Genomic DNA, 144,179 nt, shown 5'->3' with positions numbered 1-144,179 from the left:
AGTTTATGGCGCCATCTTCCACCGCAAACCGCACAAAGGCGTTGCAGGAAGCCCTCGTGCGAAGACTGCAGGAAGCTTTCCCCCAGCCTTCCACCACCCCCACTGTTGCTGTTCTGCCATCTCAGCAACAGATGCCTCCATCCACCACCACCAGCAGCAGTATACGCCTCGGAGACCTGCTAAGCCTAACCAAGACTCTATATGCAGTGGAGCTGCCCAGAGTATAGGTCACAGCCACAGAATCCTCCACCGACCAGGAGCAGCGACTTTCCCGCATGGTGTCTGAGTATATGGGGTCATTCACCGGCCTTGACACCAACAGCCCCGTGGACCCCATGGAATACTGGGTCAGGAGACTGTCGATCTGGAGGGAGCTTGCCCTGTACGCCCTCGAAGTCCTGGCCTGCCCCCCTCCGAGTGTCCTCTCCGAGAGATGCTTCAGCACGGCTGGTGGCGTGGTCAATGAGAGGCGCTCTTGGTTGAGCACGGACTTTGTGGACAAACTTACCTTCCTCAAAATGAACCAGGCTTGGGTGGAAGGTGAGTTCCTGGCCCCTCTTGTCGGCGACAGGGGGAAATGAAGTGGCTGCCTGGCTGGGAATTTAACTCACAGTTACCATTACCAACTCTTAATATTGTCTTGGTTCTTTTGAATTGTTTTATACTAACAATAGGATATATGTAGCAAAAAACTGAAGAAACTTGAGGAGTTTATATGGAAAAATACAAAAGATTTTTTATTGAAGACAACAGTTGTGCAAAAATATTTCTAAAAAGTATCTGTCAGGAAACCTTTTCCATAGCAGAGAATGCCAAAAATGCATCAGTTGTTAACATCAAGATTAGTGCAGTTGTGCAAAATGAAGCGACAACGTCAACTTGTTTCGGGATAGACCCTTCATCAGGCCTCCACAAATAGAGACAAATCTGTATAGTTAACACATGTTCTTAATAAACATCTGGACGAAATGAAGCCAGGTATAACCACTCATCCAATTCCTCTCCAGATCCTGCCTTGTGCGGTTCCCGGGTTTGAAAATTGGATGAGTGGTTATACCTGGCTTCATTTCGTCCAGATGTTTATTAAGAACATGTGTTAACTATACAGATTTGTCTCTATTTGTGGAGGCCTGATGAAGGGTCTATCCCGAAACAAGTTGACGTTGTCGCCTCATTTTGCACAACTGCACTAATCTTGATGTTAACAACTGATGCATTTTTGGCATTCTCTGCTATGGAAAAGGTTTCCTGACAGATACTTTTTAAAAATATTTTTGCACAACTGTTGTCTTCAATAAAAATCTTTTGTATTTTTCCATATAAACTCCTCAAGTTTCTTCAGTTTTTTGCTACATATATCCTATTGTTATCAGTATAAAGTCTATGCAGGTGTTGTGGCACACCTGAAAGGATATTATTACTTTTTTGTTTCCCTGTACACGGAATATCTTCAGATTTTTTTGCCCGTGGTTCCACCGGTCAGGTCCAATGGCCTCACATATGCTGCTAATGATTGCTGAACATTTTCTATTACTCAATTTTTTGGGCAGAATTACAACCATGCTGTGGTCCCATCAAAGGTGCCACAGTTCTCCCTTCTGCCGCATTTTCACTTACTCAATTCTGTGTTACCCGCCGGACACCGCCAGGGTCCACCCCACACACAGATTCCTCCTCAATTTTTTTGGGTAGAATTACAACCATGCTGTGGTCCCGTCAAAGATGCCACAGTTCTCCCTTCTGCCGCATTTTCACTTACTCAATTCTGTGTTACCCGCCGGACACTGCCAGGGTCCACCCCACACACAGATTCCTCTTCAATTTTGGTGTCAAAAGGGAAAAACATCCAGTATGTGGCAGGCAGTCTTGTGGGCGAAACTGACTTGTTGATAGTGATACTACAGGTCAGATCATGAGATTGGGCTAACTGATTCAAGCTGATAGAAGAGCAACGTTGACAGAAATAACCACTCGGTACAACAGAGGTATGCAGCAAAGCATTTATGAAGCTGCAGTGCCAACAACAAAAATAATAAAATAACACAATTTACAAAACAAAAAAGAAAAAAAAAGTTTAAGTGAACCTTCGGACTAAAAATCTACTCAGCAGAACTGAAAAGGCTTGGTGTTTCTTTAACAGGTTCACAGCATTAGAACTTTGGTTTTCTTACCAAAGCATCATTTTTAGCTGCATTTTTAGCTAAGCTCCACCCATCAAAGAAAAGTGCCCGGGCTTTTTTCCCCTGATGCTGTGCAAAGCATGATGGGATTTCCTATGTTGTTAACACATTGCCTAGCAACTGGGAAGGGTGATCACCAGCAGCACACAGGACAGTTGGGAACTGTGTCTCATGCTCCCTGTCACCTCCTTTCAACAAAAAAGATGGCTGCCATCATGTAATCAAACATTTGCCTGTTCTTTTAAGAAAAAAAAAAGTTTGCTTTCTTAAAGGGAAGGTTCAGGGAGGGGATTAAAAAAATAAAAATAAATTTCCACTTACCTGGGGCTTCCTCCAGCCCGTGGCAGGCAGGAGGTGCCCTCGCCGCCGCTCCGCAGGCTCCCGGTGGTCTCCGGTGCCCGACCCGACCTGGCCAGGCCGGCTGCCAGGTCGGGCTCTTCTGCGCTCCATTTCCTGGCACTTCTGCGTCCCACGCCGGCGCGCTGACGTCATCGGACGTCCACCGAGCTGTACTGCGCAGGCGCAGAACTACTGCGCCTGCGCAGTACAGCCCGGCGGACGTCCGATGACGTCAGCGCGCCGGCGTGGGACGCAGAAGTGCCAGGAAATGGAGCGCAGAAGAGCCCGACCTGGCAGCCGGCCTGGCCAGGTCGGGTCGGGCACCGGAGACCACCGGGAGCCTGCGGAGCGGCGGCGAGGGCACCTCCTGCCTGCCACGGGCTGGAGGAAGCCCCAGTTAAGTGGAAATTTATTTTTATTTTTTTAATCCCCTCCCTGAACCTTCCCTTTAAAACAGAAAGAATTTTCGATAATTCAGGTTGGAGTGAGCTTGAGATGTCTCCCAGGGCATCACTGCTGAATATATGCAAATTAACCATTGTACCCTTAGAAGCTAAACACAGCTCTAGAACTGCTGGAATGCAATGATGTGTCAGCTTGTTAATTTGTACAGAGCCATAATAATCCAACATGCATACAGACTGTTTCGGATTGTTTGATCCTCATCAGTGGCAGTGCATGGCATGGATTAATTTGGCTCTATGGAGTAGGGCTTGTAACACCGAGAGGTACAGACTAACCAGCAAGCTCATGTTGACCCAGAACTCATTGGAGTGTGTAAGGGACTACAAAGTACTTTTAAAACAGGGTGGGTAAAAGATTATATTGCCTATCTATTTTAATTAACATAACTTAATGACAGTATGTTTGTTTAGGCTGGAGTTCCTCTTTATGCGTCCGGTCTGCCTCCAGTGCCCCTCAGCTGGGCTATTTCTTCAGCCTGCCGGGCCGAGCGCTCCCTGAGGTCCAGGATCTGCTGCTGCACGATCCTGAAGTCACGCATGGGTACTCCTCCCCGCTCCTGCCTCCTTAGTCTGGCTGTGAGCCTCTCCACTTCCCGCCTCATTTCTCTCCGGAGCTGGAGATGTGTAGAGAGAGAAACTATGGAAAGAATGGGGAAAATATGTAACATTGTATTAATCAGGTTAACCTTTTAAGTGTAAGAAAAAAAAATAAAATAAACCTGTAATGTTGTGTACAGCTTATACAATAACATTTTGGGCCCTGTTCCACTATACAAGTGATACAAAGATAGCCACCTTGCCGCATTGCATCGCTTCTGCTGTCCTTCAGCCATCAATTCCGCATCTCCCGAGTCCGGATGCATAAGTAAAAAGAGGAGATAGGATGCGGATGGGGCCTGCGAGAATCTGCAGCATGCTGCAGATTATTGGATCAGTCTACACCGCTCCGCGTAACCTGCACGCAATAGAAACTATTCCATTGCCGTTCAATGGGTTCAGGACACCAGAGGTGTGCCGCATCGTACCGGATGTAATGGAAATGGAACAGGACTTCAGTTAACCTAATATATATGAGATATACATTAAACAGTGCAAGATATTTACCACACTGATGTCTTGCGGCGTGCATCCGCTCACTGAGGGACCCGGGGAGGATGAGCGGGAGCTGGCTCTCGCGGGCCGACGTGGCTGTGGGCGTACTGGTTGCGGAGGAGCATTGCCAGCTGTAATAAAAACAAATATATAATGTAATCTGAACTACATTGGTCATAAAATGGGTACAAAACTTTTAACTTTTTACTCAAACTACAATTATTTTGATTTGTATTTGAAAATAATGTTTCCAAAACCCCTACTTAAAGTGAACCTTAAATGTGGCAAAAAATAAAAATAAAAAATTTACCTGGGGGTTTTACCAGCCTCCTGAAAACGACCTGTGCCTGCGCAGTGCACTGGACATTGACGGGTGCGAGGACGCGCAGTGGCTCGAAAGCAACACTCAGAAGTGGCAGGGAACTAAAGGATTGTTAAGTACTGTGCCTATACTGTACGTCTTCAAGAAGGTTGGTAGAAGCTCCAGTTAAGTGAATATTTTGTAATGGCGTCACAGTAAAAATTCACTTTAAAGGGAAACCAGAGATTAAATAAACTAAAAGATTTACGCACACATGGGGGCTTCCTCCATCGCTTCCACGACACGCCATCCTCAGTCTCCTGCACCTGGTCCAGTTACTTGGGTCCGTCACGGAAAGTCTGACGTAGGAAAAGTGCACTCTTGGCGTATCTCTGGGGAGATACGTAGTGGGCGAATTTGACTTGCACAGACTTACTACGACTGTCTGAAGTAAAGGGACACGGTGCAGAAGATGGAAAAGACTGAGTATGGTGGCGTGAGAGCGAACCGTGCCCATGGGGCTGTAGGAAGACACAGTTGTGTCTAAATCCACACAGCAAAGATATCAAATGAGTGGCTTTGAGACAACTCTGTGTATGCCCTTGAGTGGCCCAGCAAGAGCATAAGCAGCAATAAAATTGAATAACTGGCGAGATCTTGAAATGGCTGTGCACCAGAACCAAATCATCCACAAGGCAAACCTAGGCAGTTGCATAGGGCCTGGAGAAGATCTAGGGTCCTGATGGATGATACCACCTATCAAATCTTTCTAAAAAAAGCCTGGTGATCGATCATCAGTGGTTATCAAAAACTAACAATTAGCAAATACTGCACAAATATCATCACTATGCCCACACAGGAGCACAAAAAATAATTTAGGTAACCCATTTTGGGATAAGTCCATAACAATAAAAAAATGTGGGAAAAGTGATGCGCTGTGATAATGAATACCTTACTGATACTTTTACTGTATATACTACACAACTCTACTATTCACACAGCCCAGACATTTTTATTGGATAAATAGATGCAGCATATTAAGCCCAAGATACACGTACATCAACTAATAGTCTGCTGACTTACATCTGATTTCCTCCGTCACCCGCCTGATGAGGTTCTGGTCCCTCCGCTTCATGTCGGACCACAGCATCTGGACCAGCCGGGTGGATAGGACCCGGTTGTGTTCGGTCCGCAGGATCTCCTGGACCCTGCGGACTATGTCCCTCTTCACAGGCCCAGTGCTGAGGTCATAATTTCCAATCCCATAGTTCTGGAAAATAAATATTAAAGTATTAAAGGGATTCCGAATTCAACTTAAAATAAAAAATGTCACTTACCTGGGGCTTCTTACAGCCCACCGTAGGCCACGAGGTCCCCCGGTGTCCTCATGGCTTCTCTTTGGGTCCTGCTGTCGACTCTGGAAACCGACGACACTCGGGACTACTGTCGTCGGGGCGGTTAATTCCTGGTCTGAGGCGTGCGCGGTTTTTATAACTGTAAACCGTGCAGAGTGTCAGGCCGCCAACCAGTATGACGTGTCATGTACTAGTGGCCAGTGTCCTCAGAACAGGAAGTAACCATCCCAACACTAGGCCCGAGTGTCGCCGGTTACCGCAGCTGCCTGCGGGACACGAAGAGGAGCCAGGACGACGTCGGGGGACCTCCAGGCCTACGGTGGGCTGTACAAAGCCCCAGGTATGGCACACATGATACATTACACCAAGTTCAAAATGACAGTTATCATTACCAGTGAACTCCCCGCTGAAACTTGAGTGAATATGCATTGGTTGCTACTGATATCACCCTACTTTCTCTGGTCCCCCATCCATACCGTCCAACAGTCCCGATTTGGGCGGGACTTACCCGGTTCCCGCCCCCTTGTCCTGGGTCCCGCCCACTCATTAGCAAGTCCCGTTTTTACAAACCTGTCATATGATGACACATACCAGGCGTCTATGGAGCCTGTCTTTTTAAGACAGAGGTCTGTCTAAATGTGCTAATTACAAGCAGACAAAACCCCCAGACCTCTCCTGCTTCCCTCCCCTCTGTGCGTAGCTGTTACAAGCTTTCTCCTTCCTCCAGCCAATAGAAACACAGAGGCAGCCCTGCCCGCCCCGCCCCCACAAGCTCGTTCAGGCACGGAGAGGAGAAGCGTCAGCTTGCATCTACAAAGAGAGATCAGCGTGGCTCCCTGCAGTGCACTGACGTTTTATGGTAGGCAGAGGAGATAACACAGCTCTCAGTCACACCACAGATCACTGCAGCCTGTCCCGTACAGTGGAGGCTGCTTGTGAGTGTGACTGGGACAGATGGTGACAGAGCAGGGAGTTTAACCCTTTCCTCCTGTGCTGCTGCAGACACAGAAAGAGAGAGAACTCGGCTGTCTTTAACCACCCTGGCGTTCAATTAAGATCGCCAGGGCGGCTGCGGGAGGGTTTTTTTTAAATAAAAAAAAAACTATTTCATGCAGCCAACTGAAAGTTGGCTGCATGAAAGCCCACTAGAGGGCGCTCCGGAGGCGTTCTTCCGATCGCCTCCGGCGCCCAGAATAAACAAGGAAGGCCGCAATGAGCGGCCTTCCTTGTTTTGCTTAGATCGTCGCCATAGCGACGAGCGGAGTGACGTCATGGACGTCAGCCGACGTCCTGACGTCAGCCGCCTCCGATCCAGCCCTTAGCGCTGGCCGGAACTTTTTGTTCCGGCTACGCTGGGCTCAGGCGGCTGGGGGGACCCTCTTTCGCCGCTGCTCGCGGCGGATCGCCGCAGAGCGGCGGCGATCGGGCAGCACACGCGGCTGGCAAAGTGCCGGCTGCGTGTGCTGCTCTTTATTTGAACAAAATCGGCCCAGCTGGGCCTGAGCGGCAGCCATCGGCGGTGATGGACGAGCTGAGCTCGTCCATACCGCTAAGATGGTTAATGTAACCAGTATTATTATTTATTTGCAGTATTCCCTTTCCCCTCAGTAGCATTCATGGGAGGAAGGCATAGCTCCCTACTGTCCCTCTTTCCCCCTCATTTGTCTCTCTTTCTGTGTTCTATATTAAAAAATGTGTTTGACTCTAAACTTTATTCCCATCATTTAAATTGATATATTTACTCATTTTAAAATGTTACTATGAAGGAAAATGAACCAGGATAGAAAGGACCTGTGTGGTTTGAATTATAAAACAACATATTTTTCTCATTAAATCTTTATGGTATGCGTGACTAGGGGCGTGGTGGGGCGTGATCAGTGGGTGTGACAGGGGCGTGGCTTAAGTGTCCCTTTTTCTCATCTCAAAAAGTTGGGAGGTATGCCCATCCTTTGGCCAAATGTCAATTCCACACACTGTCATCATCCCAGTCGCAGAGGCCAGAGTGAGAGAAGAGGCGAGCCACGAAAGGGACCGGACTTAAAGGGGCACTATGGCGAAAAATTGTGAAATGTAAAATACGTGCAAACATATACAAATAAAAAGTACAGTTTTTCCAGAGTAAAATGAGCCATAAATTACTTTTCTCCTATGTCGCTGTCACTTACAGTAGGTAGTAGAAATCTGACAGAAGCGACAGGTTTTGGACTAGTCAATCTCTTCATGGGGGATTCTCGGGGATTTATTTATTTTCTAAAACACTTAGGGCTCGTTTCCACTATCGCGAATCTGCATGCGTCCAACGCATGCAGATCCGCACATGTAATGCAAGTGGATGGGCCTGTTTCCACTGTAGCGTTGTTGAGGTGCGTTTTTTTCAGCGTGAAAAAAACGCACAAAAGAGCCAACGATTTCGCCGCGTCGGGAATCCGTGCGAATCGCCGCTAATGTATTTAATAGTAAAAACGCATGCGTTTGTTACATGCGTTTTTACCCGCGATTTCGCGTGCGATTTCGCACCTTTTTCAATTTTATTTAGCCCTGGCAGTGTCATGGTTAATTTCGCATGGCACCCTGCCATGCGAAATCGCAGGCGAAATCGCGGGTAAAAACGCATGTGGAAACGCATCCGCATGCGTTTTTACAAGCGTCGGAATGCGGCCGAAATCGCGTCGCAACAGTGGAAACAAGCCCTTAGTGAATGTCATTTGCTCTGTCCAACTGCCAAAAAAACTGTGTAGCGAACAGGGAAGCTGGCCATCATCATTGTTTAAATCCTTTTAGGGAATATCTTTATAAAGAATAAAAGCCTTGCTGAGAATCCCCTATGAAGAAGAGATGGACTAGCCCAAAACCTGACGCCTCTGTCAGATTTCTACTACTTACCGGCTACCGCAAGTGACAGCGATATAGGAGAAAAGTAATTTATGGCTCATTTTACTCTGGAAAAACTGTACTTCCTATTTGTATATGTTTGCACAAATTTTAAATTTCAAAATTTTGTGTCCTAGTGCCCTTTAATGACGGTGGTCCGCTGGGCCTGTCCGGCGGTGGTACCATTACAATATAACTGCATCATATATAATATCATCACTAACACTCTGCAATAATCACCTATTGTTACGGCCCTGCCACTCCCAAAGTTAACAGTACCATTACAATATAACTGCATCATATATAACAGTGCTGTCCAACTTCGCGGGCATGGAGGGCTGTTTTTTTTTCAGACCACATGGTGGAGGGGCGGCAGTCCGACACAATCTAACCCCCCTCCCCCCCCCAGCAGCAGATTTCACCACAAAATGCATATGGAGTGATAGCAGATTCTCCACAAAATTCACTCAGATTGGCCGTAGATTTACCCACAAAATACATTCAGATTGGCTGCAGATTTACCCACAAAATACATTCAGATTGGCTGCAGATTTACCCACAAAATACATTCAGATTGGCTGCAGATTTACCCACAAAATACATTCAGATTGGCTGCAGATTTACCCACAAAATACATTCAGATTGGCTGCAGATTTACCCACAAAATACACTCAGATTGGCTGCAGATTTACCCACAAAATACATTCAGATTGGCGGCAGATTTACCCACAAAATACATTCAGATTGGCTGCAGATTTACCCACAAAATACATTCAGATTGGCTGCAGATGTACCCACAAAATACACTCAGATTGGCCGCAGATGTACCCACAAAATACATTCAGATTGGCCGCAGTTGTGCCCACAAAATGCGCTCAGATTGGCCGCAGTTGTGCCCACAAAATGCACTCAGATTGGCCGCAGATTTGCCCACAAAATTCACTCAGAGTGGCCGCAGATTTGCCCACAAAATGCACTGATTGGCCGCAGTTGTGCCCACAAAATGCACTAAGATTGGCCGCAGAGCTAAAATATTTACACCCCCGCCCCCCTCGTTGCCCCCCGTGCTGCCGCCTGTTTTTAAAACCCTTTCCCCCATGCTGCGGCATATAAATGTGTACAGCCTCCCCCCTCTTTGTCCCCCATGCTACCGCCTCTAATTCACCTCAGATCGGCAGCGGTGGGCAGGAGATCGGAGCCAGTCACGTCGGAACACCAGCGCATAGCAGCCGCGCGGTGAATTTGAATGGAGGACGTGACATCATCGGTCACGTCCAGCACTTAAAGTTCCCCGTGCGGCTGCCATGCGCTGGTGTGATCTGAGGGGTGTTAGAGGCGGCAGCACGGGGGACAAAGAGGGGGGAGGCTGTACACATTTATAGGCCGCAGAATGGGGGAAAGGGTTAAAAAGTTAAAAAAAAAGTTGCGCTCCCACAGCATGGAGCAGGCGGCAGGGGGGCCGCAGCAGGAGGCCTGGCGGGCCAGATGCGCGCCGCAGGCCGCCAGTTGGACAGCACTGATATATAATATCATCACTAACATTCTGCAATAATCACCTATTGTTACGGCCCTGCCACTCCCAAAGTTAACAGTAGCATTACAATATAAGTACACCATATATCACTTTCAATAACACTCTGCAATATGCATTTTGTTAATATTGATTACTTACAACAATCATCAGTCTTTTGATCTCAGGGGGGATCTTGGGAGCCATCCTTCTGTCTGTCTGGGGGTCTCTGGAAGTCCTGGGGAACCTGCTTGCTTCCCTGCTGAAAGTTCCAGACAGTTCTACGCATGCCCACTGCCCAGCACGCATTAGAACACGTACTTTTTTACGTGTACGAGCCGAAGTTACGCATGCGCAGTTAGTAATTACGGGTATCGACACGCCAGTACGCAATGAACACTACGACACGTACATACATGCGGATTTTATGTACGCTTGGCCTACCGATGCGCATGCGCACTCTCAGCTGTTAACACATACATTTCTACGCATGGCGGCATGGCGATACGCATGGAAAATATACGGGTCACGACACGGCATTGCGGATCTTTGTATTACTGCACACGGGGAAAGACGGGGTGGAGTCGGTTGCAGAAAAAAATACGGGACGCTATCACGAGTTGTTACGGATGCGGCTCCAATAATACTGGCCGCATGCGGATCCGTGATTGAGGGGTATCCGAGCAACACTGATCACCAAACAAAGCTGATAACAATAAATCCAAAAATGATATTGCGCTCCCTAAATACTGTGAACAGCCCCCCTAAATACTGTGAACAGCCTCCCGTTCGGTGTACAGTCAGCACCCGTGCCAGCCAAGGCCCGCTATTACCAAGTGCTCGTCTAGGGGTTCACTCAAAAGCCACCAAGTGTGCGGTCCTGCACCAAATATAAAACAATTGCGCTCACCAAACGTAATTGCTGTCCAATCATAAACAGCTTAATGCACTTTTGTATATGCAGACACAATTCCTCCATGGATTCAGGCAATATCCCTCCTAAAGAGACTAAACAGATGCTCCCATAGCGTAATACAGTCTTTAATAAGTGGTAAAAAATGTTGGTAACACACTCACATGTACCATAAATAAAATGCGCATATCATAAACATCCAGCGTCCTGGATCACATCTGAAGTCGCCTCTGTATAAGAATAGGGTTGCATATGGGGTATTTTTTAGTATTTTTAGCTCTAATAGGCTAATTTTTCACAATTATTCACTTTAGGAATAGGATTTTTTCATTTGATGAATATGTCATTATTTTGATGCACTGTCACTTTAAAGGAGATATGTGACAATTGATTTCTTCTATTTTACAACTTTTGTCACATTGTAAATATTCTGTCACACTGTAATATGGGTAGAGGTAGATAGGTAATTCTTATAAAAAAAGTTATTATATGTTATGATCAGATTTATGTATGTTATTAACCCTCCTGGCGGTTAATTTTTTTTGCCAAAATGGCAAAAATCCTTTTTTTTTAAATTTTTTTTTTTGTGTTTCATGTAAAGCTACCAGAGTGGTAGCTACATGAAACACCACTAGAGGGCGCATGTGTCCCTCTAGTGCGATCGTCGCCGGCATCAATAGCAAACAGGGGAACGCGTATATAACGCGCTCCCCTGTTTGGCTTCTCCTGTCGCCATGGCGACGATCGGAATGACGTCATGGACGTCAGCCGACGTCCTGACGTCAGACACCTCCGATCCAGCCCATAGCGCTGCCCGGAACTCATTGGTCCGGGCAGCGCAGGGCTCTGGCGGGGGGGGGCCCTCTTGCGCCGCTGCGTACGGGCGATCGCCGCAGAGCGGCGGCGATCAAGCTGTACGCGCGGCTAGCAAAGTGCTAGCTGCGCGTACAGCATTTTAAATGGAGCAAATCGCTCCACCAGGGGCTGAGATATCTTCCTGCGCGGCATAGCCCGAGCTCAGCTCGGGCTTACCGCCAGGAAGGTTAATATGTTACTTATTATCACGGGTTTTGGGTAATAGGATGAATGCTTATCGCTGTGGAAGACCTTACAGGTTCACATGGGGTTAAGGTCACTGGTTGCGTTTCATTAGGTAGTTATTTCTGCATTATTGCTCCATTAGAATTAGCATCCAGTTACCAGCGGACGGATGTGACGACGAGGGGCGCATGGGTAATAGGTATAGGTTTCTCGGCACGTCCCACATGAGGTATTTCTGGTCCGAGGGCGGAAGTCGCCGATCAGGTGGCTGATGGGTAATGTAGTTTTAGTGGGTTAGTAAGTCGTGATGACGAAACATGTTGGGTGGCGCTAAGGACGGCATACGGTGTCCAGATGTGATCCAGGACGCTGGATATTTATGATATGCGCATTTTATTTATGGAACATGTGAGTGTATTACCAACACTTTTTACCACTTATTAAAGACTGTATTACGCTAGGGAGTGTCTGTTTAGTCTCTTTAGGAGGGATATTGCCTGAATCGTTGGAGGAATTGTGTCTGCATATACAAAAGTGTATTAAGCTGTTTATGATTGGACAGCAATTACGTTTGGTGAGCGCAATTGTTTTATATTTGGTGCAGGACCGCAGGAAGAAGAGGAATCAAAGTGGTTTATGAGTACCCATGCAATATAAAGCTGTTTGTGATTGAGCAGCATTTGAATCTGGAACATTACTGCAAAGTGGACATCCAGATTGACATACAAGCTGGGATTGTATCTATGTTGGATTGTGTCACATATCCTCAGGCTACCGTATAGAGTGCAAACACTACTGTATAAGTACATTTTTTTTATTTGATTGGTGTTGCGAACCGGTATCAGAAACTGTGCTGGACTTTTTACTTGGGAAGGAGTGCAATATCATTTTTGAATTTATTCTTATCAGCTTTGTTTGGTGATTTGCAGCATACTCCCATATACTATACTATTGTAGAAATGGAAATGTTTGATATATGCAATAGAGGGGGGATTTATATTGAAAACGTTTTTCTGAAGGAACCAGATCCTAACAATCCGGGCATGGAAGGTTTGTTTAAACAATTACAACATGCCATGTTGAAAGAAGCTAATACTTGGTGGGATTTGACTAGTTATGGAAAATACATTAAAGAGGGTATAGTGCCCAGACGGTTCAGGTGGGATGTCTTTCCTACATGGTGAGGAAAACGATGATAATGATAGGGAATTGGGGGAATGTCTTAATGAATGTGGTGTTAATCTGTTGAAAATTCTGAGTAAAAGAAAACCGAGTAGATTACAGAGGCTTGGGTCAGAGATTGAGAGTATTAAAATGGAGCAATATAAAGAACTGGAACAGTTTAAAGAATCATCCAATAGCTTGCTCAAAATCGTTCAGAAAAATGAAAAAAAAAAGTAGTGATGTTAGGATTGGTAGATTCCAAGCGGATTGGCAGGAGTATAAGACTCAAAAAGCATATAAAGGGCAGATGGAGCAACAGAAAAGGAAAAATCCACCACAACAGAATAGGGGTGAGCCAGCAGGCCCAATGCCCCCTCACAACCAAGAGCTACCAGTTAATCCACATGCCAACCCTCCCAGTAGACCTACTGGGGTACCCCAACCCATGGACGGTGGACCGCGATATCCCACCTATGTGAGGCCGACCTATACCCCTCAGAATTCATTTGGGAGGAGGGGGTATCAGGAGTATGGTGAGAGGAGAGAAGGCTATTTCCAGAATCCACCAAGAGGCCGTGGGGGACAACCCAGATATCCCCTAGGACGTAAACCCCAGACTCCCCAATACAACAGGGGATACCAAAGCCCAAGGGGACATAATAATCAGCCACAAGAGGTGAGGGTTTTCCAACATTTAATATATTTGAGCCTTTGGAGAGACAAACAGAGGAGGTCGTGCACCATCATTTTTTAGGGGGTGGAACCCAGAGGGAACAGTGGTCGAAATGGAACTACCCAAGGGGAGGAAGTTATTCAAGGAAAAGAGGAATAGAAGAGGAGTGTGGGGAGGGAGACATGAAAAGGAGAAGAGAATGAAGGGTCAGGGGATTTTTAATATTAGTGGGGTATCCCTCACCAATGAAGAACTTTCTCTCCTAGACAAAGGACTAAAATATGCCCCCCAACAAGGACCCAATAAGTTTAATCTGTTTATAGATGTGAATAAATATGTACGTAAACTCAATATTAAAAAGTACTTCTTAGCTAAACAGGGGCCCAATACTCGTGCCAATCAAGGAGGGGTCCCGGGAGGGTATGTACACACAGGATTGCGCGACAGGTCCACTTTTAATCCCCCTGATAACCACAAATGCAGCTCTGTAGAAGTTTTTAAGAATGTGGTACTTAAGGATTTGGAGGAGATACAATTCCACAACAATAGATCTGAATTAAGGGTAATTAGAGACCTCAGTAAAAATGAGGTACTAGTGAGACCTGCTGATAAGGGGGGAGGGGTAGTGGTAATGCATGTGGACCAATACAAAGCGGAAATGATGAATTTATTGCAAGACACCAATACTTATAAAAAGTTGAATGGGGACCCCACAAGGAGATTTAAAGAAGAATCGAGGGACATCTTGAAGGTGGGATTAGAGAGGGGGATTTTAAAAGATGCTGAATTCAGATATTTATTTATTGATGCACCACGCATTCCAGTCATGTATCAAAACCCCAAAATTCATAAGAGTCTTGAACAACCGCCAGGCAGGCCAATAATTAGTGGTATAGGGTCACTCAGTCAGAGGGTAGGAGAGTACATAGATTGCTTTCTGCAGCCGATTGTAAAGAAGCTACCATATTTGTTGCAGGATACCAAACACCTATTACATTAAATTGAAGGATTGGAAGTTACAACCAACACTTTAACTACGGCTGATGTGACTGCCTTGTATACTATTATACCTCATGATGAGGCAATACAGGCAGTAAGAGATGCTTTTGTCCAACAAAATATACTTAAACTAGATCAGATTGAATTTATTTTGGAACTTTTATATTTTTGCCTTACAAAACATTATTTTTGGTATAGGGGTGACTATTATCTGCAGGTTCTTGGATGTGCCATGGGTGCAAAATTTGCCCCTAGTGTCGCCAATATTTTCATGGATAAGTGGGAAAGAAATATGCTGCAACATGAGTACAGTAAAGAGGTTTTATTATGGAGGCGTTATATTGATGACCTCCTGATAATATGGGGTGGCACACAAGCAGATTTATCAACATATATGGAGTGGTTGAATGATAACCATATTGGAATCAGATTAACAGCCAAATATGATCAGGGGGAGATTGATTTCCTCGACCTGGTTATTTTCAAGGAAGGGGAGAGGATAAACTTGGAACTAGAACGTTTAAAAAAAAAAATGCATAGGAATGGTTTTATTCCCAAGAAAAGCTGCCATCATCCACTGTGGCTTAAGAATATACCGAAAGGGCAATTCACCCGTATGAGGAGGAATTGCTCAAGGATTGATGACTGTAGACAACAATGTGGTATACTTGCAGATAGATTTAAAGAAAAAGGTTATGATGAAGGTATTATTCAAGATCAGATAGCTCAGGTTGAACGTATAGACACAAGTACTCTCATACAGGCAGCCCCGAGGGCCCATAATGAAGTGAATAAATATGATTTTGCTTTTTTTACTTCTTTCAACTCACAATATAAACAAATTGAGGATGTGTTTAGGAAGAATTGGAGTATTCTGCTGAGCGACCCTATACTAAGAGGAGCTATTCCTCCTGCACCGCAATTTATATACAGACGCTCGGGAAATCTTCAGAGGAGCTTGGTTAAAACATATATGGAGGGCCCAGATGAATCTAGAGGCCGAGATTTATTGGGCCAAATGGTTTTTTTTCCATGTAGGGGGTGTCACGCATGTATTAGTGCTAATGCACAAAAATGCTCTGAGGTTTCGTCGACTTGTACAGGTCGAAGTCACCAAATCAAGGAATGCATAACATGTGCAAGCACCCATGTGATATACCTGGTTTGGTGCACGTGCGGCCTACAATACATAGGCCGCACCAAAAGAACCCTGAAAGCAAGAATTAATGAGCATATAAAAAACATCAGGAAAGGATATCCTAACCACAGTGTTTCTAGGCATTTTGCTGAACATCATGGGTGTGTCCCTCAATATAGGTCTTCCTGTGGGGTTCAAAAACTGACGGGTAGATGGAGGGGTTGCAATAAAGTGAGGGAGATCTCTAAAATAGAGACAAAATGGATCTATGAAATGAAAACTATGTCCCCTTTGGGTATGAACGTTGAAATAGATCTTAATTGTTTTCTAGCCAATAACTAGAGCCAAGACATCAGGTGTTACTGCATATGTGACCTTGTGGGTTATGATAGAGCTTATTCTGTATTATTGTAATATGATAATTCTACATATTTTATCTATATCATTATATATATTGTTTATATTTTTTTATAATTTTTAGTATGAATATTATTAAGTTGTCATCTGTAGGGAATAGCTGGTTTTCGATACAAAGGGCCATATGGGTTTTATTATTAATGTGTACATTGCCCTCTGATCAGAGAAAGTCACTGACTTTGTATAAGAATAGGGTTGCATATGGAGTATTTTTTATTTTTTTTTAGCTCTAATAGGCTAATTTTCCACAATTATTCACTTTAGGGATAGGATTTTTTCATTTGATGAAAATGTCATTATTTTGATGCACTGTCACTTTAAAGGAGATATGTGACAATTGCTTTCTTCTATTTTACAACTTTTGTTACATTGTAAATATTCTGTCACACTGTAATGATATGGGTAGAGGAATATAGGTAATCCTTATAAAAAGTAGTTATATGTTATGATCAGATTTATGTATGTTATTAATATGTTACTTATTATCACGGGTTTTGGGTAATAGGATAAATGCTTATCGCTGTGGGAGACCTTACAGGTTCACATGGGGTTAAGGTCACTGGTTGCGTTTCATTAGGTAGTTATTTCCGCATTATTGCTCCATTAGAAATAGCATCTGGTTTCCATCGGACGGATGTGACGACGAGGGGCGCATGGGTAATGTAGTATAGGTATAGGTTTCTCGGCACGTCCCACATGAGGTATTTCCGGTCCGAGAGCAGAAGTCGCCGATTGGGTGGCTGATGGGTAATGTAGTTTTAGTGGGTTGTATGCGAGGTGAGCCGGTCTGCCCATAGCGATGACGCAAATGCAGGGGGATTGACTTATGGATATATAGCCTCTCGTATTCCCGTCCAAACGCAAGCCCCTGATGAGTCGTGATGAGATGACAAAACGCGTTGGGCGGAGCTAAGGACGGCATACGGAGGCAACTTAAGATGTGATCTAGAACACTGGATTTTTATGATATGCGCATTTTATTTATGGAACATGTGAGTGTGTTACCAACATTTTTTACCACTTATTAAAGACTGTATTACGCTAGGGAGCGTCTGTTTAGTCTCTTTAGGAGGGATATTGCCTGAATCGTTGGAGGAATTGTGTTTGCATATACAAAAGTTAAAATGAAGTTGTTTATGATTGGACAGCAATTACGTTTGGTGAGCGCAATTGTTTTATACTTGGTGCAGGACCGCACACTTGGTGGCTTTTGAGTGAACCCCTAGACGAGCACTTGGTGATAGTAAGCCTTGGCTGGCACGGGTGCTGTACACCGAACGGGAGGCTGTTCACAGTATTTAGGGGGCACTGGTGCAGGGACGTTAAAAATACTGAAGGATACTGCACTGTATTTTTATCGTTTTTCTGAGGGATGAAAGCCTAGTAATTAAAAGAAAGAAGAGGAATCGAAGTGGTCTATGAGTACCCATGCGATATAAAGCTGTTTGTGATTGAGCAGCATTTGAATCTGGAACGTTACTGCAAAGTGGACATCCAGATTGATATACAAGCTGGGATTGTATCTATGTTGGATTGTGTCACATATCCTCAGGCTACCGTATAGAGCGCAAACACTCCTGTATACGTATTTTTTTTTTTATTTTATTGGTGTTGCGAACCGGAATCAGAAACTGTGCTGGACTTTTTACTTGGGAAGAAGCGCAATATCATTTTTGGATTTATTATATTGTTTGTTCCCCAGTTGAATCCCTGCTATGTCTGGTGACTCTTTGATTGCTGAGGCTAAAAGTTCTATACATAAAACAAAGAGAAGGGGTGAAGGTCGTTAACCTTGTTTTGTACCGTTATAAATAGAAAAAACATTGGAGGTTGCATGTAAGTTTTACCTGAGCGGATGGGGTGGAATATAAAAGCCTGAGTGCCGTAACAAATGAGCCTCGAAAGCCTATATGATGTAAAAGATGGAACATATATGGCCAACGTAAGCGATAAAACACTTTTTCTGCGTCTAAACTGAGCAGAAGGGCTGGTATGTTAGTAAACCTAAAGTTAGTCTATCAGAGAGATAGTACGCCTTGTATTATCACCTGCCTGTCTGTGATACACAAAGCCAATTTGATCCTTAGTAATCAAATCTGGCATCATATTAGCTAATCTGGTCGCTAAAATCGTAGTAAACAATTTATAATCTGAGTTCAAAAGAGCTAGGGGCCTATAACTGTCACAATTTGTTTCGCCTTTCCCACCTGTCAGTGATCCTGAAGCCAGGTAATGAGCGAACCTAGGAGGGATATCCTCTCCTTCCATAATATAATTAAAAAGTTGGGTTAAGTACAGGTTAGGTACCATATTTTTCACCGTATAGGATGCCCTGGAATATAAATGCACCTAAGTTTAGAGGGCAAAAAAACGGGAAAAAATATAAACCTGGTGCATCCATGTTCAGGGAAAAACCCAGGATTTTCAAGGGGGAAGGAGGGGGGGGGGGGAATCCTGAAAGGTCTCTGACAGCCACACAGAATACAGTATAATAATATAGTAGGACATCATGCTGGGTACACATAATGCAATTTCCCATCTGACGGACAGGATCTGACGATTATTTCTGACATGTCCGTTCTGCTCCCGATCAACAACGGGATCGATCAGGAGCAGTTTGGATACAGATAATAATGAGGACAGCCATATTGGTAATGAAGGGGGGATTGAAGCATTCACTTAGCAGGGCACAGGGCTGTGCTCATACCTGACTCTATTATGTTCCCCAGAGCTGCTCCATGTTCTGTACACACACTGTTGCTCCATGCTCTGTACACACGCTGTTGCTCCATGCTCTGTACACACTATGCTGCTCCATGCTCTGTACATACACTGCTGCTCCATGCTCTGTACACACACTGCTGCTTCATGCTCTGTACACACGCTGCTGCTTCATGCTTTGTACACATACTGCTGCTTCATGCTCTGTACACAAGCTGCTGCTCCATGATCTGTACACAAGCTGCTGCTCCTTGCTCTGTACACAGGCTGCTTCTTCATGCTCTGTACACACGCTGCTGCTCCATGCTCGGTGCACAGGCTGCTGCTTCATACTCTGTACACATGCTGCTGCTCCATGCTCTGTACATACATTGCTGCTCCATGCTCTGTTTAGATTCTGCTGCTCCATGCTCTGTACACACGCTGCTGCTCTATGCTCTGTACACACGCTGCTGCTTCATGCTCTGTACACACACTGCTGCTACATCCAAAGTCATCTGTAGCAGGGAAAGAAAGGAGGCAGTGCTGTGAGCTGCAGGATACCTGCAGATATTCTGCTGTCTCAACTTGTGCCTGTCCCCAGACACTGCACCAGCTCTTGTCTGAGGGGGGATTCTGGGCAGCTGTAATCCCCCCCATGTTCTGCAGTTGGTATCCTCCCGTGTCCCCTTCTGTTCTCCCAGAATTTCCCTTCTGTCCCCAGGTGTCTCCCCTTCTGTCTTCATGTGTACCCAAGTCCCCCCTTTTGTCTCCAGGTCCCCCCTTCTGTCCTCCCTGGTGTCAAAATCCATTAAGGCATTCATGCAGAAGAACAAGTACAACGTTCTGGAATGGCCATCTCAGTCCCCAGACCCAGGGACGGATCTAGACCAAGTTGTGCCTGGGGCAAGGTCAGGTTTTGGCGCTTAAAGGTCAGGTTTTGGCGCCTAAACTGCCATTCATTTTGCCGCCTTTTTAAGAATTCAACAAACTGCGCCTGGGGCAAGAGACCCGCTTGCAACCCCCCCCCCCCCCCCCCCCCACCCCGATTCGTCTCTGCCCAGACCTGAATATAATTGAAAATCTGTCGTGTGAGTTAAAGAGAGCTGTCCATGTTTGGAAGCCATCAATCCTGAATGAACTAGAGATGTTTTGTAAAGAGGAATGGTCCCTACAAGGGAAGGACGCTGAAGGGAATTGGCAAGCTTTTAAACTTATTCTCAATCAATATTGTAGTATATATATCCCATATGGAAACAAAACATTTAGGAATAAAAAAAGGCCTCTATGGATGAATAGAAAGGTTAGAGATAAAATGAAGTGGATAAAAGAATGCCTATAAGGTCCTAAATTAGGAGGGGACCGAGGCTGCATTAAGCAATTATAAGGAGTGCAATAAAAGTTGTAAAAAATAAATTAGGCTGGCAAATATTGAAGCTGAAAATCAAATCGTTGGGGATATCAAATCTAACCCAAAGAAGTTTTACAAGTACATCAACTCTAAAAAAAAGAAAGGTTGACTGTATTGGACTCCTAAAGGATGAGGGTGGGAACTCAATGGTGGATGACCAATGTAAGGCAGAGTTATTAAATGCTTTCTTTGCTTCTGTCTTCACAAGGGAAACATCAATGTTGCAAAATACAGATGCAGGAGTCTCAATCTTCCAATTGTAATATTAAATAATTAACGCAGGAAGAAGTGAAGGCAAGACTAAATAAATTAAAAATAGACAAGGCACCTGGCCCGGATGGCATGCATCCTCGGGTCCTAAGGGAATTAAGTTCAATTATAGATAAACCCATTCATCTTATCTTTTGTGACTTTCTTTCAACTGGCAGAGTCCCAGTAGATTGGTGTACAGCCCACGTTTTCCCATTATTTAAAGAGAATCTGTATTGTTAAAATCGCAGAAAAGTAAACATACCAGTGCGTTACGGGACATCTCCTATTACCCTCTGTCACAATTTCGCCACTCCTCGCCGCATTAAAAGTGGTTAAAAACAGTTTTAAAAAGTTTGTTTATAAACAAACAAAATGGCCACCAAAACAGGAAGTAGGTTGATGTACAGTATGTCCACACATAGAAAATACATTCATACACAAGCAGGCTGTATACATCCTTCCTTTTGTATCTCAAGAGATCATTATACACAGGCAGTGTGCATAGAGGGGCCAGGAGGGGGGAGATGCATCACAGAACCACAACACTGAAGAACTTGGCAGCCTTCCAGACACAGGCTGACAAGTCTGACAAGAGAGAGATAAGTTGATTTATTACAGAGATGGTGATAGTAGAACGTGCTACAGTAAGCCAGAACACCTTAGAATAGCTTTTGGAACTTGTAGGATGATAAAAAACAGGATGTAATTTTTGTTACGGAGTCTCTTTAAGAAGGGCAAAAAATCAGATCCAGGAAATTATAGACCAGTAAGCTTAACATCAGTTGTGTGCAAACTATTTGAGGGGTTATTAAAGCCCAATTTACACGATATGATTCTTTGTGTGATTCTATTTACGATCCGATTAAATCCGACAAGTCCGATCGGGATTCGATTCAATCCGATTTGCCATTGCAAAACAATGGCAAATCGAATTGAATCGAATCCCGTTCGGACTTGTCTGGTTTAATCGGATCGTAAATAGAATCGTAATCGAATCGCACAAAGAATCGTATCGTGTAGATTAGCTTAAGAGATACTATACATGGCTTCATAGTAGCAAATAATCTTATTTCTCAGCATCAACATGGGTTTACTAAAGACAGGTCCTGTTAGACTAACATGCTCAGCTTTTATGAGGTAGTGAATGCTAATATGGATATTGGGAATGCTGTAGATGTTATATACTTGGACTTTGCAAAGGCTTTCAACACTGTTCCCCACAAAAGTCTGGTGCAAAAGTTGAGGATGCAAGGACTGGGGAAGAGTCTGTGTGCATGGATAGTGAACTGGCTAATGGACAGAAAACAAAGAGTTGTGGTCAATAAATCATACTCAAAATGGGTGACTGTTAGCAGTGGGGTCCCACAGGGGTCTGTAAACATACATACATCCAGGCACACCGCCTCTAGTCAGGACACCAAACAAATTATCAGGAAAAGGGAGGTGCCGAAGGGGGTGTGGCCAGAAAACAGCAAACATCTATTAACCCTTCGCACACTCACATGCAAATGTTCAAACAATTGCATTCACAGATTCACTCATCCAGGCACAACTGTTATCCCTACAGCTAAATTAAAAGGCTTTTAATTTAGCTGTAGGGATAACAGTTGTGCCTGGATGAGTGAATCTGTGAATGCAATTGTTTGAACATTTGCATGTGAGTGTGCGAAGGGTTAATAGATTTCCACAGGGGTCTGTACTGGGTCCAGTGCTCTTCAATTTATTTATTAATGACCTAGTAGATGCAGTAGAAAGCAATGTTGCTATTTTTTCAGATGATACAAAGTTTTGCAGAATCATCAACTCTTAGTAAGATAGTGACATATTGCAACATGATCTGGATAGGATGGCTATATGGGCACATAAATGGCAGATGAAATTCAATGTTGAAAAATGTAAAGTCATGCATTTTGGTCGTACCAATGGTCTAGCACAGGCATGGGCAAACTTGGCCCTCCAGCTGTTAAGGAACTACACTACTACTACTAAAGTCCCACAATGCATTGCAGGAGTCTCACAGCCACAGTCATGACTCATAAAGGCAAATGCATTGTGGGACTTGTAGTTCCTTAACAGTTGGAGGGCCAAGTTTGCCCATGCCTGGTCTAGCACCATACAAAATAAATGGGATACAGTTGGGGACATCAAACTTGGAGAAGGACTTAGGAGTACTCATCGACAACAAGTTAAATAATCCCATTCAATGCCAAGCCGCTGCAGCTAAAGCTAATACAATTTTGGGATGCTTTAAAAGGGAAATAAAAACTCGAGATGCTAGCATAATATTGCCCCTGTTTAACTCTCTAGTAAGGCCACATCTGGAATATGGAATTCAATTCTGGGCACCACATTACAGGAAAGATATTGCAGTTTTAGAGCAGGTGCAGAGACGAGCAACAAAATTGATATGAGGGATGTAAGTCTCACTTACCAAGAAAGGTTAGATAAACTGTGTTTATTTAGGGTACGTTTCCACTTGTGCGGCGCGATTTGCTCGTGGAAAACACGTCAACGAATCCACATACGGTTGCGGATTCGTTGACGTTTCCACGCGGATTTTCACGCGGAATCTTTTCGCAATTTTAACGACGCGATGTTAACCGTGTCAATGCTGGCAAGCATTGACATGGGTTTTTAAACGAAATCGCACGCTGAAACGACGGGAAAACCGCAAGACTCAAGTGCTTGCGGTTTTCCTATTTAGTTACATGACCGACGATTCGCGTGCGGGTGTGCGGCGTGCGAATTCTGACGGCTCTGCTGTGCAGATTTTTTCTGCATAGCGAGCCGCACAGAATTCCTGACAAGTGGAAACGGCGCCATCCACTTGTATTGGTTGAGCGAATCTGCATGCAGGAAACGCATGCAGATTCGCTCTAGTGGAAACGAGCCCTTAGTCTAGAGAAAAGACGCCTTAGAGGGGATCTAATTAACGTATAAATACATCAGAGGGCAATATAAAAGCTTGGTGGATGAGCTTTTTGTCCCTAGGCCTTCTCAAAGGACTAGAGGACATGATCTGCGCATGGAGGAAAAACGTTTTAGGAAAGGGTTCTTTACAGTAAGAGTGATTAAGATGTGGAATGCATTGCCACAGGAAGTAGTTATGGCAAATTCTATACATGCATTTAAAGGGGGCTTAGATGCTTTCCTTGTGTTGAAAGACATCCATGGCTACAATTAGTGTTGGGCGAACATCTAGATGTTCGGGTTCGGGCCGAACAGGCCGAACATGGCCGCGATGTTCGGGTGTTCGACCCGAACTCCGAACATAATGGAAGTCAATGGGGACCCGAACTTTTGTGGTTTGTAAAGCCTCCTTACATGCTACATACCCCAAATTTGCAGGGTATGTGCACCTTGGGAGTGGGTACAAGAGGAAAAAAAAATTAGCAAAAAGAGCTTATAGTTTTTGAGAAAATCGATTTTAAAGTTTCAAAGGGAAAACTGTCTTTTAAATGCGGGAAATGTCTGTTTTCTTTGCACAGGTAACATGTTTTTTGTCGGCATGCAGTCATAAATGTAATACATATAAGAGGTTCCAGGAAAAGGGACCGGTAACGCTAACCCAGCAGCAGCACACGTGATGGAACAGGAGGAGGGTGGCGCAGGAGGAGAAGAAGGCCACGCTTTGTGAGACACAACAACCCCGGCCTTGCATGAGGGCAAGAAGCGTGCGGATAGCAGGCTTTGTACCGCCATGCAGTCATAAATGTAATAAAGATAAGTGGTTCAATAAACAGGGACCACGCGGCAACGCTAACCCAGCAGCAGCAGACGTGATGGAACAGGAGCAGGCGCAGGAGGAGAAGGCCACGCTTTGTGAGACACAACAACCCAGGCCTTGCATGAGGGCAAGAAGCGTGCGGATAGCAGGCTTTGTACCGCCATGCAGTCATAAATGTAATAAAGATAAGTGGTTCAATAAACAGGGACCACGCGGCAACGCTAACCCAGCAGCAGCAGACGTGATGGAACAGGAGCAGGCGCAGGAGGAGAAGGCCACGCTTTGTGAGACACAACAACCCAGGCCTTGCATGAGGGCAAGAAGCGTGCGGATAGCAGGCTTTGTACGGCCATGCAGTCATAAATGTAATAAAGATAAGTGGTTCAATAAACAGGGACCACGCGGCAACGCTAACCCAGCAGCAGCAGACGTGATGGAACAGGAGGAGGCGCAGGAGGAGAAGGCCACGCTTTGTGAGACACAACAACCCAGGCCTTGCATGAGGGCAAGAAGCGTGCGGATAGCATGCTTTGTACCGCCATGCAGTCATAAATGTAATAAAGATAAGTGGTTCAATAAACAGGGACCACGCGGCAACGCTAACCCAGCAGCAGCAGACGTGATGGAACAGGAGCAGGCGCAGGAGGAGAAGGCCACGCTTTGTGAGACACAACAACCCAGGCCTTGCATGTGGACAAAAAGCGTGCGGATATAGCAGCAATGCTTTTTGCCGCCATGCAGTCATAAATGTAATACAGATGAGAGGTTCAATAAACAGGGCCCGGAAACGCAACACCATCCCAGATGTTCATTGGTCATGTTACTTGGTTGGGGTCCTGGAGTGTTGCGTAGTCATTTCCAATCCAGGATTGATTCATTTTAATTTGAGTCAGACGGTCTGCATTGTCTGTAGAGAGGCGGATACGCCGATCTGTGACGATGCCTCCGGCAGCACTGAAACAGCGTTCCGACATAACGCTGGCTGCCGGGCAAGCCAGCACCTCTATTGCGTACATTGCCAGTTCGTGCCAGGTGTCTAGCTTCGATACCCAATAGTTGAAGGGTGCAGATGGATGGTTCGACACAGCTACGCCATCTGACATGTAGTCCTTGACCATCTTCTCCAGGCGATCGGTGTTGGAGGTGGATCTGCACGCTTGCTGTTCAGTGGGCTGCGGCTGCATGGGTGTCAGAAAATTTTCCCACTCCAAGGACACTGCCGATACCATTCCCTTTTGGGTACTAGCTGCGGCTTGCGTTGTTTGCTGCCCTCCTGGTCGTCCTGGGTTTGCGGAAGTCAGTCTGTCTGCGTACAACTGGCTAGAGGAGGGGGAGGATGTCAATCTCCTCTCTAAAGTCTCCACAAGGGCCTGCTGGTATTCTTCCATTTTGACCTGTCTGACTCTTTCTTCAAGCAGTTTTGGAACATTGTGTTTGTACCGTGGATCCAGAAGGGTATAAACCCAGTAATTGGTGTTGTCCAGAATGCGCACAATGCGTGGGTCACGTTCAATGCAGTCTAGCATGAATTGAGCCATGTGTGCCAGAGTCCTACCAGAATCCTCATCATCCTCTTGTGAGCGTTGTGATAGTTGTTGTGATGCATCATAGTCGTCACCTTCCTCCTGGTCTGCTTCTGCTGACCATTCGCGTTGAATTGTGGAAGTCCAACGTGCACCGCTCTGGCCCTCGTCAGTGGTGGCATGAAATTCCTGCTCCAACTCCAGCTGTTCCTCCTCCTCTTCTTCGTCATAGCTGCTGGGGCCAGCGTTCCCTGAGGCGGATGGCCTGATGTTGGTACCATCACGCTGATCGTTTTCTCCTTCAGATTCCCCCAGTTGCATCATGACAGCTGTTTCCTTGATTTTTAACATCGACCTCTTCAGTAAACACAGCAGTGGTATGGTAATGCTGACTGAAGAGTTGTCACTGCTCACAAGCAACGTGGATTGCTCAAAATTTTGGAGGACTTGGCAGAGGTCCAACATGTTGGCCCAATCGGATCCACAGAAGCTTGGCAGCTGGCCGGATGCGCCTCGGTACTGCGCCGTCATGTACTGGACCACTGCACTCTTCTGCTCGCAAAAGCGGGCTAGCATGTGCAGCGTAGAATTCCAGCGCGTAGGGACATCACACAGCAAGCGATGGTGGGGGAGATTGAAGCGCTCCTGCATCTTGGCGAGTGCCCCCGAAGCAGTACTGGAATTTCTACAATGTTTGGACACTCGACGCACCTTCAACAGCAGATCGGGCACGCCTGGGTATGTCCTCAGGAACCGCTGAACTACTAGGTTCATCACGTGCGCCAGGCAAGGGATGTGTGTCAGCTTAGCCAACCTTAAAGCGCGAATGAGATTACTCCCATTATCACACACAACCATGCCCGGTTTCAGGTCCAGCGGTGCCAGCCACAAATCCGTCTGTTCCTTTATTCCCCTCCAAATTTCCTCCCCTGTGTGCTGCTTATCCCCAAGGCAGATTAGCTTCAGCAACGCTTGCTGACGCATGCCAACAGCTGTGCTGCACTGCTTCCACGATCCTACTGCTGCTGGGTTAGCGTTTCCGGATGAGGTACAGCTTTGAGATGCGTTGGAGGAGAAGGAGTCAGAGAGGTAGGTGCTGCTGTTATCCAGTGGGAGGGACGGCGGTGCAGCTGTTTGTGGCGTGGGCAACACCCGTGCCGTAGCAGGTGAGGAATCGCTGCCAGGCTCCACAAGGTTCACCCAGTGCGCGGTAAGGGAGATGTATCGACCCTGGCCGAACGCACTCGTCCAGGTGTCAGTGGTGAGGTGAACCTTGCAGGCAACGGCATTCTTCAAGCTTCGGGTTATTTTGCTGACCACGTGCTCATGCAACTCAGGCACTGCAGAGCGTGCAAAGTGGTAGCGGCTGGGAACCACGTAACGTGGGATGGCCACTGACATCATGCCCTTGAAGCTGTTTGTCTCCACCAATCGATATGGCAGCATTTCGCAGGCCAGAAGCTTGGCTATGCTGGCTGTTACTGCCACGGCCCGGGGGTCATTTGCTGGCAATTTCCTCTTGCGCTCAAACATCTCCGACACAGACAACTGAACCGTAGCGCTGCACACGGAAGGGCTGTTGGTTGTTGTGTTTGATGAACACTGGGAGACCTCAAGAGCACTACTCCGGAAAGTGACAGTGTCAGCGTCGTCTGATGTTTGTGAATGTTGTGAACCACGCAATGGCTGGGCTACTGCTGCTGCTGAGGCGGGTCTGGTGAACCCAAGGGAGGCAGTGTTGTTTCTGGTACCCTGTCCTGACGCGTTTGCCCAAAGAGTGGGATGTTTGGATAGCATGTGACGGCTCATGCTGGTGGTGGAGAGGTTGTTAATATTTTTCCCCCTGCTCAGGCGGGTCTTGCACACCTTGCAAATCGCCATGGTAACATCCTCAGTGCAGTCTTCAAAGAAAGCCCAGACTTTGGAGCACCTGCCTCCTTGCTGGCGATTTCTGTTTGCTCCTCTTTTGCCTCTCACTTGAACTTCCACGCTTGTGGTGCCTGAAATTGCGCGCCGCCTACCTTGTGGCACAAGGCGAACTCGTGCAGCAGTGTGTTCTTCAACAGACTCATCTGTGCTGCTGCTACGACGGCGATGTTCTCGTTCACAAACAAAATCTGGGTCTCTGTCCACATTGTCCATACCCTCCTCTTCCATCTCCTCAAACTCGTCATATGTCATTGTGGGCCACCGCCGTGGAGTAGAGCTCCCCACAACAACCTCTGCGCAGCACACTCCAACGTCGTCTTCCAGATCTTGTCGGCCGACCTCCTGCAATTGCAACCCCTCCTGCCCAAATTGCTCTGGGATTTGGGTTTCCGAGTCCTCTTCGGACTCGCCTCGTATTTCAGTGCGCGGTACATTTCCCACAGTTAACGGTTGTGAATCCAGGCACAACATTTCTGGCTGTTCCTCCATTGACCTTTGAAAGGTGGAAGTTTGTTGGGCTGGGAATAGCTCCTGCGAATACCCCATTGTGTCCTGAGGTAATTCATCGGACTGGTTATCTGGCAGTTGTGTGCGTGGTGTCGCTGCCGGTTGTGTCAGCTTTGTGCCCACTGGCTCCTTGTAACTGGCTGAGGACTCGGACCTCGTGCGTGATGTGCTGGTGCTGCTTAACCCACTGCTGGACGCTTGAGAGGTCATCCAAGTAATTATCTGGTCCTGTTCTTTTGGATTTGTGAGGGTTGTTGTCCTGGACAACATGGGTGGTATTGAGTGGGTTTTCTTGGGTGCTCCCCTGTGGCCTGTACGTGAACCGTCAGGGGAAACACCTCTTCCCTTGCCCCTCCCTCTTTCACCGGATTTCTTCCTCATTTCACTTATCCTTACAGTACACGCTGACTGGCAGCAGTACAGTGGCAGTACAGAAATGCTATACAGTACCACTATTCCCAGCAGCGACACAGAGCACAATGCTATACAGTGACGGGTGAGCGGTGTACCACTATTCCCAGCAGACACAGAACAGTGAACAGAATGCTATATAGTGTGGCTGAGCGAGCGGTGTACCACTATTCCCAGCAGACACAGAACAGTGAACAGAATGCTATATAGTGTGGCTGAACGAGCGGTGTACTACTGTTCCCAGCAGACACAGAACAGTACACAGAATGCTATATAGTGTGGCTGAACGAGCGGTGTACTACTGTTCCCAGCAGACACAGAACAGTACACAGAATGCTATATAGTGTGGCTGAACGAGCGGTGTACTACTGTTCCCAGCAGACACAGAACAGTGAACAGAATGCTATATAGTGTGGCTGAGGGAGCGGTGTACCACTATTCCCAGCAGACACAGAACAGTGAACAGAATGCTATATAGTGTGGCTGAGCGAGCGGTGTACCACTATTCCCAGCAGACACAGAACAGTGAACAGAATGCTATATAGTGTGGATGAGCGAGCGGTGTACCACTATTCCCAGCAGACACAGAACAGTAAACAGAATGCTATATAGTGTGGCTGAGCGAGCGGTGTACCACTATTCCCAGCAGACACAGAACAGTGAACAGAATGCTATATAGTGTGGCTGAGCGAGCGGTGTACCACTATTCCCAGCAGACACAGAACAGTGAACAGAATGCTATATAGTGTGGCTGAGCGAGCGGTGTACCACTATTCCCAGCAGACACAGAACAGTGAACAGAATGCTATATAGTGTGGCTGAGCGAGCGGTGTACCACTATTCCCAGCAGACACAGAACAGTGAACAGAATGCTATATAGTGTGGCTGAGCGAGCGGTGTACCACTATTCCCAGCAGACACAGAACAGTAAACAGAATGCTATATAGTGTGGCTGAGCGAGCGGTGTACCACTATTCCCAGCAGACACAGAACAGTGAACAGAATGCTATATAGTGTGGCTGAGCGAGCGGTGTACCACTATTCCCAGCAGACACAGAACAGTGAACAGAATGCTATATAGTGTGGCTGAGCGAGCGGTGTACCACTATTCCCAGCAGACACAGAACAGTGAACAGAATGCTATATAGTGTGGATGAGCGAGCGGTGTACCACTATTCCCAGCAGACACAGAACAGTAAACAGAATGCTATATAGTGTGGCTGAGCGAGCGGTGTACCACTATTCCCAGCAGACACAGAACAGTGAACAGAATGCTATATAGTGTGGCTGAGCGAGCGGTGTACCACTATTCCCAGCAGACACAGAACAGTGAACAGAATGCTATATAGTGTGGCTGAGCGAGCGGTGTACTACTGTTCCCAGCAGACACAGAACAGTACACAGAATGCTATATAGTGTGGCTGAACGAGCGGTGTACTACTGTTCCCAGCAGACACAGAACAGTACACAGAATGCTATATAGTGTGGCTGAACGAGCGGTGTACCACTATTCCAAGCAGACACAGAACAGTGAACAGAATGCTATATAGTGTGGCTGAGCGAGCGGTGTACCACTATTCCCAGCAGACACAGAGTGGCAGTAAACAGAATGCTATATAGTGTGGCTGAGCGAGGTACACAGAGTGGCAGTAAACAGAATGCTATATAGTGTGGCTGTGCAAGCGGTGTACTACTATTCCCAGCAGACACAGAGTGGCAGTAAACAGAATGCTATATAGTGTGGCTGAGCGAGGTACACAGAGTGGCAGTAAACAGAATGCTGAGCGAGCGGTGTACTACTATTCCCAGCAGCGACACACAATGACTGGGGGGGACCCTGGCTAGCGTGGCTGGAGCGCGAACTACCCTGCCTGCCTACCCAAAGCTAAACCCACAGACAAATGGCGGAGATATGACGTGGTTCGGGTATTTATTTACCCGAACCACGTGACAGTTCGGCCAATCAGAGCGCGTTCGGGTCCGAACCACGTGACCCGTTCGGCCAATCACAGCGCTAGCCGAACGTTCGGGGAACGTTCGGCCATGCGCTCTTAGTTCGGCCATATGGCCGAACGGTTTGGCCGAGCACCGTCAGGTGTTCGGCCGAACTCGAACATCACCCGAACAGGGTGATGTTCTGCAGAACCCGAACAGTGGCGAACACTGTTCGCCCAACACTAGCTACAATTACTAGGTAATGCCCAGTGATGTTGATCCAGGGATTTTATCTGATTGCCATCTGGAGTCGAGAAGGATTTTTTTCCCTTTTGGGGCTAATTGGACCATGCGTTGTAAGGGTTTTTCGCCTTCCTCTGGATCAACAGGGATATGTGAGGGAGCAGGCTTGTGTTGTACTTTGTCCTCTGGTTGAACTCGATGGACGTATGTCTTTTTTCAACCCAAATAACTATGTAACTATGTAACAGCTTTCTGCTTTTTGTCCACAGAACACACATGTTCGCATACAGTAGATGCCACTGCAAATGCAGAAATGCGGAAATGTTTACGCAAAAACCTTTGCATCAAACACAAAAGAAAAAGCCTGCAAAAGCCCGGGAATCGCAAGGGAAAACAGCTTTGCAAGTGTGCTCCCTGCCTTAAAGTGCGGGTGCACGTGCACTGCGTGTGCATTGTAGAATCGTGCACGTTTTGCCTTCCGTGGGAATGTCTTGCGCATGCGCAGAGAAAATATTGTACTGCGCATGCACAGAACGCTACCGGGGGATGATCCCATTCTAGTTTTCAGGATGGTAACATTAATGACATGTATCAAGTGTTCTGTCATGCCAGGGCCTTTGATAAGAAAGAATGACATTGTTACATTTGGTGAAAAAAAAGGGCGTTTAGTGCTACTGGTAGTTTATAGTCAGCCATGTGCCCAAAAACCTAACTGACTATCTATATAGGTTATGATTTTAGTCGGGACAAGCGAGAGAATATAATTTGTGGTGTTTGAGAAAGGAGGCCTATGTAATTTAATTTTTTTTTTTGTGTGAAAAAAACTGTAAAAAAATACTATTTTCAAAGTTATGGTACAATTGCAGAAAAACCGCATACGTACAAGTGTTCAAAAATATTTATATCTGAGTAGGCCTGGGTCTCTAGTTTTCAAAATGCTGACATTTATGGCTTTTCTTGACTGTTCAGATGCTCCATGGGCTTTGCAAAGAATGACAGAATTACTTTTGGTGCAAAAAATGGCTTTGAAAAATCAGTTGGTGCTGCTCATGGTTAACAGTCTATTGCATGGCCAAAAAGCTACCTAATTGTGTACATAGGGTATCATTTTAACTGTGACAAGCAAGAGAATAAAAATTGGGGTTTTTAAGAGCTGAGGCTTTAGTCATTCTAATTTTTTTTTGTGCTAAACTGAAGAAAAAACTGTAAAAAAAATAATAATACAATTTTCAAAGTTATGGTACAATTTTAGCAAAACCGCATAAGTATAAATGTTACAAAATATGTATATTTGAGTAGGCCTGGTTCTCTAGTTTTCAGAATGGTGACATTTATGGCTTTTCTTGACTTTCAGATGCTCCTTGGGCTTTTCTAAGAAAGAATGACTGTTCTTCTTTTAGTGCAAAAAAATGGTCTTAAAAAAAATCAATTGGTGCTGCTTATGGTTAACAATGTATTACGTGGCCAAAAAGCTATCTGATTATGTATATAGGGTATCATTTTAATAGTGACAAGCAAAAAAATAGAATTTGGGGTGTTTGAGAACTGAGGCCTATGACATTTGAAATTGTATTTGCTGCAAACTGAATGAGAAGCAATAAAATTGTTATTTTCATATACTTTGTACCAAAATAAACCACTTGTAAAAAAAAACCCCCAAAAGTGACAGAATTGAAAAGAGAATACATAAATAGTTACTTTAGGGCCTTAGTTTTTTAAATATGTATGCCATGAGGGTGCATTACTTTTATTTTTGCTTTTGGGTTTTATGTATGGTAGCATTGTTTATTTTAAAACTATAGGGGTTGGAATTGGAGAAAATGTGTATTTTGTTTTCCATGTTTTTCCCTTTAAAATGCATAGAAAGTAAAGTAATTACTGAAAACAAATATCACCCTCAAAAAGCCTAATTGTTGGTGAAAAAAACCAAGGTATAGATCATTTTGTTGGGATAAGTATTGTTAAAGTTATTTGCAAATGAAAGGGAAGAGCGCTAACAGGTGAAATACAGAAAGAGTGACACCGAGAGCCCAATATAGTGCAGTATGTACCGGAATATGGATAATGTAAGGGAGTACAAATGTATATACTCACAAACCAGGTTTACCTCCAAGGCAACCACTGTATAGGCAGGTGAGGAGATTGTCCTGTCCCCACTCAGGATTAAGAAGTCGCTCTCTGTAAATAGAAAAAAGGGGGTATCCCACTCCACCAGGGGTGGATGCAAGAACTACATAGTAAACAATGGCCCCAGAAGAATAAAACAAATCGAAAAGGTTAAAAATGCTTGGAAGGTAGTTTTGTACTTACCTTCTATAAGCAGACACCAGGTGTTAGACCCCTTGAAACAACTTTTTCATCACTTTTGTGGCCAGAAACTTTGTAGGTTTTAAAATTCGTCTGCCCATTGAAGTCTATGGCGGTTTGCCAGATTCGACATAGCCTGTTCGTGAACATTTGCAGAAGTTTGCGTTCACAAACAGAAAATTCTATGTTCGTGACATCTCTAGTCGTATCTGGCTGAACCCCATGAATCGTACTGTGAGATTGTGAAGAACAGCTGGTTCATGCAAATAACTGAGAGCAGTGAGGTAAATTTTTCCAATCAGAATGTCTGCATTCCTAAGAGGTGGCAGTCTGGCAGACATATTTTAGGTCAGAGCCATCTTCCAACCGCAGGTAAAGAACACTGTCACCAGTTTTGAAGACTTTTGTAATTTCAGGCGATTTCGACACTTCATCTGTGTCAGGAAACCAAACTCTGTTGTACTGTTTATGGAGTTCAGCCAACACCACGGTGACTGGTGAGTTGGAGGATCTGGTGTAGCTGCCTTCACACAGTATCACAGTGTACTCACTTCCTCCATCCGTTCTCTGTGAATGGAGACTTCTTCACTTACGGACTTCTCCTTCTAGCATTCTCAGACACTAGGAAGAGAAGCCCAGAAGAGAAGATGTCTCCAGGCTCCAGAAACCAAGTGGCCAGAACATGTGATTACTGCAGCATGCTGCACGATTTTGCTAGGGGGTCCAGGAATTAAAAGTTCTGAATGGAATATGAGGTCAAAACGCTTGCCTTTTTATGGGTAGGTAGGCTGTTGGCTTGAGAGAACCCCAGTTTGTTCAAAGAAAGAAATAGCTCTTTTCCTAACTGGGGGGCATGGTGTTCCAACCATGTATTAAATTCTACCAGGATTATCCACTTAAGGTATTTCAGTGTTTTGCAAGATACAAGTTTTAGCAATTTCCTTGAGGGGGGTGGGGTATGTTTAATCATGTATTATGTCAATAAAAAGGTTGACATCACACTTATCTTTAAAGAGACACTGAAGCGAGAAAAAAAAAATGATATAATGATTTGTATGTGTAGTACAGCCAGGGCAGCCATCAGGGGGGTACAAGAGGGACAGTAGTATGGGGCCCAGGAAGGGTCTGGGGCCCAAACAGTGACAGTGCTACTCGAGCCTGTGCTGGCAATTGTACTCTGGCATAACAGGAGTTGTGTGGTCATCTCCCTCTTCCCTGCTGCGTGAATGGTGAACACGCATCAATGCAGGGGGGAGGGTGTTATGGGCGACAGGCAAGTTGCTTTGACTCTACCCCCCATACCGTGGTTCTGCCCCCACACAATCTACCTATCAGATTGTTATTTGGCTGAGGGGGGCCCTGTAGGTCTGCCAAGTATGGGGCCCAGAAATTTCTGATGGCAGCCCTGAGTACAGCTAAGAAATAAAACATTAGGGGCAGAGACATAAGTCTAATATTGTTTCCAGTACAGGAAGAGTTAAGAAACTCCAAGTCACAGAGAGCTCTGTCTTCTGAAGCTTGTTATCTCAACTGTCAGTCACTGTATTTTTCTTTTTTTTCTGCAGAGCAATAGTTCACTGGCCTGCTCTGTAAAATCATTTAGAATGCTGAGTAGTATGTAAACAGCAAATATTAGAGAATGATGCAATGTTATAAAAAACACTATATAACTGAAAATAAAAATATGGAAATATTTTCTTTGCTACTAATGTTCTAGTAAATATCCATACTACACAACCGATTCATTATATCAACCTTTTTTTATTTGCTTTAGTGTCTCGTTAAAGGCAACCTAAAGTAAAAGGGGGAAAAGGAGTTTCACTTATCTGGGGCTTCTGCAGCCGCTCAGTGCCCACACCGCCTTGGGACTATCCTCTGGTCCCCTGCAGCTGCTGAGTTTTGTCCCTGACTACTCAGCCAGTCGATGGCCACTGCGCCTGCCCTGCCCTGGCCACGCGCATCCTCGATCACGCTTCTGGTTCCGGGAGCATCCTGTGCATGCGCAGGACTCTCCCGGAAACAGGAACATGCTCAAGGACGTGGGATGTGCAGGCACAGTGGCCATCAACTGGCTGAGTCGTCAGGGATGAAATTCACTGCAGGGGACCAGAGGCTCATTCCTGGACCATGCAGGCACAGGGTGGCAGCAGGGGGCTGGTAGAAGCCCCAGGTAAGTGAAAATCATTTTTCCTTGTTTACTTTTGGTTCTCTTTAAATAAAGTGTCTGGAGATAGTTCTCTATGGGCTAAGAGCACAAGTTGTAAAGACTAGCATGCACCAATAAAAAGCTATCATAGTTGCTGGCTGCTGTTGAAACCCAGGTTTGTAAGTACCCATTTTTTACTTTACTTCTATTTCATATTGCCTTACACACCACACTATACAGGGCTCCTGGTCTGCTCTCTGTTTGTTTCCCTATTTCTCCTGTAGGATCCTAGGTCCCTCAAAACACCCCCAAAATATTTTATAGCTTATTAAATCAATAGTTATTCCAGAAGCCAAACAGAATTTCACTTTAAAAGTGAAGAGTTCCCATGACTCTGGGTATTCATCTTAAAGCAAGCCTGAGTTGAAATAAAAACAAAATAACATATACTTACTTAAGAAGAGGGAAGCCTCTAGATGGTCCAGAGCAGCCTTTCTCAACCTTTTTACACTGGAGGAACACTGCAGGGGTTCCTTGAGATCCAGAAGTTATTTGCAAACTATTTTTTTCATCTTGAGGAACCCCTGCATTTATTTTGCAGGAAGCATGGTCTATAAAAGATGGCATGGCTGTTTATTTCGCTACCCCCTATTACATTATACTGTCTCCTTATCCTAGTGCTTCTTATTAATGTGCTCATTATTATATCCTGACCGCAATTTAGTGCTTCTTTTCACAGTACTCCCTATTATAATGTGCTCTATTATACTTCCCCCACAATCAGGGGAAAATGCCAAGGAACCCCTGCAGAGTGCTTAAGGAAGCCCTGGTTGAGAAAGCCTGGTCCAGAGGTTTCTTATGTCCTTGACCCCACTGCTTCTGTTCGAGACCCTCTTTTAATTTTGCATCTGTGCTTCCCTTTTTGCACAAGTGTGGTCATGTGGGGAATCTTGGAAGCATGTGGGAGTTACACACTGTGTGCAGATTTGCATGTATATGTGACATAGTTACATAGTTATTTGGGTTGAAAAAAGACGTATGTCCATCAAGGTTAACCAATACATAAGGTTTTCACTTCAGAGGGTAGCAAAGACAAATCTTCTATCTAGATTTAAAGGACAAGACAGAAGAAAGAAGCAAGAAGTAAAAGTAGAAGATGGCCTTAAACTAAGGAAATTAAACTGTGACTGTGGGTAGGGAATAGATTGTGAGCTCCTAATGCTAGGTACACACGATTAGTTTTTCTATTTCCAACATGTCCAATCTGATTTCTGATCGATCTTCCTTTCACTACTATGGAAAATATGATCGGAAATCAATCTGACAGTAAATCTGCAAGAAAATCTCATTGTGTGCACTTAGCATTAGACAGTCAGTCAGTGACATCATTATGGATTTGTAAATGTCTGTCGCAGGTGTCAGCATATAGTAATGATAATGTAAAATGAAATCAGTGCAGGAGGCAGCATCAACCCCTCATGTGCACTGGGGCTAAAATGGTGATGAGGATATTCAAAACTAAGATAATAAATAAATATATATAATATGGTGCGCTTATGAATCAATGACCATATAATTAGATCTACAATCTACAAGAACGGAGGTGGTAAGAACCACATACTTGTATTAATATACTTAACATCAACTGAAACATGTTACTTAACTGTCGAGACTAACGAGGAATAATTACTGAATATACTATCTAAGGAATATTACTCATCAAGCTAAATTGTTATATCTAGCTAATCTTAAAGACTGATCTAATGATCCAGGTACTTTCTCCAGCAGGCTAAAATTGACATATCCAGCTGATATTTGGGGCTAAAGATTACAGCTAACGTACAGTATATTACCCAGTGGCAGGAGAGGTCATGTGCACTGTGCATATTTAGACTCCCCCCTGACAGCGCGCTGAAGTATAACTGTGTTTGTGTGACTGGTTTGCTGAATGAAAGCAGGATCCTGTGGTCATTTATTGATTCATATTTATTTTTGTTTTACTGTACATGTGTTATCTGATTGAATACAGCTATTACATTTTTATACTACTTGATCTAATTATATGGTCATTGATCCATAAGCGCACCCTAAATATATATATTTATTATCTTAGTTTTTAATATATTTATTATCTTAGAGTTCTTCTGTGGTTATGGGGTATCCACAGTTGTGGGGTAGCAGCTACATTAATTAAATATCTCTGGCGCAGAAACTGTTATCTATCAATCGGATATTCAAAACTATTAAGGTATAAAGTGAACTTAATCAGATAATTTAAGAATATGCATGTGGGATTTTCTAGGAGCCTTCCTCCTCTTTGATTATAAATAGCTTGCATCCTTTTTGATCACCATGATGCTGGTCACTCACAGAACTAGGCAGATTGGTCATATTTCTGATCTCTTGTCATGATATCAACAGCCCCTGTTCAAAATGAGTCAGTTAAATATTACATTATTTGTTGAATACAATACTTTAAAATATAGTTACTGTGTAAAACAAAAATCACTAACTGTTTAAGATAATATAATATAATATAATATATATATATATACAGTGGGTTGCAAAAGTATTCGGCCCCCTTGAAGTTTTCCACATTTTGTCACATTACTGCCACGAATTTTGTAATTCCACGTGAAAGACCAATGCAAAGTGGTGTACATGTGAGAAGTGGAATGAAAATCATACATGATTCCAAACACTTTTTACAAATAAATAACCGAAAAGTGCGGTGTGCGTAATTATTCAGCCCCCTTTGGTCTGAGTGCAGTCAGTTGCCCATAGACATTGCCTGATGAGTGCTAATGACTAAATAGAGTGCACCTGTGTGTAATTAATATTATTATTATTATTGATTTATAAAGCGCCAACATATTCCGTGGCGCTGTACAAAGTGTAATCTAATGTCAGTACAAATACAGCTGCTCTGTGACGGCCTCAGAGGTTGTCTAAGAAAATATTGGGAGCAACAACACCATGAAGCCCAAAGAACACACCAGGCAGGTCAGGGATAAAGGTATTGAGAAATTTAAAGCAGGCTTAGGCTACAAAAAGATTTCCAAAGCCTTGAACATCCCACGGAGCACTGTTCAAGCGATCATTCAGAAATGGAAGGAGTATGGCACTACTGTACACCTACCAAGACAAGGCCGTCCACCTAAACTCACAGGCCGAACAAGGAGAGCGCTGATCAGAAATGCTGTCAATAGGCCCATGGTGACTTTGGATGAGCTGCAGAGATCTATAGCTCAGGTGAGGGAATCTGTCCATAGGACAACTATTAGTCGTGCACTGCACAAAGTTGGCTCTTATGGAAGAGTGACAAGAAGAAAGCCATTGTTAACAGAAATGTGAGAATCTGCTCAGCTGCCTGTGCAGACAGGCAGCGTTTTGATCACTGTTCTCATCTGCATTCTGCAGGTCTCTTTAAGAGAGACATTTTGTCAGCTCTGCAGCTTGCTGCTGAGGAATTTGCATACATTCATTATGCAAATCCCCTACCTGCCTCCTGTGATGACTGGCAGTATAAAGGTTTGGATTACCCACAGTCCTTGGCTGGTCATTCCTTCAGGGTTTGTAGTACACACTCTTAGAGAGTGTCAGCCATGCTACTTCTTGTTGAAGTTATCTTAGAGTAATTCCTGGAAACTGTGCTAGGCAGATTTCCCTAGTGCAGATAGGATTGTTTATCTGTTTGTTTGTTCTGTTGCTGTTGTCCTGTCCCAGCAGTGGTCGACAGGAAATGGTTCTGATCTCTGTTCTTGGAGTATAGCTGGTGCAGCGGTTGCTACCAGCTATCTCTTCTGTTCTGTCTCCTGGGATTGCGCTAGCCACTTTTCGCTAGCGCTGGGGATCCTTCTGTTCTGTTTCCTGGGATTGCGCTAGCCACTTTTCGCTAGCGCTGGGGATCCTTTTGTTCTGTCTTCTGGGATCGCGCTAGCCACTTTTCGCTAGCGCAGGGGATCCTTCTGTTCTGTCTCCTGGATCGCACTCGCTTCTCGCTAGTGCTGTGGATCCTATCTCGCGCTTGTTTTCGTGTGTCTGTCTTGTCTGCTACGGACGCTTGCTGGAGGCTCGGTGAGGTAACCGTTAAGCAAGCGTTCGCGTCCTCTGTTTCATGTTTGTCTGTTGATGGTTAGTTAGGCGTGCTTGTCTCTATTGTGCTTATCACGTAGAGACCGCGCATAACCGCGTGCACTGTTGCGAATGAGTGCGGTGTTCGCGGTTAGCTAGCGTTTGTTATTTCCATATATTCTCATTGTATTATTTGCTGTGCCTTTGCTAACCTCATATTCTGTTCTGATCTGCCTTGTGTCACGCTTGGCGATCGCACCTCTCGCGATCGCGTTCCTGCTTCGTATCTGCTGTGGTGTGTGCACAGTCGCGGGTTGGCGACTAGTTTTATGCACACACACACAATCTGTCTCTGTGCTCACTCTCAATCGCTTCTCTTGCGATTACAGTTCTTCCCTTCGTACAATTCCTGTCTGGCGTGTGTGGTAGAGCAGAGGAGCTGTTCCTCTGCACTCCACAGCTCCACCTGCCATCAGGAATTTCCCTCTGCAGGTGCATTGCACCTACTGCTGGGTTCCTGCAAATTTATACGCTTGTGGAGGAAATCCGCCGTGTCAGCGCATATCTGGTGCGCTGACCACGGAGACGATTCCACAATCGTTACAAGAAAAGCATAAGAAGTCCCGTTTGCAGTTTGCCACATGCCATGTGGGGGACACAGCAAACATGTGGAAGAAGGTGCTCTGGTCAGATGAGACCAAAATGGAACTTTTTGGCCAAAATGCAAAACGCTATGTGTGGCAGAAAACTAACACTGCACATCACTCAGAACACACCATCCCCACTGTCAAGTATGGTGGTGGCAGCATCAGGGGCGCTTCTAGCCTTTTTGTCACTCCAGGCGAGAAAACTTGTGGCGCCCCCCCCCCCCCGCCCATTGGGTGACAATCTATGGTGCCCCCACATACATACTCACACACACACACATGAAATGCAGATAACATGTCACTCACAGATCAAATGCAGATAATAGCATTTGTAAAGCACTTTTCTCCCATAGGACTCAAAGCGCATAAGCATGAATCAGACCAGTAATTGCAAGATTGGTAAATTGTGGTATTGATGAAGAATTCTATAAGTTTGCAAATGTCAGGATAAACAAGTGGGTTTTCAGTCTGGATTTTAATAGCTCCAGGGAAGAGGCTGTCTTTACTTCGTGTGGTAGGGAGTTCCAAAGAGTAGGGGCAGCATGACAGAAAGCTCTTGCTCCAAAGGTTTTGGAGGTGCACTCTAGGAATTACCAAGTTTATGTAACCTGCTCATCTGAGGAGAGGTGTGAAGCAGTTTCAGCAAGTCCTTCATGCATCCAGGGCCCAAATTGTGTAGGGATTTAAATGTTTAAATGGAGCATTCTCCATTTTACAGGTAGCCAGTGCAGTGAGTGATCAAACAGTGTAATACGACAGTGGAGAGGTAGTTTGGTAGTAATCTGGCAGCAACATTCTGTACTAGTTGCAGATGGCCCCCCACAGATCAAATGCATATATTATGCCCCGCCCCATAGATAATATGCAGACAACTTGCCCCCCACAGATCAAAAGAGGATATCATGCACATCATTTTAACTGACAGTATATACATTGGCAAAAAAGGAGTTAAAGTGGACCCAAATTAAAAATACAAGATTTCAGAAATAAAATCTATTTTGTAAATTATAATAATAAATAGCAGCCTTTTTTCAGCTGCACGATGACAAATATAAAATATTTTACATTTATTGGAGGAGCCCCTCCCTTCCTTCCAAATTGCCGGGACAAAATCCGGCAAACTGGTGGAGTAGCAATGGAGGAATTGCTAATGGCTGCCCCCAGTATAACCCTAGTTATGAAAAGAGAAGGGTGAAAAGCATGCACTGAAATGCTCATAGGCTTGAAGGAGTGTTTATTTATCTTTGTATGAGTCAGAGTGGTGCAACTAAATATTTATAATGAAAAAAAGTTTGGTTTGGGTCCGCTTTAAGTACACCACTTGAACTTTACCAAAGTGCACAGTAGCCCCTTCTTTGCCAATGTGTGTCTTGGAGTGCAAATACTAAAAGGTCCCTCTGTTTGGAAGGGCTCACGTCCCTGGCACTGTTTTACTCTCCCTCCCCTTCTCCCATTCATGGCTCTGACTGAAGGTGACAGGCGCGGAGCTAGGGGGGGTCGGGGTAGGACAAGTGCCCCGGGGCGCCTGGTCTCCAAGGGCGCCCTCCGCCTGGCTGAGCTGCGGGGTTTTTTTTTGTTTGTTTTGGTTTTTTTTGGCGGGTGAGGGGAGCAGCGCAGAGAAGAGGGAGAGCTGTGCGGACGGTGGGGAAGGGGGGCCATCTCCCCCCTCCTTCCCTCACCTTAGGTGCTCTCTCCCTCCCTCGCTGTCCCCTCCAATGTCCGGGTGGCTGGCAGCGGCGGGCGGAACTCACCTCCGTCTCGCTCCAGCGCCGGCCGGAAGTTCGGGTGCGCAGCCGCTGCTCTGGTCTGGACCAGACCAGAGTAGTGGCAGATCCATCCGGCGCTGCGACGAGACGGAGGTAAGTTCCGCCCGCCGCTGCCAGCCACCCGGACATTGGAGGGGACAGCGAGGAAGGGAGAGCAGCTCTTCTCTGCGCTGCTCCCCTCCTGCTGGGAAGGGGGACACCTGACCTGGCTACCTACTCTGGGCACATATACCCCTGCCTACATATACTGGACATATATCCCTGGCTACCTACTCTGGGCACATATACCCCTGGCTACCTACTCTGGGCACATATACCCCTGGCTACCTACTCTGGGCACATATACCCCTGGCTACCTACTCTGGGCATATATACCCCTGGCTACCTACTCTGGGCACATATACCCCTGGCTACCTACTCTGGGCACATATACCCCTGGCTACCTACTCTGGGCATATATACCCCTGGCTACCTACTCTGGGCACATATACCCCTGGCTACCTACTCTGGGCACATATACCCCTGGCTACCTACTCTGGGCACATATACCCCTGGCTACCTACTCTGGGCACATATACCCCTGGCTACCTACTCTGGGCACATATACCCCTGGCTACCTACTCTGGGCACATATACCCCTGCCTACATATATTGGGCACATATACCCCTAACTACATATACTGGGCATATACCCCTGGCTACCTACTCTGGGCACATATACCCCTGGCTACCTACTCTGGGCACATATACCCCTGGCTACCTACTCTGGGCATATATACCCCTGGCTACCTACTCTGGGCACATATACCCCTGGCTACCTACTCTGGGCACATATACCCCTGCCTACATATATTGGGCACATATACCCCTAACTACATATACTGGGCATATACCCCTGGCTACCTACTCTGGGCACATATACCCCTGGCTACCTACTCTGGGCACATATACCCCTGGCTACCTACTCTGGGCACATATACCCCTGGCTACCTACTCTGGGCACATATACCCCTGGCTACCTACTCTGGGCACATATACCCCTGGCTACCTACTCTGGGCACATATACCCCTGGCTACCTACTCTGGGCACATATACCCCTGCCTACCTACTCTGGGCACATATACCCCTGGCTACCTACTCTGGGCACATATACCCCTGCCTACATATATTGGGCACATATACCCCTAACTACATATACTGGGCATATACCCCTGGCTACCTACTCTGGGCACATATACCCCTGGCTACCTACTCAGGGCACATATACCCCTGGCTACCTACTCTGGGCACATATACCCCTGGCTACCTACTCTGGGCACATACCCCTGGCTACCTACTCTGGGCACATATACCCCTGCCTACATATACTGGGCATATACCCCTGGCTACCTACTCTGGGCACATATACCCCTGCCTACATATACTGGGCACATATACCCCTAACTACATATACTGGGTACATATACCCCTGGCTACATATACTGGGCATATATACCCCTGGCTACATATACTGGGCATATATACCCCTGGCTACATATACTGGGCACATATACCTCTGGCTACATATACTGGGGACACATACCCCTGCCTACATATACTGGGCACATATACCCCTGGCTACCTGTTCTGTGGACATCTCTACCCCTGGCTACCTGTTCTGGGGACATCTATACTGCTGGCCACCTATTCTGGGGACACCTATAGACCTGGGGCTACCTATTTTTGGGGAAGCACTGCTGTCAGATTGAGTGTATTTTGGGGAACTGCTGCCAGGTGAGAGGTGTCTACCATATTAAGGGGGCATTCTGTTCTATTTATGTGAAATGCTGTCTATTTATGTGCCTCATGACTGCTGAATTTGTCTTGTTGGGGGCCTCATGGTTACTGAATTTGTCTTGTTGGGGGCCTCATGATTTGTTGGGGGCCTCAAGATCGCTGAATTTGTCTTGTTAGGGGCCTCATGATTGCTGAATTTGTCTTGTTGGGGGCCTCAGGATTGCTAAATTTGTCTTGTTGGGGGCCTCATGATTGCTGAGTTGGTCATGTTGGGGGCCTCATGTTTACACATGATTGCGGAATTTGTCTTGATGGGGGGGGCTCATGATTGCTGAATTTGTCTTGGAACATGCTGGAAGGTACATACTGAGGGAGGGTGGGTGAGCGTGAGCCTGCTAACCTCCATGTACATTTGAAGGGGCGTGACCAAATGTGGAGCACCCATAACCACGCCCACATTTGGTCACGACCCTTCACCTTAGGGGGCGCATTAATAGTCTTTGTCCCCGGGCGCTGAAAACCCTAGCTACGCCTCTGGAAGGTGAGTGAGTGTAAAATGCTCTGTGCACTCCACTCTCCCTGTATGTGAGCTCTCCCACCTGCGGGAAGTGTTCAGTGATACTATTGAAGGATGCATTGCCAGAAGGCTCCCAGTTGCAGCTGCAGTATACAGCCATGCTTGAGTGCTGACTCAAGCGTGGAGTGGATGGGACATACCACACTCAGCTTCCATTCAATAGTTTTCAGTCAGAGCCTTGAACAGGGACAGATAGCCGGGAAGTTCCTCAGAGCGGCACACAGTGATTATGAACTGCGCAGGCATGATCTCCAGACAGCATTTGTGCAGTGAAAGAAAGCACCCATGAACATCGAAGAAGTGCTTGATTTTGCTGTGTTCACACAGTGCATAAGTGCACCTGCACAGGTCTGTCATGCAGCGACACTGGGGAGGGGCAGGGTACCCTGACAACAACAACAAGCAGTACCAGCACACTCAGGAGGAGTCGGTTATCTAGCCCATTCTAGCCCATTCATTGTTCAGGTGTCTCAGGGGTACTTCAATATTTTAACAGTGGGCAGCACAGTGGCGTAGTGGTTAGCGCTCTCGCCTTGCAGCGCTGGGCCCCTGGTTCGAATCCCAGCCAGGTCAACATCTGCAAGGAGCTTGTATGTTCTCCCTGTGTCTGCGTGGATTTCCTCCGGGCACTCCGGTTTCCTCCCACATCCCAAAAACATACAGATAAGTTAATTGGCTTCCCCTTAAATTGGCCCTAGACTGCAATACATACACTAAACGACACATACATAGACATAGGACTATGGTAGGGATTAGATTGTGAGCTCCTCTGAGGGACAGTTAGTGACAGGACTATATTCTCTGTACAGCGCTGCGTAAGATGTGGGCGCTATATAAATACTAAAAATAATAATAATAATAACATATGGATCAGGGGAGGGAGGGGTTAACTGGGGGCAACATGACAACCACTGCTGAGGGAGGGGTCAGAGGGAATTATGGTTTAGCCCCACCAGTTAACAATTCACATTAACATAAATAAAATACATATAAAAAGCCATAGCTTTGCATGCTCTGCCCAATAATCCCCAATACCTCAGTAGCAGCAACTGTACAGCAGGGTGCATAGTGACACACATACTAATGTGCCCAAACCTACCTGCAGGCTGGATAGCTAGGGAGATAGGAGGCAGAGCTGTGTCATCAGCAGAGCAAGCACGTAGTTTATGTGCTGCTGTCTGTCCGAGGAAGAGCTGGAATGTGTAGGTGGTGACAGGGGTGGGGGGACATCAGAGATGAGAGGAGCCTCAGACTGGAGCTGGGAAAAAGCATGAGCACTTCAGTAGTGCTGTGCACGTATGTCCTCTGCTATATACAGCTGCTACTGCTTTGCTTCTGTCTCCCCATTGCCTATCCTGCAGCCTGTATCTAACGAGAGCCTGCACCTGATTCCTCCTCTCCAGGGCAGACTGGACGGCTGATCTGCTGGTGACCTCCTTCAGGCAGCACTTTTCAGGTCTATGAGCGCTCAGCCTTCCTCAGCACCTGCTACCCCGAACTTCCGTCTGGTGGGGGCGGAGCAACATTGCAAGGTTTTCTATTGGCCCAGAGGGAAGGGGTAGGAGGGGCAGAAGAAATGTGCTCTGTAGCTATTGGTGGGGGAGAGAAGGCTCCGCTATGACGGAGTTTTAAAACTAATGGATGGCAACATAGTATCAGTGAGTGCGTGTCAGGCGCACTACTAGTTCCAGCGGCCACCGCGCCCTGACAGTGAGCGGCGCTCTAGGCAAAGGTTTGGTCTGCCTTTGCCTTCGGGCGCCCCTGGGCAGCATCATGCTCTGGGGGTGCTGCTCTGCAGCAGGGACAGGGAAGCTGGTCAGAGTTGATGGGAAGATGGATGGAGCCAAATACAGGGCAATCTTGGAAGAAAACCTCTTGGGAGTCTGCAAAAGACTTGAGACTGGGGCAGAGGTTCACCTTCCAGCAGGACAACGACCCTAAACATAAAGCCAGGGCAACAATGGAATGGATTAAAACAAAACATATCCATGTGTTAGAATGGCCCAGTCAAAGTCCAGATCTAGATCCATTCGAGAATCTGTGGCAAGATCTGAAAACTGCTGTTCACAAACGCTGTCCATCTAATCTGACTGAGCTGGAGCTGTTTTGCAAAGAAGAATGGGCAAGGATTTCAGTCTCTAGATGTGCAAAGCTGGTAGAGACATACCCTAAAAGACTGGCAGCTGTAATTGCAGCAAAAGGTGGTTTTACAAAGTATTGACTCAGGGGACTGAATAATTACGCGCACCCCACTTTGCAGTTATTTATTTGTACAAAATGTTTGGAATAATGTATGATTTCTGTTCCACTTCTCACGTGTACACCACTTTGTATTGGTCTTTCATGTGGAATTCCAATAAAATTTAATCCTGTTTGTGGCAGTAATGTGACAAAATGTGGAAAACTTCAAGGGGGCTGAATACTTTTGCAAGCCACTCTATAAATAAATATATATATATATATATATATATATATATATACATTATATATTATATACTTATTACAGAGTTACTATAAAATCCAGATTGTAGTACATAACTACTATCCTTCATATCTTTCTTTAGGTTTGTGAATTTTAAATGTCAACTCCTAACTTTCTTTACATGAAATGCAAAATCATACTTGAATGGTGACTATTCAGTGTGATTTAAGGATTTTTTTCTATTTCTCCAGTTTCTATTGTGATCTTTCAAGAATTGATTTCAGTTCATGATTTGTTGTTTTGAATGAGTAAATATCAATACTGTATTTTCAAACAATGAAAATTCCACAACTTTATTACAAAAACATTTGTAATACTAAGGTGTTTGTGATATCATCTGTGTGTATAAGTTATTTTAAAAGGTTGGATATACAGTATATTTAGGTAACCAAACAACTCTAAACAAACTAACGTCTGTCTCCGCTAGCAGAATTCCTTCTTTGTGATTGCATAATCTTTTTAAACATTCTCTCTTTAAATCTTATTTCTGTCCCAATTTTCGAAACGCTGGTTGTTTCATGTGCTTTCAGCTTTGCATAGAAATCAGAAAATCTATTGTAAAGTATGGAAATTGGCATTCCGTTTAGGATGATCCCAAAAGATATGCAGAGGAAAGCTACAATGCGCCCCAGGATTGTATCAGGAATTGTATCACCATATCCTACTGTGGAGATGCTTACCTAAAAAGCAAACAAAAAGAAAATAACATTATTAGACTATCAAGCAAAACATAACAGTAAGATCACACATCTATTTAAAGAGTACCCAAGGTAAAAATGACAGGATCTTTCTTAAAGGGAACCTGAAGCAATAAGTATATGGAGGCTGACATATTTATTTCCTTTTAAACAATACCAGTTTCCTGGCAGTCCTGCTGGCAGTCCATATTTAACAAAAATGTCAGAAACACTTGATCAGGGGCGTACCTAGAAATCCCCAGCCCCCCCTGCAAAAAATAATAATCCAGCGCCCCCCCCCCACCCCTCTAGAGCCCGCTAAGGGACTTTTGTGGGGCAGGAGGGGTCGCAGCATAAGAGGAGAGCGTGGCCGCAGATCGGTGGGGAGGGGGGACATTCCCCCCCCCCTCACCTTGGGCTCTCCTCTCAGCGCTCCCGTCCTGCAATCATTGGTGGCAGCGGGCGGCGGCAGGCTGAGCACATACCTCCTTAGCGCCAGAGGTCTTCCGATTTCTAAGAGCTTCATGCTACTTCCTGTTTACACAGGAAGTTACATAAAGCACTTACTGATCAGAGACCTCCAGTGAGAAGGAGGTATGTGCTCAGCCTGCCGCCGCCCGCTGCCACCAATGATTGCAGGATGGGAGCGCTGAGAGGAAAGCCCAAGGTGAGGGGGGGGGGGGGAATTCCCGCCTCCCCACCGATCTGCGGCCACGCTCTCCTCTTATGCTGCGACCCCTCCTGCCCCACTAAAGTCACTGAGCGGGCCCCCCCGCGGCGACAGGGGTCGCATCCCCTATTGTTACACCAGTGCACCTGATGTATGCATCCGATGCATGCTTGTTCAGGTTCTATGGCTAAAAGTATTAGAGGCAGGAGATCAGCAGGATAGCCAGGCAACTGGTATTGCTGAAAAGGAAATAAATATGGCGGCCTCCATATACCTCTCGCTTCAGGTTTCGTTTAATAATGGAGGACTGGAGAGGTGTTACAATGAAATACTTCCCTGTTCTGGTGTCATCCCTCCAGACAGGGGATCGCTCCCCCCTCAGAGAATGGGTCCTGGCAATATTTTTCATGGCATAATTGGTGTCTGCTAAGCTGGGGGCGGACAATTGCAATGTAGGCAGAGGTTTCAAAACAGCTTTAGTAGTCTTTAGAAAAATGACCACAGCCAGGGAGGGGGGCGTAGAGTCACTGGTGACTTAAAGACATTGTATTCAATCCTGTGTACCCTCTAACACACCCCTGATATGTCAACATCAAGACAGAGCCTGTTATGCCAGGCCCTCTCATTTTTACCTTTTTTACCCAGGGTGCTGGAATAGGATTGACCAGTCCACAGTATAATCCAAACAGCAAAAAGGTTCCACACTCCTTACATCAAGTAAAATCATTATTATTGGAATATGCATTTAAAAAGCAGCATATGCACAGAGCTTGACAGCATGCAAGCTGACATGTTTCCTTTACCCCGGGTCCATAGTCATAGCTAAAGTGGCATTTTGCAATGAGTTCTTGTATACTAAGAGACCACTCCCCTTATTTCCCACCTGAACAGGTGCATTGAAACTCTTAGGTCTCATTCACATTGCGTTCCGCTCGTTTTGGCGTTTGGGTTTTTTTTTGACAATTCTTTTTTTTAGATTCCCAGAGCTTGGGTGGGCATTGCGTTTTTGTAAAAAGCGCTTTTCTAAGCACTTTTCCAGAGCGTTTTTTAATTCACTCCCTGACGCAAGTTAAGAAGTGAACTCTTTGACCCGGAAAATAATAAATACAATATATTTATTCTTAAAAACACAAACGCAATCACTGCACAAAGCGATTTTGTGAGCGTTTTGCGTTTTTCCTATACCTTCCTCTCTCATACAGAATCATTGCACAAGCGCTTTCAGGGCGATTTTGAAAAATCGCCAGCGCTTAAAAAAATCACAAAGCGCCTCTAGTGTGAACAAGCCCTAAAGTGATCAACAATGAGCATAAAAGCATTGAACACATAACACAAAAAACACTCATTTAAAAACTTGTATGTTCTTATTAATGGTTAATCTAAGAATACAATATACAATGGGTTGCAAAAGTATTCAGCCACCTTGAAGTTTTCCACATTTTGTCACATTACTGCCACAAACATGCATCAATTTTATTGGAATTCCACGTGAAAGACCAATACAAAGTGGTGTACATGTGAGAAGTGGATCGAAAATCATACATCATTCCAAACATTTTTTACAAATAAATAACACATAGATATGTTTTGTTTGAAACCATTCCATTGTTGCCCTGGCTTTATGTTTAGGGTCATTGTCCTGCTGGATGGTGAACCTCCGCCCCAGTCTCAAGTCTTTTGCAGTCTCCAAGAGGTTTTCTTCCAAGTTTGCCCTGTATTTGGCTCCATCCATCTTCCCATCAACTCTGACCAGCTTGCCTGTCCCTGCTGAAGAGATGCACCCCCCGAGCATGATGCTGCCACCACCATATTTGAAAGTGGGGATGGTGTGTTCAGAGTGATGTGCAGTGTTAGTTTTCTGCCACACATAGCGTTTTGCATTTTGGCCAAAAAGTTCCATTTTGGTCTCATCTGACCAGAGCACCTTCTTCCACATGGTTGCTGTGTCCCCCACATGGCTTGTGGCAAACTGCAAACGGGACTTCTTATAATTTCTGTTAACAATGCCTTTCTTCTTGCCACTCTTCCATAAAGGCCATGTACAGTGCATGACTAATAGTTGTCCTATGGACAGAGTCTCCCACCTGAGCTGTAGATCTCTGCAGCTAGTCCAGAGTCACCATGGGCCTCTTGACTGCATTTCTGATCAGCGCTCTCCTTGTTCGGCCTGTGAGTTTAGGTGGATGGCCTTGTCTTGGTAGGTGTACAGTTGTGCCATACTCCTTCCATTTCTGAATGATCGCTTGAACAGTGCTCCGTGGGATGTTCAAGGCTTTGGAAATCTTTTTGTAGCCTAAGCCTGTTTTAAATTTCTCAACAACTTGATCCTTGACCTGTCTTGTGTGTTCTTTGGACTTCACGGTGTTGTTGCTCCCAATATTCTCTTAGACAACCTCTGAGGCCCTCACAGAGCAGCTGTATTTGTACTGACATTAGATTACACACAGGTGCACTCTATTTAGTCATTAGCACTCATCAGGCAATGTCTATGGGCAACTGACTGCACTCAGATCGAAGGGGACCGAATAATTATGCACACACCACTTTGCAGTTATTTACAGTGGTGTGAAAAATATTTGCCCCCTTCCTGATTTCTTATTCTTTTGCATGTTTGTCACACTTAAATGTTTCTGCTCATCAAAAACCGTTAACCATTAGTTAAAGATAACATAATTGAACACAAAATGCAGTTTTAAATGATGGTTTTTATTATTTAGTGAGAAAAAAAACCTCAAAACCTACATGGCCCTGTGTGAAAAAGAAATTGCCCCCTGAGGGGGGGCGGAGTTAGCCATGGCCGAGTAGAGACGCGTTCTCTTAGAGCTCCTCGTTCACCCATCCATGAATAGCCAAAGAAACCACAAATCAGCATCTAACTCGCACTCAGACTATGAGTGGAAGGTCTAAGACCAAGAAGGGAGCGAAACCGCAAGACCTACAACATTCGGCAAGACAGCAGAAGGTCACTAAATATCTCCAGCGGAACGAGGCCACGCAGACACCAGCAAAAATGGCCGACGCCTCTCCTTCGGACATGACCACTGCCGAGGAGTCAGCTGCCGCGACCACTAGATCCCTTAATGAGATCAGGGACTTTCTACATAACCTACCAACTAAGGACGATCTATCGGAGCTGGCAGACAAGATCACCGCAGCCTCAAGAGCGGAGCTACAAGTTGTACAAGCGGAAGTGGAGGCACATGATGTACGACTGAGAGGCCTAGAGGAAGAGATGGCGTCTGTAAAAGCTGACATCGTCAAACTACAGGAGACGAACAAACAGCAATCAGCGGTCAACTCACTGCTACGGGCGGGACTAGAAGATCAGCAGAACCGCAGCCGGCGGTGCAATATTAGGATAAGGGGTCTGCCGGAATCCATTGAGCCGAAACAGATCGAAGACACCTTGGTGGCAATCTTTAATGGGATCCTAAAACAACCAGATGACCATATTATCAAAATTGACAGGGCACACAGAGCTCTACGCCCTATGCCAGCAACTAATGAACCGCCACGCAACGTGATCTGCCGGCTCCATCACTACAGCATAAAGGAGGCGATCATGCAGGCCGCACGGAAGATGGACGCCATAGAGCACGAGGGAATACCACTTCAGCTGTTCCAAGATCTTGCCCCGAGCACACTAGCGCAAAGAAGGGCACTTCAGCCACTCCTGAAAGCACTCAATGATAAGGGCTTAAAGTACCGGTGGGGATTCCCGTTCCAGCTAAACATCCTAGGAGAAGACAAGGTGCACTCCCTAAAGAATCCGACAGAACTACCGGACCTGATCAAAGCACTAGGCCTGCCGCGGGTTGAGGTACCGGAATGGCAGCCGGAGAAGCTGATCCTAGGCCCTCAGCAAAGAAATAGGAAACAAAAGCAATAAGGTAAAGGGCGAGGGGTAGGGGCGAGTGCTGATACGATCTGGAGATGGGCCACACAACAACGACGATAAGGTACTGTTCACATGTCTATATTATATGCGGAAGAATCAATGATGGCCCCATAAACTGTGTCTTCCCCCAACCTTTAATAGAAATAGTACACCACTCCTAAGATGGATCGCTGCTCCTGACTGGAGACATATGTGAACTTACACTAATAGACCCTTGGTCTCTGGTAGTCTCCATACGAGTTGAAATGCGATCTCCCCTTCCCTTCCTTTGGCGGGACACCTACATATTTTTATTTTTCTGAACTTTTTAACTGGACAGACAGTTCAGATGTGCCTATATATACACATCAGAATATGGGTACCGTAAACCCCGGACGAGGGAGACAAAGCCTTAACACTAAATCTTCTCCTGTATAATATAAAGCTTACAACATAAGATGGCGTACTTTCAGCAAGAAGAAGACAGCACACGTCTTGGACGTGCATATAGATAATCACCAGCTCAAGACAAGCTATTGTTATTAGTAGTGACAATTATGTACCTGTTATGCTCGTATTACATGCGTACAGACAGCTCTTGTGTATGATATGGCGTAACTACAGGACAGTAAGAATTGTGATAGTAGCATAAGGCGTAGACATTATATGTTATTATAGCGAGATGTGAGACCACGTGAATACCACACACATAATACCTCGCCAGGACCTTTCTGCTATTCTATTATCTGTAGGTGTAAAATATAAGGCGACAATAATATGAAGAGGGGAAAAGACCCAAAAAATGGGCCATATAAAACTATAATATTTAGGAGATGTTAGTGAAAGATTAGAAGGATACAGAATCTAATAGCTATAACTCTTCCAGCATGCATTGGCTAGTCGACAGAGATGAGGCGGCGTCTGCCCTGCCCCCCTTCCTCCCTCTCTCCCCCCCCCCTTCTTTTCTGGCCGAATATTCCACTCCACTAGAATAAGTGGTTTCTAATAATTATAATATACAAATTCTAATAGTTATGATGGGTTGAACGAGGGAAGGGCACTTCCTTCATCTGGCTATGGTTTCTTCTATCCCACACAGGACGACTCGTGTAGTCGAAATTCCGAGATGGATAGAAGCTTGTTTAGTTATTTTCTTCACGTTGAAGAAGATCTTGGGTTTAACAGTTATATGTTTACAGACCACAAACGCTACGAAAAGGGCTCACACACCTACACATAGCTTACAATACCAAAAAATGTCATGGCAGCTATGAAAATTTTCTCAGTCAACGCTAGAGGGCTGAACATACCCGAAAAGAGGAGAGTGGTCTTGAAAGATATGTGGAAACAAGGGGCACAGGTTATTTTTATTCAGGAGACACACTTTAAGAGGGACAACCACCCCACCTTAAAAGATAAGAACTTTCCAATATCATACCTGAGTGTGACTCCTGAATCAAAAACGAAAGGGACGGCGATTCTCATAAATAAGAATCTACCCTATACAGAACTGGATGTGAAAATAGACCAAGGGGGTAGATTCGTATTGGTTAAATGTTTGATCAAAGATGTGAAATACACCCTAGGTTCTATATATGCTCCCAACACTGATCAGATAACGTTTTTGGCGAAATTCTTGGAGAAACTTGATGCCTTCGCTGAAGGAAGTGTCATCCTGGGGGGGGATCTAAATGTTCCACTAAATCCCAAAATGGATACCTCACAAGGTAGATCTGCAATCCCACTGGCCAAGATTAATAAAATTAAAAAACTGCTCCATGAGCGACAATTGGTAGATGTATGGAGGGCCACACATTCAGAAGCTAGAGACTATTCCTTCTTCTCCAGCGTGTTTCAGACGTACAGCAGGATTGATTACATCCTAATATCACATAATCTCCTCACAGAGCACATTGGAGCAGATATAGGCATCATTTCCTATTCTGACCACGCACCGGTTAGTGTCACTCTTAACTGTAGGTCCAAAAGGGAGGGTCCCTTCTCCTGGAGACTCAATGTCTCAACACTGCAAGAGGCAGATCATTGTAGAGAAATTGACAGAGAGCTGAAAGCCTTTTTTAATACGAATGACACAGGAGATGTTTCTCCCCCGATTTTGTGGGAATCTCACAAGTGTGTCCTGAGGGGATACTTAATCCAATTGGGTGCCAGAGTCAAAAGAGAGGGAAACGCTAATATTAAAAAGCTAACTGAAGAAATCCATGAACTGGAAATTAAGCATAAAGGCACTCTCTCTCCGGAGACTCTGAAGGAACTAAATGAACGAAGAGCAAAACTTAACAACTTCCTCCAGGAATATGCCAAACAAGCAGCAAGAAGATGCCAAAATCTCTATTACATTAATGGGAATAAATCAGGAAAGCTCTTAGCTAGGGCGCTCAAAAAACAAATGCAGAGAACATATGTATCTCAGATTATAGACCATGAGGGGAAGAGACATGTGAGGAATGGTTCTATTGCCAATAGCTTCAGGAAATTCTATTCTAAACTATATAACTTAGCTGATCCTGGCAGCAGGGCTGGAGAAGAATCCTTGAAACAACTAATAACAGAATATATCAACACGGCAGGACTCCCTAAACTAGATAATGATACTATAAAAGAACTTGAACTACCCATAACAGAACAAGAAATTAAGAGTGTCATAGCCAGTATTAAAGTAGGTAAAGCACCGGGCCCCGACGGGTTCCCAGTGGAATATTACAAAAAATATAAAGACATTCTAGCTCCATATCTATGTAAACTCTATAATGCTTTGGCAGAGGGCACACCTGAGCTGCAATTCCCAGCTCAGACGCTGGAGTCCCATATATCGGTAATATTAAAACCAGGCAAAGACCCATCGACGTGTGGTAGCTACAGGCCAATCTCATTATTAAATCTGGACCTGAAGATATTCTCTAAATTACTAGCTAATAGAATTGCCCCATACATGAACCATCTGATACACTGGGACCAGGTGGGCTTTATAGCAAATAGAGAGGCTCGTGACAACACTATTAGGACCCTGGACCTGGTACATCTCATCCGGTCACGTAATATTCAGGGAATGCTCCTATCTACTGACGCCGAAAAGGCCTTTGACCGGGTGGGATGGGACTGGATAAAGGCAATCCTACAATATACTAACATGGGATCCAGATTTCTTTCATTCATAGGTGCCTTATACACTGTACCCTCAGCACGTATCAAAGTTAATGGGACCTTGTCAGATCCACTTTGCATAAGAAATGGCACCAGGCAGGGGTGCCCCCTATCCCCTTTAATTTTTGCGCTGGCACTGGAGCCATTCCTCTGCCATGTCAGGAAAAACAGGGATATAGTGGGCATTAAAGTGGGAGAAACTTAACACAAAGTAGCTGCATATGCAGACGATTTACTTTTTTATATTAAAAACCCGGTAATAACGCTCCCTAATCTATTAGAAGAGTTTAAAAAATTTGCAGAAGTCTCCCTCTTCAAGATAAATCTTGAAAAATGTGAAGCCTTTAATGTAAGTCTGGCCGAAGCCACCAGATCACATATAGAACGAACCTTCCCCTTTAAATGGAATAAAAGATGCATAAAATACCTGGGCACTAATATTTCAAACTCCATGAGGGAGGTATTTGCTCTCAACTTTCCTCCGATCCTGGGGAAGCTGACTGAAGACTTGAAACGTTGGGATCTACCACAATTATCATGGCTGGGACGTATAGCAGTACTAAAAATGAATGCAATGCCCAGATTATTGTATCTTTTCCAGACCCTGCCAATTCCCATACCGAATGCATTTCTCCGTAAAGTCCAATTAACTTTTAATAGGTATATCTGGAGACACAAGCCCCCCAGACTAAAAAAAGATATCCTATACTGCCACAAACAATCGGGAGGACTAGCAGTACCCAATGTAGCTTTCTATTACCATGCAGCGGTTCTTACCAGAGCAGTGGACTGGAGTAGACATATAGAATGTAAACAATGGACGAAGTTAGAGCAGGATATGTCTGTATTTCCTCTGACAGATTTATTATGGATAGCGTCCCCAGACATGAGTAAATGGCCATGCCCTCCCATATGTATCAACACGTTTAAAAGTCTCAATAAGATCAGACACCTGACTGATGTGTCACCCTGGCCGTCACCCTTACTGCCATTATTGACAAACCCTGACATCCCGGTAATACTCAACACGCAAACCAGACTATTGGAATACAGTAGAAATTTGACACTCTCCCTCTTCAATGAAAATAATGACTGGCCCACTCTCGACTATATTAGAGAGAAATTCCCCCGACTCAACATAGGATGGTGGAATCTCTTCCAAATAAGATATTACCTAAGAAGACTAAAAATTCAGCCGGACATGACTAGACTACCAACAACCTTTGAAAACTTATGCACAGGAAAAGAACCGTTGAGAAAAACTCTCTCTGTGATTTACGCTCTCTTGATCGATCAATCAGCACCAAACATGTCATTCATGGATAAATGGGAAACCGATCTGGGGATCACAATCTCCCCTGCACAGAGGAAAAAAATCTTCATATTTACACATAAGACCTCTTTAGCTGTGAGAATACAAGAAATTAACTATAAAGTTTTGACTCTCTGGTATCTTACGCCGTCTAAACTCCAAATTTACTATCCAGAAGCCAATCCTAATTGTTGGAGATGTGGAAATAGTAGAGGGACACTTTTGCACATTCTATGGAATTGCCAGAAGGTGATACCCTTCTGGAAAGGAGTTGAAAGACTAATAGACAAAGTGATAGAAGGAGGAATTCCCTTCCTTGCAGAGGCCTACATATTACACCATAATGATTGGTCGATCAAGAGATACAAAAAATCCATAGCAAGACACATACTCAATGCGGCTAAATGCTTAGTAATTAGACACTGGAAAAGTGCGCTAACCCCGAACCTATGGGAGTTGGTCAGAGAGATGGATCTGATACATTATAATGAAAACCTACCACATGTAGCACAAAACAGAATAGAAGTCTTCAAAAAAACATGGGATTGCTGGTTTGCTCTCAGAGAATCTGAGGAATTTGAGGCTGTGATAATGGGAGAGGGGTAATGACCATAACTTGGACCGGCAGACGAGCCCGATGGTAGTTGACAATAAAGCAGCAATCTAGTGCTATGAATATAAACAAAAACAAGCACAGTAGTAGCGTGTGTGATGTCATAAAAGCTATCGTAGACGCTCATTAAAATAGCAATAGGAAACAAATTTACATTGCGTTTATATCGAAGTAAAGTGGTCATGTTAGTAAGTTAAACGCTTTATTTTTGGTTGTTATAATCTTTAAAATGATATAGGTATATACTATGAACAGTCAACTATACATACGGCTACAGTTTTATAGAAAATGGTTCCAGACATATCAGGCAAGGTATAACTTTATATTCATTTTCAGTTACAAATGGAATAATATATGTACATGTTTTTATAGATACCATGCACTTGCTTTGATGTTATGCTGAGAATTGGATGTGGATCAAAATGTTCTATATACATGACGTGAATATGTACTGTTCAAAAACTTTGATAAATAAAGATTCTTAAAAAAAAAAAAGAAATTGCCCCCTGAACCTAATAACTGGTTGGGCCACCCTTAGCAGCAATAACTACAATCAAGCATTTGCGATAACTTGCAACAAGTCTTTTACAGCGCTCTGGAGGAATTTTGGCCCACTCATCTCTGCAGAATTGTTGTAATTCAGCTTTATTTGAGGGTTTTCTAGCATGAACTGCCTTTTTAAGGTCATGCCACTAGGCATGCTCAAATTCGGCTTCGGGAGATATCCGGATTTTTGCTATCCGGATATCTCCCAGTAATGCTGTGCGGGCTGGACGGGGGGGGTCAAGCTTACCTCTCTGACGTCTTCTTCGGCCGTCCCTCGGCGCCTCCCACGATGCGCTCCATGCGCGTCACGTGATTATAAACACTTCCTCCTTCAACCCGGAAGGAGGAAGTGTTTGTAATCAGGTGACCGCCGCTTGGAGTGCATCGTGGGAGGCGCTGAGGGACGACCGAAGAAGACGTCAGAGAGGTAAGCTTGACCCCCCCGCCCAGCCCGCACAGCATTACTGGGAGATATCCGGATAGCAAAAATCCGAATATCTCCCGAAGCCGAATTTGAGCATGCCTGCATGCCACAACATCTCAATAGGATTCAGGTCAGGGCTTTGACTAGGCCACTCCAAAGTCTTCATTTTCTTTTTCTTCAGCCATTCAGAGGTGGATTTGCTGGTGTCTTTTGGGTCATTGTCCTGCTGCAGCACCCAAGATCGCTTCAGCTTGAGTTGACGAACAGATGGTCGGACATTCTCCTTCAGGATTTTTTGGTAGACAGTAGAATTCATGGTTCCATCTATCACTGCAAGCCTTCCAGGTCCTGAAGCAGCAAAACAACCCCAGACCATCACACTACCACCACCATATTTTACTGTTGGTATGATGTTCTTTTGCTGAAATGCTGTGTTACTTCTACGACAGATTTACCAGGACACGCACTTTCCAAAAAGTTCAACTTTTGTCTCAGCGGTCCACAAGGTATTTTCCCACAAGTCTTGGCAATCATTGAGATGTTTTTTTAGCAAAATTGAGACAAGCCTTAATGTTCTTTTTGCTTAAAAGTGGTTTGCGCCTTGGATATCTGCCATGCAGGCCGTTTTCGCCCAGTCTCTTTCTTATGGTGGAGTTGTGAACACTGACCTTAATTGAGGCAAGTGAGGCCTGCAGTTCTTTAGATGTTGTCCTGGGGCCTTTTGTGGCCTCTCGGATGAGTTTTCTCTGCGCTCTTGGGGTAATTTTGGTCAGCCAGCCACTCCTGGGAAGGTTCATCACTGTTCCATGTTTTTGCCATTTGTGGATAATGGCTCTCACTGTGGTTCGCTGGAGTCCCAAAGCTTTAGAAATGGCTTTATAACCTTTACCAGACTGATAGATCTCAATTACAGTACTTTTGTTCTCATTTGTTCCTGAATTTCTTTGGATCTTGGCATGATGTCTAGCTTTTGAGGTGCTTTTGGTCTACTTCTCTGTGTCAGATAGCTCCTATTTAAGTGATTTCTTGATTGAAACAGGTGTGGCAGTAATCAGGCCTGGGGGTGACTACAGAAATTGAACTCATGTGTGATAAAGTTAAGTTATTTTTTAACAAGGGGGCAATCACTTTTTCACACAGGGCCATGTAGGTTTTGAGTTTTTTTCCTCACTAAATAATAAAAACCATCATTTAAAACTGCATTTTGTGTTCAATTATGTTATCTTTAACTAATAGTTAACGGTTTTTGATGAGCAGAAACATTTAAGTGTGACAAACATGCAAAAGAATAAGAAATCAGGAAGGGGGCAAATAGTTTTTCACACCACTGTATTTGTAAAAATTTTTTGGAATCATGTATGATTTTCATTCCACTTCTCATGTGTACACCACTTTGTGTTGGTCTTTCATGTGGAATTCCAATAAAATTGATTCATGTTTGTGGCAGTAATATGACACAATGTGGAAAACTTCAAGGGGGCTGAATACTTTTGCAACCCACTGTAAGTAGAGGAGGGACCTATCCCTAAACAAGGAAAAGAAAATACAATATCTGGTTGAACTCGATGGAGGTACAGTATGTCTTTTTTTTCAACCCAAATAACTATATAACTATGTAATACAATGAATTGTGCAGGACAACAAATTGCTAGCAGGGTAACTGGCGAGTCAAATGAGCTATATGGGAGACAGAGGACCAATCAGCACCAGAGGAACACTAAAGTGTAAGGGACAACACTCAAGCGATGCGGGGGACAGAAGCGTGCTGCGGATCCACCCGTGTACCACCTGGGTTCCCCATCCAACTCTTTCCAAATGATCTGACACAGCTCTTTTACAGAAATTGCTTTATTGGATCTTTATAGAAAAATACATAAAATGTTGCATAGTGGCTACGGTCCACTGTTTTGAACAGAAAAGCACTAAAAAAGGCAGGGAAACTTCATAGACATAGAAAATGTAAAAAAGTGGCCCCTAGAAAATACCCCACCCCAGCACATGGCATAAATTTACCCTGCCTTTTTTAGTGCTTTTGGGGAAGGGGGTTTTGCTTTATACAGTGAGGACCTGGAACACCCATTGAATCCTCTGGTATGCGTCCATTTGTATGCATTTTTTTATTTTTACACGTATATTGCATTTGTTTTTACGCGCCATCACAGCGACGTTGCGTCAGGGAGGAGCTGTATCTTGTACACGTCATTCAGTCTATGGGGCAGTCACATGTCATCCGTTGCCATGGCAATGGCAGGCAACATTGTTTCGAGTTGTAGTGCTGTGTTTTAACAGCGGTGATCATATTACTTATGGAAGCACTTTGTTTATACCATTGGATTTAGGGTGTCTGCGCCCTCATCTTAGGACCTTCTAGGTAATTATTGTTCCATTGAGATCAGATTTTATTGGTGATTTTTTTTTTAATGTGTATAGTGATATTGTGACATCACTGCTGGGTGACCAATGAGGTGGGGGGAGTGGCTCTGTGCATTCAGTTCCTGCAGTTCCCCATCAGGACTGGTTATTTGCATATTCATTCTGATTGGTTGCAATGATGTTGTGGTGACTATATAAGCTGTATGCTTGCATTTGTTCAGTTGGCTGTGTACCATGAACAAGGACCATGGAGGTTCGAAACAGTAGCCACTATGCAGCATTTATGTATTTTTCTATGAAGATCCAATAAAGCAATTTCTGTAAAAGAGCTGTGCCGGATCATTTTGGAAGAGCCAGAGGAACACTGGGACTACACAAACAGATTAACATCCCATCTGTAGTTTAAACCCAATGGTTCCCGAGTACCCATTTTAAAGGTCCAAGGTACTTCCTGTTCTAATTGCTTCCTATACAGGTCACCACCCCTAGTACCTCCTAGTGTTAAAGTGAACCTTAAGTGAGAAAAAAAAATTGAGTTTTACTCACCTGGGGCTTACCTCAGCCCCCTGCAGCTGATCGGTGCCCACAACGAGTCGCTCTGATGCTCCGGGTCCCGCTGGCGGCCACTTCCGGTTTAGCCGTCAGGACCCGTCAGGCTGGGGAACGCGGCTGATACTACGCGTTCCCAGCCAAAATAGCACCCCTATGCGGCCATATGTCCGCATACGGGTGCCTATGCGGACATATGGCCGCATAGGGGTGCTATTTTGGCTGGGAACGCGTAGTATCAGCCGCGTTCCCCAGCCTGACGGGTCCTGACGGCGAAACCGGAAGTGGCCGCCAGCGGGACCCGGAGCATCAGAGCGACTCGTCGTGGGCACCGATCAGCTGCAGGGGCTGAGGTAAGCCCCAGGTGAGTAAAACTCAATTTTTTTTTCTCACTTAAGGTTCACTTTAAGTCCCCGGCGTGACACAGCCTAAAGTGCCTTGCTACCTTTGACAGTTTGAGATAGATACAATTGGTCGCTCCACAGTAGTGTTCTGCAATGCTGACCCAAAGGGGTTGTGTGGTGCAACCAACAAATTGTTTGTGGTGCAGCTGATCAAATAAACAACCCTTCTAGTCCCACAATTAATATATTGCTTAACTGGATGCGTACTTCTATTGCCACATGAAACAATCATATTGCCGTTGAAATGCACCCTACATTATCTACACGTCTTGAGTTGAGACCACATTTAAATAAACCCTGATATCTCAGCCAAGCTGACCCTGATTGACACACATACCGTAGTTCTCATATAGACTAGGGGACAAAACATCTCCAAATGTATTTTTTTTTAAAGGTGAGCATCTCCAAATGTTGGTGCACGTTTGCTTACGTATCTGCAATTCCCCTGCACCAGAAGTGTTATCTCAGGAGCCGCATATAGAACTGGGAGAAGGGTTTTAATGATGTTAGCCACAGTGGGAAATTCAGAACTAAATGCTATAAAAAAAGTGATTGAACTCTCACCCTCTCCACTATGGGAAGGTGTATTTTATCATTTAACCACTTCACAACTGAGGGGTTTTACCCCTGGAGCACCTGAGCAATTTTCACCTTTCAGCGCTCCTTCCATTCATTCGTCTATAACTTTATCATTACTTATCGCAATGAAATGAACTATATCTTGTTTTTTTCTCCACCAATTAGACTTTCTTTAGGTGGGACATTATGCCAAGAATTATTTTATTCTAAATGTGTTTTAACCACCCTGGCGTTCTGATAAGATCGCCAGGGAGGCTGCGGGAGGGTTTTTTTTAAATTAAAAAAAAACTATTTCATGCAGCCAACTGAAAGTTGGCTGCATGAAAGCCCACTAGAGGGCGCTCCGGAGGCGTTCTTCCGATCGCCTCCGGCGCCCAGAATAAACAAGGAAGGCCGCAATGAGCGGCCTTCCTTGTTTTGCTTACACCGTCGCCATAGCGACGAGCGGAGTGACGTCATGGACGTCAGCCGACGTCCTGACGTCAGACGCCTCCGATCCAGCCCTTAGCGCTGGCCGGAACTTTTTGTTCCGGCTGCGCAGGGCTCAGGCGGCTGGGGGGACCCTCTTTCGCCGCTGCTCGCGGCGAATCGCCGCAGAGCGGCGGCGATCGGACAGCACACGCGGCTGGCAAAGTGCCGGCTGCGTGTGCTGCACTTTATTTGGCGCAAATCGGCCCAGCAGGGCCTGAGCGGCAGGCTCCGGCGGTACTGGACGAGCTGAGCTCGTCCATACCGCCCAGCTGGTTAATGGGAAAATAGGAAAAAATGTGGGAAAAAAATCATTTTTTTTCAGTTTTCGGCCATTATAGTTTTTAAATAATGCATGCTACTGTAATTAAAATCAATGAAATGTATTTGCCCATTTGTCCCGGTTATTACACCGTTTAAATTATGTCCCTATCACAATGTTTGGTGCCAATATTTTATTTAGAAATAAAGGTGCATTTTTTTCAGTTTTGCATCCATCCCTAATTACAAGCCCATAGTTTATAAAGTAACAGTGTTCAAACCTCTTGACATAAATATTTAAAAAGTTCAGTCTCTAAGGTAACTATTTATGTATTTTTTATTGTAATTTTTTTCTTTTTATTACAAAAAAAAAAATAATTGGGGAGTGTTGGAGGTAATTAGTTAATTTATAATGTAAAACTATGTATTTGTATATGAAAAATGTTTTTGGGTGTAGTTTTACTATTTGGCCACAAGATGGCCATATTAATTTCTTGTAAATGCGTCCTGTAAGTGTAGGAAGTACGCTTACAGGAAGTTCAGTGAGGCTTGGAAACTTTTTTTTATTTTCACAATGATCGCGCTGCTTCTCATAGAAGCAGCCGATCATTTAAAGCAGCCAATCATTCCTGACTGGCTTAGATCAATGAACGGGAACAGTTTTTCCCGTTCATTGATCTCCGGGCGAGCGGGCAGCAGCATGCACGAGAGCGGGATCGAGCACACGAGCAAGCGGGAGCGCGGACAGTGGCGGGGGTGTGTGTATCTTTGCCCCTGGTGGGGAAAGGATGCGCAAAGGGGTGTAGATACACGTACCATGGTGGTAAAGTGGTTAAAGTGTCTCTTGACCCTTAGCTTGAACTCTCCTTTTTGATCTCTCTTTGAAGTGGGAAGGGTATCTGTAAGATATGGACTGTGTGTTTCACTGCTTGCTTTTGTGGAGCAGGCGTTGCACCATTCATAGAGCACATGTTTCTAAGACAAAAGACTTCACTTCCTGCTAACTGAGCTTAGGCGGAAATAAAGTTTAATTCTCCTGAAAAGCATCCTTTCAGCCAATGACACTAAGCTTTCTCAAGGGAAGTGATGTATGGTGAGAGGGTGGAGTCAAGGGGTATATTGTCTTTGACCATGTGCTGTGAGGGGGTCTTTTGGCTGGAAGTTGCTGGTGAGGCTGTTAGGTGGAAACCATGGGTAAGATATAATGGGACTGCGTATTATGTGCTGTATTTTAGGATATATTGGGAAGCTGCATTAATGTTATGTATTGATGTATACATTGTGGGCATTGGTTCCTAAGCTTTATGTGTTTATATGGTTGGATTGCACTGTACATCTTGCTTTTTCGGTAGTTCATCAATGTCTGTACCTGTATCACACATATAACATGCAATATAAACTTTATGAGATGCATTTCCACCAATTTGAGTGTTGTGTGGTTTCTGTGCCTCTTAGCTAGACAGAGATGCTGTTCCATAGACTTGAGTGTTGTGGTTCTGTGTCTCTAAAGGTCCGTACACACGCCGGACTGGAGGCAACGACGGGTCTGTCGTCACTTCCCGCTGGGTGGGCGTTCCAACGACAGTCCGGCATGTGTACGCACTGTTGGCGGACTGATACGGCTGCTTCTGAGCGATTCGCCCGGCCTGTGGAGAACAGGGACACATGAAACGGTTTTGCCCGTCACTTGGGAGAGACGGGCAGAATTATTTCAAAGATAACAAATTCCTTACCAGGAGGAGAGGAACTGAGGTGTACTCTCCTAGGTGGGGGAACAGGCAGAGGGGCCAGGATAGGGCCTGGGTTCCTTACGAAGTGCTTAGATCACAGACTGAGCAATTACAAGTTGGGGTAAGTTGGTTTCCAGGAAAACTTACTCAGGAGGTCAATGAAATAAAGCAGGAGATGCTGGAATATAGGAAAATGAGGAACATTCCAGAACGCCGTTCGTGCAGGGATCTTGTTAGAGGTTAATAATGGTTTTTCAGTTTCTGTTCCATAGGAAACTGAGGAACAAAAGAAGATCCCAGCTGTGTTTTGTTGTTTTTCTGTCTATGTATGTGTTTATGTATGAAGAGGATCCTAACAAATTTTTAGTTTGGAATAAGCCTCTTATTTAATTGATCATTTTATCTACAGTCAGAAAAGTAAAATTCTAAACTATTTTTTGTAGTCTCAGTGTAATGATCCGCTCAGCTGGATGCACTGGCAGACAGCTGTTTGACCATTCCTCTAGTCTGTGGGCTGCAGGTCTCTGCAAGAGAGACCTGTCTTTCCATTACAAGTTTCTGGTCTGTTCTACCTGCCTCCTTTGATGACTGGCAGTATAAAGAGCTATGTTTCCCAGAGTCCTTGGCTGGTCATAAGGGTTAGTCCTGTGAGACACTGGAGTGTCAGCCTTGCTCATTGTTTGAAGATTAACTTAGAGTAATTCCTGGGACTGCACTAGGCAGATTCTCTAGTGCAGTTAGGATTGCATATCTGTTTTGTTTGTCTGTTGCGATTGTTCTGTCCCAGCGGTGGTCGACAGGAAGTCGTTCTGATCTTTGTTCTTGGAGTATAGCTGGAGCAGCGGTTGCTACCAGCTATCTCCTCTATCTGTCTTGCCTGGATTGCACTCGCCTAGCGCTAGTGCTGTGGATCCGTCTGATCTCCATCTCTCTTGCTGTACTTTGGATTGCACTTGCTCTGGCGGAAAGAGCAGTGGATCCGGCTCGCTCTGTTTCTATACTTGGATCGCACTCGCTCTGGCGGAAAGAGCAGTGGATCGTATCTCTCACTTATTCCTGTTTTCATGTATCTGTCTTGTCTGCTACGAACGCTTGCTGGAGGCTCGGTGAGGTAACCGTTAACCCTCCTGGCGGTTTGCTAAAAAATCGCCAGGGGGCAGCAAATCTTTTTTTTTTTTTAATTTTTTTTTTCATGTAGCGAGACAAAGTCTCGCTACATGATAGCCGCTGCTCAGCGGCATCCCCCCAGCCCCTCCGATCGCCATCGGCGATCAGGAGATCCCGTTCAAAGAACGGGATCTCCTGGAGGGCTTCCCCCGTCGCCATGGCGACGGGGCGAGATGACGTCACCGACGTCATCGACGTCGTGGCGTCAAAGGGGATTCCTATCCACCCCATAGAGCTGCCTGGCACTGATTGGCCAGGCAGCGCACAGTGTCTGGGGGGGGCGGCTGCGGCGCGACGGATAGCGGCGGATCGGCGGGTAGCGGCGGCGATCGGGCACTGCACGCAGCTAGCAAAGTGCTAGCTGCGTGCAGCAAAAAAAAAATTATGCAAATCGGCCCAGCGGGGCCTGAGCGGTGCCTTCCGGCGGCATAGCCCGAGCTCAGCTCGGGCTTACCGCCAGGAAGGTTAAGCAAGCGCTCGCGTCCTCTGTTTCATGTTTGTCTGTCGGTGGTTAGTTAGGCGTGCTTGTCTCTGTTGTGCTTAACACGCGGGGACCGCGCATAAACGCGTGCACTGTTGCGAATGAGTGCGGTGTTCGCGTTTAGCTAGCGTTTGTTATTTTCCTTATCTTCTCATTGTATGATTTGCTGTGCCTTTGCTACTCTCGTGCTCTGCCTTGCTGTAGCCTTGTGTCACCTCTGGCAGTCGCCTCTCTCGCGATTGCGTTCCTACTTCATATCTGCTGTTGTGTATGCACCGTCGCGGGTTGGCGACTAGTTTGGTGCACACACATACAATCTGTCCCTGTGCTCATTCTCTTTCGCAATCGCTTCTCTTGCGATTGCGTTCTCACTTGGTTTCCTTTGTTGTGTGTCCGCCGTCGCAGGGTGGCGGCTAGATTGGTGGACATACATACAATTCTCATCTGTGCTTATTCGGTCTTGTGTCGCTGTTAGCAATCGCCATCTCTGGCGATTGCCTTCTCACTTTGTCTTCATGGTTGTGTGTTCATCGTCGCAGGGTGGCGACTAGTTTGGTGGGCACACATACCCTCTGTCGCTTTGATCTCTCTCTTTCAGGGCTATCTTGCCCTGCGTTTCTTCCCTTCGTGCAATTCCTATCTGGCGTGTGTGGCAGGGCAGAGGAGCTGTTCCTCTGCACTCCACAGCTCCACCTGTCGACAGGAATTTCCCTCTACAGGTGCATTGCACCTTTTGCTGGGTTCCCTCAAATTACACGCTTGTGGAGGATTTCCGCAGTATCAGCGCAAGTCTTGTGCACTGATCACGGAGAGAATTCCACAATCGTTACACTCAGGTGCTGACTGTAGCTATGTAAATTTGAATGGGTTGCCTTTGTTAGTTTACTTTGTGAATGGCCTGAAGGACCCATGCACAAAGTTGCTGGCCATTGTGATGTTTTGAATTTAGCGTTTTGCACAGGCAACAATTTATTTCGGGTTAACCAGATTTAACATGTCTTAAAATTTGTAATTTAAGGTTGGTTATAAAAATTAACATACAGAAAGGCATGTTCAATCTGACGTTTTTTGTTTTTCATGTGGGCTTTTGTCAGGTATTTTGCATTAACCTGAAACTGCAAAGCACACAACAGTTTTGCTTTTGTGTTGATGGGGGTTTGTATATAGCCAAGTGGGGGATGTTTGCTCTTTTTGTTTTGTTACAGAAAGCACAATTTAAACTGTTTCTATTGTTATTGTAGATGCCCAAATAATTGTACAGTTTCCATATGCAGATCATATCTTAGCCAAGATTTAGCCAGAATTATTAATCAGATTCAGCAAATGTTGAATGCCCATGTGCACTTGTGATGAGTATCTAAACCCTGGATATGTTTTTTGTAAATGCAGTCAAAGGTCCATAAGATTGTATAACTGTGTGTTGGAATTAAACTGTGTTTGTCTACCTTTTACAGAGATCGTTTCCAGTGAGAGTGTTACAGTCCAGATATCAGAGTCTGTTATGTTTTTATAATGTTTTCTATGTGTTGCACGTTTACAGAGTCACAATTGGAGATGATGCTGATGTACAAGGACATGGGTGACCCTAGTGATTGAAATCAGTTTGCAGTACTATTGTTCTTAGTGGGTAATCTAGTTCACGCATATGCTTTTGATGCTATGAAATCATAATGAGGTTCCATTGCTGTGCTTTGTCTGCTAACCTGTGTTTCAGAATCACGGAGTGAGGAGCTCTTTGGCTAATTTCCCAGCATCTGTGGCATGTGAGGTGCCGTGTGCTACACAAACTGAGTGTGGGAGCATCATGAGTCCTTCCTGGCTTGGTAAGTGGCATGCTTGAGCGCTGCCAGAGTGACGTGGTACTGTCAGTGCGGGCTGAGTAAGTAGAAAGGCAGGTGTAACTTGCCATGGAAGTTCAAAGCTCAGCAACCGCGTAAAACCACTGTGAACCAGTGAAAGCTGGGATAGGGACTCGGCAATGGAAGCCACACAGAGCTGGAGTGTGACCACCCAGAGTGGTGAGTGATCAGAGAGCAGAGACTGTGAGCTGGGCAGATAATGGCAGATGTTTGCATTCTAGGCATGACCTGAACATGGAGTAGTAGTGGGTGGAGTGTGTGCTAGTCTCCAAATTGGTAATTTTGGAAAAGGTTATGGGTCCCATGCTGTGTCTTTGTATATCATAGTCATATTCAATCAGAAGCCTTATCAAAACTGCCTAAAATAATAGGACTTGTGAGTCTGTGAATTGTGTTGTTTTGTGTTCTGTTATTTTTGCTCAACTGTAGGTGGAACTAATAATTGATCTACTGAATGCATCCACACTGGAGTCATTATGAACTTTAAAATCTGCAACCTGGAAAAACATTTGAACAAAGGACAACTTTATGGACTGTTTCACTTTGAACTTTCATGGACTCTTTATATGGACATTGGAATCCAAATTCATCCCATTTGTGGATCTACGGACTGTTACATTTTGGTGAAGGTTTTCTCATAACTTTCGATCACCTTCAAGTGGGGGATTGTAAGATATGGACTGTGTGTTTCACTACTTGCTTTTGTGGATTTCAGCCAATGACACTAAGCTTTCTCAAGGGAAGTGATGTATGGTGAGGGGGTGGAGTCAAGGGGTATATTGTCTTTGACCATGTGCTGTGAGGGGGTCTTTGACCATGTGCTGTGAGGGGGTCTTTTGGCTGGAAGTTGCTGGTGAGGCTGTTAGGTGGAAACCATGGGTAAGATATAATGGGACTGCATATTATGTGCTGTATTTTAGGATATATTGGGAAGCTGCATTAATGTTATGTATTAATGTATACATTGTGGGCATTGGTTCCTAAGCTTTATGTGTTTATATGGTTGGATTGCACTGTACATCTTGCTTTTTCTGTAGTTCATTAATGTCTGTACCTGTATCACACATATCACATGCAATATAAACTTTATGAGATGCATTTCCACCAATTTTAGTGTTGTGTGGTTTCTGTGCCTCTTAGCTAGACAGAGATGCTGTTTGGTTCTGTGTCTCTTACCTGGAGAGAAAGTATTCACTTAGAAGGGGGAGAATTTTACCTGGGTTGCAGATCTGGGATCTGCTAAATCATCTTGTAACTGCCTCCGATGAAATTGAGCTATCAGTATCTACTTTGGCGCAATCTATTCTCTTCTGTTAACAATTGGGGTCTGAGCAGTTCCTGTCCACTCTGGTAATCTCTTCTGTAGGAATACCACAAATCGTGTGACGTGGGTGGCAACTGCTAGCCAAAAATATGGAGTTGCCACTACACGGCTTACGATGAGTGGTGGTGGAGACTAGACCAGTACTCAAAGAGCCCTCCAACTGTAAATCCAAAAAAATCATGAAAGTAGCACGAAGGCATGAGGTGAAGTGGAAGTTAACATCAGAGGTATTGAGATAAAGAACAAAATCATCAAAGAATTTGGATGGGTCCTTCTAGATCATCATCAGATCATCTATATAGCGACCATATCAAAATATATAATTTGCAAAACGATTAGTGTTGGAAAACAGCTTGAGCTCTGTGGCAAATGTGATGCGACCCTCCAATTCCTGTTTCCTTTGCCAAAGTTTACCATTCAGCCTTAAACCCTGAGGGAATCCTGAAGGCATTCAGCACTGCAAGCAAAGTAACCTTTTTGGATTGGTTGGTGAGTCCACACACTTTACAATTTCGATTGTATGTACAATTGATAGAATCTGCAATCTCATATAGAGATCGGGTCGCTGCCACCAATTCACAATAAGCGTGCGAATACGCAAATCTAGCTCTAGGTAAATCCTGTGGGAAAAAAAGGTTAATTTAACATCCTTTCTAGAGATAGCAAAATAACAATATCAATAAAACGGTTATGTTAACATTCCCTTAGGAAACGCAGAACTCTTGCAGAGCTTTCAGAACAAGCACTTAGACAAACACATTTTAATCGTTATTTTATAATAAAAATAATGCATAAACTAAATACAGCAATTGAGCAGATTGTTATAGATAAAGTAATAAAGAATTAAACGTGAGTATAATAACAAGTTATAGTCCTAGCATTGTGTAACCGTGTCCTTTGGAATTGTATTGTATGACCACTTCAGATATTTCATATTCTTTTTTGCCTAACATGAAAGAGGGTGGAGCTAGGGCATGTAGCAGAACTGCCCATCCTCCATTACCATCTCATCCCTCCAGCAGACAAGAAGTCCAAGATATAATAGTCCAGTTATGGTAAGCTCAGATCCATGATGGAATGTGGATACTGGCTAAGGAAGGACTCTCCTCTGACAGCCTCTCAAGCAGTTTTAATCCCTTCTCCGCTGGAGGGTTTACAGATGGGCAATTCTGCTACGTGCCCCAGCTCCACCCTCTGTTATGGGCAGGCAAAAAGAATATCAAATACCTGAAATGGTCATATCTCGGCGTCAGTTTATCAGAACCCGCAGAGAATGATACGTGCATCTCCCTGGCATTCTCTGCTTTACGTGGAGTCTAAATGCATATATATTGGGATATTTTATTTAAAGGTCTTTTGAGGCCAAAATCCGGGCCCAAAACATAAAAAAAGTTAGCTACCTTCATGACTTTGTAAGGCACGGAGGACGCCGTCTGCGCCCTCTGTGCCGTTCCGCCTGGTCCCCTCTGCTGAATAGCCCCCCGAAAGGCTGCGACCCCACGGTCCGGGTCGGCATCTTCTGCCTCCATAAAGATGGCCGCCAGAGCTGGCCACGGCTGCGCAGTCTGCATAGCCGCTACTGCGGCTGCGCAGCTCTAGGGCCAACCCCCCAATCACGTAACAGGCAGCGTGGTTTGGAGGGTTGGCCCTAGAGCTGCGCAGCCGCAGTAGCGGCTATGCGGACTGCGCAGCCGTGGCCAGCTCCGGCGGCCATCTTTAAGGAGGCAGAAGATGCCGACCCGGACCGTGGGGTCGCAGCCTTTCGGGGGGCTATTCAGCCGAGGGGACCAGGCGGAACGGCACGGAGGGCGCGGACGGCGTCCTCCGTGCCTTACAAAGTCATGAAGGTAGCTAACTTTTTTTATGTTTTGGGCCCGGATTTTGGCCTCGGAAGTCCTTTAAGAGGAAATTAGATCTCAGTGCCAGAAGATAGTAGACAAACTCCTTGTGGCTCGATCACCCCCAGATGGGATCTAGTGCATACCTTATAATTTTGACATGCCTGGCATCTATGGAAAGCTGATTATTTGAGTAAAATGACTATATTCCTTTATTCCAGGGTGAATTAAAAGTAATTTCCCCTATCTGGGTACGTGCAGTAATGTATCTCTGATCTGTTAAGGAATTTCTGATCTGTTAAGGAATTTATGAGGGTGATCTGGTTTGTAGCCACTTGAAGTAGATCTAAAGGATATGAGGTGAGCCGGGACAAGGTCCTCCAGCACCCAAGGCTGAGACACCAAAGTGCACCCCTTCATCCCCCCCACCCCAGCCATCACACACTGATTACTATTAGACTAAGAGGCACCACAGGGCCCCCAACACCTTAATCTCTAGTTATCTGGCTTGCAGTCACTGCCATGTATCCCCTTTTCTTATTTCTCTCTGCTGCAAACACAATAGGGGAATGATAGCCGAGTGAGTTGTGCGCCCCTCCTACACTGCGCCCTGAGGCTGGAGCCTCTCTCGCCTCTGCCTCGGCCCGGCCCTGGGTGGTTTCGCTTTAGGTTTTATGGGCCTCCCTCTAGGAAACAAGTAAAGCTGCAAAGTAAAAGTGACACTCCTAATCCTGCTTTGTGTACTCTTCATCATACCTTTGTGTACATTTTCATACGCTGGACGCATTTAGTGCAGGTGAATCTGCTACAATCTCCTTCCACCCCCCAGATATAGCCAGGGAAGACGAGAAGCAAGCCCCAATTGATACCCCATACTTCTGTAAAAAAATATTGTCCATTAAACAAAAATTAATTGTGGGACACAAAAAGACTGCATCCCTGATTAAATATTTCAATCTAGGCCATATGGGTATTACAATGTGCACCTGTCACACACAAACAGGTAGCGGACAGGCACAGTGACACTGCGTGCACTCACGTAGGTAGGTGGGTGCACTGAACACAACAGGTAGGTATATGCAGTGATGAGGTGGGTGCACTGAACACAACAGGTAGGTATATGCAGTGATGAGGTATATGCACTGATCACAACAGGTAGGTATATGTAGTGATGAGGTGGGTTCACTGAACACAACAGGTAGGTATATGCAGTGATGAGGTGGGTTCACTGAACACAACAGGTAGGTATATGCAGTGATGAGGTGGGTGCACTGAACACAACAGGTAGGTATATGCAGTGATGAGGTGGGTTCACTAAACACAACAGGTAGGTATATGCAGTACTGGGTATTACAATGTGCACCTGTCACACACACAGGTAGTCAGTGAATGTGCTGGGCCTGGCAGGCAGTGGCACACACACAGTATGAATTAGCAAGGCAGTCTATGCAACACAAGTGTCAGTGGGACACGCAGAAAAAAAAATAGATCACAAGAACAAGATTAGCTCTGTTGTGGGGTGCTGTTGTGGGGTGCTATTTTAGCAATAAGAAATAAGCAAGGAGCAAGCTAACAAGCCTACAAGAGCCTAACTAATCTTTCCCTATGAGAGAGTCTACAGCAGCTGTTCCTTCTATAATTAGTGCAGGCACACGAGTGAGTGTAATGGCCGGCGGTGCCTGCCTTTTATAAGGGGGGGGGGGGGGGGGGAGTGGCTCTAGGAGGGAGTGTAGCCTGATTGGCTACAATGGCCTCAATTCACTAAGCTTTAGCAAACACTTTATCAAACGTTTGATAGTTTACCTCATGGGTAAAATCTAATTTTGAATTCACGAAGGTGTTATATATTTATTGGATGTTTTATAGATAAAACATTCAATAAATCTATAACACCTTAGTGAATTCAAAATTAAAAGTTGACCCTAATGGTGCATTATGGAGGCGAACCGAACTTCCGTAAAAGTTCGCCTTAGATGGCGAACACGAACCACCAGAAGTTCGCCGGGAACCGTTCGCCAGCGAACCGTTCGTGACATCTCTACCCATCACTGCATATACCTACCTGTTGTTCACTTCAGTGCACCCACCTACCTACGTGACCGCACACAGTGTCACTGTGCCTGTCCGGTACCTGTCTGTGTGTGACAGGTGCACATTGTAATACCCATCCATCACTGCATATACCTACCTGTTGTTCACTTCAGTGCACCCACCTACCTACGTGAGCGCACGCAGTGTCACTGTGCCTGTCCGGTACCTGTCTGTGTGTGACAGGTGCACATTGTAATACCCATCACTGCATATACCTACCTGTTGTTCACAGTGCACCCACCTACCTACGTGAGCGCATGCAGTGTCACTGTGCCTGTCCGGTACCTGTCTGTGTGTGACAGGTGCACATTGTAATACCCATCCATCACTGCATATACCTACTTGTTGTTCACTTCAGTACACCCACTTACCTACGTGAGCGCACGCAGTGTCACTGTGCCTGTCCGGTACCTGTTTGTGTGTGACAGGTGCACATTGTAATGCCCATCACGGCATATACCTACCTGTTGTTCACAGTGCACCCACCTACCTACGTGAGTGCACGCAGTGTCACTGTGCCTGTCCGGTACCTGTCTGTGTGTGACAGGTGCACATTGTAATACCCATCCATCACGCACGCAGTGGGATATTTAATACCACCAGTCGCTGTACCTGTTCACGGTACATGTGTGTGACAGGTGCACATTTGTAATACCCATCACTGCATATACACCTACCTGTTGTGTTCAGTGCACCCACCTACCTACGTAAGTGCACGCAGTGTGATATACAACTCCGTGCATACCTGTTAACTGCACCTGTGTGTCTGCACATTGTATTAGTCAAGTCAGTGCATACCTTTCACTTCATCCCCCCCCCCCCCCCCGATATGGACAAAACAGGTAGAGGCAGACCTAGAGGAAGGCCACCCGGCAGGTCTGTGCGAGGTCCTGCTGATGTGATTTTGTGCGGCCCTGGACCACAGTACAGTGCTCAAAAGAAGGCACGTCCCATCAACTCCCAAGATTTTCAGGACGTGGTTGACTATTTAACACAGAACACTTCATCTTCTGCAGCCACCAGCGCTACTGCAAGCACCACATCCGCTGCATTTGACACTTCGCAGGAGTTGGGGAAATCACTGATGCACAGCCATTATTGTTACAACAAGATGAAGGCACTAAGCAAGTTACACCACCTCATTTGTCTGAGTTAGGCGACACTATGGACTAGAGATGTCCCGAATGGTTCCTGGCGAACTTCCGGTGGTTCGCGTTCACCATCTAAGGCGAACTTTTCCAGAATGCTTAAAAACAAAAAGAGAATCGAGAGCCCAATATGGTGCAGTATTGTCAGGTAAAATGAAGAGTTCAATACAATTTTATGTGTATATACTCACAAACACGGGTTACCCATAGGCAACCACTTTAAATGCAGGTGGGGAGCATTAGGACCTGACCCCACTCAAGTTAAGAAGTCGCACTCTGTAGATAGTAGATGGGGATGCACCCCTCCACCCAGGGTGGACTAGAAGATCAGCAAAAGCTCGGTATACAGAGGCGCCAGAGTAGAGTAAAACGTTTTAAAAACCGTTTAAAAGCAGAGGGGGATGTTAGGGTGGACTTACCTCCCTATTACAAAAAAGAAAACTCACTCAAGCAGTAGGTTTGAGGCGCTCAAACCTACTGCTTGACCCACTGAGTTGTGCTCCCATTTTTGCCTGAGGAAGCGGGGTCACGTCCGCGAAACGCGTTGCATTTGTGGAGTTGAATAAATTATTTGTTAATTCTGTTTTATCGAGACTCGAGTGAGTTTTCTTTTTTGTAAGAGGGAGGTAAGTCCACCCTAACATCCCCCTCTGCTTTTAAACGGTTTTTAAAACGTTTTACTCTACTCTGGCGCCTCTGTATACCGAGCTTTTTGCTGAACTTTTCCAGAAGTTCGGTTCGCCCCCATAATGTACCATTAGGTCAACTGACCCTCTACATCACAGTCAGCAGGCACATTGTAGCCAATCAGCCTACACTCTCTCCTGGAGCCACTAATTAGAGAAGGGACAGCTTGTAGACTCTCTCATAGGGAAAGATTGGTTAGGCTCTTGTAGGCTTGTTAGCTTGCTCCTTGCTGATTTCTTATTGCTAAAATAGCACCCCACAACAACTCTTTTGAAAAAGCTAATCTTGTTCTTGTGATCTATTTTTTTTCTGTGTGTCCCACTGACACTTGTGTTGCATAGACAGCCTTGCTAATTCATACTGTGTGCCACTGCCTGCCAGGCCCAGCACATTCATTGACTACCTGTGTGTGTGACAGATGCACATTGTAATACCCAGTACTGCATATACAGTACCTACCTGTTGTGTTTAGTGAACCCACCTCATCTCTGCATATACAGGTCCTTCTCAAAAAAATAGCATATTGTGATAAAGTTCATTATTTTCTGTAATGTACTGATAAACATTAGACTTTCATATATTTTAGATTCATTACACACAACTGAAGTAGTTCAAGCCTTTTATTGTTTTAACATTGATGATTTTGGCATACAGCTCATGAAAACCCCAAATTTCTATCTCAAAAAATTAGCATATTTCATCCGACCAATAAAAGAAAAGTGTTTTTAAAACAAAAAAAGGCAACCTTCAAATAATTATGTTCAGTTATGCACTCAATACATGGTCGGGAATCCTTTTGCAGAAATGACTGCTTCAATGCGGCGTGGCATGGAGGCAATCAGCCTGTGGCACTGCTCAGGTGTTATGGAGGCCCAGGATGCTTCGATAGCGGCCTTAAGCTCATCCAGAGTGTTAGGTCTTGCGTCTCTCAACTTTCTCTTCACAATATCCCACAGATTCTCTATGGGGTTTACCAGGGGTGCCTCTAGCCATTTTGTCACTCCAGGCGAGAATACCTGTGGTGCCCCCCGCCCGCAATGCTCCCCATGAAAATAATCGTAATGCAGCAATGTTTCACTAGAAAACAAAAAAAAACCGCAATACAGCAATGTTTCATCAGAAAAAAATCGTGATGTGGCAGCGTTTCCCCATAAAATAATCGTAATGTGGCCAGCGTTTCCCCATAAAATAATCGTAATGTGGCCAGCGTTTCCCCATAAAATAATCGTGATGTGGCCAGTGTTTCCCCATAAAATAATCGTGATGTGGCCAGTGTTTCCCCATAAAATAATCGTAATGTGGCCAGTGTTTCCCCATAAAATAATCGTAATGTGGCCAGCGTTTCCCCATAAAATAATCGTGATGTGGCCAGTGTTTCCCCATAAAATAATCGTAATGTGGCCAGTGTTTCCCCATAAAATAATCGTAATGTGGCCAGCGTTTCCCCATAAAATAATCGTGATGTGGCCAGTGTTTCCCCATAAAATAATCGTAATGTGGCCAGTGTTTCCCCATAAAATAATCGTAATGTGGCAGTGTTTCCCCATAAAATAATCGTAATGTGGCCAGTGTTTCCCCATAAAATAATCGTAATGTGGCCAGTGTTTCCCCATAAAATAATCGTAATGTGGCCAGCGTTTCCCCATAAAATAATCGTGATGTGGCCAGTGTTTCCCCATAAAATAATCGTGATGTGGCCAGTGTTTCCCCATAAAATAATCGTAATGTGGCCAGTGTTTCCCCATAAAATAATCGTAATGTGGCCAGCGTTTCCCCATAAAATAATCGTGATGTGGCCAGTGTTTCCCCATAAAATAATCGTAATGTGGCCAGTGTTTCCCCATAAAATAATCGTAATGTGGCCAGCGTTTCCCCATAAAATAATCGTGATGTGGCCAGTGTTTCCCCATAAAATAATCGTAATGTGGCCAGTGTTTCCCCATAAAATAATCGTAATGTGGCAGTGTTTCCCCATAAAATAATCGTAATGTGGCCAGTGTTTCCCCATAAAATAATCGTAATGTGGCCAGTGTTTCCCCATAAAATAATCGTAATGTGGCCAGCGTTTCCCCATAAAATAATCGTAATGTGGCCAGCGTTTCCCCGTAAAATAATCGCAATGTGGCAGCGTTTCCCCATAAAATAATCGTAATGTGGCCAGTGTTTCCCCATAAAATAATCGTAATGTGGCCAGTGTTTCCCCATAAAATAATCGTAATGTGGCAGCATTTCCCCATAAAATAATCGTAATGTGGCAGCGTTTCCCCATAAAATAATCGTAATGTGGCAGCGTTTCCCCATAAAATAATCGTAATGATAATCGTAATGTGGCCAGCGTTTCCCCATAAAATAATCGTAATGTGGGAGCGTTTCCCCATAAAATCGTAATGTGGCAGCGTTTCCCCATAAAATAATCGTAATGTGGCAGCGTTTCCCCATAAAATAATCGTAATGTGGCAGCGTTTCCCCATAAAATAATCGCAATGTGGCAGCGTTTCCCCATAAAATAATCGTAATGTGGCAGCGTTTCCCCATAAAATAATCGTAATGTGGCAGCGTTTCCCCATAAAATAATCGTAATGTGGCAGCGTTTCCCAATAAAATAATCGTAATGTGGCAGCGTTTCCCCATAAAATAATCGTAATGTGGCAGCGTTTTCCCATAAAATAATCGTAATGTGGCAGCGTTTCCCCATAAAATAATCGCAATGTGGCAGCGTTTCCCCATAAAATAATCGTAATGTGGCAGCGTTTCCCCATAAAATAATCGTAATGTGGCAGCGTTTCCCCATAAAATAATCGTAATGCGGCAGCGTTTCCCCATAAAATAATCGTAACGCGGCAGCGTTTCCCCATAAAATAATCGTAATGCGGCAGAGTTTCCCCATAAAATAATCGTAATGTGGCAGCGTTTCCCCATAAAATTAATCATATTGCAGCAATGTTTCACTACAAAATAATTATAATGTGGGCAGCGTTTCTTTAGAAAAAATTGTAACCTGTTAAAGAAAAAAAAAGCATTTACTCACCTGCCACAAGTCTCCTCTCCTGGCGGTGCGCAGCTCCTCGATGATGTCTGCAGCCAGCTGAAAGTCCCGCGCTGACAGGCAGAGAGCAGGGCTATGGGAAGATGGCGCCCGAAGCCCTGTACTGGAGACACAAATAGTCTCCAGAGCAGGGCTTCGGCAGCCATCTTCCCGTAGCCCTGCTCTGACTCCGCAGGCTGAGTTGAGCTGCGGGGAGTGAACTAGCGCGCCGCGGCCAGTTCACCACCTGGGGGGTCGGCATGGTCCCCCCCTGTACGGAACAGCGCCCCCCACCGCACGGAGCCTCAGGCGACCGCTTGGTTCGCCTGGTGGACGAGGCACCCCTGGGGTTTAGGTCAGGAGAGTTTGCAGGCCAATTGAGCACAGTAATACCATGGTCAGTTAACCATTTACCAGTGGTTTTGGCACTGTGAGCAGGTGCCAGGTCGTGCTGAAAAATGAAATCTTCATCTCCATAAAGCTTTTCAGCAGATGGAAGCATGAAGTGCTCCAAAACCTCCTGATAGCCAGCTGCATTGACCCTGCCCTTGATAAAACACAGTGGACCAACACCAGCAGCTGACATGGCACCCCAGACCATCACTGACTGTGGGTACTTGACACTGGACTTGAGGCATTTTGGCATTTCCCTCTCCCCAGTCTTCCTCCAGACTCTGCCACCTTGATTTCCGAATGACATGCAAAAGTTGCTTTCAGCCGTAAAAAGTACTTTGGACCACTGAGCAACAGTCCAGTGCTGCTTCTCTGTAGCCCAGGTCAGGTGCTTCTGCCACTGTTTCTGGTTCAAAAGTTGCTTGACCTGGGGAATGCGGCACCTGTAGCTCGTTTCCTGCACATGCCTGTACACGGTGGCTCTGGATGTTTCTACTCAAGACTCAGTCCTCTGCTTCCGCAGGTCCCCCAAGGTCTGGAATCGGTCCTTCTGCACAATCTTCCTTTAGGGTCCGGTCACCTCTTCTCGTTGTGCAGCGTTTTCTGCCACAGTTTTTCCTTCCCACAGACTTCCCACCGAGGTGCCTTGATACAGCACTCTGGGAACAGCCTATTCGATCAGAAATTTCTTTCTGTGTCTTACCTCTTGCTTGAGGATGTCAATGATGGCCTTCTGGACAGCAGTCAGGTCGGCAGTCTTACCCATGATTGCGGTTTTGAGTAATTAACCAGGCTGGGAGTTTTTAAAAGCCTCAGGAATCTTTTGCAGGTGTTTAGAGTTAATTAGTTCATTCAGATGATTAGGTTAATAGCTCGTTTAGAGAACCTTTTGATGATATGCTAATTTTTTGAGATAGTAATTTTGGGTTTTCATGAGCTGTATGACAAAATATCAATATTAAAACAATAAAAAGCTTGAACTGCTTCAGTTATGTGTAATGAATCTAAAACATATGAAAGTCTAATGTTTATCAGTACATTACAGAAAATAATGAACTTAATCACAATATGCTAATTTTTTTAGAAGGACCTGTTGTGTTTAGTGCACCCACCTCATCACTGTATATACCTACCTGTTGTATTCAGTGCACCCACCTCATCACTGCATATACCTACCTGTTGTGTTCAGTGAACCCACCTCATTACTGCATATACCTACCTGTTGTGTTCAGTGCACCCACCTCATCACTGCATATACCTACCTGTTGTGTTTAGTGCAACCACCTACCTACGTGAGTGCACACAGTGTGATATACCACTCCGTGTATACCTGTTAACTGCACCTGTGTGACTGCACATTGTATTAGCCATTACCCGTGGTCACTCCACAGAGGTGCCAAGCGTGTATTGGACCATCAGCTGTGTGATACTCCGTTTGTTTAATGCCTGATGAAGCGGGATTGTGCCCGTGAAACGCGTTGCGACTTTGTTCTTGGAGTATGTGAATAAATTGTCTTTATCTCAAGCGACAGCATCGTGTCTATTTGGGAGTGGTTGGTCCACCACCGCCACCCGAATATTTTAAACATTTTAGCATATTTTATCCTTTTGGCACCTCTGTACATCTATTTGTCACTCGCAATGGCAGACTTGCCATCCATAAAAGATTCTTGTTACAGGTAATACAGTCTATCAGTGTCATCTACAGCAGGGCCTCAAAAGTCCTCCTGTATTGTTATTTTTGGTCACTACCTTGGGACGTGCATGTTAGGCCTGCTGCCTTCCTTGGATGTGTGGTAGCCGTTCCTGCTCCTTTCCTTAAAGTGTGCCTGCTGCCTTCCTTGGATGTGCGGTGGTGGTAGCCAGTTCACAGGCTCCCACTCCGGACAGGAATCGAACCCTGATACCCCGGCCATTACCCGTGGTCACTGGCAATGGCAGACTTGCCCTCCATAACAGATTCTCGTTACAGGTAATACAGTCTATCAGTGTCATCTACAGCAGGGCCTCGAAAGTCCTCCTGTATTGTTATTTTTGGTCACTACCTCGGGACGTGCATGTTAGGCCTGCTGCCTTCCTTGGATGTGTGGTAGCCTTTCCTGCTCCTTTCCTTACAGTGTGCCTGCTGCCTTCCTTGTATGTGCGGTGGTGGTAGCCAGTTCACAGGCTCCCACTCCGGACAGGAATCGAACCCTGATACCCCGGCCATTACCCGTGGTCACTGGCAATGGCAGACTTGCCCTCCATAACAGATTCTCGTTACAGGCAGTGAACAGCCAGCAGAAAAAGTAATTTAAATAAATAGATGTAAGCTTTAACTATTTCAGAGAAAGAACCATTGAAAGTTGATAAGGCAGTCAGACATTACCTGACATCACTGAGAGAGGAAGAGCAATCTGGCCATGGTGCGCACCAGTCCAGCACGGCCATCACTACGCAAACAGCTGTTTGCGGTGCGTTACACAGTGAGTTTGGTGTGTCAGTGTGAAGCAGTACTCTAATTACAGTCCCTGACTGATGTATACACATACAAGATGTTTTAACCACCTTGGCGTTCTATTTCCCCAGGATTTCCGAGCAAAAAGTGGTTCAATTAATTTCCAATAATTTTCAACCATTTTTTTTTTTTTGCAATCAATTTTTTTTTATATTAAATTCAATACAGGTTATTGTATTGAATTCAAAAAAAAAGGTTTGCTGTGAGGTGTTGATGACACTGTGGGACCCTGGTGTCATCAACGCCGATCGACGGGGGACATGTGATCGCCGAGGGAGAAGCAAAATCCGCCAAGGGACATGGAAGAAGGCACTGGAGAAGTTATCAGAGGTACGCGACGAGGGATCAGCACGCCAATGGTGTGTATAAGACCCAGATGTATTAGCCAGGTATAGGTAGCCAGATGTTTTGCTAGGTATATAGTGTGAGTCAGATGTTTTGCTAGATATACAGGTAGCCAGATGTTTTGCTAGGTATATAGTGAGCCAGATGTTTTGCTAGATATATAGGTAGCCAGATGTTTTGCTAGGTATATAGTGAGCCAGATGTTTTGCTAGATATATAGGTAGCCAGATACTTTGCTAGGTATATAGGTAGCCAGATACTTTGCCAGGTATATAGGTAGCCAGATGTTTTGCTAGATATATAGGTAGCCAGATGTTTTGCTAGGTATATAGTGAGCCAGGTGTATCCAGATTTATAGGGGAGACAGAGATTTGCCAGGAGAGAGGCCACCCACAGCCCGCATAGAAGGGGACCCCCCGCACAGAAGGGGGAGTCCCCGACCTACCACCACCAGCCCACAAAGAAGGGTTCCCCCCGCACAGAAGGGAGATCCCCGCAGGCCACCACCAGCCCACAAAGAAGGGGGATCCCCGCAGGCCACCACCAGCCCACATAGAAGGAGACACTCCCGCACAGAAGGGGGAACCCCGCAGGCCACCACCATCCTGCATAGATGGGGAACCCCCCCCCACAGAAGGGACACCCAGCCACCCGCCCACACAGAAAGGGGAATCCCGCACACAGCCAACAGCCAGCACATTCTCTGCCCCGCTGGCTGCACAGGGATTCCCCAGGGTGGCTGGATGCTAGTTCTGCACGCTGGGGGTAGTGTTGGGCGAACACCTAGATGTTGGGTTTCGCGAACGTTCGCCGAACATCGCCGCGATGTTCGGGTGTTCGCGCCGAACTCCGAACATAATGGAAGTCAATGGGGACCCGAACTTTCGTGCTTTGTAAAGCTTCCTTACATGCTACATACCCCAAATTAGCACCTTGGGAGTGGGTACAAGAGGAAAAAAAATATTTGAAAAAGAGCTTATAGTTTTTGAGAAAATTGATTGTAAAGTTTCAAAGGAAAAACTGTCTTTTAAATGTGGAAAATGTCATGTTTCTTTGCACAGGTAACATGCTTTTTTTCGCCATGCATAATTAAAAACAATGGTGCATGAGCCAGCCTGGGGCCCCGGGAACTCTCACTGCCCGGGGCCCCAGAACCAGCATCTAACACCATATGTGAGCGCAGCCAAAACCTTGGAGCTGCCACCTCCAAGGCCTGTCTCCTACTGCTCTTAAACTTACCAAACACACAATTAGTTTTAGAGCAGTAGGAGACAGGCCTTGGAGGTGGCAGCTCCAAGGTTTTGGCTGCACTCACATATGGTGTTAGATGCTGGTTCTGGGGCCCCGGGCAGTGAGAGTTCCCGGGGCCCCAGGCTGGCTCATGCACCATTGTTTTTAATTATTGTAGTATCCCATGCAGTTTAGTTAGGAGGGGGGCAGATGAGAGGGAATATACTGCACGCTGGTGCCCCCTGCTGGTCATATAGCCATTGTCTATATGCAACTGAAGCCCTCTCCAACTAATTGGCTGACTTGCTCAGCTTCTGCTTGATTATCACTGCAAGCTAGGTGTATTATGTGTGCACTTCTCATTGGCTTATAAGCAGCCTGCAGGCTTTATAAAGCAGCAGAGAACTGTTTGGGAGTGAGTTTTTTCGCCATGCAGTCATAAATGTAATACAGAGAAGAGGTTCCAGGAAAAGGGACCGGTAACGCTAACCCAGCACCAGCAGCAGCACACATGATGGAACAGGAGGAGGCGCAGGAGGAGAAGGCCACGCTTTGAGACACAACAACCCAGGCCTTGCATGAGGACAAGAAGCGTGCGGATAGCATGCTTTGTACCGCCATGCAGTCATAAATGTAATAAAGATAAGTGGTTCAATAAACAGGGACCACGCGGCAACGCTAAACCAGCAGCAGCAGACGTGATGGAACAGGAGCAGGCGCAGGAGGAGAAGGCCATGCTTTTTGAGACACAACAACCCAGGCCTTGCATGAGGACAAAAATCGTGCGGATAGCATGCTTTGTACCGCCATGCAGTCATAAATGTAGTAAAAGATAAGAGGTTCCATAAACAGGGACCGGCAACGCTAACCCAGCAGCAGCAGCAGCAGCAGCACACGTGATGGAACAGGAGGAGGCGCAGGAGGAGAAGGCCACGCTTTGAGACACAACAACCCAGGCCTTGCATGAGGACAAGAAGCGTGCGGATAGCATGCTTTGTACCGCCATGCAGTCATAAATGTAATAAAGATAAGTGGTTCAATAAACAGGGACCACGCGGCAACGCTAACCCAGCAGCAGCAGATGTGATGGAACAGGAGCAGGCGCAGGAGGAGAAGGCCATGCTTTTTGAGACACAACAACCCAGGCCTTGCATGAGGACAAAAAGCGTGCGGATATAGCAGCAATGCTTTTTGCCGCCATGCAGTCATAAATGTAATACAGATGAGAGGTTCAATAAACAGGGACCGGAAACGCTAAACCATCCCAGATGTTCATTGGTCATGTTACTTGGTTGGGGTCCTGGAGTGTTGCGTAGTGGTTTCCAATCCAGGATTGATTCATTTTAATTTGAGTCAGACGGTCTGCATTTTCTGTGGAGAGGCGGATACTCCGATCTGTGACGATGCCTCCGGCAGCACTGAAACAGCGTTCCGACATAACGCTGGCTGCCGGGCAAGCCAGCACCTCTATTGCGTACATTGCCAGTTCGTGCCAGGTGTCTAGCTTCGATACCCAATAGTTGAAGGGTGCAGATGGATTGTTCGACACAGCTACGCCATCTGACATGTAGTCCTTGACCATCTTCTCCAGGCGATCGGTGTTGGAGGTGGATCTGCACGCTTGCTGTTCAGTGGGCTGCTGCTGCATGGGTGTCAGAAAATTTTCCCACTCCAAGGACACTGCCGATACCATTCAATTTTGGGCACTAGCTGCGGCTTGCGTTGTTTGCTGCCCTCGTGGTCGTCCTGGGTTTGCGGAAGTCAGTCTGTCGGCGTACAACTGGCTAGAGGAGGGGGAGGATGTCAATCTCCTCTCTAAAGTCTCCACAAGGGCCTGCTGGTATTCTTCCATTTTGACCTGTCTGACTCTTTCTTCAAGCAGTTTTGGAACATTGTGTTTGTACCGTGGATCCAGAAGGGTATAAACCCAGTAATTGGTGTTGTCCAGAATGCGCACAATGCGTGGGTCGCGTTCAATGCAGTCTAGCATGAATTGAGCCATGTGTGCCAGAGTCCTACCAGAATCCTCATCATCCTCTTGTGAGCGTTGTGATAGTTGTTGTGATGCATCATAGTCGTCACCTTCCGCCTGGTCTGCTTCTGCTGACCATTCGCGCTGAATTGTGGAAGTCCAACGTACACCGCTCTGGCCCTCGTCAGTGGTGGCATGAAATTCCCGCTCCAACTCCAGCTGTTCCTCCTCCTCTTCTTCGTCATAGCTGCTGGGGCCAGCGTTTCCTGAGGCGGATGGCCTGATGTTGGTACCATCACGCTGATCGTTTTCTCCTTCAGATATCCCCAGTTGCATCATGACAGCTGTTTCCTTGATTTTCAACATTGACCTCTTCAGTAAACACAGCAGTGGTATGGTAATGCTGACTGAAGAGTTGTCACTGCTCACAAGCAACGTGGATTGCTCAAAATTTTGGAGGACTTGGCAGAGGTCCAACATGTTGGCCCAATCGGATCCACAGAAGCTTGGCAGCTGTCCGGATGCGCCTCGGTACTGCGCCGTCATGTACTGGACCACTGCACTCTTCTGCTCACAAAAGCGGGCTAGCATGTGCAGCGTTGAATTCCAGCGCGTAGGGACATCACACAGCAAGCGATGGTGGGGGAGATTGAAGCGCTCCTGCATCTTGGCGAGTGCCCCCGAAGCAGTACTGGAATTTCTACAATGTTTGGCCACTCGACGCACCTTCAACAGAAGATCGGCCACGCCTGGGTATGTCCTCAGGAACCGCTGAACTACTAGGTTCATCACGTGCGCCAGGCAAGGGATGTGTGTCAGCTTAGCCAACCTTAAAGCGCGAATGAGATTACTCCCATTATCACACACAACCATGCCCGGTTTCAGGTCCAGCGGTGCCAGCCACAAATCCGTCTGTTCCTTTATTCCCCTCCAAATTTCCTCCCCTGTGTGCTGCTTATCCCCAAGACAAATCAGCTTCAGCAACGCTTGCTGACGCATGCCAACAGCTGTGCTGCACTGCTTCCACGATCCTACTGCTGCTGGTGCTGGGTTAGCGTTTCCGGATGAGGTACAGCTTTGAGATGCGTTGGAGGAGAAGGAGTCAGAGAGGTAGGTGCTGCTGTTGTTATCCAGTGGGAGGGACGGCGGTGCAGCTGTTTGCGGCGTGGGCAACACCCGCGCCGTAGCAGGTGAGGAATCGCTGCCAGGCTCCACAAGGTTCACCCAGTGCGCGGTAAGGGAGATGTATCGACCCTGGCCGAACGCACTCGTCCAGGTGTCAGTGGTGAGGTGAACCTTGCAGGCAACGGCATTCTTCAAGCTTCGGGTTATTTTGCTGACCACGTGCTCATGCAACTCAGGCACTGCAGAGCGCACAAAGTGGTAGCGGCTGGGAACCACGTAACGTGGGATGGCCACTGACATCATGCCCTTGAAGCTGTTTGTCTCCACCACTTGATATGGCAGCATTTCGCAGGCCAGAAGCTTGGCTATGCTGGCTGTTAGTGCCACGGCCCGGGGGTCATTTGCTGGCAATTTCCTCTTGCGCTCAAACATCTCCGAGACAGACAACTGAACCGTAGGGCTGCACACTGAAGGGCTGTTGGTTGTTGTGTTTGATGAAGACTGGGAGACCCCAAGAGCACTATTCCGGAAAGTGACAGTGTCAGCATCGTCTGATGTTTGTGAATGTTGTTGTGAACCACGCAATGGCTGGGCTACTGCTGCTGTTGAGGAGGGTCTGGTGGTGAGTCTGGTGAACCCAAGGGAGGCAGTGTTGCTGGTACCCTGTCCTGCCGCGTTTGCCCACAGAGTGGGATGTTTGGATAGCATGTGGCGGCTCATGCTGGTGGTGGAGAGGTTGTTAATACTTTTCCCCCTGCTCAGGCGGGTCTTGCACACCTTGCAAATCGCCATGGTAACATCCTCAGTGCACTCTTCAAAGAAAGCCCAGACTTTGGAGCACCTGCCTTGCTGGCGATTTCTGTTTGCTCCTCTTTTGCCTCTCACTTGAACTTCCACACTTGTGGTGCCTGAAATTGCGCGCCGCCTACCTTGTGGCACAAGGCGAACTCGTGCAGCAGTGGGTTCTTCAATAGACTCATCTGTGCTGCTGCTACGACGGCGATGTTCTCGTTCACAAACAAAATCTGGGTCTATGTCCACATTGTCCATACCCTCCTCTTCCATCTCCTCAAACTCGTCATATGTCATTGTGGGGGGCCGCCGCCGTGGAGTAGAGCTCCCCAGAACAACCTTTGCGCAGCTCACTCCAACGTCGTCTTCCAGAGCTTCTCGGCCGACCTCCTGCAATTGCAACCCCTCCTGCCCAACTTGCTCTGGGATTTGGGTTTCAAAGTCCTCGGACTCGCCTTGTATTTCAGTGCCCGGTGCATTTCCCACAGTTAATCGTTGTGAATCCGGGCACAACATTTCTGGCTGTTCCTCCATTGACCTTTCAAAGGTGGAAGTTTGTTGGCCTGGGAATAGCTCCTGCGAATACCCCATTGTGTCCTGAGGTAATTCACCGGTCTGGTTATCTGGCAGTTGTGTGCGTGGTGTCGCTGCCGGTTGTGTCAGCTTTGTGCCCACTGGCTCCTTGTAACTGGCTGAGGACTCGGACCTCGTGCGTGATGTGCTGGTGCTGCTTAACCCACTGCTGGACGCTTGAGAGGTCATCCAAGTAATTATCTGGTCCTGTTCTTTTGGATCTGTGAGGGTTGTTGTCCTGGACAACATGGGCGGTATTGAGTGGGGTTTTTTTTGGGTGCTCCCCTGTGGCCTGTACGTGAACCGTCAGGGGAAACACCTCTTCCCTTGCCCCTCCCTCTTTCACCGGATTTCTTCCTCATTTCACTTATCCTTAAAGTACACGCTGACTGGCAGCAGTACAGTAGCAGTACAGAAATGCTATACAGTGGTGGGTGAGCGGTGTACCACTATTGCCAGCAGCGACACAGAGCACAATGCTATACAGTGGCGGGTGAGCGGTGTACTACTGTTCCCAGCAGACACAGAGTGGCAGTAAACAATGCTATATAGTCTGGCTGAGCGGTGTACACAGAGTGGCAGTACACACAATGCTATTTAGTCTGGCTGAGCGGTGTACACAGAGTGGCAGTACACACAATGCTATATAGTGTGGCTGAGCCGTGTACACAGAGTGGCAGTACACACAATGCTATATAGTCTGGCTGAGCCGTGTACACAGAGTGGCAGTACACACAATGCTATATAGTCTGGCTGAGCGGTGTACACAGAGTGGCAGTAAACAATGCTATATAGTCTGGCTGAGCGGTGTACACAGAGTGGCAGTACACACGATGCTATATAGTCTGGCTGAGCGGTGTACACAGAGTGGCAGTACACACAATGCTATATAGTCTGGCTGAGCCGTGTACACAGAGTGGCAGTAAACAATGCTATATAGTCTGGCTGAGCGGTGTACACAGAGTGGCAGTACACACAATGCTATATAGTCTGGCTGAGCGGTGTACACAGAGTGGCAGTACACACAATGCTATATAGTCTGGCTGAGCCGTGTACACAGAGTGGCAGTACACACAATGCTATATAGTCTGGCTGAGCGGTGTACACACAGTGGCAGTACACACAATGCTATATAGTCTGGCTGAGCGGTGTACACAGAGTGGCAGTAAACAATGCTATATAGTCTGGCTGAGCGGTGTACACAGAGTGGCAGTAAACAATGCTATATAGTCTGGCTGAGTGGGGTACACAGAGTGGCAGTACACACAATGCTATATAGTCTGGATGAGCGGTGTACACAGAGTGGCAGTACACACAATGCTATATAGTCTGGCTGAGCAGTGTACACAGAGTGGCAGTAAGCAATGCTATATAGTCTGGCTGAGCGGTGTACACAGAGTGGCAGTACACACAATGCTATATAGTCTGGCTGAGCAGTGTACACAGAGTGGCAGTAAACAATGCTATATAGTCTGGCTGAGCGAGGTACACAGTGGCAGTACACACAATGCTATATAGTCTGGCTGAGCGGTGTACACAGAGTGGCAGTAAACAATGCTATATAGTCTGGCTGAGCGAGGTACACAGTGGCAGTACACACAATGCTATATAGTCTGGCTGAGTCGTGTACACAGAGTGGTAGTAAACAATGCTATATATAGTGTGGCTGAGCGAGGTACACAGTGGCAGTAAACAATGCTATATATAGTGTGGCTGAGCGAGGTACACCGAGTGGCAGTAAACACAATGCTATATATAGTGTGGCTGAGCGAGCGGTGTACTACTGTTCCCAGCAGCAACACACAATGACTGGGGGGGGACCCTGGCTGGCGTGGCTGGAGAGCGAACTACCCTGCCTGCCTACCCAAAGCTAAACCCACAGAGAAATGGCGGAGATATGACGTGGTTCGGGTATTTATTTACCCGAACCACGTGACCGTTCGGCCAATCAGAGCGCGTTCCGGTCCGAACCACGTGGCCCGAACGTTCGGCCATGCGCTCTTAGTTCGGCCATATGGCCGAACAGTTTGGCCGAGCACCATCAGGTGTTCGGCCGAACTCGAACATCACCCGAACAGGGTGATGTTCTGCAGAACCTGAACAGTGGCGAACACTGTTCGCCCAACACTAGCTGGGGGTAGCACAGATCGCTACCCACAGCGTGCTGACAGGCATCCAGCCATCCTGGGGAATCCCTCTGATTAGTAAAAAGTGCAGCGGGCGGTGCAGAGAAACAGGAAATCTCCCTGTCGGCATGGATGAGCTCAGCTCGTCATTACTGCTTTTTGCATGTTTTTCTTGGACGAACTCAGCTCGTCCATACCGCCAGGGTGGCTACAGCATTTTAGGGCTGCAATTCAGCATTCATTGTGATTTCTGCCCTTAAATCGCTGCTTTGCGTCCAATCCAGATTTTTCCCCGGGACTTTTGGCATGTATCCAACTCCATCATGCCCCCCTCCAGGTGTTAGACCCCTTAACCTGTTGCCGACAGCGTCACGCCGACGGGCGTGGCCGCGGCGGCAGCCCCAGGACCGCCTAACGCCGATTGGCAGAATGTCCTGGGGCCAGCTAATGCAGGAGATCGCGCGCAGGCTGCGGGCGCATCTCCTGCTTGGGGGGGGCGGAGCTCCGCCCCGCCTTCAATTGGGAGACTGTTAGACGGCGTGATCGCCGTCTATTTGCATGTACAGCGCTGCGATCGGCAGCAGCGCTGTACTGGGGACAGCCGTGTCACACGGCTGTCCCCCTGGGGGACAAGAGAGTGATCGGCTCTCATAGGCAGAAGCCTATGACAGCCGATCGCCATAATTGGCTGGCTGTGGGGAGGGAGGGAGGGAAGAAAATTAAAGAAACAGGGTTTTTTTATTAAAAAAACAACAACAATAATATTTATTTAAAGAAAATAAACATGGGGGAGCGATCAGACCCCACCAACAGAGAGCTCTGTTGGTGGGAAGAAAAGGGGGGGGGGGAATCACTTGTGTGCTGTGTTGTGCGGCCCTGCAGCTTGGCCTTAAAGCTGCAGTGGCCTATTTTACTAAAAATGGCCTGGTCACTAGGGAGTTTAGCACTGCAGTCCTCAAACATCTTTTCCATCACTTTTGTGGCCAGCATAATGTTTTCTAGTTTTCAAAGTTCGCCTCCCCATTGAAGTCTATTGCGGTTCGCGAAAGTTCGCATGAACCAAACTTTCGCGGTAGGTTCGCGAACCGAAAATCGGAGGTTCGGGCCATCTCTACTATGTAACGTGTGAGGAGGAGGATGATGAAGTACCTGCTGTTGGTGCCGTTTTGGAGGTGTCTGAGGCAAGCAAAGCTGGGCAGGATGATTATGATGATGACGATGATACGGATGCCACGTGAGTTCCTAAGAGACGAGATGACCAAGGGGACAGTTCAGAGGGGGAGTCATAGAGGAGTAGGAGGAGACGAGTTGCTGAAAGAAGCAGGGGGAGCTCATCATCAGAAACAGCTGGTGGCAGTGTCCGGCGCCATGTATCGCCACCTATGGACAGCCAGCTAACATGCCCTTCAACGTCAGCTGCTGATGCCACCATAGTGCCATCACCCCAGGGGGGCTCAGTGGTTTGCACATTTTTTAATGTGTCTGCCTCAGATCAGAGCAATGCCATCTGTTCTCTCTGCCTCCAAAAATTGAGCCATGGAAAGGCCAATACCCACGGTAGGGACAACTGCCTTACGAAGGCACATGCAGAAAAGGCACAAACTGCAATGGAAAGAGCACCAGAGGAAAAGCAGCACACAAAAGAAAAGCAACCCTCCTTCTTCTCTTCCTCCTTCAGGTGCAGCATCTTCAGTCGCTTTCTCCCTTGCACCTTCACAGCCACCCTCCTCCACTCCGCCTCTGACCTTGAGCGGTTCCTGCTCCTCTGCCCACAGCAGCAGTCAGGTATCCGTGAGGGAAATCTTTGAGCGGAAGAAGCCAATGTCTGCCAGTCACCCCCTTGCCCGGCGTCTGACAGATGGCTTGGCAGAACTGTTAGCTCGCCAGCTGTTACCATACCAGCTGGTGGACTTTGAGGCCTTCCGTAAATTTGTGGCCATTGGGACACCACAGTGGAAGATACTAGGCCGCAATTATTTCTCTAAAAAGGCGATACCTACCCAAACTGTACCATGAGGTTGAGAGGCAAGTGGTGTTATCTCTGGCACACAGCGCTGGGTCAAGGGTCCATCTGACCACGGATGCCTGGTCTGCCAGGCATGGTCAGGGCAGGTGCATTACTTACACAGCCCATTGGGTCAACCTGGTGACCGCTGACAAGCAGGGAGTAAGTGGCTGTGCAGCAGACCAACTTGTGAGCAGGCCTCCTGCCATCTCCACCTGCTACATCCTCTTCGCTGTCTTCCTCCTCCTCCTCCTTGGCTGATTGGCAGTTCAACTCTACTGGTGCTGCAATCTCCTCTCCAGCTACACATCCCCAGCTCCCAAGGGCCCATGCTGTATGCCAGGTACGACGGTGTCACGCCATCTTAGACATGTGTTGCCTCAAAGCGGAGAGTCACACTGGAGCAGCTCTCCTGGCTGCTCTGAACAAAGAGGTGGATCAGTGGCTGACCCCGCACCAGCTAGAGATCGGTGGTGTATGACAACGGCAGCAATCTCATTTCCGCTTTGAATTTGGGAAAGCTGACACATGTACCCTGCATGGCACATGTGCTGAATCTATTCATTCAAAGATTTGTGTTAAAGTACCCAGGCTTAGAGGACATCCTGAAGCAGGCCAGGAAGGTGTGTGGGCATTTCAGGCGGTCTTACACGGCCGTGGCACACTTTGCCGATATTCAGCGGAGAAACAAGTTGCCGGTGAGACGCCTTATTTGCGAGAGCATGACTCGCTCGAATTCGATACTCCTTATGTTCTCTCGCTTGCTAGAACAGGAGAAAGCCGTCACCCAGTACCTCTACAACTACAGTAGAAGGGCACAGTCTGGGGAGATGGGGATGTTCTGGCCCAACAACTGGACACTCATGCGAAATGCATGCAGGCTCATGCGGCCGTTTGAGGAGGTGACCAACCTGGTGAGTCGCAGTGAAGGCACCATCAGCGACTTGATCCCGTACGCTTACTTTCTGGAGCGTGCCGTGCGTACACTGGTGGATCAAGCTGTGGAGGAGAGGGAACAGGAACAGTTACAGGAGGAAGCGTTGTGGGATCAATTCTCATCAGAACCAGATGTTTCCTCAACACCTGCGGCAGCACAGAGAGAGGAGGAGGAAGAGTCGTGTGGGGAGGAGGAGTCAGTCTCGGATGATGAGGAAGGTGTTTCTTTGGAGGAGGAGGCAGCGGCAGAAGAACAACCACAGCAGGTGTAGCAGGGGGCTTGTGCTGCTCAACGTTCCCTTGGTAATGTTCGTGGCTGGGAGGAGGGAGGAGGACTTACCTGACGTCACTGAGGAAGAGCAAGAGGAGATGGATAGTACATCTGCATCCAACTTTGTGCAGATGGCGTCTTTCATGCTGTCCAGCCTGTTGAGGGACCCCCGTATAAAAAAACTCACGGGGAATGAGCTGTACTGGGTGGCCACGCTACTAGACCCTCGGTATAGGCACAAAGTGGCAGAGATGTTTCCAAATCACCAGAAAGCAGAAAGGATGGAGCACTTGCAGAACAAGCTGGCAACTATGCTTTACAATGCGTTTAAGGGTGATGTCACAGCACAACGCAATAAAGGTACGACTGCCAGTAATCCTTCTCCCATGTCCACGCAGGCAAGGACAGGACGCTCCAGCGATCTCATGGTGATGTCGGAAATGCGGACATTCTTTAGTCCAATGCCTCGCCTTAGCCCTTCCGGATCCACCCTCCACCAACGCCTCGACCGGCAGGTAGCCGACTGCCTGGCCTTAAGTGTGGATGTAGACACAGTGAGCAGCGATGAACCCTTGGACTACTGGGTGCGCAGGCTTGACCTGTGGCCAGAGCTGTCCCAATTTGCCATCCAACTTCTGTCTTGCCCTGCCTCAAGCGTCCTGTCAGAAAGGACCTTCAGCACAGCTGGCCCCTATTGTCACTGAGAAGAGAAGTCGCCTAAGTCACAAAAGTGTTCAGTACCTCACCTTTATCAAAATGAAGGAGGCATGGATCCTGGAGGGCTACTGCCCGCCCAAAGACTAAGTCAGTCCCCACACACAGCATCTCTGCCTGCGCGCCGTGTGACTGCCTGCCCCAAGACTAAGTCGCTCCCTATACAGCATCTCTGCCTGCAGGCCACTTGACTGCCTTCTCCGCCACCACCTACAGGGTCCAGGACACCAGGCGGATTCCTGAATTTTTAAGGCTACTGCTAGCAGCGGCTGCTATAATAATTTGTACATGCCTGCCTAATTTTTCTGGCTGCAATGCAGCTGCAACAACAAAACAAAAGGCATGTACATGTGCCAATTCCCCTTCATGATCATTACCTTGCCGTGGTGAAGGGGCTTGCGTATCACAATGGAGCAAAGACTGACGGCGATATGAGTGTCTCGGGGGGATAATAACACCCAAGATAATAAGGTCGTTGCTTCGTTGTGGACAGACCAAATTTGATCAGCTGGACAGTCACTGTTGTTGTATCATTGAGCTACCACAGCTCGGCGACCATATGGGCTTGAAAACCGCCTTGGTCTGCACTCTCGCCATGGTGCACACCAGTCCAGCACGGCCGTCACTACACAAACAGCTGTTTGCGGTGCGTTACACAGTGAGTTTGGTGTGTCAGTGTGAAGCAGTACTCTAATTACACTCCCTGATTGATGTATACACATGCAAGATGTTTTAAAGCACTTTAGGCCTGCAATTTAGCATGCAATGTGATTTCTGCCCTTAAAACGCTGCTTTGCGTCAAATCCAGATTTTTCTCCGGGACTTTTGCCATCTATCCCACTCATCCATGCAAAAACTCAGATGTTAGACCCCTTGAAACATCTTTTCCATCACTTTTCTGGCCAGCATAAGTGTTTCTAGTTTTCAAAGTTCGCCTCCCCATTGAAGTCTATTGCGGTTCGCGAAAGTTCGTGCGAACCGAACTTTTGCAGAACTTCACAAACCAAAAATCGGAGGTTCAGGCCATCTCTAGCCTTGATGTCTCATCGCCCGAGAAGACAGATGCGGATGATAATCTACAGTCCATAGGCACTTCTGAGACATCAGACGCAGCGCCTGACATCTCGGTGAACTGAAGGACACCTGCTTTCCACTCTTTTACATGGCGAGAATTTTTATTTTTCAAAATGGGCCTAGGAGTGCACCTGGACCTCTTAGTCCACCTCCCCACTCACCAACTGTGTCTGTCCTATAGTCTGTCACACAACAAACAAAGCAAAAGTGGAGCCAAGTGAGACAGAGCTGCATGGTAGACTGCACAGAAAATGTTTCAATAGCAGTGCCTAAAAATAAAACATCTCATGGATAAGTTCTTGAACATCCATATATTCTTCTGCATAAATTACATGCAAGTTTTTTTTTGTTTCTTGGGGGTTTGCCTTATACCCTGGCTGTTAAAGGGACTTCGAGCTGTAAATAAAAACGAAATTGGTACTCACCTGGGGCTTTCTGCAGCCCACCGTAGGTCGGGAGGTCCCACGGCGGCGTCCTGGCTCCTCTCCCAGGGCCTGGCCAGAAATGGCTGCCCGGCGGCTCCCGGCGACACTCGGGCTCCTTCTTCCATAAACGTCACGTCTGTCGTCACCACGCCGGCCGCCTCGCGTCATCACAGTGGCCGGCGTAACAGTACTGCGCATGCGCGATTAAACCACGCATGCGCAGTACTGTCACGCCGGCCGCCGTGATGACGCAAGGCAGCCGGCGTGGTGACGACAGACATGACGTTTACGGAAGAAGGAGCCCGACACTCAGGCCCAGTGTCGCCGGGTTGCCGGGCAGCCATTTCTGGCCAGGCCCTGGGAGAGGAGCAAGGACACCGCCGTGGGACCTCCCGACCTACGGTGGGCTGCAGAAAGCCCCAGGTGAGTACCAATTTAGTTTTTATTTAGAGCTTGGAGTCCCTTTAATATCCTTTTTCCTTTTGACTGATGCCCTTAGACTATGGTCCCAATCGTGATACAACTATGTAGAGTGCATGCGCAGCACGTGACCAAGGATGTGCGTTGCCGGGCGGCGACTGTGGAAGGGAAGGAGTGGGCATCAGGATCGCTTGCTAAACATGCCTGCTTTCCCCATTTTGAAATCAAGAGAAAGCTAAGGTATCCTTTATATAAATATAAAATAAAACCATGAGATATCTAAAAAGGCCATTTTTAGGAGAGGAGGATAAATATAATTGTTTAACTTATCAGTTTAATTTCTCCTCGTGTTCACTGTAAACAGAAGATGAAAAATGATCTCCTAGGAGAAAACGAAGGAAAAAAAGTTAATTGAAACAGGCCATGTGTATGTTTTTCAGCACAAAAAAAGCAATATACATGCAGGGGCGTTTCTAGCCTTTTTGTCACTGCAGGCAAGAAATCCTGTGTCATTGCCCCCATCCCCTTGAAAAAAAAAACACCAGACACGAGAGAATATAAACCATGTGCCGTATAGGGTGGATGCATACATGAGGAGAGTGAGGTGCCAGCACTAGAGGGAGTAGAAAACAGACAGGATGGTTGCACAGACACAGCACTGGACTCCACATGGGAGCGCTGGACTGGGGAGCGCAGGAGGGACACGGGAACAAATAGTGGAACAAGGGGACAGAGGGAGGGACAAAGGTTGACAGAAGGAGGCACAGTGGGACAGAGGGAGGCACAGAGGGATGCACACAGAGCTGAATCATCCACAAGGCTTTTTAAGCAGGTGCATAGGGCCTGGAGAAAATCTAGGGGTCCGGTTTATGCTAACGCCCAACAAATCTTGACAAAAGGTGACCATAAAGCATGGGCCCAAAGTCATTGCTTGCCTAGGGCACCATTTTACTTTAATCAAACTCTGGATGAACAGGGGGGCAGAGGTGGCACAGGGGGACTGAAGGTGGCACAAGGAGACAAAAGGAGGCACAAAGGAAGACAGAAGGCGGCACAAAGAGAAAGAAGGAGGCACAAACACCTGGGGTTGGGTGGCGTCAGTAGCGTTCCTACAATAGGGCGCAGGGGGGCGTGGCGCACCGGGTGACAGCCAGCCAGGGGGGTGTCGCCACGACCCCCCAGTGCAGGAGGGGAAGAGCAGCGCTAGAAGGAGGGGTGACAGGGATAGCGGCGGGGAGGGTGTCACAGCATTGGAAGCGTAGAAGAGGCACGTGACGGCGACGGAGCGCTCCAGCTGCTGGAACGCAGAAGTAAAGTAAGTAGTCTCTGCCCGCCCGCCCTGCCTGTAAGTTGCCCGCTGCCCCCGCTGTCATTTGGAGGGGGAGAGAGGCAGAAGGAGGGGACCCAAGTGAGGGAGGGGGGGATCTTTCCCCCCTCCCCGCCGCTGCCCCCACTGCCCCTCCTTCTAGCGCTGCTTTCCCCCTCCTGGAGCAGCTATACTGGGGGCAACTAAACTAGCTATACTGGGGGCATCTATACTAGCTATACTGGGGGCAATTATACTAGCTATACTGGGGGCATCTATACTAGCTATACTGGGGGCAACTATACTAGCTATACTGGGGCAGCTATACTGGGGGCAACTATACTAGCTATAGTGGGGGCAACTATACTGGGGGCATCTATACTGGGGCAACTATACTGGGGTCAACTAAACTAGCTATACTGGGGGCATCTATACTAGCTATACTGGGGCAACTATACTAGCTATACTGGGGCAACTATACTGGGGCAGCTCTGGGGGCAACTATACTATCTATACTGGGGGCAGCTATACTAGCTATACTGGGGCAACTATACTAGCTATACTGGGGGCAACTATACTAGCTATACTGGGGGAAACTATACTAGCTATACTGGGGGCAACTATACTGGGGCAGCTCTGGGGGCGACTATACTATCTATACTGGGGGCAACTATACTAGCTATACTGGGGACAACTATACTGGGGGCAACTATACTAGCTATACTGGGGGCAACTATACTAGCTATACTGGGGGCAACTATACTATCTATACTGGGGCTGCTCTGGGGGCAACTATACTATCTATACTGGGGGCAACTATACTAGCTATACTGGGGGCAACTATACTAGCTTCACTGGGGCAGCTATACTGGGGGCAACTGTACTAGCTATACTGGGGGCAACTATACTAGCTAATACTTTAAATTACAGTTAGCTCCGACCCTCATCCGGTCATGACCACGCCCATTTTTTTTGCCGGTTGTGGCCACGCCCATTTTTAAAGGGGTGGGGGTGTCTTTTAATACCCAGCACCGGGTGCCAAATGCCCTAGGTACGCCACTGGGTGGCGTGGCTTTGTTCAGAGGCGGGGCTTAGTTCAGGGCCGGAGCTTAATCAGGGCCATGGCGCCCCCAGGCCAATAGCACTCCAGGCAGTGGCCTGTAATGCCTATGCCTAAAAACACCCCTGTATACATGAAATAACTCTCTATGCAAATAGACATCAAAAACCTTGCCATACACAGGTATGTCCCATACACCGGTATGTCCTATACACAATCCAAATCCTGAAAAATCATGAGCCACCAATGGAATCTTTAGAGATATGTATATGTGTATACTGCATATAAAATATATCTCCACTGAAAGCTCAATGTTGAGTCTAATGTCAAGTAGTAATATAGGACCAGCCCACAGTATAGAGTGCAGAGCCAGCAAAAATGTAATTAGATACTTAGGCCAGAGAAGGTGGTCAAAGCAGGGCACTATGGCAAGGAGAAGACGGTAGGTCCCCTCAGGATGGGTTCCACTAGTTCCGCGACATCACCCTGTTTGTAGTTTAGTACTTAGTTTGTAGTTTACAGCACTGACACTTTGATTGCATGTCTATGGTCATCTAATTGAATTTTTTGTACTTTTCACTGTTGATGTGACGCTCTGATACAGGTTTTGTTAGATTTTGTCTCATTCCTCAATAGCACTTATGCATATTAGTGAACATGGAGCCAGAGGATTCTACAGTAGAGGAGCCTTAGCAGCATGCCACTGATCTTCTGTGTTTTGATGCAGTATGACCTCCGATGTAGGTATGAATAATCTGATTAATTGGAGTGGCTGAATTAATGTGGCTGCTAAAATGGACTCCACTCCCTCCCTGCAGTATAGGTAGCTGTCTCTTCTCCCGCCCCACCTCGCACTTTTTAGTATAGGAAGCCTCTTTCTCATCCTTATCCCCCCCCCCCTCCCCCCAGCCCTTTCTCCTCCTTATCTATCTTCCCTCCCCCAGCACTCTCTCTCCCCCTAATCCCTCATTTCCTCCCCTCAGCCCTCTCTCCTTATTCCTCTTTCCCTCACCATTCCTCTCTTTCCTCCTTATGCCTCACCCCCCCCCCCTTCCCCATGGCTTTGAATATGGCTATTTAACTTTTGTCAATGAGTACTTCTAAGTCCCCATTAAACTTGTATGGTGCTAGACCATTCGTATGAGAAAAATTCAAGACTTTACATTTTTCTACATTGAATTTCATCGCCCATTTATATGCCAATATAGCCATCTTATCCAGATTCTATTGCAATATGTCACTATCTTCCTGGGAGTTGATAATTCTGTACAACTTGGTGTCATCTGCAAACATTTGCAGCATTCATTTCTACTTTATCTATTAGGTCTCCCTCCTCTTTCCCTCGCCTTAGGGCTCTCCATCCCTCGCTCTCCCCTCCAGAACTACAATGTGCGGGCGGCTGGCAGCGGGCAGGACTTACCTCTTCCTCGTTCCGGCATGAGAGGGAGCACTCCACTGCTGTTAGTCTAGTCTGGTCTAGACCAGAGCAGCGGCACGCAGATCTTACCCATCGCTTGGAACGAGGAAGAGGTAAGTCCCGCCTGCTGTCAGCCGCCCCCACAACTCTCCTTCCACTGCGCTGCTCCCCTCCACACATGCCAGGGTGGACGGCGTCCACCCTCTGAAAAAAACAGGTGTCCACCCGCATTCATGCCCCACTCGACCCCTGGGCCACTGTCAATCAAGTCCACGTCGTTCGCCGTGGACAACGTGGGCTTGATTGACAGCGGCACTTCACACAGGTGCAGTAAGGATGACCTCGAGGTGGCTGAGAATGGATCTGTCAGCGTGGAACAGACAGCTGCAAGGGGCTGGAGGAAGCCCTGGGTAAGTAAATGGGCTGTCATTTACTTTACCTGATGACTTATTTAAAGGAAACATCCAAGCAGCTAAAAAAAATGAACTCTACTTACCCGGGACTTCCTCCAGCCCCTGGCAGCCTATATGTCCCTTGCCGCAGTTTCATTGTCTAGGGATCTGCTCCATTTCAGATGCCAACCTCGCCAGATCGGCCCCTACTGCGCCTGCGCAAACGCCGCTGTCAGTCACGCTCACATGGTCTGGAGTGTTCTGCGCAGGTGCAGTAGAGGCCAACCTGGCGAGGTTGGCTTCTGAAACAGAGTGTATCCCGGGAACTGCGGCGAGGGACATAGTGGCTGCCAGGGGCTGGAGGAAGCCCCAGGTAAGTAGAGCTCATTTTTTTAGCTGCTCAGATGCTGCCTTTAACCTCAGTGAAGAGTCTAACTGATATTTAAATGTTTCTTCGTGAACTCTGGCTATGCCTGAACAGAACGTCTTCTGCAGCACTTTACAGAGTACATAATCATGTGACTGACTGTCCTCAAAGGAGCTCACACTCTTATCCAGGGCCGGATTTCTACTTTTTACCGCCCTAGGCCAACTGTGAACCAACGCGCCCCCCCACCAACGTGTGTGTGCCCGCACACACAATACTATACTAACAGGAAAGGTCGAGAGTGTCGGAAGTGAAAAATACAGGGACACAGAATGAGAGAGGGGGGAGAGGAAAAGACAAGGAGCATGGAATGGGAGAGAGGAAAAAACAGGGAACACAAGATATGAGAGGAAAGTGGAAAAGACAGAGAACACAGGATGGGGGGGCAGAAGAAAATACAGGGAGCACGGAATGGGAGTGGGGGAGAGGAAAAGACATGGAATACAGGATATGAGAGGGAGAAGTGGAAAAGACAGGGAACAAGGGAAGGGAGAGAGGAAAAGAGAGAGAACATGGGATGGGAGAGATGAAAAGACAGGAAACATGGGAAGGGAGAGAGGAAAAGACAGGGAACACAGGAAGGGAGAGCGGAAAAGACAGGGAACACGGGAAGGGAGAGAGGAAAAGACAGGGAACACGGGAAGGGAGAGAGGAAAAAGACAGGGAACACGGGATGGGAAAGGAAAAAGACAGGGAACACGGGATGGGAAAGGAAAAAGACAGGGAACACGGGATAGGGGAGGGGGAAGTAGAAAAGACAGGGAACAAGGGAAGGGAGAGAGGAAAAGACAGGGAACATGGGATGGGAGAGAGGAAAGACAAGCAACATGGGAAGGGAGAGAGGAAGACAGGGAACATGAGATGGGAGAGAGGAAAGACAGAGAACATGGGATAGAGGAAAGACAGGGAACATGGGATGGGAGAGGAAAGACAGGGAACATGGGATGGGAGAGAGAAAAGACAGGGAACATGGGATGGGAGAGTGGAAAAGACAGGGAACGTGGGATGGGAGAGTGGAAAGACAGGGAACATGGGAAGGGTAGAGAGGAAAGACAAGCAACATGGGAAGGGAGAGAGGAAGACAGGGAACATGGGATGGGAGAGAGGAAAGACAGGGAACATGGGAGAGAGGAAAGACAGGGAACATGGGATGGGAGAGGAAAGACAGGGAACACGGGATGGGAGAGTGGAAAAGACAGGGAACATGGGATGGGAGAGTGGAAAAGACAGGGAACATGAGATGGGAGAGAGGAAAAGACAGGGAACATGGGATGGGAGAGGAAAAAAACAGGTAACATGGGATGGGAGAGGAAAAAGACAGGGAACATGGGATGGGAGAGAGGAAAAGACAGGGTACATGGGATGGGAGAGAGTAAAGGACAGGGAAAGTGTGACAGAGAGGAAAGTGAAGAAAAAGAAGAAGAAAATAAATGTTTCACGTGTCACAAGAGAGTGAAGTGACTGTCTGAGATTAAAAATGCAGGCACGCTGAGACAGATCACTGGAGAGCAGAAGCTAAGTGGCCTTATCTAAATTGCATTCATTGTTTGCTTACTCGTAACTTGTCCCACTCCCTCTTGCATAAGCAAATGCTTCCTCCCCAGCACTCTGCAGAGTCCAGTGTTAAAATCTCCGGGGCACTGCAGTCAAAAAACATCATAAAAACAGCCGGGAAGTAGAGGAGGTGGGCGGGGCATGGGGAGATTGTGAGCTAAGCTGCAGCCAGCCACTCAGGCAACACTACACTACCAGGTCTATCTGCGTAGTGACTCGTAGTTTTCTGTTTACTGAGGTGGGGGAGAAGGATTATATCTGAGGAGACAGAGTGCAGCAGGCAGCTGGGCGGCAATGACTGAGTGTCTGAGCGTGTCAGGATCCGGTCACCGGCCCTGATCATCAAATCTCCCGCTCTGCTGCTCGGCACTCTGCCTCTCTACCCAGTGTCAGAGGGGAGGGGCGGGATGGGTCAGCGCACACAGCGTGCATGGGAGAGGCTCCAGCAGCAGCAGAACGTCCCTGCACAGAAAGGTGATTATGGAACAACTGATCTCCTGTCAGCTGCAACACCGCCCCAGCTCAAGCTCCGCCCTAGTCCCGTGCCTATTTGGCCTGCCCACAAATCCGGCCCTGCTCTTATCCTACTATAATAGTCTAATATCCTATCATATTATTATTATTATGTATTTATATAGTACTGACATCCTCTGCAGCCATTTCAGAGTACATAGTCATGTCACTAACTGTCCTCAGAGGAGCTCTCAATCTAATCCTACCATAATCATAATATAATGATCTATCACATTATTATTATGTATTTATATACCATTGACATCTTCTGAGGCCCTTTACAGAGTACATAGTCATGTAACTGACTGTTCACAGAGGAGATCACAATGTAATCCTTCCATAGTGTCAAAAACCCAAGCGGTTCTTGCCTTTTTCATGATTGCTAACTCAGTAACAGACCAGCCTTTAAAGCGTCGCTATCATATAAATCCGGCATAGTGGGGTCTGAACCCTCTATAACAGGAATTATAGATTGACGGTATACCTTGAAATGAATCAGAGCACTCAGTATATGATTTTATGTAAAAAATTGTATTTGCTTATCATATAGCATATATACAAAATATGAACAGTTCTAAGTAGTGTTTCCTTCTAACAGTATTCCATCTTATCAAGGCCTTGATAGCCAAGCGTTCATCAATCTTCTAAGTACATTCAAAAAAAGAATATAACAGTTGTGTTATGTAGAATAAGATCAAAAGTAGTCTCATCTGTATCAATAGCTGTGTATCTAGTAGCTGTGTAAAACTTGTAGTAATCTTCTTAAAGAAATAGCATAAAAAATAGCTTCTAAAAAACTTCTTGCTAACATCTTAACAAAACTTAATGCTGAAAAATTAATAAAGTAAATCACCAGAATATTAAGCATATTACCCCTTCTCTGTCATCTCTTCAGCATCTAGAACCACTTGTGGGAAGGTAGCTTCTGCCTCATGTGTCTTCTCAGGAGATTGTTGGGCTTCTGAAAACTATGAGTTTTCAGGTCCTACTTTTATAGGGATAGGAAGCAATATGGCTGCCTAATCTGGAATGTCCCTGAATCCCAGGTTCTGATTGGTTAAAGCTTCAGTGTGTCAAATGCTATCTATGTTTTGAATACCTAAATCACAATATTATTGTATATAAATTCTTAATTACCTTATCTTGTGGGAATTAACGTCATCTGACATTTTGACATTTGATTAAAAGGTCATATTTGACGCAGTTAATTAAAAAATGGACGTCACCAGCCATCTTGTCTGCTGGCTGCCCCAGACATTGAGTCTAAACAATGTCATTCATGACGCATTTCTAATAAAGTCCCCTTCTGCTAATTACTTTTTGGAATGTGTCTGTACTTTCCCAGGTCAGGTTGACACTAACACTGTACACGGACCTGTAAGAGCCTTCAGCAATTTAAGGCTTATTGAAGCATACAGGGCTTCTAATACACTCATTTAAATATAAAGCTTAATATATAATTCTTCTTAAAAAAATTAATCATATAAGAAATAATTGCAAATTAAATCTTAATAATATAAAATCATTTTCTATATATTTGTCTTTCTTATGAATAAATATAATATCTTCAACCGGCAGAGGTCAGCTGTTCATAACAAATAATATAAATTTTATAAGACTATAAAACCGCCAGGTGGCATAATTGTCCTCTTTTACTAATTGGGAAAACACCTTTTTTTGTTTTATCTCTTTCATATTTTGACTTTCTCCAGCTGGGAAATTTTTCCTTGCTGGCTGTAATGGCCTTCAAACAAAAGAACATATCAACATCTTCTAGAATCAAAACAATCCCACGAGAATGTTTTACTGTCTCTAAATATCACTGGCAAAATCCAGCTTTAAATGTAATTCAAAGTAATAGATTCTATTATATAGGGTTTAACAATAATTATTTATTTCTTTGGAAGGACGGTATTGATTATTAATATTTATATATACATACACATGACAGCTTTTCCTGCATAAATAAAACCGCTAGAATTCTGACAATAGTCATAGTCTAATATCCTACCATTTTATTTTTATGTATTAAATAGCAATGACAGAGGAGCTCAGAGGAGCTCACAATCTGATCCTACCATAGTCATAATATAATGTCTCACCATATTATTATTATGTATTTATATAACATTGACGTCTTCTGCAGCACTTTTCAGAGTAAATAACCATGTCACTGACTGTCCTCAGAGGAGCTCACTATCTAATCCCTACCATAGCCTGTCTAATGTCCTACCATATTATTATTATCTAATTATATAGCACTGACACCTTCTGCAGCACTTTACGGAGTACATAGGCATGTCACTGACTTTACGGAGTACATAGGCATGTCACTGACTGCACAATCTAATCCTACCATAGTCATAGTCTAATATCCTACCATATTATTACTATTATATACTTCTATAGCACTGACATCTTCTGCAGCACTTTACATAGTACATAGTTATGTCACTGACTGTCCTCCGAGGAACTCACATTCCAATCCCGACCATAGTCATAGTCTAATGTCCTACCATATTATTATGTATTTATATAGCACTGACATCTCCTGTAGCACTGTACAGAGTTCATAGTCATATCACACACTGTCCTCAGAGAAGGTCACCATCTAATCCTACAATAGTTATAGTCTAATGTCTTTACGTATTATTATAAAGTATTTATATAGCACTGACACCTTCTGCAGCACTTTACAGAGTACATAGTCATGTCACTGATTGTACGCAGATGAGCTCACAATCTGATCCTACCATAGTCATAGTCTAATGTCATGCCATATTACGGAGGCTGCCATATTTATTTCCTTTTAATCATGCCCAGAGGAAGCTGCCAGGTTTTAGAGCGGCGAATCGTGACGGTATATGGATGGTGACCATGCCCCACATCTCTCCTTGATTCTTATCTGTTGGTAAGCACCAGTATTCCTGCTTCAGTGGTTCTACACTGTCTTTTGCACTATTTTGCACTTTATCTATGCGTCTTTCCACATTCATTTCTTCCCAAGTTCACACATGAATTGTTTTCACTGATCTGCCTTTATGCACAAATTGTATATGTATGCACTTTATTATACAGGTTGCTGGTTTTGCCTCCAATATTGGTGATGTAGCTATTTGGAACAAATTGCTTAGTTCCATATAGCCATCAGTTTATATAACATATCATTGAGTATGTGGTTTGGGAACTTGGCCATTTGGCTGACAATTATATTTATATTTGTATTTATGCATGAGTTCCCTAACATGGCCATCCTTGTTACTTGTTTTAAAGGGGAATTGAAGTAAGAGGTATATGGAGGCTGCCATATTTATTTCCTTTTAATCAATACCAGTTGCCTGGCAGCCCTGCTGATCCTCTGCCTCTAATACTATTAACCATAGCCCCTGAACAAGCATGCAGCAGATCAGGTGTTTCAGACTTTAAAGTCAGATCTGACAAGACTAGCTGCATGCTTGTTTCTGGTGTTATTCAGATACTACTGCAGAGAAATAGACCAGCAGGGCTGCCAGGCAACTGGTATTAATTAAAAGGAAATACAGTGGCTTGCAAAAGTATTCGGCCCCCTTGAAGTTTTCCACATTTTGTCACATTACTGCCACAAACATGAATCAATTTTATTGGAATTCCACGTGAAAGACCAATACAAAGTGGTGTACACGTGAGAAGTGGAAGAAAATCATACATGATTCCAAACATTCTTTACAAATCAATAACTGGAAAGTGGGGTGTGCGTAATTATTCAGCCCCCTTTAGTCTGAGTGCAGTCAGTTGCCCATAGACATTGCCTGATGAGTGCTAATGACTAAACAGAGTGCACCTGTGTGTAATCTAATGTCAGTACAAATACAGCTGGACATGTGGAAGAAGGTGCTCTGGTCAGATGAGACCAAAATGGAACTATTTGGCCAAAATGCAAATTGCTATGTGTGGCAGAAAACTAACACTGCACATCACTCAGAACACACCATCCCCACTGCCAAATATGGTGGTGGCAGCATCATGCTCTGGGGTTGCTTCTCTTCAGCAGGGACAGGGAAGCTGGTCAAAGTTGATGGGAAGATGGATGGAGCCAAATGGAGTTGTACTTTGTACTGGTTGAACTCGACTATGTAACTATAAATAGACAGCATTTCACATAAATAGGCAGAATGCCCCCTTAATATGGTAGACACCTCTCACCTGGCTTCTGAATTCTCTTGTACTGGCTGCTGTGCCTGGCAATACTGTTTTTGGCTGGATTGGGGATGATGTGTGGGCTGAAAGGCCTGGCAGTGATGCTGTGGCCTGGCTGGCGGTGATGCTGTGGCCGGTTTGGCTGGCGGTGATGCTGTGGCTGATGCTGTGGCTGGGTTGGCGGTGATGCTGTGGCTGTGTTGGCTGGCGGTGATGCTGTGGCCGGGCTGGCTGGCGGTGATGCTGGGCTGTGCTTGGCTGGTTGAAGTAAATGCTGGCCTGACTGGTGGTGATGCTGTGGCCTTTTTGACAGTGATTCTGGGCTGGTTGGCTGGTGGTGATGCTGGGCTGGCTGGCCTGGATAGTTTAGGTAGTGACAGGTGCCCCCTAGTTAAGGTAGCGCCAGGAGTCCCCCAGGTTAGGTAGTGACAGGAGCCCCCCAGTTCAGGTAGTGACAGGATCCCCCCAGTTCAGGCAGTGACAGGAGCCCCCCCAGTTAAGGCAGTGACAGGAGCCTCCCAGTTCAAGCAGTGACAGGAGCCCCCCAGTGTAAGTAGTGACAGGTGCCCCCCAGTTCAGATAGTGACAGGGACCCCTCAGTTCAGGTAGTGACAGGGACCCCCCAGTTCAGGTAGTGACAGAGACCCCCCAGTGTATGTAGTGACAGGAGCCCCCAGTTTAGGTAGTGAGTGACAGGGACCCCCAGGTTAGGTAGCGACAGGTGACCCCAGGTTAGGTAGTGAGTGGCAGGCACCCCCCAAGTTAGGTAGTGACAGGGACCCCCAGTTAAGTAGTGACAGGCCACCCCCAGTTAGGTAGTGACAGGCGACCCCAGGTTAGGTAGTGAGTGACAGAGACCCCCAGGTTAGGTAGTGAGTGACAGGGACCCCCAGTTAGGTAGTGACAGGGACCCCCAGGTGATGTAGTGAGTGACAGGGACCCCCAGGTTAGATAGTGAGTGACAGGAGCCCCCCAGGTTAGGTAGTGAGTGACAGGAGCCCCCCACGTTAGGTTGTGAGTGACAGGGACCCCCAGTTAGGTAGTGAGTGACAGGGACCCCCAGGTTAGGTAGTGAGTGACAGGGACCCCTCAGTTAGGTAGTGAGTGACAGGGACCCCCAATTAGGTAGTGAGTGACAGGCGCCCCCCCCAGGTTAGGTAGTGAGTGACAGGCGCCCCCCCAGGTTAGGTTGTGAGTGACAGGGACCCCCAGGTTAGGTAGTGAGTGACAGGCACCCCCCAGGTTAGGTTGTGAGTGACAGGGACCCCCAGTTAGGTAGCGAGTGACAGGGACCCCCAGTTAGGTAGTGAGTGACAGGCAGCACCCCCCAGGTTAGGTAGTGAGTGACAGACGGCAACCCCCAAGTTAGGTTAGGCCCCCCTCCCCCCGGGCCAGCTCAGGGCTGTTTTGGGGGTGCTGGAGGGGTCACAGCTTGAGGGGAGAGCTTGGTGGCACGTCGGTGGGGAGGGGGGATGGGTCCCCCCCTCCCTCACCTCGAGCTCTCCCCTCTGCGCTCCCCTCCAGCATTAAATAGTGTGGGTATGCAGGCTGCGGGCAGCAGCAGATACAAACCTTCCGTGCGCTCAAGTGTGGATGTTTCTCCCTCTAGTGTCTGATGCGACTTCCTGTTTATATAGGAAGTCGCGTCAGAAACTAGAGAGAGGAGCATCCGTGGAGCGCACCGAAGGTATGTATCTGCCGCTGCCTGTGATGTAGGGCTCGGGCGGGCCCCAAACAACGGCTATGGTTGCTATGGCGATTGCTACGCCCCTGGGACATGAGGACATTCTAAATACAAAAAACTGAAGTTCCTCAGAATGTAGGACCCCAATCTGGCAAGTGAGAGACGGTGTGATGGTGAGTGGTTGTTTGTTCTGAAGAGGAGAGTCATCAATAGAAGTGACAAAAATCTTTCTCTGCATAGGAAGCATGGGAATCCCCCACTTAACTGCACAATCTGAATCAATGAAATTCCCAGCAGCACCAGAATCGATAAATGCTTGTGTGGGGAACACTTGCCCTTTCCAGAGAATATTGATTGGCAACAAAACCTTTTTCTGTTCTAGGGGTAAAACTAGCTCGCCCAGGGTAGAACCCCCAATTATCCCTAGGCGGAGGAGTTTTCCGACTTGACAGTACAGTTCATCACTACATGTCCCTTCTCACCACTGTACAGGCATAACCCTTCTCGTCTCCTCCTTTGCTTCTCAGTGGCGGACAACCTAGCTCAACCTAACTGCATAGGCTCATCCAGGCCTTGAGAGGTACTGAGCATTGTGTGAGCCGTAGGTCTGGGTGCTACTCGTGTCTTGCCCTGGTGACTGTATCTGATCCTGCGATCGACTCGTATGGATAAAGCAATTGCCTCCTCTAAAGTTCTAGGATCAGGATGGCTGACAAGGGCATCATTAACAGCATCTGACAACTCCAATAGAAATTGATCCAGGAGGGCTGCCTGATCCCACCTAGTAGAGATAGACCACCATCTAAACTCTGACGCGTATTCCTCTGCGAAATGACGCCCCTGACGGAGGTCTCTCAATTTATGGACTGCAGTTGCCGCAGTGTCCGGGTCTGCATATATGATTGCCATAGCATCAAAAAAGCTCTCGACTGAAGACATGGCCTCATGATCTGGAGGTAACCCATAGGCCCATGTCTGAGCGTCTCCCTGCAGCAGTGTCTAAATGAGAGCTATTCTCTGAGTCACTGAGCCAGAAGCCACTGGCCTCACCACAAAAGAGGACTGACATCGATTACGGAAGTTACTGAAGTCAGCCCTGCACCCAGAAAATCTCTCAGGGAGAGGCATTTTGGGCTCTACCAGCACTTGCACAGGTGGTGCTTGTTGGACCGGCCGTGCTGGCAGCATTGCCCGGACGGACTCTGTCAACTGGTTCAGTTGTCCTTGTTGAGCAGTCACAGTGTTACCTAACTGCTCAACGGCCGTAGCCAAGGCCTGAACCTGCTGACATAAATCCTCCATAATAATATAGTGGTCTGTTGTAATGTGACGACTGTCAGATTGTGACGCCTACCTGACAGTCTGACAGAGTCCTGGGTGCAAGATTAACAACACACCTGATTTAGGAAAAATTCACAATTAATACCCTCTCGGAGGAAAAATAGCGATAAAACATAACTTTTAATTCATGTTTCTAAAAGGATCAAGTACAAATAATTCTAATAGTGAACACGTGTAACAATTGGGTTGGTAGGTAAGGGCAGTTAGTCATAACGACAAGCCTGCCAATTTCCCATTGTTGATTATTATAAACCCCACACCAAAAAACCCTACATGTTTCGTACACACTCTCCATCAGGCGGGGGGGGGGGGGGGGGGGGGGGGGAGAGTGATGGAGAGTGTGTACAGTGCACTTATGCATTCTGAGGGTTTATGTATGTCTTTTTAATTAAACAAGTGGCATCTATTGGTTATATGAATATCCAGATATATACATCTAGTTCACTTGATAAAATCTTCCTCGCTAGTGGATTGAGTTTCCCCCCTCTTATTTACAGTATTTAAGTTCTCCCTCAGATACGCTCTACACGCGCTGCTGTCAGCGCTGTATGTTTATGTTGCGGGGGGTTGCCATAGCAACCAGGCTTTTTGGGCGGAGACGCGGCTACGACCGCTCTGACGGTGACGTCACCTAATTTATGCACTGCTTGTGTGCACGGATAGATATGCGGAAGCCACTTAAAATATAACGCGGCTCCCCATTGGCCCAATGCAGTATGCATTATGCTGTGCGCGCCGTGATAGGCGCACACAGTACGCCCTTTTGGCTTACCCCTCAGCCAATCAGTACCCAGCGTTCTCGGACGGAACTTTAATGGTATTTTACCACTATTCTAAGAGAGGGGATTACTCTATTTATACTGTGGCCGATTACACGCATATAGGTCTACTGAATCCTGTAAGTAAAGCGCTGGATACTGCCTTTTAGTTACTTTTTGTGACATTATGAATACCTATGACTCTGATGCCGATTGGCTGATATTGGGATGGACGAGTGTAGTAGCCAATACAAAGGCAGGTTGTAGGTTGTCTAGTGGGCGTGTCTGGGCACCCCCCTTCCCAGAATCCAGTGCAAGACTCCCACTAGTATAAAAGGACAGCTTGCAGCGGTCAGTACTCATCTGGCTACCATACTGGGGCCATACTAGCTATTACTCTAATATGTGTACTATGTGATACTGATAATGTCTTTATTATTTTAGCACTTTGGCACCTTAGCACTTTAACACTGTTAGCTCCTGACGAAGTTTCTAATTTATTGAAACGAAACATGTAGGGTTTTTTGGTGTCTGGTTTATAATAATCAACAATGGGAAATTGGCAGGCTTGTCGTTATGACTAACTGCCCTTACCTACCAACCCAATTGTTACACGTGTTCACTATTAGTAGTATTTGTACTTGATCCTTTTAGAAACATGAATTAAAAGTTATGTTTTATCGCTATTTTTCCTCCGAGAGGGTATTAATTGTGAAAGAGTCCTGGGTGCCGCAGAATGCGTGTGGCACCAAAGGAATCAAGATTAGTCTAAGGCTAGCCAAGGTCAAACGGGAATCAGATGTCTGACAGGCCAGTGGGTGAGATAATCAACAACCGGCAATTCAAAAAACAGGCAATAAGTCAGCAACAGAGATCAGATGTGCAGAGGTACCAGAGGGTCAGACAATAGAGTAAACGGTAAGACAGGCTGAGGGCCCTTTTCCACCAGCGCGTTTGCGCTGGCTGAATCGCAAAAACGCAAACCGCTAGCGATTTTACAATCGCTACGGTTTGCTTTTTAACATAGGAATCGCGGTAGGTCATTTCCACTACCGCGATTCGCTTTTGACGCGAACGCGCGGCGGAGCGATATTTGCCGCGATTTTGCTATGCAGTGCATAGCATAGCAAAATCGCGGCCGCGAACGTCTGGGAATCGCCGGTTTTGCGATTCAGCAATCGCTAGCGTTCAAGCTTCCTAAGGCTTCTCACTTGCTGCGCGCGTGTGTTTGAAAGTGCCAGCATTATTAGCCTCCTCGAGAGGCCTGCCCGCAGAGGAAATCCGATCACACCTGGGGGCTGTGGAAGTAACAGACCCGCACTGCTGAATGAGAGCGGCGCTCGTGCTGCTGGAGGCAGCAGAGGTGAGACTGCGGTTCATGACAATATGGTGCTTGAATTTAATGTGATTATGGATCAAGGCTGACTTTATTTCCATTTTATTCATCGCAACTATGTAACTTTATTAAAATATACAATTATGCTTCATCTATCTGATCCTGGAAGTGAGCATTGCTGTACAAGTGGAATAAGCCGCTCTGAATATGGTGGCGGTGCTTCATAAGGTTGCTATGGAAAAGAGGGAGTATTTCGATTCAGATGAGCGCTCATAAGCTGCAAGAGGGGAGTGATGAACAGCTCTGAAGAAGAGGTGCGTACCCCTTAAAATGTAAGCGTCCATTACGCACACAGAGAAGTCACTGTTTAGCAGTGAGAAGGGTCCTGACCAGTGTGACCTGACCACTGGATGTCAGTCGTGAGTGCGGGAGCCCGAATCCAGCCCACTTGCCCCGCGCCTCATGCTGCACTGTTTCCAGCCTCTCCCTGCTTTATCATCTGGCCAGTATCAGCGGTGAATTGAGGCAGCAGTGACTGACACTACATCATCTTATCGCCGGGAGGGTAATGTATTACCTGCTGGAATTCATCATTTATTTAGCCATAGCAATATACAGATTTGTTGAATATTGAAATTATGCACTGCACAGTCCTAATATCTCTGCAAAGTATGCAGCATTTAATGAACTACCTGAAGCCATTTTAGGATTATATTGGAAAGCCTTGATATTTTTGGATGAAAATCTGTTTTTGATGGACTCTTTTCACTTATAGTGGAAGATTCTTTGATATTGTACTGACTTACCTCAACGTGATTTTTTTTAGTGAAATACATTTGATCTTTTACTGGGATCCCATTTTGTAACTTTTTTTTGTCCATACAGCTCACTGCAGTGAGTGCGAGTGAGTGTTGTGTATATGGTGGCATTTGGTTTTAAAGGGGACAGGTGCTTTTTTTTTTTCTTTTAAATAACAATCATTTTTATTGGGTTATTTAGACATACATTGTATAAACCTAGGCCTAAACAAAACAAACAAACACAGAACATTTATATTGCGCTTTTCTCCTGGCGGACTCAAAGCGCAAGAGCTGCAGCCACTAGGACGCGCTCTATAGGCAGTAGCAGTGTTAGGGAGACTTGCCCAAGGTCTCCTACTGAATAGGTGCTGGCTTACTGAACAGGCAGAGCTGAGATTCAAACCCAGGTCTCCTGTGTCAGAGGCAGAGCCCTTAACCATTACACTATCCAGCCTAGGTCTATAATGAAACACAGTTATCCAGGAAAAATGAGCTTCAATACATAGACTAGAAAGAACAGCAGGGAATGGTGGTCCAATGTAATAACATCAGTATAGCAGATAATCTTAATGAAAGTATAATAATAAAAAGGGTTATGGAGAAACCATAGTGACTTGAAAGTTGGCTTAAAGGGACACTGTAGGGGGGTCAGGGGAAAATGAGTTGAAGTTACCCGGGGCTTCTAATGGGGGATCAGTGAATAATGGCGCACAGTGCCTATGCATAGAAATGGCGCCGCATTAAAAAGATACGCTTATCGCTATTTATCGTTAGTACTGCATAATAATGGCGCACAGGGAAAAAAGAAGAAAAACGGCACACACTAACGTTATTTATCAATAGTGGCACGCACTAACGTTATTTATCAATAGTGGCACACACTAACGTTATTTATCAATAGCGCCCTACATAAGCCAAACTGCAGAAGTTATTTAACTGCAAAATGATGAATGGATTTAATGTAACACTGTCAAGGTTAGGGTTAGGCACCACCAGGGGGGTCTTAGGGTTAGGCACCACCAGGAGGGTGGTTAGGGTTAGGCACCACTGGGGGTGGGTCTTAGGGTTAGGCACCACCAGGGGGTGGTTAGGGTTAGGCACCACCAGGGGGGTGGTTAGGGTTAGGCATCACCAGGGGGGTGGTTAGGGTTAGGCACCACCAGGGGGATGGTTAGGGTTAGGCACCACCAGGGGGGTCTTAGGGTTAGGCACCACCAGGGGGGTGGTTAGGGTTAGGCACCACCAGGGGGGGGTTAGGCACCACCGGGGGGTTTAGGGATAGGTACAGAGAGGGTTCTGTGTGTTAACGCTAAATAACAATAAGGCTTTAACACTAAATAACAATAAGGCTTTAACGCTAAATAACAATAAGGCTTTAACGCTAAATAACAATAAGGCTTTAACGTTAAATAGCGATAAGCGGCAAACGGATTAGCGGCAACACTGTGCGCCATTATTCACAGGCGCCATTTTCAGATGGATGCTTCTAATGGTCCCCCACAGACATCCTGAGCCCGCGCAGCCACTCACCAATGCTCCGGCCCCGCCTCCGGTTCACTTCTGGAATTTCAGACTTTAAAGTCTGAAAACCACTGCGCCTGCGTTGCCATGTCCCCGCTCCCGCTGATGTCACCAGGAGTGTATAGCAGAAGCCCTGTATGGTCTGTGCCTGCGTCGTGCGCTCCTGGTGACATCAGGGGAAGCGAAGACACGGCAACGCAGACGCAGTGGTTTTCAGACTTTAAAGTCTGGAATTCCAGAAGTGAACCAGAGGCGGGGCCGGAGCATCGGTGAGTGGCTGCGCGGGCACAGGATGCCTGCGGGGGACCGTTAGAAGCCCCGGGTAACTTCAACTCATTTTCCCCCGACCCCCTACAGTATCCCTTTAAGTTGAAGGGAGGCGGTATCCCTGAGCAACTGGGAATTACCCATCATGCAGTGGACAGGGGTCGCTTCTGTTATACAGAGAGCCGTTGCATTGTAAGCCTTGAATTATTAAATACCCTGATGGAGCTATAAAGATCAAGTAGAGGATATTTAAAAGTCCTCTCTAGGGGTGCTGGAACCATAATGACAGGTGCTTTTTTTAGCTTAAGGTTTATGTTTTCATGCTGTGTGGTAAAGATTTGAACAGAAAGTGTGAAAGAACTCGTTTCCAGGCCTCCACCCTCAGTCCCCAAGATACCGAAATGCTGTCTTTTCTGCGCAGGAGAGCATAGAGGTTGCACACTTAAATGCAGTTCATACACTCTGATTTATTCAGCTTCAAGGTCCAGTATATATATACACCTTAAGACAAGCATATGCAAATACAGGCATTGTTTCCATTTACAACTGTCCCACAAGACAGTTTCAGGAAATCTTTAACCACTTGAGGACCTAGGCTTTCTACCCTTAAAGAGGAAGCGACACCCATGCTAACCAAAAAATAAAAAACACATATATAAGTAGATAATTACTAGTTCTACTTACATAACAGATGTATTGCGCTAGACACGTTATGATTTCTGTGTATTTTATAAAGGAAAAGCAGAAAATCCTTTCCCAGGCAGTGGCCATCTTGCTTAGATAATGCTGACATCATATCCACCCTGACTCTGGTTTTCCCCCCTCCCTCCTCTTGCTCATTGTTTATTCATTAGCTACCCTCCTCCCAGAGTCTTCAGACACTCCCACTGGGGTGTATACTAGGAACAGTACACTGTCTTATGTCATCATTGTGCGACTCAGTACAGCTGTGTTTACATCACAAAAGCAGGGTGATTTCAGAGCACACATTTTGTGTCTGCAGAGATCGGATTTCTGCTGTAGCTGCAGACAGGAAAAAGTAGCCAAAATGTTTCTAATGTTTGCAAAAGTTTATCTAATTTCTTGCATTACTGCTTGTTTTTTTTCTCTTTTTCAGAGAAAAAAAGGTACAGACCTGGCTACACTTATACTAGCGGGGGTACAGACCTGGCTACACTTATGCTAGTGGGGGTACAGACCTGGCTACACTTATGCTAGTGGGGGTACAGACCTGGCTACACTTATGCTAGTGGGGGTACAGACCTGGCTACACTTATGCTAGTGGGGGTACAGACCTGGCTACGCTTATACTAGTGGGGGGGGGGGGGGTACAGACCTGGCTACACTTATACTAGTGGGGGTACAGACCTGGCTGCACTTATACTAGTGGGGGTACAGACCTGGCTACACTTATACTAGTGGGGGTACAGACCTGGCTACGCTTATACTAGTGGGGGTACAGACCTGGCTACACTTATACTAGTGGGGGTACAGACCTGGCTACACTTATACTAGTGGGGGTACAGACCTGGCTACACTTATGCTAGCGGGGGTACAGACCTGGCTACACTTATACTAGTGGGGGGGGGGGGGGTACAGACCTGGCTACACTTATACTAGTGGGGGTACAGACCTGGCTGCACTTATACTAGTGGGGGTACAGACCTGGCTACACTTATACTAGTGGGGGTACAGACCTGGCTACGCTTATACTAGTGGGGGTACAGACCTGGCTACACATACTATTGGGGGGGGGGGGGACAGACCTGGAAAGAGTGAGTGTGAGAGAAAGCGAGTGTGAGAGTAAGCGAGTGTGAGAGTAAGCGAGTGTGAGAGTAAGCGAGTGTGAGAGTAAGCGAGTGTGAGAGAGTGAGTGTGTGAGAGTAAGCGAGTGTGAGAGAGTAAGTGAGTGTGAGAGTGAGTGTGAGAGTAAGCGAGTGTGAGTGTGAGAGTAAGCGAGTGTGAGAGAGTGTGTGTGAGAGTAAGCGTGTGTGTGAGAGTAAGCGAGTGTGAGAGTAAGCGAGTGTGAGAGTAAGCGAGTGTGAGTGTAAGCGAGTGTGAGAGTAAGCGAGTGTGAGAGTAAGCGAGTGTGAGAGTAAGCGAGTGTGAGAGTAAGCGAGTGTGAGAGTGAGTGTGAGAGTAATCGAGTGTGAGAGTGAGTGTGAGAGTAAGCGAGTGTGAGAGAGAGTGTGAGAGTAAGCGAGTGTGAGAGTAAGCGAGTGTGAGAGTAAGCGAGTGTGAGAGTAAGCGAGTGTGAGAGTAAGCGAGTGTGAGAGAGTAATAGCCTCTCCCTCCTCTTCCGTCCGCGTCATACGCGTCACGACGTACGCTTGGTCATATTCAGTTTTTACTTCCGCCCTTACTGCATGCGTCATCACTTCCGCGTTCGGGCACCGCTGTCCGCGTCATCCGTCCGCGTCGCATGCGTCAATACGTACGCATTACACTCGTTGTCAGGCTGCTTTGATTGGCTGCCTATTTCCGCGTCACATGCGTCATGACGTACGCGTTAGTTTTGCCTGGTCTGCACGCTGATTGGTGTTCCCTTTTCCCACTTCCTATCTCCAGGACCTCCCCATCCCATCCCAGTTAACCCCTCATGTAGGTGCATTCCACACTCAGGGCAACAGTATATGGGCCTTGTATTGTCCTCTGCAGGGAACATGGGTACACATATTAGTTTTTTTATTTATCGGGCCACCCCTTCCTATACTAATTCCCTAGAGCCCGCCTTGCAAGGGGGGAGGCCCGTTTACATCGCAATCCTCTACTTTCACCTTAGTTGCACATAGATTGTCTGCACATGAGTTGAACCCCCCTCCCCCCACCATCAACCCCCTCACGTTACATGTCATATTAGCCTCTGTACTACCTACTGTTCTTAATCAATTATCAGCTATAAAACAATTGAGATCCAAGTCAACATTCAACCCCCCTGGCTGCAGACTTCCCAGCCCATATATCCATCTCGTCTCTTTCCTGGATATGTGTCGGACCTTATGACAACCCCTCCACCCATATTCCATCTTTTCAAGGCCGGAGAAATGTAGTCCCCCCGGATTACACTGGTGGTGGGTTCTAAAGTGCTCCGATACACTATGTCCCCCGAACCCCTTCTTGATGTTCCTGATGTGCTCCATCACCCTAGATTTCAATGCCCTGGTGGTTCTGCCCACATATTGTTTCCCACACCCACACCACAGCAAGTACACCACCCCCACTGTATTACATGTAATGTTTTGTAAAATTTTAAACTTAGCTCCATTTGCATGGGATATGACCTCATAAGTCTTGCTACCCTTAGCCTCTTCGCATGCCTTACACCCTCTACACGGAAAGAAGCCCTTCTGCTGCCAAAAAACTGCCTTTTTGTTCTTGGGCCCTTCCACCAGGCTGGGTGCCAATATCTGTTTTAAATTGGGGGCCCTTCTGTATATAAACTGGGGCCTCTCTGGCAGGATCCTCTGAAGTATTCTATCCTCCTTCAATATGTGCCAGTGTCTCCTGACCGCACCCTCCATCTCTCTATGCTGACTGGAGAATTCTGTGACAAATGGAACAACATACTTTGTGCCCTCTTGTGTTCTTCCCCCCCTAATCAATCTACCCCTGTCTTTCTTCCCTATTTCAATCACCTCTTTATATAACTCCTCCTCCCTGTACCCTTTTTCTTTAAACCTTTCCACCAATGTGTGCGATTGTTCCATATAATCTTCCACCTTACTGCAATTCCTACGAATGCGTGTGAACTGTCCCCTTGGGATCGCCTTCAACCACTGTGAGTGGTGGCAACTTTTTGTAGATAGGTATCCATTCCTATCCGTGCTTTTGAAATACGTACGTGTAATAAAGTGCCCATCTTTTTTCTCTATTTCTATGTCCAAAAAGTGTATATTTTTAGTGTCACACTCCATTTCAAGTCTTATGTTCAAATCATTGGAATTCAAAAACTCCATGAACTTTTCCAACTCCTCCCTGTTCCCCCCCCATACAATGAACAAATCATCAATGAATCTTTTCCACATTAATATCTTCCCCTCCTGTTGTGAATTTTCCAATATCAGTGATTCCCATCTCCCCATGAACAAGTTTGCAAGTGAAGGTGCAAACCCCGCCCCCATGGCACATCCCCTAATCTGTATATAAAATTGTCCCCGATACCAAAAATAATTCCTACCAAGTGCATAGGCCAACAACTCAAGTATGAATTCCACCTGTTCTTTCTCCAATGTTCCATCCTCCCTAAAGAAATGTTTTACTGCTGCCAAGGCTGCTTCATGTGGTATGTTAGTATACAGACTTGCTACGTCTGCAGTCAGCCTCGGACAGGCCCACCGAACCACCGATGGTCCCATCGGTGGGCCCCGGCCGTCCCGCCTCCTGGGGGCCCCAGTGCTAAAAAGGAGGGGGGCTAAGCGCAGGAAGGGGGGACATTGTGCACAGATCGGCGGGGAGGGGCGGAAGCCTCCCCCCCCCTCCCTCACCTAGGGGCCCCCCTTCCGCGCTCCCCCCCTCTCCAGAATTGCAGCCAGCGGCAGCAGCGGGGATGAATCACTTAACGGCATGACACGGAGATCCATAGCTCTGCGTGCCGCTGGCTGGTCTGGTCTCTCTCTGGCTCCTGAACTGACTGTCCAATCACGCTCTCGCAGGAAGTACTGCGAGAGCGTGATTGGACAGTCAGTTCAGGAAACAGAGAGAGGCCAGACCAGCCAGCGGCACGCAGAGCTATGGATCTCGTCATGCTGGTAAGTGATTCATCCCCGCTGCTGCCGCTGGCTACAATTCTGGAGGGGGGGCCCCTAGGTGAGGGAGGGGGGTTTCTGGTGCCTGCTGCCCACATTACGATTTTCTGGTCACTGCTGCCCACATTACGATTTTCAGGTGTCTGCTGCCCACATTACGATTTTCAGGTGTCTGCTGCCCACATTACGATTTTCTGATCACTGCTGCCCACATTACGATTTTCTGATCACTGCTGCCCACATTGCGATTTTCTGATCACTGCTGCCCACATTGCGATTTTCTGGTGACTGCTGCCCACATTACGATTTTCAGGTGTCTGCTGCCCACATTGCGATTTTCAGGTGTCTGCTGCCCACATTACGATTTTCTGGTCACTGCTGCCCACATTACGATTTTCTGATCACTGCTGCCCACATTGCGATTTTCTGATCACTGCTGCCCACATTGCGATTTTCTGGTGACTGCTGCCCACATTACGATTTTCAGGTGTCTGCTGCCCACATTGCGATTTTCAGGTGTCTGCTCCCCACATTACGATTTTCTGGTCACTGCTGCTCACATTACGATTTTCTGATCACTGCTGCCCACATTGCGATTTTCAGGTGTCTGCTGCCCACATTACGATTTTCAGGTGTCTGCTGCCCACATTACGATTTTCTGGTCACTGCTGCCCACATTACGATTTTCAGGTGTCTGCTGCCCACATTGCGATTTTCAGGTGTCTGCTGCCCACATTACGATTTTCTGGTCACTGCTGCCCACTTTTGGGGGGGGGGGGGGTATCTGCCACCAACCTGATTGCATTTTGGGGGGGTATCTGCCGCCAATTTGATTGCATTTTGTGGGGGTATCTGCCGCCAACCTGATTGCATTTTGTGGGGGTATCTGCCGCCAACCTGATTGCATGTTGTGGGGGTATCTGCCGCCAACCTGATTGCATTTTGTCGGAAAATCTGCTGCGATTTGACTACTTGATGAATTATCATGAGGCATGTAACTACTTGAATATTTTATCTAAAATGTATCTGGTCGGACCTAATCTCTGTGAATAACACCGCTACTTATGTTGTGTTTTGTTTTTTTTTAAGTCTGCCCATGACTCATCGTGACCACGCCGATGTTCCAGTGCGTGGTGACACCCATTTACTTTCGCTGCGGCGCGCTGCGCGCGCCGCATGTGGACATATCCCTATTGGAGACTGTCCTCAGAAGTGCTCACAATCTTTTCCCTACCATAAACTCATGCAAAATTTCTAGAGTACATGGGTATGTGAGCCCAAAATGGGGGGGGGGGGGGGGGGGGCGAGGAGGAGGGGATCGGGGGGGGGGGGGCCCGGGCTGAAACTTCCTTGGTGGGCCCTTAGTGTCCCAGTCCGACCCTGTCTGCAGTCACCATAATGCTATCATCATGGACCGGGGGGACTACATTTCTCCGGCCTTGAAAAGATGGAATATGGGTGGAGGGGTTGTCATAAGGTCCGACACATATCCAGGAAAGAGACGAGATGGATATATGGGCTGGGAAGTCTGCAGCCAGGGGGGTTGAATGTTGACTTGGATCTCAATTGTTTTATAGCTGATAATTGATTAAGAACAGTAGGTAGTACAGAGGCTAATATGACATGTAACGTGAGGGGGTTGATGGTGGGGGGAGGGGGGTTCAACTCATGTGCAGACAATCTATGTGCAACTAAGGTGAAAGTAGAGGATTGCGATGTAAACGGGCCTCCCCCCTTGCAAGGCGGGCTCTAGGGAATTAGTATAGGAAGGGGTGGCCCGATAAATAAAAAAACTAATATGTGTACCCATGTTCCCTGCAGAGGACAATACAAGGCCCATATACTGTTGCCCTGAGTGTGGAATGCACCTACATGAGGGGTTAACTGGGATGGGATGGGGAGGTCCTGGAGATAGGAAGTGGGAAAAGGGAACACCAATCAGCGTGCAGACCAGGCAAAACTAACGCGTACGTCATGACGCATGTGACGCGGAAATAGGCAGCCAATCAGAGCAGCCTGACAACGAGTGTAATGCGTACGTATTGACGCATGCGACGCGGACGGATGACGCGGACAGCGGTGCCCGAACGCGGAAGTGATGACGCATGCAGTAAGGGCGGAAGTAAAAACTGAATATGACCAAGCGTACGTCGTGACGCGTATGACGCGGACGGAAGAGGAGGGAGAGGCTATTACTCTCACACTAAAGGAGATAAAAACCCTGGTAATGAGTCCAGCCCCCGTGCCCCTGATGAGTCACGAGGGAGTGACGAAATCGATCGGGCGGGAGGTTGGACATACCAGGAAGTGAGCGGCCGGTGAAGGCGGTGAAGTCTGCAGGCTGAGTGGAGGGGGAACGTGAGGACCCAACACAAGCTGTGCCTTGCCAGGCAACGGGGAGAGCCCGTGAAACTCTAAATGTGCAATACAACCTGGAGCATGTGAGTGCAATTTTAACATTAAAGTTTTAAGTTTTTTACGGAATTACGCTATGGAGGCTGTTTCTTTGAGGTACAATGCAAGGATTATGGGGAGGAGGATGGTGGTCTGAACGGACAGCATCACAGCAGTACCAGGACCCTGAAGTACTGAGGCTCCTGGATTTGTGCATGGTTGGCCAGTCTAGCAGTGGCCAATACATCTGGTGAGTCTGCTTACTGTTGGGTGTCCATGGTGACGGTGATAGAAGAGAGCAAGATACTGCATAAAAGAACAGCTCTGAGGAGCTCCTGAATAGTGTTTTTAGTGCTTTCTGTGGACTTTTACATTGGATAGGATGTGCGCTTAAACGATTGTGAATTAGCATTAAGATCTTGCCGGATCTTGTGGTAGCGCACTCCGCTGGGACAATTTTATTAAATTTTATTAGGTTTAAATTGTATAAGCTATAGCGCTTTGATAACACGGTACAGAGTGTGAGAGAGTGAGTGTGTGCGAGTAAGCGAGTGTGAGAGAGTAAGTGAGTGTGAGAGTGAGTGTGAGAGTAAGCAAGTGTGAGTGTGAGAGTAAGCGAGTGTGAGAGTAAGCGAGTGTGAGTGTGAGAGTAAGCGAGTGTGAGAGAGTGAGTGTGAGAGTAAGCGAGTGTGAGAGAGTGAGTGTGAGAGAAAGAGTGTGTGTGAGAGTAAGCGAGTGTGAGAGTAAGCGAGTGTGAGAGTAAGCGAGTGTGAGAGTAAGCGAGTGTGAGAGTAAGCGAGTGTGAGAGAGTGAGTGTGAGAGAAAGAGTGTGTGTGAGAGTAAGCGAGTGTGAGAGTAAGCGAGTGTGAGAGTAAGCGAGTGTGAGAGTAAGCGAGTGTGAGAGAGTGAGTGTGAGAGAAAGAGTGTGTGTGAGAGTAAGCGAGTGTGAGAGTAAGCGAGTGTGAGAGTAAGCGAGTGTGAGAGTAAGTGAGTGTGAGAGTGAGTGTGAGAGTGAGTGTGAGAGTAAGCGAGTGTGAGAGAGAGTGTGAGAGTGAGTGAGTGTGAGAGAGTGAGTGTGTGAGGATGTGAGAGAGTGTGTGAGGATGTGAGAGAGTGAGTGTGAGAGTGAGTGAGAGAGTGTGAGAGAGTGTGAGAGTGAGTGAGAGAGAGTGTGAGAGAGTGTGAGAGTGAGTGAGAGAGAGTGTGAGAGTGAGTGAGTGAGAGTGAGTGAGAGAGAGTGTGAGAGTGAGTGAGAGAGAGTGTGAGAGTGAGTGAGAGAGAGTGTGAGAGTGAGTGAGAGAGAGTGTGCGTGAGAGAGAGTGTGAGAGTGAGTGAGAGAGAGTGTGAGAGTGAGTGAGAGAGTGTGAGAGTGAGAGAGAGTGTGAGGATGTGTGAGAGAGTGTGAGGATGTGTGAGAGAGTGTGAGGATGTGAGAGAGAGTGTGAGGATGTGAGAGAGAGTGTGAGGATGTGAGAGAGAGTGTGAGGATGTGAGAGAGAGTGTGAGGATGTGAGAGAGAGTGTGAGAGTGAGTGAGAGAGAGAGTGAGAGTGTGAGAGTGAGTGAGAGAGTGTGAGAGTGAGTGAGAGAGTGTGTGAGTGTGAGTGTGTGTTAGAGAGAGTGTGAGTGTAAGTGTGTGTGTGAGAGAGAGAGGGCGTGTGAGTGTGCGCATGTGAGTTTGCGCGTAAGAAAGTGTGTGCGCGTAAGAGAGTGTGTGCGCATGTGAGTGTGAGAGAAAGAGTGAGTGTGAGAGAAAGAGTGAGTGTGAGAGAGAGAGTGAGTGTGAGAGAGAGAGTGAGTGTGAGAGAAAGAGTGAGTGTGAGAGAAAGAGTGAGTGTGAGAGAAAGAGTGAGTGTGAGAGAAAGAGTGAGTGTGAGAGAAAGAGTGAGTGTGAGAGAAAGAGTGAGTGTGCGAGAAAGAGTGAGTGTGAGTGTAAGCGAGTGAGAGAGTGAGTGTGAGAGTAAGCAAGTGTGAGAGTAAGCGAGTGTGAGAGTAAGCGAGTGTGAGAGTAAGCGAGTGTGAGAGTAAGCGAGTGTGAGAGAGTAAGCGAGTGTGAGAGAGTAAGCGAGTGTGAGAGAGTAAGTGAGTGTGAGAGTGAGTGTGAGTGTGAGAGTAAGCGAGTGTGAGTGTGAGAGTAAGCGAGTGTGAGAGTAAGCGAGTGTGAGAGTAAGCGAGTGTGAGAGAGTGAGTGTGAGAGAAAGAGTGAGTGTGAGTGTAAGCGAGTGAGAGAGTGAGAGAAAGAGTGAGTGTGAGTGTAAGCGAGTGAGAGAGTGAGAGTGAGAGAGTGAGTGTGAGAGTAAGCGAGTGTGAGAGTAAGCGAGTGTGAGAGAGTGAGTGTGAGAGTAAGCGAGTGTGAGAGAGTGAGTGTGAGAGAGTGAGTGTGAGAGTAAGCGAGTGTGAGAGTAAGCGAGTGTGAGAGTAAGCGAGTGTGAGAGAGTGAGTGTGAGAGTAAGCGAGTGTGAGAGAGGGAGTGTGAGAGTAAGCGAGTGTGAGAGAGTGAGTGTGAGAGTAAGCGAGTGTGAGAGAGTGAGTGTGAGAGTAAGCGAGTGTGAGAGAGTGAGTGTGAGAGTTTGTGAGAGTGAGTGTGTGAGGATGTGAGAGAGTGTGAGGATGTGAGAGAGTGTGAGGATGTGAGAGAGTGAGAGTGAGTGTGTGAGACTGAGAGAGAGTGTGAGAGTGAGAGAGAGAGTGTGAGAGTGAGAGAGAGAGAGTGAGAGTGAGAGAGAGAGTGAGAGAGTGTGTGAGAGAGTGAGAGAGAGTGTGAGAGAGTGTGTGAGAGTGAGAGAGTGTGTGAGAGTGAGAGAGTGTGTGAGAGTGAGAGAGTGTGTGAGGATCTGTGAGAGAGTGTGTGAGGATCTGTGAGAGAGTGTGTGAGGATCTGTGAGAGAGTGTGTGAGGATCTGTGAGAGAGTGTGTGAGGATCTGTGAGAGAGTGTGTGAGGATCTGTGAGAGAGTGTGTGAGGATCTGTGAGAGAGAGTGTGAGGATGTGAGATAGAGAGTGTGAGGATGTGAGATAGAGAGTGTGAGAGTGAGAGAGAGTGTGAGAGTGAGTGACACCAAGCAAATCGCTCCTGTAAACATCACAGTCCTGACATTGTGCTGGTTATAGACTCTAATGGAAAATACCTGGACATAAGAAGACTCTTTCCAGGGATGCATGCCATCAAAATCATCACTTCAACTATTGAACAAGTAACACAGGTCATTAATGAGCCTTATTTCACCGACCCAAAACATCTCATCCTGCACACCGGCACCAATGACATTATACAAGAAAACACCACAGACCAAGAAACCACCACATACAAACTGTCACAACTGGTTAAAAGGGCACAGCAGAAATTCCCCAGCACAAAGATTATCCTCTCTTCCCTGCTCCCAAGAAGAGACATTCCTCACCAGACAATTACACAGATCAATGCAGAGCTGGCCTCCAGTCTCAGATCCTCACCAGACATACAACTGGCACAGCACACCACAATCACAACCGACCATCTGTACAACAACAAGCACCTTGACAAACAAGGAGTCAGCCGCCTAGCAAAGGAACTAAAGGACATGGTGCTAAATAGACCCCAGAGACTCCAAGAAAGCCCCAACTCAACAATTAGACAGCAAACCACAATGTCCCAACACCAGAGACAGAGCCCACAAGCATGGAAAACATGTAGGAAACCGCCTGCCCCACAATGGCAACACAAAGCGACAGAGGGTAGCATCATGGCGGAAATCAGAACTTTGCTTATCAATATACAAAGCAGATTGAGGTGACACCCACAACATTGTCTACCCCCCCCCCCCCCCCCCCTTGAAAATACTGAGTCCTATGAAAAATTCTGCTCATTACAAGGTAAACCGACTCAAAATGACATCCCTTATCATTAGTAGCTGGAACATCCAAGGGCTGAACGCCTCAGCTTTTGGATCCAAAACAAATGATCCAGACTTTAAAAAGAGACTTGAAAACATTGATATCCAAATCCTCCTGGAGACATGGACCCGGGCAGAGGATGAATCTTTCGTACCCATGGGGTACCGGGAACTCTCCATATCTGCCCAGAAAAACAGGAACATTAAACAGGGCCGCCGTTCAGGAGGCATACTAATCTGGTATAAGGAGGAGCTCACAGAGCACATCAAAGCAATCAAACGAGGAGACAGCCACATCTGGATCAAAATAAACAGCTCCATCCTCACCTCTCAGTCTGACATGTACCTGTGTGCAGCATATATCCCCCCAACAGAGTCCCCTTACTACAAACCTGACATCTATGAGGTCCTACAAAGAGAAGCCAGCCACTTCCAGTCTCAGGGCAGAGTGCTCATCTATGGAGACCTCAACGCTAGAACAGGCACAGAGAAGGACTATCTGACCTCTGAGGGAAACACATACATACTTGGAGGAGAGAGCTACTACCAGGAACCAATGCAGACAGCAAGAAACAGCTATGACAAGACAGTAAACAAAAGTGGGAAATCCCTGTTGAACCTGTGCCGGAGCCTCGGCCTATACATAATGAATGGGCGAACCAGGGGTGACTCTCTTGGGAGATTTACTATGAACTCACATGTAGGCAGCAGTGTGGTAGATTATGCTGTCACAGACACAGACCCCATAAACATCGATGCCCTCATAGTCACCCCTGAAACACACCTGTCAGACCACAACCAAATCCTGCTGTACCTGAAATCCACCGATAAACCAACCACACAGCAACCTCACCAGAACGGTCTCTACAAGCTGCCACCATCCTTCAAATGGCCCAAAGAGTCTGCCATCAAATTCACCAACATGACCAACACTTCCAAAATCCAAGAACTGCTGACAAACTTTCATACCAACCTATATGAACCAAACAAACAAGGTGTCAACCATGCAGTGAAGGACTTCAGCAACATCTTATATAACATGGCAGTACTCGCCGGCCTCAAGCAGACCAACTTTAAGAGATCCACAAATAAACAGTCCCAAAAATGGTTTGACAGTGAGTGCAAGGCTCTACGTAATTCTCTAAGGGCAGCCTCTAACCAAAAGCACAGAGACCCCAACAACCAGGACCTAAGGGAAGCCCATGACCACCTACAGAGACAATACAAAGACACCCTCAGGCGGGAAAAACAGAGCCACATCTCCCACAAACTCCAACAGCTGGAGGACTCCCTCCAAGACAACTCATTCTGGGAGACCTGGAACCACATTGGGACAAAGCCCAAGAAAAGCCCTCTACACATCCAAAATGGCCACATCTGGCTCCACTACTTCAGGGACCTCTACAAAGACATCCCAGAAAATGCCCAAACCCCGGAACAGAAACAAATAGCCGCAAAGCTGAAGGACATGGAGGAGACAATCAAGGACTTTCAAAACCCCCTGGATACACCAATCACGATGGAGGAAATAAGAGAAAGAACAAAGCTGATAAAATGTAAGAAGGCTAGCGGTACCGATGGCATCCTGCCAGAGATGATCAAATACAGCCCCCCGGACATACATGAGGCACTCGCAAGACTTTTCAACCTTATCCTGAGTGCGGGCTCCTTTCCTCAGGCCTGGAGTGAAGGCCTCATAACACCCATCTACAAGAATGGAGACAGATATGATCCAGCAAACTACAGAGGAATATGTGTCAGCAGTACACTGGGGAAACTGTTTAACAGCATCATCAATAAAAGGATCCTCTCCTTCCTCACACAGCAGGACGTACTCAGCAAAAGCCAAGCTGGGTTCATGCCAAACCACCGCACAGCCGACCACATCTACACACTGCACAGCCTCATCAAGACCCATGTCCACAGCTCACGCGGCAAAATACACGCTTGCTTTGTGGATTTTAAGAAGGCGTTTGACTCGGTGTGGCACCCATGCCTTTTCCTAAAACTCCTAGAGAGCGGAATAGGAGGTAGAACCTATGATGTCATCAAGAGTTCATATACTGGGAACCAATGCAGTGTGAAAGTGGACGGGAAGAGAAGCGCGTCCTTCAAGCCGGGTCGAGGAGTCAGGCAGGGCTGCAGTTTGAGCCCAACGCTCTTTAACATATTTATTAACCAACTAGCTGTAGCCCTAGAATCCTCCCCAGCACCAGGCCTCCTCTTGCATGACCACGAGGTGAAGTTCCTGCTGTATGCAGATGATCTCCTGCTGCTCTCCCCAACAGAAAGGGGCCTACAGGACAGCCTGGCAGTACTGGAGAGTTTCTGCACCACATGGGCACTGCCCATCAACCCAAAGAAGACAAAAGTGATGGTGTTCCAGAGAAAAAATCTAAAAATGCCCACCTCCTCATTTATATTAAATGGCTGCCCACTGGAGACCACAAACAGTTACACCTACCTGGGGCTGGAAATTAACCAAACTGGGAGCTTTAAACCAGCAGTAGAGGCCCTGAAGGAAAAAGCCTGCAGAACGTTTTATGCCATCAGAAGGCAACTTTACCACCTAAAACCACCGGTGAGAGTCTGGGTAAAGATATTCAACAGCATCATCACCCCAATCCTGCTCTATAGCAGTGAGGTATGGGGCCCGGTCACCTACCCTGACCAATCAAAATGGGACTCCAGCCCAACAGAAATCTTCCATCTAGAGTTCTGCAAGTATCTTCTCCAAGTCCATCGCAGCACTTCGAACTCAGCTTGCCGGGCAGAGCTAGGCAGATTCCCACTATGGCTGACTATCCATCAGAGGGCACTCTCATATTGGGCGCATATACAGAGCAGCAACCCCAGCACTTACCACCATAAAGCCTCACTGAGCCAGGGTGGGGAGGGCATACCACGCTCTCTGAAACAAAACGTCAAGAGCCAGCCCAGCCAAGACCACCAACACAGGCTGACAAAAGCCCAAATAGAAGGAATGATAGAAAGCTGCAAGGACCGATACATAGAGGAATGGAGAAGTGACATAAAGAACTCCCAGAAACTCACTATCTACCAATCACTACAGAGGGAGTACACAATGGCCCCATATCTGGAGAGGCTACACCACCACAAAGATAGACAGGCCTTGAGCCTGTACCGTCTGAGCGCCCACAACCTGGAGATACAGGACGACACAGACAGACATGGAAGCCCCGGGAGGAGAGACTGTGCAGGCAATGTGACCAGGGGGTCCTGGAGGATGAGGCCCACTTCCTGCTACACTGCAGCAAATATACACCGTTGAGGACCGCCCATTTCCAAAGACTCTCCGCCCACATTGCAGATTTCACCTCCACAGATGAGGAGAGGAAACTCTATATCATACTGGGTGAAGAGGAAGAAACTGTGCAAATAGCTGCCCGATATGTCACGGCCTGCCACCAACTGAGAGGAACATGATAACACATGGACTGTATAACCCCATACTCCCCTCCCCTATGGACTGTATGCCTTTACCCCCCTCCCCTATGGACTATATACCCCATCCCCCCCATACCATCCCGTACATCCTCCTATGGACTGTATACCCATGTCCTTCCCTTATTCCCACAATCCCCCCCCCCCCCCACACACGTTAATGTTCTATTTTGCTTTGGCAATGCTAAATGTATTTGGTCCTGCCAATAAAGCTTTTTTGGATTTGGAGTGAGAGAGTGTGAGAGTGAGTGAGAGAGAGTGTGAGAGTGAGTGAGAGAGAGTGTGAGAGTGAGTGAGAGAGAGTGTGAGAGTGAGTGAGAGAGAGTGTGAGAGTGAGTGAGAGAGAGTGAGTGAGAGAGAGTGTGAGAGTGAGTGTGAGAGAGTGTGAGAGTGAGTGAGAGAGTGTGAGAGTGAGTGAGAGAGTGAGTGAGAGAGTGTGAGAATGTGTGAGAGAGAGTGTGAGGATCTGTGAGGATCTGTGAGAGAGAGTGTGAGGATCTGTGAGAGAGAGTGTGAGGATCTGTGAGAGAGAGTGTGAGGATCTGTGAGAGAGAGTGTGAGGATCTGTGAGAGAGAGTGTGAGGATCTGTGAGAGAGGGTGTGAGGATCTGTGAGAGAGGGTGTGAGGATCTGTGAGAGAGGGTGTGAGGATCTGTGAGAGAGGGTGTGAGGATCTGTGAGAGAGAGTGTGAGGATCTGTGAGAGAGGGTGTGAGGATGTGAGAGAGTGTGAGGATCTGTGAGAGAGAGTGAGGATGTGAGAGAGTGTGAGGATGTGAGAGAGTGTGAGGATGTGAGAGAGTGTGAGGATGTGAGAGAGTGTGAGGATGTGAGAGAGAGTGTGAGGATGTGAGGGAGTGAAAGTAAGTGTGAGTTTGAGTGTGTGAGTTTGAGTGTGTGAGTGAGAGTGTGTGTGTGAGAGTCAGAGTGTGTGTGTGAGAGGGTGTGTAAGTAAGTGAGTGAGAGAGTGTGTGTGTGTGAAAGAGAGAGTGTGAGGGAGTGAGTGAGTGTGTGTGAGAGAGGGAGTGAGTGTGTGTGAGAGGGAGGGAGTGAGTGTGTGTGAGAGGGAGTGAGTGAGTGTGTGTGTGTAAGAGAGAGGGAGTGAGAGTCAGAGTGTGAGTGAGTGTGAGAGTATGAGAGTGTGTGTGTGAAAGAGAGTGTGAGGGAGTGAGAGTGTGTGTGAGAGAGAGAGAGTCAGTGTGAGGATGACCCTTACCTTACAGCTCCTCTTTTCCCTGCAGGCTTCCCTCTGGCGGCTCCTCTTCTCCCTGCAGTGAGAGTGAAAGTAAATGTGAGAGTGAGTTTCAGTGTGAGTGAGTGTGCGACAGTGCGAGTGAGAAAGTGTGAGGGAGAGAGTATGAGGGAGGGAGTGTCACAGTGTGAGATTGAGTGTGAGATTGTGTGTGTGAGAGTGAGAGTGTGTGAGGGAGTGAGAGTCAGAGTGTGAGAGTAAGAGATTGTGTGAGTGTGTGTGAGCTTTACCTTACAGCTCCGGCGGCTCTTCTTCTCCCCGCAGGCTTCAGGCTTCCCTCCGGCGTCGCCTCTTCTCCCCGCAGGCTTCCCTCCAGCGGCTCCTATGCTCCCTGCAGGCTTCCCTCCGGCGGCTCCCCTTCTATCCCCGCAGGCTTCCCTCCGGCGGCTCCTCTTCTATCCCCGCAGGCTTCCCTCCGGCGGCTCCCCTTCTATCCCCGCAGGCTTCCCTCCGGCGGCTCCCCTTCTATCCCCGCAGGCTTCCCTCCGGCGGCTCCTCTTCTACCCCCGCAGGCTTCCCTCCAGCGGCTCCTCTTCTACCCCCGCAGGCTTCCCTCCAGCGGCTCCTCTTCTACCCCCGCAGGCTTCCCTCCAGCGGCTCCTCTGCTCCCCGCAGGCTTCCCTCCGGCGCCTCCTCTACTCCCGCAGGCTTCCCTCCGGCGCCTCCTCTGCTCCCGCAGGCTTCCCTCCGGCGGCTCCTCTGCTCCCCGCAGGCTGCCCTCCGGCGGCTCCTCTGCTCCCCGCAGGCTTCCCTCCGGCGGCTCCTCTGCTCCCCGCAGGCTTCCCTCCGGCGGCTCCTCTGCTCCCCGCAGGCTTCCCTCCGGCGGCTACTCTTCTCTCTGCAGCGAGTGTGAGAGTGAGTGAGAGTGTGAGTTGTGAAATAGTGTGAGAGAGAGTGTGAGGGAGTGAGTCAGAGTGTGAGTGTAAGTGTGAGAGAGTGAGGGAGTGAGAGTCAGAGTGTGAGAGTGAGTGTGCGTGAGATGGTGAGAGTGAGAGAATTAGAGAGAGTGAGGGAGTGAGTCAGAGTGTAAGTGTGAGAGAGAGAGTGTGAGGGAGTGAGAGTGAGTGAGATAGTGAGTGAGAGTCAGAATGTGAGAGTGAGTGTGAGGATGTGAGTGTGCATGAAATAGTGAGAGTGAGTGAGTGTGAGGGCGTGAGTCAGAGTGTAAGAGTGAGTGTAAGTGTGAGCAAGGATGTGAGAGAGTGTGAGGGAGTGAGTCAGAGTGTGAGAGTGAGAGAGAGTGTGTGTGAGAGCAGTGTCCAAGGGATCTTCCCCCTCCAGAGCTCCACTTCTCCCCGCGGCTGCCAGGCTTCCATCCGGGTGGCTGCTATACCGGTGTTCCAACACTTTAGCATACCCGACAAATGCTACTGAGCATGTTGGAACACCGGCTCCTCGGCCTGCTGGCGGCGGCGGCAGGTACGTGTCCTGTCCTCTTCCTCCAGCGGCTATGGGGCTCCACTTCTCCCCTGGTGGCTGCACAGGCTCCGGGCAGCGGCGGTGATGTGGGCAGCGGCGGTGATGTGGGCAGCGGCTGAGCGGCGGTCATGTGGGCAGCGGCGGAGCGGCGGTCATCTGGGCAGCGGCGTGATGTGGGCAGCGGCGGAGCGGCGGTCATGTGGGCAGCGGCGGTGATGTGGGCAGCGGCGGTGATGTGGGCAGCGGCGTGATGTGGGCAGCGGCGGTCATGTGGGCGGCGGGCAGCGGCAGGCTTCCTCCAGCTCCTCTTCCCATGGTGGCTGTGACTGACACCTGTGGCGACTAGTATAGACGTCACATGCGGTGTCAGCCAACCAGGGAAGAGGACAGATGTGGGTGGGGAAGCAAGGAAGGGGTGGGTGGGTTAGAAGGAGGGGAAATGGGTGAATATATTATAGATAGGAGAGCGCCGGCAAGCAAAAGTCCGGCGATGGCGAAATAAATGTCCAGTAATGCAATAGTCCCAAACAATACCTGCAGACATATTTTTTAAAATTTTGAATACAGCATAAGAATCTATATTGCACAAAGGACTCAGACCAGTTGCTGTTGAAATTTGATTTTTATGGTGACAATACCGCTTTAAGGACCGGCCACTTTTTTTCCATTCAGACCACTGCAGCTTTCACGGTTTATTGCTCGCTCATACAACCTACCACCTAAATGAATTTTACCTCCTTTTCTTGTCACTAATAAAGCTTTCTTTTAGTGCTATTTGATTGCTCCTGCGATTTTTACTTTTTATTATATTCATCAAAAAAGACATGAATTTTGGCAAAAAAAAATGATTTTTTTTTACTTTCTGTGCTGACATTTTTCAAATAAAGTAAAATTTCTGTATACATGCAGCGCGAAAAATGTGGACAAACATGTTTTGGATAAAAAAAAACCATTCAGTGTATATTTATTGGTTTGGGTGAAAGTTATAGCGTTTACAAACTATGGTGCAAAAAGTGAATTTTCCCATTTTCAAGCATCTATGACTTTTCTGACCTCCTGTCATGTTTCATGAGGGGCTAGAATTCCAGGATAGTATAAATACCCCCCAAATGACCCCATTTTGGAAAGAAGACATCCCAAAGTATTCACTGAGAGGCATAATGAGTTCATAGAAGATATTATTTTTTGTCACAAGTAAGCGGAAAATGACACTTTGTGACAAAAAAAAAAAAAGTTTCCATTTCTTCTAACTTGCGACAAAAAAAAAATGAAATCTGCCACGGACTCACCATGCCCCTCTCTGAATACCTTGAAGGGTCTACTTTCCAAAATGAGCAAACTGCAGCGAGTCCCTGTGGAATAGGCCTAGTCAGGTCTATGTTGCCGGTGCACAATCCCTCTGTGGGTCACCACTCCACACACGGTTCAATATAGTAAATACGAAGGAGGCACTCAATTGGCTTTAAACTTGCGTTTTATCAAATCCCAGTAATACACAATGTGTATTACTGGGATTTGATAAAACGCAAGTTTGAAGCCAATTGAGTGTCTCCTTCGTATTTACTATACTTTCCAAAATGGGTCATTTGTGGGGTGTGTTTACTGTCCTGACATTTTGGGGGGTGCTAAATTGTAAGCACCCCTGTAAAGCCTAAAGGTGCTCATTGAACTTTGGACCCCTTAGCGCAGTTAGGCTGCAAAAAAGTGCCACACATGTGGTATTGCCATACTCAGGAGAAGTAGTATAATGTGTTTTGGGGTGTATTTTTACACATACCCATGCTGGGTGGGAGAAATATCTCTGTAAATGACAATTTTTTAATTTTTTTTACACACAATTGTCCATTTACAGAGATCTTTCTCCCACTCAGCATGGGTATGTGTAAAAATACACCCCAAAACACATTATACTACTACTCCTGAGTACGGCGATACCACATGTGTGGCACTTTTTTGCACCCTAACTGCACTAAAGGGCCCAAAGTCCAATGAGTACCTTTAGGATTTCACAGGTCATTTTGAGAAATTTCGTTTCAAGACTACTCCTCACGGTTTAGGGCCCCTAAAATGCCAGGGCAGTATAGGAACCCCACAAATGACCCCATTTTAGAAAGAAGACACCCCAAGGTATTCCGTTAGGAGTATGGTGAGTTCATAGAAGATTTTATTTTTTGTCACAAGTTATTTTTTGTCACAAGTTAGCGGAAAATGACACTTTGTGAAAAAACACAATTAAAATCAATTTCCGCTAACTTGTGACAAAAAATAAAATCTTCTATGAACTCGCTATACTACTAACGGAATACCTTGGGGTGTCTTCTTTCTAAAATGGGGTCATTTGTGGGGTTCCTATACTGCCCTGGCATTTTAGGGGCCCTAAACTGTGAGGAGTAGTCTTGAAACCAAATGTCGCAAAATGACCTGTGAAATCCTAAAGGTACTCATTGGACTTTGGGCCCCTTAGCGTACTTAGGGTGTAAAAAAGTGCCACACATGTGGTACCGCCGTACTCAGGAGAAGTAGTATAATGCGTTTTTGGCATGTATTTTTACACATACCCATGCTAAGTGGGAGAAATATCTCTGTAAATGACAATTGTTTGATTTTTTTTTACACACAATTGTCCATTTACATAGAAATTTCTCCCACCCAGCATGGGTATGTGTAACAATACACCCCAAAACACATTATACTACTTTTCCTGAGTACGGCGGTACCACATGTGTGACACTTTTTTGCAGCCTAGGTGCGCTAAGTGGCCCAACGTCCTATTCACAGGTCATTTTGAGGCATCTGTTTTCTAGACTACTCCTTGCGGTTTAGGGCCCCTAAAATGCCAGGGCAGTATAGGAACCCCACAAGTGACCCCATTTTAGAAAGAAGACACCCCAAGGTATTCCGTTAGGTGTATGGCGAGTTCATAGAAGATTTTATTTTTTGTCACAAGTTAGTGAAAAATGACACTTTGTGAAAAAAACCCAATAAAAATCAATTTCCGCTAACTTTTGACAAAAAATAAAATCTTCTATGAACTCGTCATACACCTAACAGAATACATTGGGGTGTCTTTTTTTCTAAAATGGGGTCACTTGTGGGGTTCCTATACCGCCCTGGCATTTTACGGGCCCAAAACCGTGAGTAGTCTGGAAACCAAATGTCTCAAAATGACTGTTCAGGGGTATAAGCATCTGCAAATTTTGATGACAGGTGGTCTATGAGGGGGCGAATTTTGTGGAACCGGTCATAAGCAGGGTGGCCTTTTAGATGACAGGTTGTATTGGGCCTGATCTGATGGATAGGAGTGCTAGGGGGGGTGACAGGAGGTGATTGATGGGTGTCTCAGGGGGTGGTTAGAGGGGAAAATAGATGCAATCAATGCACTGGGGAGGTGATCGGAAGGGGGTCTGAGGGGGATCTGAGGGTTTGGCCGAGTGATCAGGAGCCCACACGGGGCAAATTAGGGCCTGATCTGATGGGTAGGTGTGCTAGGGGGTGACAGGAGGTGATTGATGGGTGTCTCAAGGTGTGATTAGAGGGGGGAATAGATGCCAGCAATGCACTGGCGAGGTGATCAGGGCTGGGGTCTGAGGGCATTCTGAGGGTGTGGGCGGGTGATTGAGTGCCCTAGGGGCAGATAGGGGTCTAATCTGATAGGTAGCAGTGACAGGGGGTGATTGATGGGTAATTAGTGGGTGTTTAGGGTAGAGAACAGATGTAAACACTGCACTTGGGAGGTGATCGGACGTCGGATCTGCGGGCGATCTATTGGTGTGGGTGGGTGATCAGATTGCCCGCAAGGGGCAGGTTAGGGGCTGATTGATGGGTGGCAGTGACAGCGGGTGATTGATGGGTGGCAGTGACAGGGGGTGATTGATGGGTGGCAGTGACAGGGGGTGATTGATGGGTGATTGACAGGTAATCAGTGGGTTATTACAGGGGAGAACAGATGTAAATATTGCACTGGCGAATTGATAAGGGGGGGTCTGAGGGCAATCTGAGCGTGTAGGCGGGTGATTGGGTGCCCGCAAGGGGCAGATTAGGGTCTGATCTGATGGGTAACAGTGACAGGTGGTGATAGGGGGTGATTGATGGGTGATTGATGGGTAATTAGTGGGTGTTTAGAGGAGAGAATAGATGGAAACACTGCGCTTGGGTGGTGATCTGATGTCGGATCTGCGGGCGATCTATTGGTGTGGGTGGGTGATCAGTTTGCCCGCAAGGGGCAGGTTAGGGGCTGATTGTTGGGTGGCAGTGACAGGGGGTGATTGATGGGTGATAGGTGATTGGCAGGTGATTGACAGGTGATCAGTGGGTTATTACAGGGAAGAACAGATGTAATTAATTAGGGATGGGACGAATCCACAATTTCTTCGAATCCGAATACGAATCCGAATCTAAAAAGGTTCTCGAATATCTCGAACCTTTCGAATCCCGAATCTAACGAATCCTGCGTTCAGTGGAATGGTTGCCCACAGTATAGGTAGGCAGGCTAGGTGCTCACACTATAGGTAGCTAGGTAAAGGTGCCTTCAGTATAGCTAGCTAGGCATAGGTGCCTTCAGTATAGCTAGCTAGGTATAGGTGCCTTCAGTATAGCTAGCTAGGCATAGGTGCCTTCAGTATAGCTAGCTAGGTATAGGTGCCTTCAGTATAGCTAGCTAGGCATAGGTGCCTTCAGTATAGCTAGCTAGGTAGGGGCCTTCAGTATAGCTAGCTAGGTAGGGGCCTTCAGTATAGCTAGGTATAGGGGCATTCAGTATAGCTAGGTATAGGGGCATTCAGTATAGCTAGGTATAGGGGCATTCAGTATAGCTAGGTATAGGGGCATTCAGTATAGCTAGGTATAGGGGCATTCAGTATAGCTAGGTATAGGGGCATTCAGTATAGCTAGGTATAGGGGCATTCAGTATAGCTAGTTAGGTATAGGGGCCCTCAGTATAGCTAGTTAGGTATAGGGGCATTCAGTATAGCTAGGTATAAGGGCATTCAGTATAGCTAGTTAGGTATAGGGGCCCTCAGTATAGCTAGTTAGGTATAGGGGCATTCAGTATAGCTAGTTAGGTATAGGGGCATTCAGTATAGCTAGTTAGGTATAGGGGCATTCAGTATAGCTAGTTAGGTATAGGGGCATTCAGTATAGCTAGTTAGGTATAGGGGCCCTTAGTATAGCTAGTTAGGTAAAAGGGCATTCAGTATAGCTAGGTATAAGGGGATTCAGTATAGCTAGTTTGGTATAGGGGACCTCAGTATAGCTAGCTAGGTATAGGGGCCTTCAGTATAGCTAGGTATAGGGGCATTCAGTATAGCTAGTTAGGTATAGGGACCCTCAATATAGCTAGTTAGGTATAGGGGCATTCAGTGTAGTTAGATAGGTATAGGGACCCTCAGTATAGCTAGTTAGGTATAGGGACCCTCAGTATAGCTAGTTAGGTATAGGGGCATTCAGTATAGCTAGTTAGGTATAGGGGCCCTCAGTATAGCTAGTTAGGTATAGGGGCATGCAGTATAGCTAGTTAGGTATAGGGGCCCTCAGTATAGCTAGTTAGGTATAGGGGCATGCAGTATAGCTAGTTAGGTATAGGGGCATTCAGTATAGCTAGTTAGGTATAGGGGCATTCAGTATAGCTAGTTAGGTATAGGGGCCCTCAGTATAGCTAGTTAGGTATAGGGACCCTCAGTATAGCTAGTTAGGTATAGGGGCATTCAGTATAGCTAGTTAGGTATAGGGGCCCTCAGTATAGCTAGTTAGGTATAGGGGCCCTCAGTATAGCTAGTTAGGTATAGGGGCATGCAGTATAGCTAGTTAGGTATAGGGACCCTCAGTATAGCTAGTTAGGTATAGGGACCCTCAGTATAGCTAGTTAGGTATAGGGACCATCAGTGTAGCTAGTTAGGTATAGGGACCCTCAGTGTAGCTAGCTAGGGTACCCCTCCCTCTGTGCGCCTCCTCTGCTCACCCCCTACAAAGAAAAAAAAAGCATCGGCTCACCTAACAAGGGGATCCAGCGCCGAATCCCGCTGCATCCCCCGCTCGTCCTCTTCTGATCCCCCGCTCGCCCTATTCTGACCCCCCCGCGCCTCCTCCGCTCGCCCCTTGCATAGATGTGAGCATTGGCTCACCTAACACCAGCCCTGGATTCCCTACCTGCCGCCAGCGCAGCGCCGCAGACCTCTTGTTTCCTCATCTGTTCCCTCTAGTAACCCGCCCGGCGCTTCAGTGATGACGCGATGCAAAAGCGGATCACTAGGGGGAACAGAGGAGGAAACAAGAGGTCTGCGGCTCTGCGCTGGCGGCAGGTAGGGAATCCAGGGCAGGTGTTAGGTGAGCCAATGGTCACAGCTATACAAGCGGCGAGCGGAGGAGGTGCGGGGGGGTCGGAATAGGACGATCGGGGGATCCGCGGTGGTGCGGGGATGCAGCGGGATTCGTAGGATTCGTTTAGGGGGAAATTGCGTCGGGATTCGAATCCACGAATCTCGAATATTTCTCAATATTCGAGGGATTCGTGGATTCGCCGGATTCGCCGTCCCACCCCTATAATTAATGCACTGGTGAATTGATAAGGGGGAGTCAGAGGGCAATCTGAGCGTGTGGGCGGGTGATTGGGTGCCCGCAAGGGGCAGATTAGGGTCTGATCTGATATGTAAAAGTGACAGGTGGTGATAGGGGGTGATTGATGGGTGATTGATGGGTAATTAGTGGGTGTTTAGAGGAGAGAATAGATGTAAACAATGGATTTGGGAGGTGATCTGATGTCGGATCTGCGGGCGATCTATTGGTGTGGAGGGGTGATCAGATTGCCCGCAAGGGGCAGGTTAGGGGCTGATTGATGGGTGGCAGTGACAGGGGGTGATTGACGGGTGATTGACAGGTGATTGACAGTTGACCAGGGGGGATAGATGCATACAGTACATGGGGGGGGGGGGGGGGGGTCTGGGGAGAATCTGAGGGGTGGGGGGTGATCAGGAGGGAGCAGGGGGCAGGGGGGGGGATAAAAAAAAATAGCGTTGACAGATAGTGACAGGGAGTGATTGATGGGTGATTAGGGGGGTGATTGGGTGCAAACAGGGGTCTGAGGGGGGTGGGCAGGGGGGGGGGGTCTGATGGGTGCTGTGGGCGATCTGGGGCAGGGGGGGGGGAAATCAGTGTGCTTGGTGCAGACTAGGGTGGCTGCAGCCTGCCCTGGTGGTCCCTCGGACACTGGGACCACCAGGGCAGGAGGCAGCCTGTATAATACACTTTGTAAACATTACAAAGTGTATTATACACTTTGTATGCGGCGATCTTCGGGTTAACATCCCGCCGCGCTTCCGTATGGCCGGCGGGATGTTGCGGCGGGTGAGCGGCGCCAGGCGGAGGCGGAGGATCGCGTCACGGATGACGCGATCGCTCCGCCCATGCCCCTACAAGGACCGCCGCCATTTGTCTATATGGCGGTCCTTGCGGGGTCCACTTCCCGGCCGCCTCTGTGCGTTAGGCGGTCGGGAAGTGGTTAATCAATAAAACACATTTTAGCAGTGGGCTACCACTTCCCAGTTCCCCTAGCAGGACATCTGCGTATTCACCAGTGAGGTAGGGTAAAGGCCCATACACACGTCGGATTTTTGCGAATGACGGGTCATTTGAACGTTCCGTCGTTCAGTCATCCGCACGCTAAATCGGGCGTGTGTACAGTCCGTCATTCGGGTGACAAGACTGATTTTGAGCGATCCGACCAGTCTTATCACCCGAATGACGGACTGTACATAGTGTTGGGCGAACAGTGTTCGCAACTATTCGGGTTCTGCAGAACATCACCCTGTTCGGGTGATGTTCGAGTTCGGCCGAACACCTAATGGTGTTCGGCCAAACTGTTCAGGTTCGCCCGAACTGCTCAATGGCCGGCCGAACAGGGCCGAACAGGGCCCCTGTTCGGCCGAATACGGCCCCTGTTCGGCCGAATACGGCCCCCCTATGGGGTCGCAGGCATAAGGGGGGAGCATGCCCCGATCGCGGGGGGGGGGGGGCGGAAATTCCCCCCACCCCCTCTGCTAGTGCTCCCCCCTCTGCCCAGTTCCCCATAAAAAAGTTTAATGCAAGTTAAATAGTACCGGTGGCTGGCAGTGGAATGAGGAGGAGGAGTCCGAGTAGGTACTTCCGCCCTTTCTCTGACCTCACGTCCTCTACGTGACGCGTACCCTCGTATGCAGAGGACGTGAGGTCAGAGAAAGGGCGGAAGTACCACAAGGGTACTACCGCTGAACCGCCCGCTGCCCGGCCTCAACGCGTCACTCTCCTACTCGGACTCCTCCTCCTCACTCCACTGCCAGCCACACCGATACTATTTAACTTGCATTAAACTTTTTTTATGGGGAAGCGGGCAGAGGGGGGAGCGCTAGCGGAGGGGGTGGGGGGAATTTCCGACCCCCCCCCCCCCCGCGATCGGGGCATGCTCCCCCTTATGCCTGCGACCCCATAGGGCCCCCAAAATAGGCATGTTCGGGGGTCCCATTGACTTCCATTGAGTTCGGGGTTCGGGCCGAACATGCCGAACATCTGGCCCATTTTCGGCCTGTTCGGCCCGAACCCGAACATCCTGGTGTTCGCCCAACACTAACTGTACACACGCCCAATTTGGTGTGCGGACGACTGAACGACAGGACGTTCAAACGACCCGTCGTTCACAAAAATCCGACGAGTGTATGGGCCTTAATTATAACATATTTACGTGTGAGAGTCCATTTCCACTGCAGAAAGTAGAATACCTATGTTCCCACTTCCACTTTCCCTAGCAGGACAGCTGTGTATACCTATCAATAGGGTGTTACAGAGGGTTATCTCCTGGTCCTTTGTAAGTGATAATGGACATCTGTGTTACAACTCTGAGGTAATGAATGGATGAAAAGGCAGTGGTGTTTGATGGTGTTTGAACTGGGACATCTGTTCTCTGGAAAGAAGCATTCTTGATATGACATGATATACAATGATGAGATGAATAATTAAAAACAATATATAACATTACAACGTGTTAATACTTTTTAGCGCTGTGGACATCATTTTGTATATGTTTTGTGACTCGTTTCCATTTTGTCAGTAATGGTGATGAGCATAAGTGCAACGGCTGAAATGTAGCATTTGTGGTGGTCTTCAGATTTCATCAACATATTTCGTGTATGCAGCCCTACAGTAGTAAGCAAATGACAGAAAAGTACATGTTCTATGACTTTGAATGTATGCAGGAGACCGGCACACACATACAGAATTACATTTATGCAACAAAATTATACAGTCCAACATCTTGGGAATTTAGCTGTAAAACCTGCACCCAAAACGCCATACTGTTTTTCACCAGTGGTTAATTTACCTATTATACCTTCACAGCACATGATGCCTATTTTGTTGTTCAAGAATTTATCAGGGAAAAGATGGAAATGTGCATTGTGAATCAAGGGAGTCATCTGATGTGTGTGACCCTGGTACATTTAAAAATGAGAGCCATAGACTCTTTACATTTCTCACCTATGAAGCTCAGTGAAATGCCCTAAGCCATGGGGTTTTCAGGTGTTAAAGGCAATTTCCCACATTTCTTCAAAACAAAAGCAAATCAGAGCTATGTAGGCTCCATGCCTAATATACAGTATTATGGTGTGGAAAACATGATGGCAGGTGAGAATAAAAGAAATCTTGGAAAGGTATGAAGAGCATAAGAATGACATGTTTAATTTTTAATAACAGATGAAAGCTTATTGCTAGCAGGATGTGGAAATTTTGAGAAAGGCTTGTGAGTGTTACACATGAAGCATTGCTTTTTAGTAGGAGAACTTTTCGGACTCTTTTAGCCCCCTATACATTCCTAGTGGTTTGGGTCACCCCGAGCTGCTTGGTTACACATGATTATAGTTATTGATGATATGAGCATGCCTGTTTCTAAGGGTAATGCCATGTGCCTTACGTCACCTCTCGGTGATCATGCTAAATTTTATACATTGCCTGTATTACCTTTTATGAGCCAGTAAAGCTTGATTCCCCCCCCCCCCCCCCCCCAAAAAAAAGAAGAAGAAGCAGCAAGAAATGGAAAATTTGATGAATCATTTAAATATATTGATTTCAAGAAAAGCATCAAAGAAAAAAAAAAAAGACTTACCGCTGCCCACCACCAAGCACTAGGTATGCTGGTAAAATTGGTCCCAGGTACATCATGCTCCACAGAATGCATTAGGGCAGAGAATGTAAATACTCCCATAGCAATAAACAAGAATAAACAACAAACTTGTTGATAACATTGACGAATGGTAAAGCCGAATGCTCTTAACCCAATGGAATGTCGAGCCAGTTTTAGTATACGAAATATGCGCATAAGGCGAATGATTTTAAGTACTTTTCCAAGCTGACCAACATGTTCCATTTTATCAATATCATCAGGGTGCAAATGCATGTCTGCCTCTTCTGAAAACCTCTCAAATATAATCTGAATATAAAATGGCAAAATAGCAATTAGGTCAACAATGTTTAAGACAGTTTTAAGAAATCGTTTTATACCCGAAGCTGAAAATAATCTCATGATATACTCAGTGGTGAAGAAAATAACACAAATGATTTCCACTTGTTCCATGTAGCATTTCCCATAACCATTTTTCTGTTTCAGTTCTTCCATTGTACTTAGACACATAGTTACAACAGATATTAATACAAAAATGCTGGATAGAATAGCTAAGATCTTGGCTGGGATGGACGAATAGGGGTTTTCCACTAAATTCCATATTTTTCTCCGCAAATCACCAAACCATTTGCCTTCAAAGTATTTGTCATGGTCAAGATAATCAATTTCAGCTTGAAGTTCTCGTTGTATTTTAATGTGTTCATTGAGTTCATCCTGATGTTCTTCAAAAAGACTCCGACAACATTTTTGTGTGTAGTGTAAATGAATACCCCAGTATTCTATTTCTTCCGTGAAGTTAGCTGGGCAGAGCTCATCCATGATCCACAGAATCCCACTGTGGTAGAAATGAAAAATGTAGCAGAAAACTGAGGGATCACGGTCAAAGAAATATTCGTTTCTCTGCACTAAAAAGTCATCACAGAAGTCCAGCCGCTTGGTTGGGTCAGTACATGTAGCTATTCTTCCAATTCTAGTGGCAGGGTATTGTGCTGCTGCCTGGTAGTTGATCTGGAATATTTTTCCTCCAACATTAAGATTGAGAAAATGGTGATTATTTTTTGCTGCTGGATGAATGAAGTGGTTTGTGTCAGAGCTCCTTTCTTCATCTGGATTGCACACATCTCCATTAAATACATCAATTAGACTGTGAGTATGATTTCCATATGTCACATTAGCACACAAGCTTTTTTGTCTGATGCATACTTTCTTCATGGTCAAAATATCTTTTTTTTTTTTTTTAGCACAAAAAGGGTTGCTTAAATCTTTAAGTAAAGGAAAGAATTGCAGTTATTGCTTGCTTTAGTTTTGCATGCATTTGATAAACAACTGTTCTTCTCCCCTAATCCTTTTCTTGAATAAAAGCGGATAGAAGAGATGCTTTTACAACGGCTTGTGTAGCTAAAAACAGCTTTTCTTTAATAGGATTTACTTGAGTCATGTAGGTATTAAAAAAAAACCAAATAGAACTCATTCTCTAAGAAACATTAACCTAAAAGTTCCCAGGGCTAATTTTCACAGTAAATAGCTTGATATTGAATGAATGTTTACATCACTTTGCAAGATTTTATTTACATTCCTGTAATGACTGTGGTTCAGCAGCATCATTTCTCAAGTAACTGTATGGCAACAGCTTAAGTTCAAAAGGTAAGAATGTGCATCCCTCCTTCACTATCTTCCTAGACTATCTTTTTGTAATTTCATATTGTCAAGCACTGCAGGTGAAGTTTGTATTTAGTATGCATTTATGTATGCATGCTTTACTCCTCCTTATTTGTAACGTTCATGGATATGCCAGTTTTAATCAAGATGACAAGGTAAATCATTTAATGCAGGTGGTTCGGTAAGGTTGCAAAAATCATGTCATCCATAGGTTCCTACCAGCAAGAACATAAGTCAGCTACTACCACAAATCGACACTAAAGTTGGCCATACATTAGAAGATTATGGGCAGATTCGACCAAGAGACAAATTTATCTCTAATCGAATCTCTAGTCGAATCTGCCATACACTACAGGCCGATTCGCGTCCGATTTCAGCAAGAAATCATCAGGGAATCGGCTGAGTCCACCCGGCCGCTGCCCCCAAAATGTATAAATGTATGTAGTGTGTGCATTTATACATTACCTGTCCTGTAGCAGCTTCCACACGGTGTCCGTCCATCTCGCCGGGTAAGCCGCATACTCGCTAGCGGAGCATAGCGTCTGATGTCAGACGCTATGCGCCGCCGGCGTGTATGTGGAACCCGGCAAGATGGACAGAAACCGCATGGAGGCTGACCCCGGACAGGTAATGTATAAATGCACACACTACATACATTTATACATTGCAGCGGCGGGAGTTTCGTCATCTCGTCGCTCGTTCGCAAATCGGCTGCCGTACCGCCGCACACCCGACCAACCAACTTCGGCCCGACATCTTGCAGCATGCGCGATTGACCGTGCAGCCAATTTCTTTCCCGAAATTGGTCACTTTGTCGGTCAGGCATGCACTTGGCAGCACCAATTTTCATAGTTACATAGTTATTTGGGTTGAAAAAAGACATACGTCCATCGAGTTCAACCAGAGGACAAGTACAACAACAGCCTGCTCCCTCACATATCCCTGTTGATCCAGAGGAAGGCGAATAACCCTTACAAGGCACGGTCTAATTAGCCCCAAAAGGGAAAACATTTCTTCCCGACTCCAGATGGCAATCAGATAAAATCCCTGGATCAACATCACTGGGCATTACCTAGTAATTGTAGCCATGGATGTCTTTCAATGCAAGGAAAGCATCTAAGCCCCCTTTAAATGCAGGTATAGAATTTGCCATAACTACTTCCTGTGGCAATGCATTCTACATCTTAATCACGCTTACTGTAAAGAACTCTTTCCTAAATAAATGGCTAAAGCGTTTTTCCTCCATGCGCAGATCATGCCCTCTAGTCCTTTGAGAAGGCCAAGGGAGTAAAATCTCATCCACCAAGCTTTTATATTGCCCTCTGATGTATTTATACCTGTTAATTAGATCCCCTCTAAGGCGTCTTTTCTCTAGACTAAGTAAACCCAGTTTATCTAACTTTTCTTGGTAAGTGAGACCTTCCATCCCACGTATCAATTTTGTTGCTCGTCTCTGCACCTGCTCTAAAACTGCAATATCTTTCCTGTAATGTGGTGCCCAGAATTGAATTCCATATTCCAGATGTGGCCTTACTAGAGAGTTAAACGGGCAATATTATGCTAGCATCTCAAGTTTTTATTTCCCTTTATAATAATTGAATTGGATGGTCGATTGGTTGGTTGGTCGGCTAATGTATGGCCACCTTTA

General features: G+C 46.7%; 1 protein-coding gene across 1 annotated transcript; it reads right to left on the bottom strand.

The window, feature by feature from the left end:
- Positions 1 to 47,197: 47,197 nt before the first annotated feature.
- Positions 47,198 to 142,211, bottom strand: LOC137548825 (potassium voltage-gated channel subfamily V member 2-like). Its single transcript, XM_068271171.1, has 2 exons — positions 140,858 to 142,211; positions 47,198 to 47,551 (listed from the first exon to the last, which is right to left on the bottom strand). The coding sequence occupies exons 1-2, from the start codon at positions 142,082 to 142,084 to the stop codon at positions 47,279 to 47,281; spliced, it is 1,500 nt and encodes a 499-aa protein (XP_068127272.1). The 5' UTR covers positions 142,085 to 142,211; the 3' UTR covers positions 47,198 to 47,278.
- Positions 142,212 to 144,179: the final 1,968 nt, after the last annotated feature.

Source organism: Hyperolius riggenbachi, chromosome 1 (assembly GCF_040937935.1).
Source record: "Hyperolius riggenbachi isolate aHypRig1 chromosome 1, aHypRig1.pri, whole genome shotgun sequence".
Taxonomy (NCBI): Eukaryota; Metazoa; Chordata; class Amphibia; order Anura; family Hyperoliidae; genus Hyperolius; species Hyperolius riggenbachi.
This window is presented reverse-complemented; position numbering and strand designations above follow the sequence as displayed.

Coding starts and splice junctions, on each gene's coding strand:
- LOC137548825 (XM_068271171.1), bottom strand. CDS start 142,084: ATGAAGAAAGTATGCATCAGACAAAAAAGCTTGTGTGCTAATGTGACA. Junction 47,552..140,857: donor GTGCTTGGTGGTGGGCAGCG/GTAAGTCTTTTT, acceptor TTTGCTTTTTAG/GTAAGCATCTCCACAGTAGG.